Here is a 144,179-nt window from a genome sequence, read left to right as displayed (position 1 = left end):
GTCATACGATAGACTGGGAATCCAGTGAATGCCTTTCTTTTTGTAACAATAGGCAGCGACGACTTGTACTGGAGAGTTGGTTTACCAAGTTTGAGCATCATCCACTAAACTGCTCAATTAATTTACCGGCTCCGTATAATAGGCTTATTAGAAACAATAAAACCGCCCACAACATTTTCTTTCTGGTTATGATCCCTGTATTGTTGAAAACTTGAGACTGGGTTTTCTTAATGGTTTTCCGATATCTTATGAGGAAGAGTTAGTAAACTTAGAAAGCAAAAATCTGACATCAGAATACGAACATCCTGACATTGTAAGTACTAAGATTCAAAAGGAACTGGATGCCCATAGGCTAGCAGGCCCCTCCCATCATCCACCCTTCCCAGCATTTAGAGTTTCACCTCATGGGGTAGTCCCCAAGAAGTCCCCAGTCGAGTTTAGGCTCATCCATCATCTCTCTTATTCTCATGGGTTATCTGTGAATGATGGGATATTACCTGAGAACACTAGTGTACAGTATGCCACCACTAGAGATGCAATTCAACCTGTGGCCCCTCCCTCGAGCTTCCAGTTACTTATTACTCATTTCCTGAATTTCGAGAGACGTTGAATGCCATCTTGAGCTGTGGCTACTGGGACATTGACATAGCATGAAGATTAAACATATATCTACAGTACTTACATGGAATCTATTAATAGCCTTATATTTTTATGATTATTCACTGTTTATCATTGGTAGTAAAGGTTTACAGTGGCATTATGTTGCAATGTATTTCTCATCCCTAAAAGAATGCAATGCATCTTGAGCTTTGGCTACTGGGACATTGGATGATGATTGCTGATATGAGTTTTTTTTTGGAACACTTACAAACAACCTCTAAAGAGATCAATGGTTACCCAAGCAAAGTTATAAAAGCAAACCATTAGACAGGTGCAGAAACAATAGAAACAACAGACAACACAATCTAACAAGGTACAATTTCCAGAGGACACACTGAAGGAAAAAGTCTTGTATTTATCACTGCCCTTTGTAGGTCAAAGTGGAACTAATCTGATTAAATGACTTAAAGATTTTGTAACAAAACATATTCCAGAAAACGTTCGCATTAACTGTGTATACAACGCTAGGAAATTAGGCTCAAAATTCCCTGTTAAAGATAAACCACGCCTTAAGCACAAGCACCACCTCGTATATAAAGCTACATGCCCAGAACCAAAGTGCTCTTCAACATATATCGGTGAGACGGCTAGAAGACTTGATGAGCGCATAATAGATCACGGAATCAGGGACAAGAAAACTACTCTCTTCAAGCACAGTGAAACCAACCACCACGAACATGTTGTTCAGGACGACTTCCAAGTACTTGCTGAAAATTATGCTTGGCAACAAAGACGAAAAATAGCTGAAGCCATCCTAATTAAAGAACGAAAACCAGACTTAAACGAACAAGGACAATCTGTCGCTCTAACTAAAACTATTAAATTGAACAATACCTATGTACGCATATTAGTCCCTAGGGTTTACAGTACTATATTAATACGTATTAGTCCCTAGGGCTTTAAAGTATTCACTGTAGTGTAACACTAATAGAGAGTCATTAAACTGATGATGGACGATGGATATCGTCCGAAATATCTACTCAAGAAACTTCTAGTTATTATTTTCGTTTATAAAATGTACCTGCTTTGAAGATACAAAAATAGTACCTATACTAATAGCCCATTCAGACCAAGGCTTAACAGGTATGGAAAACTATCTACGAACACTGCACAATCTTTGGTAAAATAATGCATCTAAACTATCCTTTGTCTTGCTCTGATAATATTTTACAAAGTTTCATTATATTGTATTCTAGTTTCTCGATTTTTTTCCTTATGAAAACTGTATTGGAATAAATTTAAGCTAGCAAGTCGTGCGATCAGCATAGTTTGGGTTTCCTGTGGCAAGTAATCCCATGAGTCTTTGCGCGTACAAGAAGACCTCATGGCCGCCACTTAAAATTTGTTCTTAATAATTTTCATCGTTTTTTTTGTCAGAAGACGCCAGGCTGTAAGTAAATTTATGTTGTAATTTCAAGAAACTTTTCTTGATAATGATTTGAAGTAATTTTTTCTAGGTTTTACCACACATTGTAAGATTATTTTAACAAAGTTTTGTGCGTTGGACGACTGACGTCAGAAAGTCTCTAAACGAGTACAGTAAAACATTATTCGACATGCATGTAAACAAGTCCCCATTGACACAAACACCCGTAAAGCCTAAAACCACCACTACAGTATCTACTCCATTGAGTACATATCTTAACCAAGATAGATTGTCATCAATAATGAGTCAAGGTTTTGGATCTCCACTTCCATTCCAATCATCAACCACAATGACTGCCAATAAATATTCTCTTCCAACTCCAAAGAAACCTAATAATTATACTAGCGTAAATCCTGGCATAAGCCCTTTAAGTCGTAGTTCAGTTTCACCACTAGTGTCATCAGCACAGTGGCAAACCCACCCTGTGTGGTCAACATCTTATCCTCAGTGGTCACCCAGTCAGAGCTTCCCTGCTTACTCAGCCCCAGATGTGAGGTTGAAGAAAATGTCCTTACCAACGTTCTCTGGCTTGAGGAAAGACTGGCCAGTGTTTAAAGCAGTCTGGAAACAACTAGCAGAGAATGCCTACTCTAACAAAACAGCCCTTGCACATTTGAATTTCACTTGGAGATTTGTCAGATTTGACCGCTTCTGGGTCAACAAGAAATGCTGAATAGAAAAACGCATCTTTACCAAAGTTGGCGTCAAAATTTCCCAAGCCATTTTCCTCTTCGCCTTTACCAAGAAAACGCAAACGTACGCCAGTTCCATACTGTCAACTTACTACAAGAGAACTAGAAAACCCCAAGAGAAAACATCTTCGCTGCAACAAGAAGCTAATTCTATTTTGTTACTCCAATAATGGAGATTTCAGTAATGTTATTGGAAGGTGCTGCCTAAGCCGTGAGATTTAGGGTAACAATATCTTAAAGGATGTCTTTATGAAGGTTAAAAAGGACCTTGGTGTAAAGAACACGTATCACAATTTAATACCAGATGAATTATTGAAATGACAAATAAATTCTATCAACGGATGTTTTTATCATTGAACGGATTGAAGAAGAGGACATTCCAGAATATCAAGTAGGGCTTGAAGCTGTAATATCCTGGCAGGCAAGGGAGCTTCATCTTCAGGTTTCTGAACAAGCAGTGGCTGATCAACTGTATACTTACATGATTGGATATGGCTTGATACCTGATCTTCAATCAGCCTATCGACCAGGATACAGTACTGAAACTGCCTTACTTAAGGTTAAGAATGACCTACTAATGAACAAGGATAAACAATGCGTAACCTTGTTGGTCCTACTTGACCTCAGTGCTGCCTTCAATACAGTAGACCACAACTTTCTACTTAACCGCCTCTCATTTGATTTTGGCATATCAGGGATGGCCTTAAGCTGGTTTGAGTCATATCTGTCAAACAGAAGTCAACGTCACCATTGAGGGTGTTGTTTCTGATTCGTTTGATCTGGAATACGTTGTTCCACAAGGCAGCTGCCTCGGTCCTCTGCTGTTTATATTGTATTCAAGCAAGCTATTCAGAATTATTGAAAGTCATCTGCCTCAAGCCCACGCATATGCGGATGATACACAACTGTACCTGGCCTTCAAGCCTGGCGACGATACTGATGAGAGGTTGGCTGTGAGTGCTATGGAAGCGTGTATTTCAGACATTAAACAATGGATGCTATCTGACAAACTGAAGCTGAATCCTGATAATACAGAATTCTTGGTGATCGGTACCCAACAACAGCTGGAGAAAGTGAACGTCACCAATCTACAAGTTAGAGAATCCAAGATAAACCAATCTTCTGTTGTAAAAAACTTGGGAGCCTGGTTTGACTCCCACTTGAATATGCATGAACAAATTAAGAAAACTTGTAGTTCATCGTTTTACCATCTATACAATATTAGAAGAATTAGGAAATACCTTACACATGGTTCTACCGAGACTTTGGTCCATGCTTTTATAGTGAGTAAACTTGATTACTGTAATAGTTTATTGTATGGGCTTTCTGATATTCATGTAAATAAGTTACGAAGAGTGCAAAATTCTGCTGCCAGGGTTATTGTAGGGCTTCCTCGTTTTTGCCACATCACACCAGTTCTTTTTGATTTACACTGGTTACCTATTAGATATCGTATTCATTTTAAGATACTACTGTTAACATTTAAATGTTTACGTGGGCTAGCACCAAAATATTTATCTGATTTGGTTTCAGTAAGTAAGGTTTCTAGGTATAACCTCCGGAATCATAAGGGCACTCTGCTAAATCCAGCTAGTGGGAAATGTAAAAAAACTTTAGGTGACAGGGCTTTTCAATCTGCGGCCCCTAAACTGTGGAACACTCTTTCTGTTGAAATCAGGAATGAACTGTGTATTAGGAAATTTAAATCACTTGTCAAGACATACCTTTTTAAATTAGCTTTTACTTAGAATTTTATCCATCTTTATTGCTATTTACTATGTATTTTATTTATTTTATATATTTATATTATTCTATACTATACTATATTATGTTATATCTATATTTCTTTTTATCCAATTTATTTAATTGAATGGCATAGTTAATTTCTGCGCATATAAACATATCCACATGAAATATGCGCGTTATAAATGTATTATTATTATTATTATTCGGTGCAAAAGCGATATCCAACTAAATCTGAAGCGACCATTTGGTGGTGAGTAATCAGTTTTGTGATAAAGATTTCAATATGTTGTAGTCATTAGCTACATTATTGTGACTCTCATAATGTAACAGGTAGAAGTCAAGTATTAGTTGATGTGATACCAAAAGAGACGGTCATTCTACCCACTGACAATTGCATACTTCAAGGAAGATGGTAGTCTTATCTATGAATCATATTATTCACTTCACCTATTTTCCTTGCAGTTAGAGCAATGAGATCTGCATATAGAAATAAAAATGTACGGTTGTCAAATAAAATGTGAACTTCATTTATTTTAACGGGGAATATGCGAAAAATAATTTCAAATCTCAACAGAGAAAAAGATGCCATTAACAGGAATTGTGTAAAAATTGATGGCCAACTCTTGAATGTGACATTTAGAGATGTATCATATGAAAAGAAAAAACATTGCACTGAAAAGTATTAAATGAAATTTAAAAATCTAAAGTATTATTTCTGTTTTGCAGTGACTCTTTATTGACGGCTTTGTATCTCTGCTAGTAAAAGATGATGATGAAGGTTTTCTCAAAGGAGAGAAAGGATTGAGCGTCGAATTCTGCTTTTTCTTTTTTGTACAGACTTAAGGGTAAATATTCTCTGTTACTTCAACTAGAAAACCAGAAATTGTAAATCATGCAAGCTAGCAGATTGTGAAACAGTTTTATAGACTAAAATACTGTAAATGGAAAATACACTCCATTGCAAAACCTCAAAAACTCTGTTCAAAAACACAAAACACAGAAGCTGATACTGAAATGACAAATGGGAAATATGTTATCTTGATGTATCTAGTGATACAACACACGGAATGTTCATGAATTGCTGCACGATTTGGTATTTCAAATGAATAACGTCTGGTAACCAGAATGAGTTCTGGTGTTTAAGCTTTGTTCTAAGTTTAGAAACCCAACAAGGATATTGCAATAGAGTTATAATATATAATATATATAAAATATATGTTACTGCAAACTATATCAGCTAATTTTGAAATTTTTTTCTTCGTCAAACATAAACTTTCTTTGTTTAATATAACAGAACCGTAAATGTGATCTTGGACCAGCTTCTGTTTGCTTTGACAATCTCAGCCAAGTGTAAGCTATTATTGGCAGGCACTGTAAAATCAATGCTGAAAGTATATGAGCATCAGTGTATTTATGTAAATAAACTCTACCCTATAACTATCACTTAGATAAAACTTTTTGTTATTCTATATTTAGTCAAAGGTAAAAGAAATGATTTGAAATTGCTTTTGAAAGAAGAACTTCCATAAATATTTGTCTTTTCTACACTGCGAACAGAGAAACATTGAACAGCTACTTGGTTCCCTGGAACTGTATACATACAAACTTGGAGTATTAAAGGATTGCATTGCGGCCCTTGTCAAATATAGTCCCGAGACCACAGGTGACCGTATAAACAAAGATGATAGAAGGGCAGCAAACTTTGGTTGACAAGCAGTATGTTAAATTTATATCTTTCTCTGGTATCTATAAAATAACTGTTTAAAAAGAATTAAATAAAATTATAAATCATAAAGTTGATGGAGAAAGAGATATTTACGAGAGACTTTGGAAAATAACAAGGACTACCTTTAAAAGGATCAGATATTATGTTTATCTCACATGTAATATACAAGTCATGTATCATACCTAACTTAATTAACTAATTTGTAAATTAGAAATATATGACTCCATCAATAAACAAAGATAATGGGACTTGCCGAACTGGAGAGCCTATTGTTCAAGTAAAATTCAGGGGATTGATCTAATCGTCGCATTTGGGTCAAGAGCATAATGTACACCGACAAAATGGCGTTTTCAACACAATTGTTCACTCTGGTAGCTGATTTCGCAACAATTAGTGTGATAAATGTTAATTGTATTGAAAAATGATCTAAAGAAGGATGAGAAGAATTTCAAAATATCGAGAATCGAGAAGATTTTGAAGAATGAGTGACGCACTGGAAAATCTTACAGTACCACTTTCAAAACTTTACTTTACTTTACTTTTCAAAATTAAATCGTATTCTACTTTCGCATATACCTTGTTTTCAAATATCAGATGAAAAAGACCGGGGAAAGTACTTCTAATGAAAAAAAAAAAATGGAAACCAAATTTTGTTGTAATTTCTAAAGAAGAATACTTTGCATTGAATCAAAAGCTAAGGATATTATCAGAAAGTAAAAAACAAACAAACACACACGAAACAACAGTAAGAGGGGAGAAAAATACATACACACACCAGAAAATACTCGTTTATGAACCAGGAAGCTTTAGACAACTGTGTATATCTGCAGGAAGCACCATGTTATTTGACTACCTTCTAAATTCAGTTACCAGCCCTCGTCATTCAGTTGAGCGAAAGGAAGTAAACGAAAAAAGAGTGGTTATGATTTATAAAACATGCTACTCACTTAGCCCAAGCTGTAACCTCTTCGAGATTGATCATACAGTGTACCTCAGTAGTTCCAATGTCAATCAAGAGAAGGCATAAAGACAGAACACAATCTGGGCCACTCTTCTTCTAGAAGAACACTCGGAGAATTTTTGGAACCCCATGATTATTACAATGTCGACAGTAAGTGGATTAAATCACTCAAAAGACTAGTCTATAAGGTAAAAGCCATTAAAAAAAGACTATACTTTAATCAACACAGATTTGCATTTTCATAGTTGAAATTTATATGGTCTTTAAGTTAATCTTATGGCATGGGTGCGTTTCAATTTCCAGGTGTGTTATTTAACTTCTACGAGAGTCAAGACCAAGGGAGTGGCAAGACATCAACAAAATGGACCTCTCTCAATTGTAATTCAAAAATACTGAATATTTATATCAATCATAGTCCAACCTAATAATATATATAAATAAAATTTATTACAATTTTAACTTTCAATTAAAAGTTAACATTATGAAAGTTGAATTAAGCCAACACTTTACTATTTATTTTAGGTGATGACCTTGAAACAGTTATAAAAAAATCTTGACCTTACCTCCTTCTTAAACAACATGTCTGACAAAAGCAAGACCAGCCTCGACTGCTTAACTAAAACCCAGCTGCTTGTAAGAGGTTCTCAATCCGTACACAGGGAAACGAAGACACCCTGATAGTTGTTTTAAAAGATTAACTTGCTAAGAAAATGTTCAATTCCTGGTTTGAATTTATATTGATAATCAAAAAATTTCAATATATAATTATGTTTATTTTATGACTGTTGTTTTCTAGTATAATTTCTGTACATTGGAAGAGAAATCTTGTCAACAAATCTCATATAACCCATACTTGACTAAAAGAGCATTTTGAGTGGACAACATTTTTAAAGAAAAGATTTTTATGCTTTTTTGAATATAAGATATCAACAGTACAGATGTTTGAGGTGAAGTCCCTTGATATTCCAACATTGTAACGTTATTTTTATCAAACAGATAGGTGGCAATAAATAGTGTGTTCATTTTTGTCACTGCGTCAAGAGGAATTATTTTCTCTGTACACATTGACTTTGGGAATTCTCCTGCTAAAGTAAACAAAACAATACCAAGCATATTTAAAATAAACACCTTACACGTCAAGTTAAAGAATAGTTTAATATTCATAAATGCAAAAGTAGTTGTACACTTTTGTTTTTCTTTAATTTTCAAAGCAGCTTCTTGACATTTTATTGCAAGATGTCAATAAAATTATTAAGAAGTTAAAAAATACCAGCAAGATGACTTTCTAGACGTTTATAAGAATATCTGGTTTTCCAGAGAGAGATAAATCCCTGCTCTGCAATTCTCTTTTTAGCTCTGCTACTTTTATTTGTTTTGGGATGTAATGTCCTTGAATTTCCTATTGTAGCACTGCTATGTAATTTCATGTGGTTTTCTAAAATAAGAGTATCTGCAAACCTCTAATTGAATGTTGAGCAAAAATCAGGTTTAAAAATTGCTACATCTTTCGGAAGTAGCTCTCCTCTATCTGAACATTCAATTACTATCTCACTTTGCTTACGTACCTTACATATTAGTGGTGATAACTAGTAGGGTACTAGCGTGGACTGCGTCGGTGTTGCTGAATAAAACAGCAGGAACTTGTGGACTTACTCCGACGAAGGATCAACGTCCGAAACGTCAGTTTTACAAAGCGTTTTACGGTGATTCAATTTATCCACAAGTTCCGCTGTTTTACCTTACATATTGTTGAGGTTATCGTTTCTTTTTCCCTCCCGCAATCACAAGAGTATTTTGTTTTACATGAGGTGGAATGCGAGACTTATAGTGGTGTGTCCTTGTACAAGGTGTAGGGTGGTGTTCGGGCAGGTAAAATTATCTAACGTAATTTGCCGGCATCAACTGCCACCACTTCCCACTTTCATCAATTTTGAGTGACCTGTTTGTAAGGTTAAGGAGGTCTTTCTTTATGCCAGCATGTTTGGCCTCTTTGGCTTGCATGGATGTTATGCTATACCCTATCTTATATACTGTCTACAACTTTGCTGCATGATAAGGTATGGCATAACCTATGGTCCACACAGTAATATTTACATTAGAGTTAAAAAAGAATGCAAAAATGTTTTAAAAATATGTACAATTCTCCTCAAGTTGAACTAGTTAGTCAGAACAAACAGCAATTTTGTTTACAAGTACACCAACATTTCTGAGAAATTCCACTAACTTGCCTAACGCTAACCTAACCTATGTGTCAAGCATTGTGGATTGAAATTCTTTTTAGCGACAAACGGAATGTCATTTGTGGAGTTATGTATAGACAGCACAATTGTGCAAATGACTTTCTATCGTACTTTGAAAATGCACTAGAAAATTACAGCTCGTCAGAAAAAAATTCCTTTATCTTAGGTGATTTCAATATAGATTTGCTAAAATCGGAAACTTGTTCATATAGCGAAACGTTTTTACTTTCTTTACAAAGCTGGTATATGTTTCCAACAATAGACAAACCCACTCGTGTTTACAATAATTCTGCAACTCTTATTGACAACATTTTAATTAACAATCCTGTCTCTGGAGTTTGCAGCGGTAACCTAATTACTGATATTACTGACCATTTCTCACAATTTTGCATCATTCCTTCTGGCAAAGGAACCAATAAAACATACCGCCAAAAAGTTAGACGCTTTTCAAAATCGTCTGAAAGTGAATTTGTGAGAGAAATTTCTGAAACTGATCTCACAGCGTGCTTCTCAGAAAATAACGTTGACAAAAGGTTGACGAGGGAATTCGTGAGTCTATAAGGATTAAAAATCGGTTAATGTCTGGAAATAAAGACCGATATCTTTACTATAGGAACAAAATAGTTTCTCTTATACGAACAAGTAAAAGAAATCATTATGAATCTTTTTTTGAAGAAAATCAAAGGAATGCAAAGAAGACTTGGCAAGCTATCAACTCATTTTTGCACAATAATAAGAGTAAACGCAAACAAGTTTCAGCTTTAAAGGATTCTTCTCTTAACGATCGTGTTACTAGTAACCCCCACACAAGTTACCTAGCATTCTCAATACTTTTTTTGCTGCCGTAGGAAAAAACTATGCTAGTCGAATTCCGCAGTCCAAGACACACTTTACCGTATACCTTAAAAATATAAATCAACTTAATTCCATGTTTTTCACTCCTGTGACAGCATCTGAAATAGATAATGAAATTTTATCGCTATCTAATAATAAAGCCTATGGTCTATACTCATGCCCAGTTAATTTTTTAAAAGCATCTAAACCGTTTCTCAGTGAACATCTTGCGAAACTGATGAACTTATCTGTGCTAACAGGTAGATATCCGACAACACTTAAGATCTCCAAAATTTGTCCTATTTATTAATCGGAGGATGATACAGACCCTAGTAACTACAGACCTATATCACTTCTCTCTGTGTTTAACAGACTCTTTGAAAATACGATGTATAATAGATTAATTACATTCATACATAAACATATTCTCTCTGACATGCAATATGGCTTTAGGAAAAATCACTCCACACAACATACACTTCTTGATATAATTAGTACAATACAACATAATATGGACAACAAAATATACACATGTGCAGTTTTCATTGATTTAGCGAAAGCATTCAATACTGTTGACTATTCCATTCTCATGAAAAAACTTTATATTTATGGCGTGAGAGGATGCGTCCATAATTGGTTTAAGTCGTACTTGTCTGAGAGAACTCAAACTACTAGTGTTAGTAATCATATATCGAATAAAGAAGCAATTAATTTTGGGGTCCCTCAAGGTTCAACATTAGGTCCTTTACTCTTTCTCCTTTACATAAATGATATTACTATAGCCTCTAACATTTTAAAATTTCATCTTTTTGCAGACGATACAAATATACTTCACTCGAATAAATGCTTAAAAACCCTTGAAAGGGAAATGAACAATGAACTAACAAAGCTCCATGATTGGTTCACTGCAAACAAACTTACCATAAATATCAAAAAATCAAACTTTGTTTTATTCCACTCAGCTCGTAACAAACCAAAACATTCATTGAACATTAAAATCTTGGATTATAAAAGTAACCAGTATGTACAGCTTGAAAAAAAGGATTATGTAAAATATCTTGGTGTTTTATTAGATAGTACATTATCTTGGAAGCCTCATATTGATTATACAAGCAAAAAAGTAAGTAGAATAGTGGGTATTCTCAGCAGATTGAGAAATTTTGTTCCAAAAAATTCTCTAATCAAAATGTATAAATCCCTCTTACAGCCGCTCTTGATACATGGAATATGTACCTGGGGTCAAGCTTGCAAAAAGCTTACTGATAAATTGCTCATTCTGCAGAAGCGCGCTCTAAGGTCAATATTTTTCGTGAAATCAATTCAAAGTGCAATACCGATATTCATTGGGCATGAAATTTTACCAATCAAATCTCTTTATTTTTATTCAGTAGCACAGCTAATGTACGATGTTAAATATGATTATATTTCCAGTAATATTAGCAAACTCTTTACTTACATAAAAGATATTCACTCCTATGAAACAAGATCTTCTGCCAGTGATAATTTCTACACTAGATATTCACGTTTAAACACTCAAAAAGATTCCTTCTCGCGAGTGGGTGCACGTCTATGGAATCAAATACCACCTTTCATTAGGAGTTTATCCAAAAAAAACTTCCAAAAGGAAATCAAAACCGTTTTATTAAACGATCTTAATATTAATCGCTATGATACTGAGATCTTCAAACTTTTTAAGTAAGTCTATCTGTAATGAGCTATTTTTCATTTTCTACTCAGTGAACTACTTTTCATTTCCTATTCAGCTCTTTGTACTCTGATTATTTAGTATTATTAACATATAAAGACATCTTTGTAAATCTACGTGTATATTCTGTGAATTTAACCTGCCTAGACTAGCTTTTGTATTCTTTTATTCATCAATAAAGTATAAAGTATATGTGTCAGTATCTACAAAAAACATAACTCAGACACCCTTACGATCTCATACCCCAGAGGACCACTCCTATTCATTTCAATCTTGTGATGAAGTTTTCAATAACACCCAAGTCTCAAACAGCCCTGCTGCAATTGTTGATGACAAAACGACATAGCTATCATCAACTCCATTTCAGTCTACTGTTGCAACTATTGGACCACTGTACATCTCAGTAAACAGCATATCATGGGAGCATGTTATTTATGAAACACCGTTTCCAAGGAGTAAATTGGCTAATAATTAAAAACTTGGAGAGTGAGCTTACTGTTGGGAATTGTTTATGGTGGATGGACACTTATTAGACAATCAGTTATACACAAGCTTTCAAAATTCAAAAACCTATTGATTTCAGGAAGAAGCCATCAGCTAACAAAGAGAAGATGAGTTCAATATTAGAACAGCTGCTTATCTCATTGCAGTGACAACATAGGCAGTAGAGAGCCATAATTAAACCATTGAAAAATGGGAAAAAAACTCTAGAAGACAGTGACTAAACATGGGGTCACTAAGGGGCAGTCAAATGGTTTTCTATGTTCTGATTTTTCAAATGCTTTTTCAGTTCAAAATAAGTAAAAAAGCAGAAATCGTTGGACGTCGACTTTGCATAATTGTACAATAAAGAAATAAGCATTTGATAGGGGTGTGTATCGTGCAACGCAATGTCAAACAGATAAGAAATGCCCAAAGCTCCTCTTCTGGATCCAAACCTTCTTCAAACCAGCATGACATTCTTCTTGAGGCAATGAGTAAATGCAAGTCGAAGAATGGCTTTGTAAAAGAAGTTGTTGGTGCACCAGCTGACAGACAGCTGAAAGACATTGAAAATTGTACTGGTTCTGAATTTTCCATTCTTGGAGTAGATGGCACTTCCAATCAACATATAGACCAAAAAAAATTTATGATGCTAACACTGGAAAATCGACTGTATTCATAGGCCTAAGCAGCAGGTTTACAGCTATTTGCCCCTCTGCTATGAAGAGATTCAACCCCTCTATACCTTCTTTTCTGCAATATTTTTTCATACATTCAGAACTCACTCCCATTTCAAGTGGTATAACAAGTATTCCAATATTTTGCTGGCTTCTGCAGAGTCTACAAAATAAATGTTTTTACTAGATTCACCCAGGTCATATCAGCCGTTAAAAGTACGGGTATACCGAGCCTGTGTTCATCATTTAACCGCTGACCATAAAAGATTGTATTACTTATCTGACAACATGAAGGTAAAATATTATTTCCATTTTTTTAAATGTTGTGAAACTTACAATTACGTCCACGTCCGTTTCCCTTGTACTTTTAATAACAACAATCATGGCGTCGGGTTGGGTAGATATTTGATTTTAAAGAGAGAAAGAAGATACGAAAAGACCCTTGATATCCATGTCTATTCATCAGGATCTCATATAACTATCAATAATTTATGGACAGACAGTTTCAAATGATAATTTAGTGATTTATTAGCATGTTCGTAGCCAAATAATAAGTCTTAATTTTTCAATTTGAAGAGAAACAGGCTTTCAAGATGGAAGGTAAAATATTTTTTTCATCCAAAAATTTACAGTCACTTTCCCATCCCCTATCCACGTGCAACAAGAAACTAGAAGTAAAGGGGAAAAAACTCCCACCCCACTCCCCACAGCGATGAATGACCATAGTCACATGCCTTATTATGGGATTTCAAAATCATTCCAGCACCAGCCTCCGAATATGTTGCACCAACAAAACCAGCCGAGTACCCTTTCCTTGATGAAAAACTTCCTCCTTTACATCACGAATGTTAATTGAAATGTAACTGTTTTATGAATCTTGCATTGTGTTTCCATTCATTCAATATGCGCAAAGATATCGTATCTAAAGAAAATTCAAGAAATGTTCTATCTATACAATCTTCTTTTGGATGACGTTGAATCACAAAGCGAAGAGTATGAGGAAGAATCAACACAATCAGAAATCGATAAACTATCTATCTCTACTGGACCTGGGTCTATGGTCTAGGCCATGGCCTACCCTATGGACTATCCCTTTTTTCACATTTTTGAAATTTCCTTTATAGAAATCGTCATTGGACAGCTTCTTCTATAAGAAATATTGAATCAAATGTTCGTTCCTGGCAGCCATTTTAAGAGCACGCGCTCAGGCGGATAAGGGTGATATGATGCAATTAATTATTTATTTATTAAATCATTTATTTATTCGCTCATACATTTTTTTAATATATTTTTCCCTGGTGGCTAGAGAAGCAGGCTTCGAAAATAGATGCCCCACGAATAATATCCCAGAGTCCATCAATGTTCTTTTGAAGAGGTGGCAGAACTTCCAAGGCAAGGACATCAGTTCCTTTTTCGATGACCTAAAGGACTTGGTGGACAGACTGAGAAATGATGTGAGGAGGGCGTTTGTTGGTGCAGAAAGTCCCTATATGGTTAGAAAAGAATACGACGATTCAATAGATAGGGGCCTTTTTAATCTTGCGACCCAGATGAACCCAAGCCGCAGAGTTGTCACAAGTGACATGAGAAGGGGGATCGATATGGAGAGGCCTACTGCAATGGCATATGCCAGAAATGCAAAAGAAAATAAAATAAACCTATTCCCAGCTGGGTTGATTATTAAACCCGTGCCTATGGCTTCGTGCCTCACCAGACAGAAATCTGCAGCCCCACCACCTTCTGCTGCTGCGTGCTTTCACAGCCTAAGAGTCTATCATCAGGTGCAGCAATGGAAAGGAACTGATCTACCGCCACAAGAATGCGGATGGGAGATGAAGGGTGGAAACCTATCCTCGATATGCACCAACCTGCCTGCCGCCCATGCATCACTGCTGGAGATCATACGCTGCAACTGCAAAACAGACTGCAGTATGCCAAGATGTTCCTGCCTAAAAAATGGCTGGACTGCTTGGCTGCTTGTGGAGCATGCATAGGTGTCAACTGCGTCAACTCACCACAGCCAGAACTCACAGACAGTGAGGAATATGGGAATAGTGTAGCGGAAAGGCAACCAGCCAGTAGTTTGGGTATTTCTACATTCCTTAATCTGGGTGTTGGGTCATTACAGAGTAGTTCTGCCACAGGCTCGGGTACATTATCAAATTGGATTCCTCTCGGAAGAAGAGTTTGATTGACACGCACTCTTAAGACGCTGGCTAAATCTTCATTGATCTCTATTTTGTCGGATGTATTTTCCAGTGGAGCAACCTCAGCAAGGGTCTCGTTATTGTCTAGTGTTGACCGCATGGATTCCGAGGGTACCAATATTTCTTGATAAACTCCATCCACGTGCGAATGTAAACCACTGATGAAGTTTTTGAATCATTTTTTAGGTATCATATATTCAAGATAAAAGCTCCTATTGGCATGAGAATTTTGGTCAAGCCAGACCATGTGCCTGGACCAGATAAGGATGCAATGAAGTGTGAGCTACAGTCGATAGAAGCTATGCCAGAATGCTTCAGAAACCAAAAACATGTCTAGCAATTCTACGAGAAAGACTTACAGAATGGAAGACAAAGCAGGGCAGCAGATAGGCCGTGTCTAGTAACTTGTGAGTTCAAGTACTTTTTGAGTACTTTGTTTCAAGAATTCATAACTACTGGATGTGTGCAAGAAATCCATGGGAAAATACTAGCTTTTTATTTAAAGTTTGATTAATGTTTAGAAAAAGCGTGCATCTTACTTTGATCAATTGTATCGAATGCTGTCTGTTATTTGACAACTGACAACAACAAACGGATGAACTTTGGTTCTTTTCTGATAAATTCAGAGAACTAAACTTTTTTACCTCGCTGAGCATGTAGGGGATCACAGGTGTTCCGACATTGTCACAGTTTGTGTGCCAGTCCATCAACGATGGCGATACTCGCAACCAGGAGGAGGAGCAGTGATATCTTGCGACTGGACCACAGTATGCATGGACAATTCGCTGGTAACAAAACGACGACGTCGGGGCCTGAGCGCGAAATACGATCACAAGGCATGCATGGATTGTTTGGCTGGACAGGATGGCCATTTTAGGGAAGTGCATGTTGATTCAAAGCGCTATACCTCACCATTTAAACTGTTGTATCCCTGGTTGTACCAATAATTTTAGGAAGAATCCAAAGCTACAATACTACAGGATACCTAAATGCGAAAAATTAACAAAACCCTACAAAATGTTACTGAGAAACGAAACTTTAAAACTCGACTCTAATCAAACAGGAATCTGCTCTGAACCCTTCGAAGAAGGAGAGAAACTAAGCTGGCAACATCTGCCAAGTATATTCCCATGGACAAAACAAAGACGCAAAGAGAAATAACGAAATACGAGGATGTAATGAGTAAGAAAAGGAGAAGTCTCACGTCTCAATTCAAGTCCTCGAGCAAAGTAACAAAGCAAAGTCGATTGTTGTCCTAGATACCATGGATACGACGCACAGTGATACAGTGACTGATAAAACTATGTTTTATACCCATCACTGTCAATAAAGTACGAGAAGTCGTAAATGGAATCGAGGGAGGGCCACAAAAATGCTTGTAAAGATTGAAATGTTCAGTGATTTCAATATAAATTTCCTGAATATGACTAATCTTTGTTACTATATTGTGTTGTTATTTTTTGCAAACATCATGTAATATGATAATTTCACAGAAACACCAATGGCTGCAATCACTGGAACTGCGGATTGCACTAAAATTTCAACATTTTTAAGGAGATGGCTCTCCGGTAGCCACTTATCATAATAATTAGACCTAATCGAGAGAATATAAGACTGACTACCATACAGGCAAAGAAGGATACAGCTCTTATTGGGTTTGATTGGCTTGCAAAATTGATCATTGCTGAAGGAGAATTAACTCCCAAAAAATGCATACACCTTAGTGGTTCACGCATGTAAGGTCTCTGTTGGAAATAACACTATGAAATAGGATAGTAGAGATCCTGTATGCAACGTTAGACGAGTTGGGATGCTTAACTCTTACCAGAGCAGAGGTTGATACACAAATCTTACTCAACTAATTGAATCCTTAATCGATTTAACCATTTGCCCAAACAAAGTTCTGCGTAGTGGAGTGGCTTATATAGGTTTATTTTATACACACTGTGATTTTCTTATCAAATTTCTCTGTGTGAAAAACAAGTTTGCGAATTTTTTTTAACCAATCAGAGAAGAGAAACGATTTGTCACGCGTGAAATAAGTGTTTCATCCAATCGCAAACCACTGTTGAGGCGAATCGTGTTTTCGTGGTCATCGCGGGTAGCTTTGTCGAGCAGCTTTCAAATATTTTCAGTGTATTCAAGTTGTTCGTAGTTCAAATTAAACTTATCTAATCAAGAGCTAGGAGATACTTGTGAGGATGGCTCAACAATCAAGAAGATTTGTGTCTCTAGACAAACCTAAAAACAAGTTTATTTAAGACAAAAAAAACACAAAAATCAGGCACGAAGAGATGTAAGTTTGCCTACTGAGTTTCTCAACTCCAAAAATGAAACGAAAAGAGTCGAGGAAATCTCAAACAAACAACCAAAAAACGTCTTTGATTCTGACTGGAAATACAAGAAGTACATCTATAGAAAAAAGGCCAGTTTACAAAGTCCAGTGGGCACCGAGTGACGTGAATCTTCATTCATGAAAACTTCTAGTTTCCCTGCAGCAGGCCCATTCAGTGGCACAGTTTTTCACGGAGGACAGTTTAATATAACAATAAACACTTAAACAAGTCGCCGACTTTCACCGATAACTCATTCAAGTCAATAGAGTCAACACGTAGCTTCATGATGCATCAAGCATGTGTTTGAATCATCAGACGAAGACAAGCCCTCCACTTTAACAAACTAAGTTAAGACTTTATTGACCTACCGATTACAGTTGCTTATTTCGTTATTTTCAAACGAACAGTTTCATATTTAGTTTAGAATTTAAACGTTTTGCTATTTACTTTGTACCAGATATGTTTTTTTGATTTCAAATAGTGATATTTTTGCATGTAGCTTTTAAGCTTTTAGCTTTTCGAAGAGAATTTTAAAATACAGGAGTTTTGTATTTTTTTATAGAACCCATTAAAAGTGAATAAATGAAAACAACAAAATCTCAGTATGTATAAAATAAATGGATTACAGTATGGAAAGCGCTTTGTACGGAATTTTCCCACTCGTTGGTTTTGAATCTGAAATCTCACTCGTTCGCTGCGCTCACTCGTTCGATTCAGATACTTCACCAACTCGTGCGAAAATCCCGTACGCGCACGCTTTCCATGAAGTAATCTCTACATAAGCAATCATAGTTTCGAACTTTCGCAATTAAAAGGAGATAATAATGTTTGTATCAGATACTTGAACAAATTTAATAGTGATCTTTTTTGTAATGACATTCTGGCGCAAACTTGGAATGACATTTGTGAAATAGAAAATCCGAATGATATTTGGATTAAATGGAAATCTAGGTTTTTAAAAGTGTGCGATAAGCATGCACCAGTTCGAACAAGAAGAATGTGAAGGTCTAAGAAACCATGGATTAGTTCACGTCTGAAAGAGTCGATGCATCATAGAGATCGTTTAATAAGCAAAGCCATAGAAAACAAAGATTCTGAAGACTGGTTAGAGTTAGAAAAATAGAAACCGCGTTAATACGGAGATTAGAGATGCAAAAAAGTGATAATACAATTATACTTTTGACTAATATTCCAATCCTCGCAAAACATGGCAAACTATTAATGAAGTAACTTCACGTGCAAATAATAAATCCGTGATTAATGAGATCGTTCATGGTAGTAGAATATGACATAGTCTTTGAAGCTAGTAGATATAGAATTGAGAAAATACTTGTGTAAATAGGTACATTTAATTAATTTAATAGAATCAAAGATACATTTGGCGAACCTTTGCTCTTCAATTATATCCCTTATGAGATACAAATTTGTATTGTTTCAGAATCGTAGCACTTCCGAAATCAAATGAATCCAAATACAAGCGAGGTACCTAACACAAAGAAAAGGTACGAGATTATTCTAAACAAAGGAATATTGTTTTGCGAATAACTTGTTCACAAAATTGCCCTCCAAATGTGTTCTTACAAGCTACCCTACATAGGTTATGAGACCTATTGATCAAGGTCAAGATGAGGGACTCTGCAAACAAATCTTCTTGATTTGAACCTTTTCGGTACAGAGCAAGGACCATTAGAAGTGGAAAGTGATTGGTCGAAAATTGCTATAGAGCTAACCAAATGACATCTTTACATTTTGATAGACTCTAGGATAACAGGGCAATGAGACATTCAATAAACATTAAAGCCAATTTCAACGCAAAGGTCCGAGCAGAAGAAATTGCACCAAAAAATGCAATAGAGGATATCATTGAAAGAGAGAAAGAAGCTGAAAGTATCTTTAGTATGTAAGATGCTGAAAATAGCAAAAGCGTAGAAAAACAGAAACAGACTGGAGAGGAAATGAGCCTGAACTCTGGCTTTTCAGTGTTTACCGATCGTATCTAATGTTCTCTATGGAAGACCTCATGGAAGTAGCGTGTTAGAAGTCATATCTCCATTAAAATGTTTAATGGATGACCAAGTTTCGTTCCTAGGTAATTAGGAATACCAGCTGTAGCTATCAGAATTGATACCGATGTCGAAATTGTTCAGCGACCTGTGAATGGTACATTGAATGTTATATTTGGTTCACCTGAATGCTTTTTGTGGACTGCAGAAACTGTGAAACAGTTCCCAATTTCTTTCTCTTTGTTCTTGTCTACTTTCGAAGAAGCTTTCAACCTCAAGGGTTTGCTTTATGAGATTCCTTTTTTGAGCTTGTCAGTGCATTGGCTGCACACGTGTGAACTCGCTCATCGTACATCAAATTGCAGTATTTGCACTTCTAAAATAGGGTTGAAATTTTGTTTTCCATTTAAAAGAAAAACTATATAATCTTTTGCGATGAATCGATGGGACAAATTGCAAACTTTTAATGTTATTTCGGGAAGGGGAAAGGTCATTCTACTTGACGATTATCAAGGAAAGCACCGCATTTGCTCTTGTTTACGATTTTAAAGTAAACATCCGGTGAGGATCACATCCGGTTTGATAGTGTTATACAATAGGAGTTCACATTAGAATGAGCATAGCTAACAGCCAAGCAAAATCTTTTATATATAAGCGCGCAATAGTGAGCTTATTGTTTTCATGCTCAGATACTGAAGAGCCTCCAAAGATGCAACAAGTTTACTGGTTTTGTCCATTTATGAAAAGATGTTTTTTTTTGAGATTTTTCTGGAATTTGGATCCCCCAAAAAAGTGGTTTGTGCTAAACAGCGATCTTCATGGTATCAACCCGAACGATATTTTAATGTTTAAGAATGAGAACTTTGATCCAATTTCAGAATTATGAGACCAAGATGATGTAGGGAAAAAACGAAGACATGAGCCATGTGAAAGCAACGTGCTGTTTGTTCAAGAGAGGAGAGTTGGCCACCCAAAGCAAAATAACTGATAAAAGATGTATTTTTGGAAGATGAAAAAGGATTGGGTGTTTAAAGAGCATTTGAGAAACATTCCTAGTCACATTCCGATAGTTATTCAAATGCTGCAAACTTTTATATCATAATAGAAAATGATCTATAGAACCCGAAAATCAAAAACCTACCTCCACTGAATATTACAGCTTGCTTGAATACCACTTGAACCTTCATCTTTAAGCTTATCTTTATACATGCACTCGACAACAACTAAATGTATGCCTAAAAGATACAGATTGACTGATTGTACAAAAGAGTAGTATAGGCCGCACGGCACAGGCACCTTTTTGCATGAACAAAAGGACGAGCAGAATGAAGAGCAAAAGCAAGAGCAAAAGGACGAGCAAAAGGACAAGCCACAATTATTCATCAGAATGGCGTCTTATCTGTTCAGTATCTTACTCTTTTATTCATGTCTTTTCGTAAGTACTAGCTACCCGTGTGGTGAATGTCAATGTTTTACTCTCCCAGACTATGCGATCATGGATTGTTCTAACTTACATTTAACAAAGATTGACCTACATATTGAACCGGACCGCACCTACATTGATGAACCTCAAGAAAAACCCTACGTTGGACTGCAATTGCATTCATAGTATAAGAGCAGTTCAGTTCATAATCTCCGACTGTGAACGATTATCTCCGACTCCAAGCACATCGTCTCATTTTACGTCTGAATCTTCATCTCTAACATCTAACATCAAATCCCCGAATAGTGTTGCTACACTTTTGGTTACGTCTATCTCTTCTTTCTCTGTTACAACAGTGGTGTTTTTTAATGAACCTCTTGCTTCCCGACACATTTCCAAATACACTCTTGGTTGGATTTTAGTTCCACTAACGTTCATAGCTCTGGGTACTTTACAAACTGAAGCACTAGTTGTATACGGGCCGGATTTTGGACGGGGAAGTGGAAGGACAGGGACATTAATTACTCATCCAATATTAGCATAAAACGATGGGGAGAGTATTGTTTCAGGTTACCTTGATGACCAACTGACATTATAAGACTATTGTTAACCGATATGAAGGAGTCTTTGTTTCGGGAAAGTTGGGCCACTGATCCACACATCCACTGTTTATTAACCCAATACCATAAAAAGACGAGCAGAGTTTTCGTATTGATTGACAGGTTTGGACAAGTCTTTTGTTTACCAATCCAATTTATAGAGCGCACGGATTTTGAATTTTTATTCCACCTTCATCAGTGAACTAGCTAGTTATTTCAACTTTATTGGATTGACCCATCGGTGTAATTATGTTTACTGGAAAGAAAACGGACAAGTCGTTGCAGTTCATCATATGGGATAAACGCTTAGTAGCTGCCTACCCCGCAGATGAGGAACGCACCCTCAACGGCTTGCTTAGAAAGCAAAGTAGCGAAAAAGTATATTCGGAAGAAGTAGTTGAGGAAGGTTATTATGTAGAAGAAGGGGAAAAAGAAGAAGAAGATGATGATGATGTAAAACAAAAATGCTATGAAATGACGGAAGAGCTTATGTTTGAAGAGCTTTGGGATTAGGTCAATGGCTTATACAACTAATTCAAAAAAGGTTGTCATCGCCAAAGGAGATAGGTGATACGTCATTCCGACATGGAAATGGTTTCGTTGAATACAAAGAACATTGAACGACCAAATGGGTGGTCAACTGGGTTACGAATGCCACATTCTATGTGACCAAGCTAAGGGACCATCTGATTGGTCGTTCTACTCTAGTAGTATAGGGAATGGGGGTTCCAGCGCAATCTCAACACGGCAAGACCCGTGTCAAAAATCCACCTACGGAAACAACCCACTCCAAGTGTGGTTGGGGGCAACAGCGCAAATATGTTAGTCTATATATGGAGTGCGAAGAATGTAAGAGAACTTTTAAGAAAGAAGCGGATTTGAAAAAGCATTTGAAAATGAAGACGAAGTGTATGAGCAGTTATGATTGTGGATGTGGTAAGAAGTTTGAGACTAAGGTTAAATTGTTTTGGCATTGTCAGGACTGTGAGTACGACTACGACGACTTAAAAAGTGCTTGGTATTAGGCATAAAATATTTCCTATTATATAGATGGAATCCCAAAGCAACTTCAGCACGGTGTCAATACCCGGTAACGGTGAGATTGACGTTAGACAGTTTTGGCGTCAGTCAGAAAGGAAGGTTAAAAGGACTCTCCGAAAAGGTATAGAAGAATTAGGAGCCCTGAAAGCGAGCATAATGGTAGAAGTAAGTTTGTCAAAAGACGAGGTAATGACGACAGCAATGTTGCGATCAAAGTCGTTAGTGATATTAGAATCCACGAATCTGGATAGGTCACTCAGTGAAGCCTTAGAAGCAATAATGGAGTCGCTGTCTAACTACACGAAAGAAGGATCGGGTTGGACAGTAGAGGAGGTTGAAGGAATAGAGATAAGTATAGCCAGGTACGTACCCATACGAGGGGGGAGTTACGTACCGCTACCAACGTGGGTAGAAAGGAAGAAGGCTATTGTAAACGTGAAGAATGAAGACAATCGATGCTTTATGTGGGCAATCAGGTCTGCACTGTATCCAGCAGAGAAGGATCCCTGTAGGACAAGTAAGTATCCCACAGATGATTTAGAGTGGGATGGTGTGGAATTTCCCATGCAGTTGATAGACATCCCCATATTTGAGGAAATAAACGATCTAGCAATTAACGTTTACGGAGTCAGAGAGCAGACGATAGTACCGTTAGTTCTGTCAAAAAGTAAAGGAGAGCGCGTACATTTATTCTACCACGGCGGACACTACTCATGGGTTAAACACATTAGCAGACTATTCTACAGACATACTAAGCACAAAGGCAAAAAGTACTTCTGTGACTGCTGCTTGCTGTCATTTACATCCTTAAATACCCTAAAGAAACACGATGAGATCTGCCGCGGAGTCGAAGAAGTGGCGCAACGGATCCAGATGCCCACCAACAAAGAGCTTTCATACGCAGACCATCAAAAGCAGATGCAAGTGCCTTACGTGATATATGCAGACTTCGAAGCGTTGATAACTAAGGAAGAGCAGAAACGTGGCGCCACGAATAAGGTAGGATTACACGAGATCTGCTCCTTTGGTTACATAGTAGTCAGATCAGACGGTAAAGCAAACCCTCCTGTGATTTACCGAGGTAAGAACGCAGCTAATGAGTTTCTAGAAGCATTGCGAGAAGAGGAGGGGGAGATAAGAGAACAATTAAGACGTCCAAAGAAGATGGAATTTACCAAAGAGAACCAGGAGGCTTTTAACAAGGCAAAAAAATGCCACATTTGCCAACATACGCTTCTTCAGTTTGGAAGACGAGCCAAGAAAGCGTGGGATGAAGATGGAAAGTATCTAGGAGAAGCTCATTTTAAATGCGGGAAGTATGCTAAGAAAGGTGAGAAGCCGGGAAAGCCCTCCACGCACTGCATTCACTGCCACAAAGCATTTGTTGAGGATTTCTATGTGGATAAGGTTAGGGATCACTGCCACATCACGGGTAAATACAGAGGAGCGGCTCATTGGAAATGCAATATAAACTTCAAAGTAAATCCAGATATGGAGATTCCGGTGTTCTTTCACAACCTCCGCGGTTACGACTCCCATTTGCTACTACAAGGAACAGACGGCTCCGACGTCAAATGCATACCCAACAACAAAGAGCGCTACATGTCCGTAACTGTGGGTAAGCTAAAGTTCTTAGATTCGCAGCAGTTTATGGCGGACTCCTTAGCAAACCTCGTAAAGTATAACACCAACTTTCCCATTTCCAGTCAATACGGCGCGGAAAGGAAAGGAGTCTACCCATACGAATACATGGACTCCTGGGATCGATTCAAAGAACCCCTACCACCTAAAGATCGCTTCTACAGCACCCTAAACGAGTCTGGTATAAAGGATGAGGAGTACCAGCATGCGTTAGACGTGTGGGAAAAGTACTCCTGTGAGAACATGGGCGACTACCACGACATCTACCTAAGGTCTGACGTAGTGCTGCTTGCAGATGTTTTCCAAAGCTTCAGAAAGATGGCTATGGAATATTACGGATTGGATCCCGCTAATTTCTACACGGCTCCTGGGCTCAGCTGGAGTGCTTTGTTAAAGAAGACAAATGCGCAGTTGGATCTCCTAACGGAGTACGACATGTATCGGTTTATGGAAGACGGTATTCGTGGCGGCGTATGCGGACCCAGCCGACGTTACGCCCGCGCAAACAACCCCTTAGTAGAGCACGACCCAGAGAAACCAACCACATACATTTACTACCTGGATGCGAATAACCTTTATGGTTGGGCAATGTCACAGTACCTACCTGTGAGAGACTTCGAATGGGATCCAGTGAAGCCGATAGACTTCTACATGCAGGTAGGAAAGGAGGAAGACAAGGGTTACGTTTTAGAAGTGGATCTGGAGTACCCAGAGCGCCTGCACGACGAACACAATGAGTTCCCCTTAGCACCAGAAGCGATAGAGATACCATTTAAGCAGCTAAGTCCGCTGCAAAAGCAAATGTGCCCTGGTTACAAACCGTACAGGAAACTAACTATGAACCTGATGGATAAGAAGAAGTATGTGGTACATTACCGCAACCTGCAGTTCTACGTGCGACACGGAATGCGCGTAGAGAAGATCCACAGAGTCCTAAAATTCACGCAGGAGCCCTGGATGCGCCCCTACATTGACTTTAACACGCAAAAGCGTACCGCAGCGAAAAATGACTTCGAGAAAAACCTCTTCAAACTGATGAACAACAGCGTGTTCGGAAAGACAATGGAGAACATCCGCAAGCGCGTAAGCGTAAAAATAGTCAGCACCAAAGAGGAAGCAGAAGCATACGTATCACAGCCAGGCTTCGTTAGATACGTAGAAATGCTGAACTTCTACGTGATTCACATGAAAAAGGCAAACCTCTTACTAAACAAGCCCGTTTACACAGGCTTTACGGTGCTGGATCTATCGAAGCTGCTTATGTACGAGTTCTACTACGATAAGCCTAAGCCAAAGTACGGAGACCGCTGTCGCCTCCTGTACACAGACACCGACTCCCTAATTCTAGAAGTGCAAACGGAAGACGTTTACAAAGACTGCCTCCCCGACATAGACGAGTACGACACCAGCGGTTACCCGAAGGAGCACTTCCTTTACTCTGCGAAGAATAAGAAGGTAATTGGGAAGATGAAAGACGAAATGTTAGGAAAACCCATCGTGGAATACGTGGGTCTGAAACCAAAGATGTACAGCGTGCTAAAGTTAGACGGCGTAGAAAAGAAAGCTAAAGGCGTAAAAAAGTATGTGGTTAAGAAGGACATTACGCACAAGTCCTACCTCAACGTATTACGAACACGCAAGGAACAGCGGCATAAGATGAACAGCCTGCGCAGCTATGGTCATCAGATACATAACGTCACGCAGGAGAAGGTGTCACTGTCTGCATTTGACGGTAAGCGATGGATGTGTGATGACGGAGTGCATACGATAGCATTCGGACATCACACGATAAGCAGTTCTTCTTTGACGAACCCACGCGTGGGACCATCATGAAGATAATACAAGATGGGCTGACCCTTCTTAGCTATCGCACTTCGGATCTGGTAAGTTTCCAAAGACCAATTAGGATCCGTAGCTCTTTTGGATCCTCCTTCTAATTCACCCGACTCATAGAGATATCGAACCGTGACATTACCTAATTTCTTTTCATGGGGGAAGACCGCCCTCGAACTTCTGATGAAGGACTTGTGTTCCACGTGTTTCTTTTTTATGGCATCCCTGGGTTTCATTCCCGTAGCCCTGGCCGCCTCGTTATTTAAAGCCGCGACGACCTGGGGGAGCCTCTGAGTCCATTCCCTGTTGCGTTTGGAGGGATCTTCCAGCTCTTTCCAATACTGGTACCCAAAGAGACGCTCGGCCAGGGTCTTATTGAATCTTTCAATGATGCTCTGACCCCTGTGGTACTCAGCTTCAGCTCTCCTAATCTTAGTGTCGTGGTCTTTCAGGGTCTTAGTAACCACGCCCATGAACTCCGTCCCCGCATCCACTTGCAGCAGCTTAGGCCATTTCAAGACGCGCTTATAAATCCTACCTAGGGCTTCTGCGACTTCCCCAGAATCCTTGCTGGTTATGGGTTCGGCGTCCTTGTATCTGCTTGCGATATCAACTACGGTCAAAGCGTACCTATAGGTCTTCTTTCTCACCTTGTCGTGCGGTAAGAAAAGCAAATCCGCCTGATGAACTTCATTGGGGGTATTTACGGTGAAGCTGGGCCTGGGAATGTACTTAGGCACGGGAAGATAAACCTGCCAGAGGGTTTGTTTTTTCAACCAGTTCTTAGCTGTTTCTTCTGATACCCTGGCCGCGGTCGCGAGTTTCTTGATAGCCGACGCTCCTTTCCAATAGCCTTCAGGCCCATAGTAAATCCTTTTAAGTTTGTCCTCTACGCGGCCCATTATATGAATTCCAAAACAAGATTGATCTTACGTCCGTTGAAATCCACCGTCTTTCCGTCTACTTTAATGGTGATGTTTATGCTTTCTACCAAATTAGATAAGTCATAGCTCAAAGAAATGGGAGTGTATTCTACTGGGTCAAATGGATTACCTTGGGGCAGAAACTTGGACATAAGAGAAGACTTTTCTCCATTGTTGTAACTATGGACCAAGTCGCAATAGACTTCATAAGAGGATGCGACTTTCCATTTCACATCATATGTACTGCCGCTATTTATCGTGGTACTAGTAAGGCCCAGGAGTTCTACCAATGAACTGTCCTTTAGATTGGCGCTCCCATTATTTTTCTTGAATTTCATTTCATGGGGCAATCCTGTGGTAAGAGTGTATCCATGCTTTGCTAGCTCCTTAGCCAGTGTTATTGGGGTGTAATGGGAATCTGGTATTTTTGGTTTGGTGCCGGAAGTTCCGATGACAAAGCCATTAATTAAATTATACCAAGAATTGTACAAAGAGCAACTAACCAACCGAACCTTACAGGCTTTGATGGGAGGATTCAAATACGTGGTAAAGTCATTCTTGTCGCTTTCCAAAAAGACGATCATTATATTAGATACGCCAAGGCCACGCCTCCTGCCAGCCCTGCGACTCCCACGAATACCAACTCACTATCTTTTTGTTTCTTAGAAGGCTGGTAGTAATTCTTGAACTGAGGCTTTCTTAACCCCGTTAATGCCGCGGGGTGTGCTTGCGCATAAAGTTTGAAGGCGTAGTCTGTGTTTTCGAAGTTCTTGTCTGCCTGCATCTTGTCTTGGTAGTTCTTGTCCAACCAATCCCTGTAAGCTTGTCTTTTTTCATTCCAAGCTGCAACGTCCCTTTGATATTTCTCCAGCGCTAAGTCGTGTCTCTTTCTTTCGGCGGCCAAATTTCCGCTGCGATCACCTCTAACTAATCTATCCAAATATTGACCACCATAATTAGCCCCTGTAAATGCTAAAGCTGCAATGACTCCACCTGCGACTAAGCCAGCCATTATATATTACGTCGTAGGCAGGTACTTTTCCTTTCGTAGGTAATCCTTTAGCATGATAGCCCCGCCTACGGCAGCGGTCATCTTAGCAAAGTTAGCGAAGCTCTTGCTTGGGTCTTCAGTAAAGTCTTCTTTGAGCACTTTCTTACCTACCCAACCAATACCCGCAACAATAGAAGTAATGATAGCTGCTTCTTCAACAGTTTTCAACAACGCGGTCGACATTATATTACAAAGCGAGAAGGTTATTCCATTTCAGGGATCTTACTTTTTCTAACCTCCACAGGTGCGTGATATGTTGCGGCCTCCCACTTTACTTTTGGCTTCGTAGCCCGCCATTGTAAGTAGAGGCTGCCTGCTGCTATAGCGACTCCTAACGCGCCAATGACGTACCCAGGATTGATAAAGGATTCCTCTTCTCTTTCCTCCACCTTTTCCTCCTTCTTTGCTTTGTTCTTTTTATTCATCTCTGCGAGCTTCTTTCCGGCAGCGACTCTGCCCGGAGATTTAGCCTTGGTAATCTTGGTATCTTCTACGGGAGCCTTTTCTGGTTGTTCTTCGGTGTCACTCATCTTATATTAAGGGACTTGAAGGACTTGACAAGTAACTTGATGACGACTTGACAATGACTTGGCAATGACTTGACAACGACTTGACTAAGTACTTGAGATGACTTGACAACGACTTGACTAAGTACTTGAGGTGACTTGACAACGACTTGACTAAGTACTTGAGGTGACTTGATCATCAGCAAGTGCTGCCTGGAAGACCTTTTCGACTTCTTTGTCCTTCTTGAAGTCCTTCCACGATGTTCCAAAGGAACCTAGTACCTCCTTCAAGTCGACGTGCTGAGCTACGTGCAAAGCCGCAGAGGCGACTGCCATTAACTTACCACACTTCAAAGACAACCACCCACAGGTTATCTTAAGTTCTTGGGATATGACATAGTCATCTCTTATGTCCTTCTGTAGTTGCTCCACGTCGTCTATGGGCAGTGCAAGTCCAAGCAATTTAGTCGCAAGTCGGATAGCGGAATCTGCTACGGCGTCCGTGGTCTTACTTGCAAGGGCAGCCTCATACCTCTTATGGAACTTCTTGACTTCCTCTTCCGACAGCTTATTAACCTGCTCATGGGTAAGTTCCCTGCCTATCATTTCTTTACACTTCCCCGAAGACACAAGGATGTTAAGTTGTTCCTTGAGGTTACTTTCATCTAACTGTGTGGGGACTTCATCTAAGAGCTGCTCAATGTCCATATACATTAGGAATCATAGATTCCAACCGCGTACGGAAACCTCAAAGAGAAGATCATCTTGGAATGTTGGTGCGTTTTTAGGTGCCGCATGTATTCGTACAACTGTTCCTTGGATATCTCACCGCCGTAGTCGCTTAAGATGGTTTCCAGGTCAGACTTACTTGGAGTGTAGAAGACAACTAGGGAGCCTATGTTTTCCCTAAAGGGCTTAGAGACGCTGGTAAGCTGCTGGGAAAGCAACCAAACGCTAATGTTGTCATGTCTGCCACTAAAGGCGAGCTTCACTAATTCGGAGGTGCGCCTTTTTACGTCGTCCCCACAGGCAATGTCATCCAATATGAGGAGCGTCTGTGTATCTTTAGGGAATTGCTTGTGCCAGAACTTCAAATGACTGGATAACTCGTTAGGGTCTAAAATATCTACGAAGAAGTCGTCATCTTTCACTCCTATACCCGTCCAGGTGCGGTTGTTCACGTAGGTGGGACAAAGCAGCACTATGTAGTCAAAGCGGTATCTAAAGGGTCCTAATAGCTGCTCCATGATGAACTGGGTCTTTCCGCAGCCGGTGGGTCCTACTATCAGAGCGTTACAAGGCATGTGATCTGGGTTCATATATAGATGGAACCAGTGGAAGCAGTGCAAAGAATTGTCGCTGACGCAAAAGATAAAAGAGACACCATAGAAATGCAAAGGGAGGAGATAGACCGGTTAAAAGAGCGCGTGCAGGAATTGTACGATGAAATGTGCGACCTGAAGCGCGCAGAACGGTTTGGTGCCTTGTTGACGATTGCGACGTGGGCTAAGGAGTCCGTTAAGGACTTCATTCGATACCCTCTGTGATCATATATATGGATTGCATTACGAGTGAGTTACCGGCGGATTGCTTGTTTACCACGCAACCAACACCAAAGCCACGTAAGAAGAAGCAATGTAAATGCTTTCACTGTAATAAGGATTTCCCTGAAGATGACTTCGTTGGGCATTGGTGTCCTGCGGATACTAAGGCGAGAAGGACCTTAGATGATATAAGTGAATCATGAGGTTCAAAGTAGACCTATCGATTGCAAAGAGGCTCTTAGGTAAGTCTTATTTTTTATTGTTATTTTGTTAAATGGAAGATAGATCGTAGGTAAGTCTTATTTCTTATTGTTAAATGGAAGATATGTACTAATTTCAAAGATAGACCCCATCGTTTAACAATTTAACAATAAGAAATAAGATGTATATAATGAAGTGTATGCAATGTGATAGGCCTTTTAGTAGCAAGCAGCGACTACAATACCACGTTTCCAAGAAAGTCTGTCAGAAGACCAAAAGCACCAAATGCAATGATTGCAACAAGGAGATGTCTACTTTACAGGCCTTACAATATCACCGTCAGAATAGAGTCTGTCTAAAAGGCTGCTGTACTCGCTGTGACCAACCCTTCTTCGAGGAGAACTGGCATAAATATCGCTGTCGTCGTTATCATCTCGAAGACATTGTCTGTGAAGTCCATGGAGACGTAGCAGAGCGTTGTTGTCCCACAGAAACGTCCAGGACTTTGACTAAGTTAAAGCAAGAAATAGATGAGATCTTCGTTGGTTTCGACGACGTCGAAGGTGTAAGGTGGGAGAATAGGGAACATTGGGAAGGAATCTGTGAAGATTGTGGTTGTAGACGTAGCGATCAGCATATTTGGTGCTGTCTTTATGATGGTCCTAAGCCCTTAGATCATTATCTGTTGGTAAGGAAGGAGTGGAGTTTAACAAAATAACAATAAAAAATAAGTATATAATGTTACCTTACATTGCAGCGTTCTTAGGAGGTGTGACTATTACCTTATCGGTGTATGAAATGACGGAAAAAATGAGGTCCGACGTAGCAGACCAATACTTAACCGCTCATGAGGATGACTAATCACACAATGGATTAGCTTCAGTTCTACGTTCGATGTCAAACTTCCATCGACCATTGACCTTACCATGACTACGTATGTTGGTGTATTCTTCGCCTTGCAGTATATACCTTACACAGTCGGGTGCCCATAATGTGTACTCCTCACCGTCGCGTTCCAAGACTAACCTCAAACGGTTGATGTCCTCGAACATGACATAATTTTTTATTCGGTATGAGACTCCTTGCAGCAGATTGCGCCAGTGTGTTTGTTTAATTATCATTATATCTATGAAATATTCTTTGGTGCATTCGTAAAGTATCTTGTGACTTGAAAGCCTTAACGCACCAAGGACAAGGTATGCATATTCCAAGGGCATATTCATTGATTTCCCTGCAAAGCACATCGTAATCGTTGCTTACCATGGTTAAATATCCATTATCCTGGTATCTATCCATCATATCTTTCTGCTTATCTGACAACACACCATTGCCTTTGGGCGTTTTCAGTTCCAGACAGAGTCCATTGTATTCCTTATGAGCATTTAAGATTAAAAGGTCAGGTTGACCTGCTTGATAACCTTTCTGCCAGCAAGTGATGCGCTTGTGACTGGAATCCTGTAATTCTCCTAGACCTGGAGCAATTAGCATTTGAGGGTGAAATCTACGTATGTAATCTACAAGCTTTTTATGTAAATCGAACTCATTTTCTATCTTGAATACCAACTTATTAGGACCATCGAAGCGCTTCTCCAGCTCATACTTACCCGTTTTCCTTAGCGCGGGTAGGACTTCCTCAAAGACCCAATCGCGAAACTCCACAGCTTTGGGTAGTTTGGAACTAAATATCAGTTCGTACAAACCAGGTTCGGATATAAACACGGAATGTGGTTGCGTAGTAAAGGAGCGGTGATTCGCAGCCCCTTGTAGATCAACCCATTTTTTCTGGTATTTCTCAGATACGTGGGCTCTAATTGCATCTCTAGGGCGCTCATAGCCCAACGCCAAAGCCACCTCCTTTGCTTTGAAGTACAAAGTTTTGCCTTGCACTATGCATTGCAGTTTAGTTTCGTTGTTTTCGAATACGCGGAGCATTATATATACCTTTTTTCTTAATATGCGACGCTCTTTAGCTGATTCATTTCTACACTCAGTTGCGCGTCTGAGACTACGAAGATATATGCGTTGATCTTGTCTGAGTCGCCTGCGCTAGCGTTTAAGTCACGCTTGATTTCCAGGGTAATGCCGTCCTGGGCATTTACCAGACGCAATCCCTGCCCATGTAAATCCTCGTCGTTGGTGGTTCGCATGTCAATCCACAGTGCATACTTATTGGTAAAGAACTCACCGGGTGCAACTTGATCCCCAAACTTTCTTTTTATTTCCCTGTAGATGTCTGAGGGCTTCATTCCCTGCGAATACACCTTATTTGGAACTCCATTGATGCTAATCCCGACGTTGGTGATGCCGGGGTTATGAAAGGCTTCAGAGTCGCGCTTACCGGCTTCATAAGGCTTAATAAATACCAACATCAGCCCCGTAAGACTGCGACGTGGTAAATTAATGCTCTGAGTAATTACCGCGTCTGTCTTATCCAGGAAACTAAAGGTTTTGTACATTACCGCGTGGTCGTACAAGAAAGCCTTTCCAGCACTGTATTCCATGCCAGCGCTACGTGCTAGATCTTCGGAGTGTATGGTTTCATACTGCAATCCCAGGTTGGTAATGGCGTATGGATGAATACTTCCCGACAACGCAGTGCTTAACCCGCCAATGATGTTAGCCATGTTGGCTAAGGTCACTTCAAACTGCAACTCACTCAACTGTCTAGGATAATAAACCCCGTGGCTGGTAATAGCCTCAAAGTCCAATGGTATTACGTATTTAGTACCATAGGCTGTCTTGATGGCCTTTGCATCTGCCACGTCAGTTGCGTCGCCAGAATCGGTAGGTTGTGTCTTGGTGGGAGTCCTAACCTTACGTAATATTGCGCTACCGATACCCTGCTCTATTTTTTGTGCCCTTTCGAATGCAGTCAGCCACAGATCTTTGTAGGTGGTGTACAGGTCATAGTTGTTTAAGTCTAAGAGGGATTCCCCGGCGAACTTTACTCGCATCTTTGAAACGATGTTGCGACCAAGGTTGTTAACGATAATCCTTTCATCTGTGGGGCTGGACTGTACCGCTAGGTCGAACCTTAAAGCCAAGGTGCCAGGAACTAAGACTAGGTTATCCGTTAGGCGGGGCACGCCTACGTACAGCGTTTCTCCAGGTTTGGCGCTGCTGGGGGTAAAGGTGACCCGGTGAAAGGTGCGTTCTGCTTTCAGTCCGCCAACCTGCTTAGGTAATACGTTGGGGTTTAACTTTGAGCTTATCATATATAATGGAAGTAGAAGGTGATTTTGATCCCCTTACCGAAGAAGGTCAAGTAGACATTAACGATGACCAATATGATTACCTAACCGCCGACAGCGAAAGAGACGGTCTAACCACCGGCGAAAGGGTCAAAAGGAATTACGGCGTTAGCAGAGTAAGTAGCGTTATGAGGACCCTCAGGAGCATGTTTAAGACCAAAAATCCAGGCAAACCCATTCCACAGCGCTTTGAAATGACAAATCTGGGGTCTGTCCCCGAAGCCCCCAGCGCTGCATGGCTTAGTAAGGTTCAGGAACAAATGGATGAATCCATGGAAGAAACCCCGGACGACTTTGATAGGATCAAGGAAGAATTCCCAAACTGGGATCCAAACAAAGTCCAAGTAATGTTCAACGCGGATAACGAATGGGGTAGGGAAGTCATAGTAGCAAGGTTAAATAGGTCTAATGCTCATCCATATGTCATCAGGGACATAAATGGTAAATACTACGCAGATAAAAAGATTCCTTCAACCCTTAGAAAGGTCTTAGGAGAACCCAACTTACCCGAAAGAATGAGAGAAAATAGTGAGAATATTGACGAAGCCGTCGAAAGTGTTAAGACCATAATAGAGCGGCAACAAAAAGGGTTTCAGGCGATAAGGGAAGTCGAAAGACTAAAGGAAATAATGAAGGAAAGGGAGGCAGAATACATGCGACGGAACCGACTGCTCCTAGATGCTCAAAAGAAAGGAATCAAGGGCAAGAACGAAGTCATACTGCAATTCAAGCGAGAAGCTGAAACGGCTTTAGACGAAAGAGACCAAGCCAGACAAGCCCTCAATCTTACCCTGCAAGACCTAGATATTAATAATGAGGAAGCTAAGGACTTACGGACCACCATAACTAGGTCTTTAGAGGAACGGCGGCAGTTGGTTGCTGAAATCAACGCTAAAGAGGAGCAACTTCGGCAAAGAGATCAGGCTATTGAAGACCTGGAGGGGCAAATAGAGCGACAACGAACAGTCATCGAAGATCAAACTCGCCCCGAAGAGGAAAGGGAGGCAGCTCAAAGGGAATCAGAAACCCTTCAGGCACACCTTGCGGAATTACAGGCGCAAAAGGAAAACCTGGAAAAGGAGCTGGGGCTTACCACCAAGGAAAAGGTAAAAAGAGCCCTTTGAAGTATGGCGTTCCGCTGGCGTTTGCGGTCGCTATTTCAAGCGTAGTAGGAGTTATCCTATCCGCGCTTAAGGCTACAGGCGCGGGCGTAAAGAAATTAGGCAATGGGCTGACGGACTTGGGAAAAAAGATGGCAGCCGGTCTTCCTGGGCTGCTGGGTTCGGTTGTTTCCTTGGCACTTAGGGCTGGCGGTGAACTGTTGAAGTTCGTGGGGAATAACATTTGGATCTTGGTCGTCGCTATTGGGGTGGTACTCCTGAAGAAGATGAAGGGTTAATCTTATCCTCGTGTATTACTGGTGGCTTATCGTCGTCGGGTATCCGAGGCGTCCTCGACTGGGGATAAGTAAAGATAGTATTCGCACCGCCTTGATAATTTGGTATTAGCGGTAGCACGCTTATAGTAGAAATAGGCTTATGACTCCAAACTGCGTCGGTAATACTGCTACCCACACCAATGCTATTTATCCTTGCGTTGCTAAGTTTCGACCCATCGCTGGTAGCATCATCGGGAAATATTTGTAACTTAGCATACTCACAATTAACTATCATATGAAACGTGACCGGCGTTAAGTCTTCTAAGCTAATTTTGTTTGGCTCCATCGAAAAGTGAACCGCTCTTCTGCTGTTCGAAGAAGTCCGATAGGAAGGCAAAGGCTCGTCATTTTCATCAACGAGTCTAAACCCTACGTTCGCGGTAATTCCCGTGTTAATGCAAATGGTGCAAATAACTAACGCAGGTCCGCCAACTTTAACCCACATTCCCGTATCGAACCACTCATGTCCTTCGTACTCCTTCACGTCTAAATAGTGAACGTAGCGCATTTCACTTAAATGTGGATTCATATATTACAGGAAAACAGGCTCCCTTCGTTTGAGGGGTAGGTAACAAGGTTACTTCCTAAAGGCTTATTACCGTCAAGGTGCTTATGGTCTTGTGATTATAAGTCGTATCTCTTTGATCTTCTATGCTATTCACACAAACACTCCCGGTGTCATCTACGCGCATTTGCAGCTTTACCTTCCCATGGCAGTTAGCAACCATATGAAGAGTCCAAACCGATAGATTTTCGGCGCTATTCGTTGGCGGCTCTACGGAGAAATGCGCAGGCTCCCTGTTGTTTGTCTTCGCTCGCATAGGCTGTAGTATACCATTATCATCCAGGAACCTAAAGCCCACGTTGGCATGACTACTCGCACCAATGCAAATACTGCATATTATCAACTTCTTTCCTGAGTAGTTCAAATTCACGGACATGCCCGTGACATCAACCCAAGATGCTTGGGTGTATTTTTTCTCGCCTGTGTAAGTCGTATAGACACAATCTACTCCAGCTACGTAGGGGTTATTCATCGCCATATATAATAGCTCAGACCAATGCTTGCAGCTGCTAAGCCGGCCTTTAGTAAGTTATGGTCATATTCCTCAGGTATCGCAGGCAGGACCTTCTTCGATGGTTTCTTAACTACGGGTAGCTTCGTTTCGTGTAACTTTTTTGGCTTCTCTACGAAGTGAGGAATGTTCCTAAGAGTGTCAGAGTTCACGTCATTCGCCCCAAACTTCATATCCTTAGTAGCTCGCTGCAGTTTATTGTTGTATCCTACTACAGAGCCAGTATTTATAGATAAATTACTAGGCATTAACCAACAACCCGGGGCTACTGCATGGTCCAACCTCGCCTTAGAATTTTGTATAGCTAGTTGGTAACGCTGTACGCCCTTGCTAATGTCACCCTCCAAGATTGAACTTTCGAATAAGATCAAGGCTTCGGCTCGCGTTTCTTCTGCGGCGCCAGTATTTCCGATTATACTTGATCGGGTGTTTACCTGAGCTCCAAGGATGGAATACACGTAAGCTTCTATGCTGCGGTTTAAACGGGCAGGGCCGGCTTTGGTTAGTCCTTTACCTTCTGGGGGTATGAAATTAAGATATTGCTTTGTTTGCTCGTCGTTGGTAATTTTGATAATCAGTGGATTAGCCCCTGCATACTTACCACCCTCGTCTTTGAACAGAGGTCCGTCTCTGACTTCCTTAGTGGTCTTGGCATTTGGTTCAAAGAAGGTGCTACTGTCGTGAGTTTCTTTGTGATACCCAGTGTCCCACTGCAACCGCAGCGTATGCACTTCCTTATCGCTTAGCTCGTGCCCACCAATCCCCCAATAAGCCCAAATATGCCCCAGCCCATTGTTAGCGCCCGTAGTGCATCGGAAATCCTTCCCTACAACACCAAACTCCTTACAAAGCCTGTTATAGGCCGGCACGCTGTATTTGTTATCTCTTGGGTAAAACGTGGCATCTCCTGGTAATGCAGTAACGCCCATCTCATGCAGTATTCTTCTAACCGTAAAGTGAAAATGAAACATAAATATTGAATTCTTCATTAAGTTTGCACTTACACCACAGCCGCTAGTGGCACACCAAACCGCAAAGTTCAGCTGCTGCGGCCAATAACGCATGTTAGGACCACTTAACCATTCATGAGATTCCTTAGCGGTGGTATGATTAATGGGCACGTTTTTGAAGATATCTCGCACCTTTAACGGAAAGGAATGCTCGTTAGAGATCCGCATGTTCAGCGTTAGGTCCAAGCTTGGGTGTTTATCAAATGAAACTGCGGGTATCGGATAAGTACTGGTACCAAGCAATAATTCCTTTGACCAACTGGGTTCAACATGCGTTGGCGCTGGCGTTGGCTTATGCATTGGCGAATGCTTCAGTTGATCGTCTATTTGATTAACCAGCGTAGGCTTCAAATCCTCGTTGCTGTACATCCTAGAGCCGTTATAGTAAATACCATCGGGTCTTCTTTCGAACTTACTGGGGTCTGCATGTGGAAACATCTTCCTAAATGCTCTCCAATTCCAGTAATCCCGGTTGTCGTGATGTGGCTGCTCCTCAATATCATTCCCAAAAGCGTCGTACATTAGTATATATAATGGATGTTATACCATCAGCGCCTCCACTTTATCCTGAACTTCCTAAGGAACCTAACGAATTAAACGCTGAAAACTTTAGGCTCAACAAAGCAAATTTAATCCTGGCTTACTTGGAAGGGCAGGCAAAACACTATGAAAAAGTTAGAAAAAAGTACGTTAGAGCCCGGAGTACGCTACATAAGATTGCGATAACTTCAGGATCCATATCTGTTGTGTTAACGGGCTCCGGCGTTGCTACTTCGCTTACTGGGCCGGGAATAATCGTTGGAGTTCCTTTGGCCGGCGTTGGGGCAGCTTGTGGTATCATTTCGGCTGTTGCTACGGGCATTATGAAACAGTTGTCAAGCAAAATATCAAAACACGACACGACAATAGCTCTGTCAAGGGCTAAAGTAAATACGATCACTGACCTTGTCTCAAAGGCTTTGCGTGACAGAAAGATAGACAACGTAGAATTCTCGCTTATCTTAGCCGAAGAGGAAAAGTACGAGAAATTAAAGACGGACATAAGGAATAAAAAAACAGTCGTAAGAGATCTTTCCGAGGAATCTCGCAAAAAGATCTACCAGGAGGCAAAAGAAGAGCTTCAAAGAAAGCTTGCTCAGTAAACATCTGCTTTGAAAAAAGCAAGACAGGATTCTATTTACATATTGAACGCCGGCTGTCTGGGTCATATGCGTAATCAAATGTCTGAAGCTATCATTGACGTCGGCACATTCCTGAGCGCCTTAACAACCAGCGATTTTAAAAGTGAATATCGAGTCTACTTTCAAACTTGCTGGTTGTTAAGGCGAAGGGGCATGATCGGAATGTTGTCTATTGTTTTACACGTGAACAACTCATTGTTCTTCCTAGGCACGCCACTTCCGCCACGTGAAAGTAAAACCCCGCCTCGCAGCTGTCATATTATTACGTCAGTCGCCTTGGAATCCATCCTAACAGGGGGTGGTTGGGGTCTATCTTGTAAAATATTTCGTAAATTACGTCAGGGTAATAAGGAATATCCTTATCCAGCCGACAAAACATCCACTCGGCTTTTGTCATATCAGAAACCTCGGGAATAGACTTACCGGTAATTTCAGACAAAAGATAGGGAATAGCTTTGTAATATTTCCCTAGCTTTAATTTTTTCAATGTCTTCCGTAGACTTTGTGGGGTTGGCTCTTCTAAATGGTCTATGATTTTCTTCTTTACTTCGTTGTCTAAATATACCGGTCGATAACCTTGGATATGACTCATCCAGTCCCTAAAGTATTTTATTCTTTTGTATGGCGTCTTCTTACGACCTCCGTTGGAATAATATTGTTCCCTGGTAGCACAAGGCACGGCATTACGAATATTTTTACCGCACTCGTAACACTGTGCTGACGTGTCGTCTTCTATTTGCATTTTCTTACCACAACAAATATACTTATTTGGTTTAGTAGGTACAAACTTGGGTTTCAAGCACTTTACACAGAAATCATAAACAAACTCTTTACATTCTTCGCACTCCATATATAGACTAACATATTTGCGCTGTTGCCCCCAACCACACTTGGAGTGGGTTGTTTCCGTAGGTGGATTTTTGACACGGGTCTTGCCCGTGTTGAGATTGCGCTGGAACCCCCATTCCCTATACTACTTACTCTACTGTCACCCTACATTTTGAACAACAAGGCCATCGTGGGTTTGGAATGCTACAAGAATACTGGTCGTCCTCACTTTAGGTGTGTTTAGCCGTCCATATTGGCTGCCACTTAAAAATCTGGAGCAGGACACCAAGCATTACTTTGAAAGGTTAGTAATTCATTTTTAAAAAAGTCAAAACATTGCGAAAAATACGCGTATTTTTTGTTTCCCCCTTGAATAACCCTAACTGTAATAAATAGTATCTTGTTATTATATTTTCGAAACATTTTATAAAAAAGGTTAAGTTTATAAAACTCAGAGAATTTTTTTTTTCACTTAGATTTCGCAAGTCCTATTTTACTCGTTGATTCCAAGGTATGCATATCCCTGAAGAGATGCAGTAGTTCACATATTTCGCCACTTAAGACTTTGAATGTCTCTTTAACCAAGAACATTTGCCGCAGAACACTGAGAAACTGACCTGGGAAACAAGCACATCCCGCTGAGTGTAAGTTTGTGCTCCAATGTTCCTGGTTTTACTAGTCCCAAGTGTTTATCGACCAACGGAAACCAGTGTGTTGTTTGCTTCCTCTTATAAAGAATGTCAATGAGATCTTCTGTTAATTTCCACACGTTTGGCGAAAACATGAGTACAACGCCAGACAACCATCGCTATTATTCCTTCACTTTTCAAGCACAAGGAGACTACGCCCAGATCCTCAATTTACCAGCTACTGGGGATTACCTGTTGGTGATCCATTAAAACGACCCTTGATGTTACCTCCATGGTGATCATATTACCACTTGGTTGTTCGTGGACCCCTGTATAAAGGTTAAGCAAGGAGCAGAAGTGAAAGCACTTTTTCAGGATCATGGAAAAGCTAAATGCATCAAGTGAACTTATTTTTTCCACTGGTCGTGTCAAGAGATTTATTGAGCAGATTGACACTTCTGACTATGTGTATCAGGAAGTCAAACTGACGTATGCTGACCAGGCCAAGACAAGTCTTCAAAATGCCAACAATGATATCCTCTGTAGTATCCTTGACTGCTTCAATGAAAGATTTGACAAGTCCGACAGTGTGTTCAATGCACTTGTTAAAGTACTAGATACTGAACTTTATCCACAAGCAGAAGCAAACAATTCTTCAACATATGGGTTAGAGGAGTTGAGGCTGCTTGTTAAAAGGTTTCAAGAAATCCTGACTGCAAATGGATGTGATGTAACGAGGATTGAAAGTGAGTGGGATGATGTAAAGGAATTAGTGGCAACAACAGGGCTGAAAGATGCAAAGTATACTGATACATGGGCAAAACTTTTCACTTCCTCAAAGAAAGACTCACTCAGCAATATTCTACATCTTGTTGAGATTCTGTTAGTTGTTCCCATCAGCAATGCCACTCTTGAGCGATTGTTCTCAGCAATGAATCGTGTGCACACTGACTGGAGAAATTGTTTAGGAGAAAAGAGAGTTGAAAATCTGCTTAGAATCTTTGAGGAGGAAAGTGCAATAGAACAATATGATCCAAAAGCAGCACTCTTAAGATGGTGTAATAAGTGTGCCACTCAAAGAAGACCTTCTGTACAACCAAGTGGACCAAGAAAACAACCAACAGCTTCTGGATCAAAGAGAACCCTACCTCAATCAGATGTTATTGAAACTGCCAAAAAACTATTATTGATAGAAGAGGATGATGCATGAACTGTTGTCTTTGAGTAAAACTTTTCTTCAAAGTTTTTCAAATAGTTAACCACTGAATCTACCCTTTTGATGGGATTTTACAGAGATAGCTTGCCTTTATGTAAATATAGAGAAAAGTTACCAAGAAGACATGGATATATGTTTATTTTGTTCAAATTGTCAAACTGATAATTGTATGTTTTGAAAAGTTGAAATTATAACACTTTTTAACTTCAGTTGCTTACTTTTCATTGCTTGGCAGGTCAAAAAAAGTTTTGGCAAGTCAAAATTTGCTATAACCTGCCAAAAAAAATTATGTGGCAGGCTAAATATTTTTTCTATTTCGAGCCCTGGATTGTATACAAAGATGTAATCAAACAACAAATTTAAACGATGCAGTATCCAGGCGAGAGCTACTTCAAATCGTAAACAACTTCAACAGATTTAAAACCTAAAACATGTCATACACTGGTACTATTTCATTCCGATTCGAAGTACTGCATCGTTCCTTCAAAAAAATACCTTCTGTGCGTTCAGAAAAATGAACAGCTGTGGAAGTGAAACATATGACGCTGAAATAATTGCAGTGGTTGGTAAGTTATTGTCCAGATTTTATTAATCTTCTGTAGTCATCACTGTCTAATGCAATTAGTACAAATAACAAGATAAGCAACTTCTGAAAGTGTCTCTTTTTTATTTCTTTCAGATGATCCAAATGTACTGCATTTAAAAGAAAGCAGCTTAATAAACATGGTACATGAAAACGAAGTTAAAAAGGTATGTGCGTTTAAATTGAAATTTGTACTAATATCCAATGAGTAACAATTTTTTATCAGATTGTCGGTAATTTGAGAGTTTTATTCTATTTTTAGGAGAATAATCCCCCAAGAAAGAAAGGAAAAGGAAAAACGAACAGGAAAAGGCCAACAAAGAAAAATGTGAATCCTGCTAAAAAGAGAAGTGAAGCGCGCGCTACTATGCAACTTCAAATTGTTTTTAGACATTTCAAGGAAAAGATGAAATTTACGAATGAGCATGTTTTTTACTGAAATCGGAATTAAAGATCGCTGTTAAGCGCTTATCTGTCTGTCCTCGTATTGACTTAAGTTATTTACCGTTACCTTTGTTTTAATAGAAAAATAAAAGAAAATGTGAATCCTGCCAAAAAGACAAAGAAAAGTGAAGTGGTAAGCTATATCTGTGTTATTTTTGGAACTGCAAAAATGAGTATTCTAAAATTTGATCATTCTCTTCTATCTTTAGGCAACTGTTGTGATTCCTGGCAGTGGAGTAGTTCTTCAAGCCAACCAACCATGTACCGTCTTACAACCACTGACCAAGCAAGCAACAACCGAATCTACATGTACCGTCTTACAGCCACCGACTGAGCAAGCAACAACCGAATCTACATGTAGTCTTACAGCCACCGACCGAGCAAGCAACAACTGAACCTATATGTACCATCTTACAGCCACCGACCGAGCAAGCAAGGGATTCCTTTTTTAACACTTTAGACTAGTCTTTGCCACAGTTAAATATAACTTCATCTATTCCATTGCCGCAGCGCTCAATTTTACTATCACATAGTGAACTGCAACAGATTAAGATTAAATCAAGTTTGTTGATGAATTTTTCTGTTCATTGCCTTAGAGCACTTTTTAAAATGGAGGAATTGACAGGAAGACACATTGCAGGAGTGAGATCAAAAGGTCAGATCGATCCAATTAGGCTCAATTATATGAAGAAATGTGTTTTTGAAATGTATCCGACACCACTGTCACAACAAGATGCCGCTTGGGCAACTTGACTTAAGGCTATGAATGAATATATAAGACGTCCAGTCAAACGCACACTTAGACTGTAAGAACATTGCTTGAAAAATAAAATGTATTAAAAATAAAAGCAAAGTCGAATTTTTAAAATGTAAGTTTTCATCTGAATCCTTAAAATAAAGAATAATAAAAATGCTGACTATGTCGGTTTCATTCCGGCGTGCACACGTAATAAAAATGTAGACTATTTCGGTTTCATTCCAGCGTGCACACGAAATACTTGACCTGATATGTAGATGCATGGGAGAATGATAAGGGATCTGATTATACAGATTTGGAGGCTTTCGTATTAAGAATATCCTTTTCTTTGATTACTATTATACATACATACATACATACTTTATTCGTCCTCTATAAGGCTTTTCAGAATTATCATTTGAAAAATACATGCATATACAAACTCCTATCTGAGAATGATTTAAATTACTCTACACAGAAAAATGATAAGATCTCTGATTTCACCAAATATTCGAAATCATTTGGATTTTTCTGTAATCAGTTGAACGGACGTGTGTAATATAAATGATATTCATACTGAATTTCTATGGCCTTTGTTATGGACAAAGACTGTGTAACCAAAGAATTTTACACTCAAAGTATGGTTTACACTTTTGTGCGTGTAATGAATTAACGCACTCTGTCCAAGTTACACGCGTGGACACCGTGACATACATCTGGGCTGTACTGTATTTTCAATGATCAGGTAAAATTTCGAGGCTTTACAGTACCGCCTGAAATCATTGAGGCATAAGACGCGTCCGTCGCGCGTTCAGTGCACGCAGTAAAAACACAAATAAGCCACGTCCTGACCTAGAATTGACCGCGATTTAACCGCGGTTGCCGAAAAAACGAGTCCCATACAGTATCATACTGTACAAAGCGCTGTTTGGTTATACAGTATTCCTACTGGTTTGGCATTCAACGAAATATTTTTTATGGCCCGAGTTCGAGTTTTTTAAAAGTTCCATTTAGGAATCGAGTTCAAGTTTGTACCAACCAGTACAGGAGTCGATTTTTGTGTGTAAAATTTCTTTGGAATTAATTGTTTCATCAATCGAAAATGAGCTAACTGTGTTTAAATGTGGTCATATGCGATTCTCTTGCCCTTTTGTACTGTATCTTGTAGGGAGCGTTTCTACCTCGATTTTGATCCAGTTGGAATGGTTAATCTATCCAAAAGTTCCAACTATTTTATAAAATAATAGTATTTTATGCTTTCGTGCTTTATTTCAAGGTAATAGAGTAACATTGGACGAAAAAACGAAATTACATTAGATATTTTAGAGCCCGACATAGATAATTGATTACAGTGTAACGCTACATGTATGACGTTTATCTTGTCGCATACTTTTATGCACGGGCGTTTGTACGTTTTAGATCTCTCAAACATTCTTCGTCCTGCAATTTCCTAAGGCAACTTTTATTTATACTTCTACATTCACAACAGAATTCGTTACTTCGATTCACTCTTGGGCTACTCGAAAGCATAAAATTCACAATCGTGGTGAATGTAGTATTATTTTTAGACTCTTCAGGTCACGAACGGTCTGGGGCTTCGTATTCTGTGTATAAAATCGGAGAATTATTAGGGTCTGCCGCTTTGCATTTTAAATATTATGAGGACTCGTTAGTTGCGAGTAACCGATTTGAATTTGGTTTTTCACTGCCGCCAGTCAAAAAAAGGAACCGGCAGCAACTAATAGAGAGACAAAAAAAAAAAAGAATTCCAGCTTGCAGGGCTCGATGCAGCTCGCAACAACCGAGTCCGCGTGTAAATTGCATGTTCGCCGGCCATGGATTCATTTGCTGGAAAAAGATGCGTTCTAAAAGCTTCGACTTTGTATTTTGAAATAAAAACAAGAATTAAGAATAGGTTTGATCTTAATAATTTGCTTCAAACTCTGATAAATTATTTGGAGACTGAACTTTCCTCTAGCAAAATACATATATTTGAAGGTTTAAATTGATGCGGTTAGGCCTCCTCACAGCGATAATAATTTGAGGTCAGTTTATTTATAACTACAGTACATGTAGTTATAGAAGTTTATGGACGAACTTCCAAGTATTTCCGACATTTCAATTTCGAAAATATTCGAAAGTTTCAAACTTCCACATTAATAGACTATCTGACTAAATGTACGTACATTCGGTCGATGATTATGCTACGTTTTTCAGAAAATGCTGCTCATTTGATTAAAAAGTGATGTCTAGTTTTTGGGGCACTTTCACTGCAAATGTACTCGGCACATGTACTGTAAATGCTACGTTCTATAAACCGCAGTAAGAACGAAAGAGCGTATTGACCGCGTCCATTCGCGTCTATTCCGCGTACTGTTTGCGTTCACCGCACGCGGTAAAGACGCGAAACAAACGCGTTCGCATGCTGCAATGATTTCAGGCGGTACTGTATTTTACGTTTCAATGGTTTTATTGAAATTTTTGAAGAATCCCCATACATTTCCTTATAACATAACACCACAGAAACCAAGCCTGTGTTTCAACATCTACATCTATTTTATTTCTTTATAACACCTTTCAGAATAAACGGTGGAGCAAATGGTCAATAAATGAATAAATATATTTCAAAGTTATAGTATATGAAATCTATGAAGATAAATAACTAGATGAATACATATTGAAAAATAAGAATCAATATAAGTTTAACAACTAGCAATTTGATTGTGATATTACCTTTTCTTGTAAAAAATTCCAAAGACTGCAACTAAAAAAAATTTGGGAAATTTAAATCTGAATTATAGATATTTTTAATCCCGTAAACCTCTTAAATCTTTAACGCAGTTCAATTCAATTTAAAAACATATAATAGTCAAGAGTAGACACAGTCAAAGAGTGAAGCAAAGAACTAAGAACTAGCTAGGCCGAACTAGCCAAACCAATATTAATCTTAACTTAAAGTCTGAAGCCATCTATAAAGCTAACACACAACTGCCAGTAGAATTTGATTGTGGCTTTAAATATTACATATTCCGATAATGACTCGTATATTTTACTCATTTTAGTTTGACTTGAAGTTTAGTTTTGACCGGGGGGAGGGGTACTCCCAAATATGAATTATACGGGGATGATCCGCTGAACAGGGTATGGTTTTTCAAGCTTCTTGTCATAAACAGGGTATGAAATTTCACTCAAGGTCCAAATTCTTCCTGAGTTTCTTGTCATATTCAGGATTTCTACTTTCGTATTGACTGAAACTGGTTACCATGGTCGTAAAAAAATGATACGTGAGATGACATGATAATTGAAACAGGAACTCAGTGCAATTAATTATATCTTTTGTCATAAACAGGGTCTACAAATACGATTTTTTTTTGTCATAAACAGGGTACCCCTTTCAGAATCCTAGCGGAACACCCCTACCCAAATTCTGGCGGAGTACCCCCCTCGGGAGTTTTGATTCCATGTGCAAAAAACGAAGGCTTTCAAACGAACAAATCGACGTTTTCAAACTGGCTTCAAAAGTCTCTTTGTTAAGCCGTAAGATGAAAGAAAATTCCCAGAAAGTATTTACAATTAGCCCGAAAACATTTAAGAATTTTCAATTGGTAATTCGGGTTATGATGAAAAGGTAAATTATGCACCGTGAAAAGATGAAAAAACTTACTTACGTTTCGGACGCTAGTCCTTCGTCGGAGCCAAATTCGGGTTATTTTAGTTTTTTCAAGCAATAAATCTTTCAACTTCAAGCGAAATTGTTGAGAATGATATATTTATATTATATTTTACTTATTTTAGTTTGACTTGAAGTTTAGTTTTGATTCCATGTGCAAAAAACAAAAGCTTTCAAACGTGTCGAACAGGCTTCAAAAGTCTCTTTGTTAAGTCGTAAGACAAGAGAAAATTCCCAGAAAGTAGTTACAGTTAGCCCGCAAACATTTAAGAATTTTCAATGATGCATTAAACCATTGGTAATTCAGGTTATTTAAGTTTTTTTCAAGCAATAAATCGTTCAACTTCAAGCAAAATTGTTGAGAATGAATCCCGCCAAAACATGCAGACAAGCAACCGAACTCTTTACGCTCAATTCAACTCTAAAATATCGCTCTAAATAAGTTAATTAAACAATAAATGGCTAATATGATAGTTAATTTACCTTTGAGATGAAGTATGACCCCGTAAAGATCCATATTTGAAGAAAAAAAGAAGGATTTTTAGTCAGAAAATATTCACACAACAACTTTTCTCGTCGACTGCTCCTGAACTCAGCAGATACCACGTGCCTGCCTCGTTTACATTTCAACACAAACCAACACCATAGGGGAGGGGAGGGGATTGATTCATAGTTCAGAGTGACTTTGTAACATTTTTCGGAGTGAAAATGAAATATTTCCGACAAACAATACCGAAATATCTTTTTCCAAACGCACTACAACGATTATAAGACACTTTTATTTTATTTTTAAGAGAAAGTAAATCATTTAAACAAAACAAATTCTTGCTGAAGTTTTAAAGTGTATATCAAGGGCAAAAAAATTTTTTTAATTACTTATATGTGAATAGTGTAGTAGTATGGTTGCAGTATTTTCGTATGTGAAATTTTCTTTTCGGAGATATAAAAATTTCAAATATTATTATGCAAACGAGATGACGTAAATTCAATACTAATTTATCATACAAAAATGCTGTTGTGGAAAGTACTGCTGTTTTTTCATTTGCAAATCATCCTTATAACTGAAATATATGGCGTTGTACACTTTTCAGCTCAGAACACTTGTCGTAAATCACACTGCAAAATGTGACACAATCTGGAATTTACGTCATCTCATTTGCATATTGATACACTTCAAAGTTCTGAGTATTAGGAACAACGCACTGGATCAATGTTAGACCCCGTCCACACGTATCCGCAAATTTTTGTATCCGCAAATTTTTGTATCCGCAAATTTTTGTATCCGCAATTTTCTTTCTTTTTCTTTTATTCTTTTTTTTTTTTTTTTTTTTTTTTTTTTTTTCTTTTGCGGATGCGGGTTGCGTCCACGAGTGTCCGGAAATTTTCGTATCGTGGACTAGGCACTATCATGCATCAAGGCGGATCAAGAAATTTCCGGATACGTGTGGACAGTGAAATCGATTCAAAAACGATTCGATTCGTGTGGACGCGAACATTTTCGTATCAGCAAAAGAAAATTTGCGGATACAAAAATTTCCGGATACGTGTGGACGGGGCCAGTAAATCGTGTACGAACTCGCATCCAATACGATCAGTAATGATGAAAAAGTAAAATTATACACCGTGAAAAGATGAAAAGCCTTTTTTTTTTTTTGTCTTTTGATTGTTTGTTTTTGTTTTATTGCCTACCTTGCTCTCATTGGTTTCTTTTGTCTTATTCTATCATATAAACACTCCTTTCTACCACCTCTTTCTCTTTTACTCCGACGAAGGACTAGCGTCCTAAACGTCAGTAAGTTTTTTCATCTTTTCACGGCGTATACTTTACTTTTTCATCATTACTGTTTCATTAGAAACACCGACGCAGCTCACACTAGCTTTTAGCTAGTTATATCTTCCAATACGATCAGCTGAGTTTCATTCGTAATCGTCATCGTACACGGTTAATTTTGGATATCGTGCACGATTACGTAAATACATCGATCACCAAACGTCAAACTTTACGTGAACCGAACCTAATAACATCAATTATCATCCATTGTTTTAGTTATGTGAAATTCGACCTGAGCCTTGTTTTCTATCCATTATTTTTTTCTTCTTGCGCTCTTTAGCCCTCATTCTTCGTCTTCTTTTTTTCCCTTGCCTTGTCTTTTTTCTATTCCCCCCCCCCCCCCCACCTTATTCTTCTCCATCTCTTCTTCTTTTAGATGTTCTTTCTCTCTTTCTTCTTCTTCTGTTTCTCTTTGCTCAATGTCTTGTGTTCCTATAAATTAGTTAAACAATACAATATATATTGATCCAAAGTTAACTAAAGTCCAGGTCGAGTTTTCTATGACTAAATATGTAGTCGATGAGGCGCGTAGAAAACAAGAACGAGCAGTCTACTTGTTTTACCATGAACCTACTAGCTAAAATTATTATGGTATTGAAAGCAAAGAATGACACTGAAAAGTTTCCTGAAAAACGACTTTGCTTCATTCATCTTTGCGAACTCGACTCGATGTCTTAACTTATAAGCTTAACGTTTTCTATTTATAAACTTCTAAAGTTTTATTTCTTTTTATCTTTTTGTCTCTATTATTACGGTCAAAACTTCCTTTCCAATATTTTTTACCTTGAGGAAATCGTTTTAAAATGCCATCGTCATATTGTAGTCAGTTGTTGCACATAAAAATCTCAGTGAAATGTAACTGCCGCTTTTTCGTCATTCAAAAACAGTTCTTCAGCCCAAAACCTCTAATCCTTAGTAAGTAAGTAAGTAAGTAATGTAATTTCAATCGACAGCGCATTTTCTAAAGTAGGCACTGAATGAATTCGCTGTACTAATCTTGGATGATCCTTCACAGATCGCAATTTCTGATTTATTTTCAGTCAAAGAAGCGTTCTGTTTGAAATAGCACTCTACAGTATTTGGTTAAAACAAAGTTCACAGGTGTTTAGGTGGGACGAATAGGCCGCGGTTGAACAAAAGAGAAACGTTGTCTTGAAGCATAGTGCGCAACAAAGGCTCTACAAAATGTCCGTGGTTAAAACAACAGTTGTCTAAGATGACAACATCACCGTTCTCAAGAATTGTAGAGCCATCAATTTGGTTTACTGAAACAGTTTCATTGAAAAAATCTAACAGTTCCATACCATTAAAGGGGCCCACGACAACTTCGAAAAGAAAATATGGTGTTTTTGCTTGTATAAGATTTGTCGGTGTTTTTTTTTTTGGAGTTTACAAGTTCACATCCACGCACGCTTTCAACACAAGTTTGGATTCGAGAAAAATAAAATCATTTTTATGCCAAAAATTTCTCGTTATATATATAATAAACAGATAACACCATAGAAAGTGCTTTGTACGGGATTATATTCACTCGTTGTTTGTATAAAACATTCACTAGCTTGTACCTCGCTCGTTCGTGCTTTACACAACTCGTGAATATAATCCCATACGTCGCACTTTCCATGAAATAATCTCTATATATCACCTAACCTCACTTGTTCTGTCTATCTTTTCTACTTACGTTCAGGAACGCGACAATTTTGCAGCATCAAATCATAAGATACTGCAATTTTGTAAATTTGGCCCTGGATGCCTCGTTTTCAACCGGCCGTGCGCCGTTTTGGATTTAGGTGTATTTATTCGAAGAACTCATAAAAATTACATTTATGGTGCACAGGTATAGTTGGGAGAGCACGATGGTAACGTAAGAGTTACACAAGACGAAGCCGACTGCAACTCAGGCCAGAGTGCTCTCCCAATTATCCAAGTACACTATATTAATAGATTTACTCACTGCTAGTAGAGCATTAACCATTGCTTTTATAATATAAAGAACAACTTTACACGATAAAAACTGTTTATTTCGATCTGATCAAATCACAGATTCTCCTAGTATGCGAGCACGATACTGTTCGAGCTAAATTTGAAATCAGTCAAATCTCGTGTTCGGTGCAAGAAAAGCTCAATTATTATTGTAAGCTTAATTTTTAAAACTTTCTTCCAAATATTATGCAAGGGAAGCAGTTCATAAATGAAGTTTTAATTCACAAGAAACTTTTTAAGTGACTGAGAAGAAAATTTAGCGATCTTTGTTGGAGCTTGGCTGCACCACAATCTGAACATTTTGAACCGTATATTTTTTGAAATAATGTCGAAATAATGCATCAGTGGCTTTACTTGGACTCCAGTAACCGTCATGGTATTTTGCTGGACTGCTGTGGTGACCTGTACGGCGGATGGAGCAAGAAAAACTGAAGTACAGTAATTGACTTCTCAACTGCAAGACTTCGACTTCGTTGCAGTGAGCTGGCCGGCGGGGGGGGAGTGTGGGGGGGGTGGGGGGTGGGGGAGGTGGGGGGCGAGTATCGTAGTGAGCCAAACTTGAGCTCAAGCAAATACGCTATGATTTTTTAAATATATTTTACATTTAAATGTGCAAAAAGGTAGACCAGTTAGTAGTGTTTTTAGTTTTATCGGAATGCTTGCAATTTTCACCGATTTTTTACCAAATTGACGTCACCAGCGTGCTCCATACGAGTGCAGTCCATACACCTTTTCTTCAAGTTAACGGATTTTGTCATGATTACACTCGTAGAAGAGACCTCTAGGGGTCTGACCACTTTAGTGAAAATATAAGGAGCAGAACTTGAAGACGGAATGGAAGTACGGTGTAGGCAAAATATCGAGCAAAACCGTCCGCGAAACTCCACGAAAAATCAAGACATTTTTGATGTGAAGGAAAATTGTCAATATGGTGATACCCGCTCTTTGTATCGAACTTGAAAGCGAAACATCCATCCATCCATACATACATAACTTTATTTGGTAAAGCAGGTCAATAATAGGCAGCATGCAGCTAATGTGGACCTACTAATAATAAACTACAATGTATATAGATAATAAATATCTGATTAAATGACTAAATAAAATAAACACATACACCTAATTGAAAAAACCTAGTCGGTTTCGAGAATTTCATATCATCGAAGCTAAGACCGAAAAGGATTTTGGGGACTCCGAAATGTATATGATATTTGCATATATGACATGTAAAAATGCACAGTAGAGCAAAGTCGGTTAGACCTAGACCTAGATTAACAACATGCCAAAGCCATGATGCATAAAATGTGCACAGGAAGGGACAACTGCAATACGCATGAAATTAGCATAAGTGTTTGTCTTCCCATGCTCCCCTTCGGTCTTAGCTTTGATGACATAACCTTTTTTGAATGTATATACACGTAAAGTAATCAATGATGACAATAATCAGGATTCTTGTTAAAAATTAAGGAGTTAGCTTTTTCAAACTTAATATTTCTAATATCATTTTTTTGAATCTTTGAATTGGTATTTTTTTTAAAGCTATTGGATCGGGAAAACAGAATTTTATCCGATAAAGAATTCCATGCAACTGCAGCTCTGATGTAAAAAGGAACTATGGCCTAATTCAGTTCTGGCCATATTTACATTAACATTTAAAGATTTCCTAAAATTATAGTTATTGGAACTTCTAACAACTAAGGAATTGATTTCCTCTAAATTTAAGTCATAAAATACCTTATAAGTGATAATTAAGAGGCGAAATTTATGAAAACATTCGTGTCATCCACTTTACAATAGTTAGGATATCCTCATCCTTCATGCCTTTTGGCAGCTTATGTATTATTCTAGCAGATCTAATGTGAATTAATTCCCATTCCTTGAAGTTTGAGCCCGATAACCAGAAACCAAACCAGAAACAATACTCAGTGGATATAAAGGATACTAACTGTTTTAAAATAAATTGACTTTAAGATGGATTTAGGGAAAAAAAACTTATACGTCTCAACACTTTAACTTTAGTATTAAACGATAGAAAATATGATTTACTGTGTTGAGACAAACATAATTTGTCAACGGTGCTCTACAATCAACCAGGTCATGGGTTCGATTCCCGTTGAAGTTTGAAATCATTTTTTCAAGTCTTTCTTTACAGCGTTCTCTTAGACCGCTCATTCACTGTGATGATCAACATATCTATCATTATTTCACCACAGTTCTAACCATTCAATATTCACAATCAACCACCTTATATATGTTGACTGGCTTAAAATGTCCAACCTTTCACTCGACTTCTGGATTGGAAAGTTTAAGCAAGAAGTTTCTGATGAATAATGCTTTCTTTTTTTCTTCTTCTTCTTCTTCTTCTTTTTTTATTTAGAAAGTAGTTATCGTTGAATATTGTATTTATCAGTTTGACTTATGGTCTGTGGGAAATCGCTACGAATTTTTTAACTAAAGTGAGTAAAGATTAAAGGGTTTTGTGATGTCACCCAATTTTACATCATCTTGAATTTTAAAATACTCTTAGATATTGTAGAACAAGTGCCTTTTCCGAGCATAATTCTTACTTAGCACTAAAGCAATGTTGCCGCTCAAAAACATCTTGAAAAATCTTACATCTTGAAATTCACGTGACGTCATAATGGCGTTAGCATTATTTCTTGGCTTAACTATAGCGCTTGGGCTTCTGAAAACTCAGAAACCTAAAAAAACTACGATTATAGATCATTACTAGTATAGTTTATGTAGAAATTTTGGTGTGACTTTGTTATGAATTCGAAATGATGAATGAAGCGATAGTTTTTATCAATGCTTTTCAAATCTCTTGGCGGGAAAACTATAAAATTTAAATTTCTATACCTTCTGACTATCTTGACCAATCGGGATACGGTTTTCAAAACCGTGTTCATTATCTCAAAAAGCGTCTAAAAACGCATATTTCACGAAGCATGAATCAGGTTCAGTTATATGAAAACCATTGGAAAGTGATGTTAAGACGTCGTTATGACGTCATATCCGTAAATCGGTCTGGTCAACCCTGATATTTTTGCCAAGTTTGATGAATATCTGACTTGTAATTCAGAAACTACCGCAACCATGCCGATTTTGAGATCATTTGTGCTCGACGTACACACCTGGAGTCAAAACATCGACAAAGATGCTGGATAAGACTAACATGAAGTAAGTGTGTACAAGAGAATATGAAGTAAGAGAGCACATCCCTGTGCCCCATGAAGGTTTTTTGGGGATCTTTTTTTAGCTCCTCGGGCAATCCTGAGCTATTTTAGCATGCAATTTCATGCGATTCCTGATTGGTCAGATTGTAGTGACGTCATGGGTACACAAGAAATCGGCAGTGACAAGCAAGCTTCATGCACTTGACAAACCAAACTTTATTCAGTTTTACGACACATTGTGTTAGATGAATTCCCTGAGAAATTCTGAAAGGTATTTGAAGGAATCAAAAAATACATCATTCAAGCTTGTTTTTAAATCAAAACAATGGTCGCTTGATTGAGACTCATTTCATTGTACTCGATTGCAGTTATAGATGAGACTGTAAATTATTCCACAATTCTCCACCTAAACTGAAATACAGTAAATATTGCTGTATCCCAAGAACACGTACTTTTGACCTGAACTTCAAGTTTTCAAAATGACAAGTTATCTAATGGACATATAAAATGATGAGATATACATAACTTGCTAAAAACTAGTGTGAGCTGTGTCGGTGTTTCTAATGAAACAGTAATGATGAAAAGGTAAATTATACACCGTGAAAAGATGAAAAAACTTACTGACGTTTAGGACGCTAGTCCTTCGTCGGAGTAAAAGAGAAAGAAGTGGTGAAGAAGAAGTGGTATAAAATGATGGTGGATTGGACTCTTTTACAAAAGAGCCCGATTTTCGATGAACAAACTTGTTGAATTCCCTGAGTAAAAGTTCAAAAACTTCAAGCTTGAGAGAAAATTTAGCATTAGTACTGTTGGAATTAGTTGTTTACCAGTAAAAAGGTTTCAAGAATGAAAACAGTCAAGCTGCTCGGCATAGAAGAATTAAACATAAAGGCACAAATACACCGAACTGAGAGCATCTGGCGGAAAAAATCGCAAGTAAAATGCCCTTCAAGTAGGTAAAAATAATCTCTTTTTTATTAGTTTGAATCCTCAAATGCTGAGTTTGATTCTCTTTTAGTACTTGGCCGATATTGTGGTTGTATTTCTATTGTCTGTTGGGGACTTTAGAAGTTGAAAAGTTGTGGAAAAAAAAAACCTGAACGTCGAGGCGGAGCGAAAATTCAAGTTGCAAAATATGAAAGAAAGTTTTAGTTTTAATATCCAAACTTTTTAATTAATTCCCGTTTTCTCAATGAAAAATTGTCTTTTACATAAAGTTACATACCGCATTTTTGAAAGCTAAACATATTAAATAATTGCGAAAAATCATTTCAGTGCCTTTTGTAGTTTTTTCCTCTGTGACTGTGATAACAGTAATTTTTCTTCAGTACATTTCGGTGAAAATAGTTGGTCCTGATAGTTCGTGTGTGAAACAAAATACTCGTCTTGTTCATCATCTCCTTAATCACTTTGAACTTAAATTTTATTTACTATCGAAAAAGCTATGATAAATGTTTTTTTCGCTGTCTTCACTTTAGGCTCTTTGTTATTTTCATCGCATATTTTATCGCGGTTTCCTTCCCTGGCGTCACTTCGTTGTTTTTACTTGTTCATGTTTGTACTGAAAACCATCCTGATTTGATCTTTTTCGACGTTCTTTTACATCAGTTGTTAAGTCTGATTTTTAATTCGTCTATGAAAAATACATGGCCCCGCTGCTGTCCAAGGGCAAACTACAGGCTCCGCCCTGTTCCAGGATAAGCACATGACTCCGACAATTTGCGGTATTGTTGCATTCTATGTTAGGAATTTTCGTTATTTGTTGCAGTGTTTCGTTGTTGTTTTGTATTCCCAAGAGAATATGAACTAAGAGAAGGAATCCCCGTGCCCCATCGTGTGCACACTTTGAAGCTATTTTTAGAATCTATTCTAAAAATATCATCCAATGATATCATTTATTTCATCGTTTGATTTTCTACACGCGCATAGTACGCGCGCGCTCTACGCTGTTTACTAACGTTTTCTCGTGCTTTTCTTATGTTCAAATGTTCAAGTCTGTCTTCAAGATGAAGATGTAGGTCGAAAGCTTTGTAAAATTAATGTAAAAGTACTCCAGAAAGTTGAACAAATTACTACTTCAATTTCCTGTCGTATTGGCCAAGTTTTCGACGTGCACATTCACATTCAGGGCAGAGTCAAAATAACGGACAAATCCAACCTCGTTCCCATCACTTTTGGACGTACCATATTACATTTAGATTTTTTTTTTAAAAATTTACATTTAAATAAGCTTTTATGAGATTTTCGTATTATTACTTCCAGTCTTATCTATATCTTGTTTAAATCTGTCATTATATTTCTCGAAAGATATGACTAGCTAAAAACTAGTGTGAGCTGCGTCGGTGTTTCTAATGAAACAGTAATGATGAAAAGGTAAATTATACACCGTGAAAAGATGAAAAAACTTACTGACGTTTCGGACGCTAGTCCTTCGTCGGAGTAAAAGAGAAAGAAGTGGTAGAAAGGAGTGTATATATGATAGAATAAGACAAAAGAAACCAATGAGAGCAAGGTAGGCAAGGAAACAAAAACAAACAATCAAAAGACAAAAGAAAAGGTTAGTTGAAAATAAAGCGTTCATTAATCTCGTTGGGACTAAGAGTGCCCAATAGGTGAATAAGCCGCATTTATTTCTCGCTCAGGCGTGCCATGGCGCGTCAAAAAATCATAACAAAGCAACGACCAATCAAAATTCAGGATCAAGTAAACCAATGAAAACCTTTATATTATGCTAAATGGACAGTTGGTTGGATATGAAAGTCTTTAAGGTCAATGTTATGCAAATGATGAACGAGGAACACACACACAACTTGTTTTTGAAATAACCTGAATTGAAAATTAAACGAAAATGGCAACGAATGAAAATGAAATGGAAAAATGAAAATGAAAAGGCCGAGTTTTGGTGTAAGATCAAAATCTACCCAGAAGAAATCCTTCAAGCGCCTGGCCATATCATCGCCCAGCTTGAAAAAGAAAAAAAAGCGATTGAGGAGGAAAAAGAACTTCTCCTACAAGAATTGGAAGGTAACTAAAAGAAAAATAAGTTATGAAAAAAACTGCTTAATATTGATTTTTATGATTTCCTTTTTTACAAAACCTCAGAGAGAGCATCCCAGCTTCACGATGCCATGAAAGAACTACAGAAAGAAAAGCTTCATGGAAGAACATCACATGCAGAAGTAGGGCAGCGTCAAAAACAGCGTAATCTGAAGAAAATACGGTAGCTTATTGTCAAATCCGTTAATAAAGAAGTTTAAGCTTACATCGTGAAAAAAAGGAATAGTCTTTGAGTTTATATCCACAGAAACGCAAATGTTTTCTTGCTTCCTTACCTTTGTGTAATAAATCGACTTTGATCTCTGAACCATTGCTGTCTTCAAACAGCAGAGATTTCGTAGTCAGACCGTATGTTTGGGCGAACCACAAAGCACGCGCTGCTTCTTCACTGGAAAAATAAATTCACACAATCGGCGTTGTAATGATGCCCTCATTGAAAGGAAAACGACAAAAACGCAAACAGAACGGATTTGACAATAAGCTACCGTATTTTCTTCAGATTACGCTGTTTTTGACGCTGCCCTACTTCTGCATGTGATGTTCTTCCATGAAGCTTTTCTTTCTGTAGTTCTTTCATGGCATCGTGAAGCTGGGATGCTCTCTCTGAGGTTTTGTAAAAAAGGAAATCATAAAAATCAATATTAAGCAGTTTTTTTCATAACTTATTTTTCTTTTAGTTACCTTCCAATTCTTGTAGGAGAAGTTCTTTTTCCTCCTCAATCGCTTTTTTTTCTTGATCTCGAGTACAATTTGGAAATTAATAGACACGAGTAATGTTTTGAAAGTTCTTGTAATTGCACGAGCTTTTAGGCGAGTACAATTAAAGAACTTTCAAAACATTACGAGTGTCTATTAATTCCAAATTGTGCGAGAAGATCGTGCGATTTTTTGTTTATAGTTCACTCAACAAAATTTCAGTAAAAAATGCGAAGCGACGCCGTTCATCTTTGTCTATTTGGCGGCCGAATTCCAGTCCATCGAGCAACTGAAATGCATAAAAAAGATTAGTTCTTACGGCTTTAAAATTTTATTTATGCTTTTTAAGTACAAAATGATAGAAAATAATTGTTTTGAAATTGTTTTGGTCGTATTGCCATAGCGACTTAATTCGGTACTCCTACGGAGTACAATTAACGCTATAATTGTACTCCTCTCGACCAATCAGAGTCGAGTAATTTTGTTGAGTGTACTATTCTATACATAATGGACCGGTTTTCGATTTCCCTTGACGGCTACCACCAGTTAGCACAGGTGGAACCTTCGCTGCCTCGAACACATATCATCGAGAAATGTGCTAAGCACCTCGATGGTCAATGGGATGTGACAAAGACACCCGGAGAGAGCCCTGGAGCGGAGCTTCCTTTTCCTTTTCTTCTAGAAAAAGAAATCAAACTGCTTGTAAGTAAAACAAGTACCTTATGCAACCTGTAATATCTATAAATTTTAAAGTATCACAAAGAAATTGAGCCTTATGGTATGTATTTTTTCCTTCTAGCTCAAATCTGGTGCCTACCCTGACAAGATAAAAGTCAAGCTAAGTGGGGATGGGGTTAGGATGTCCCATTCAAACAACCTTTTCGTCTTTAGCTTTGCCTTGTTAGATGTTAATGGCCAAAATATCTTGTCAAGTGCAGGTATTATTATCATTATTAATTAACTTTAACTTAAGTTTTACTTTATACTGTGGTTCTACAAATCCTGGGATCTCAGAACTTCTAACCACTTGCTATGGAATGGGTTTTTCACTGCCACCAATCAAAACTACCTTTTATGCTTTTGATTAATAGCAGCGAATAACACAATTTAGAAGGATAATAATATTTTTAACACCTTTGTCTTCAAAATTAAGAGGTACTGGATGGATGTTTTACTAATAATTTTATGATTTTCATGTAGGAAACCACACAGTTGCACTTGTTGTTGGAAATGAAGACTATCAACAGCTTAAAGTGTCACTGGCCAATGTAACAAGGGATGTTAATAACCTTATTAAAGAGGGGAGCATAACTGTCGAAGAAAGGAAATTTAATTTGGAATTCTTTCTTGGTGGTGATTACAAGGTAATAAAAAATTATAAAAAGCTAAATAGTCCATGCAAAATCACATCAAAAATCTCTTCAGTGAATTTATGTATCAATTGGCTTCTTATTCATTTCACAGTTTCTTTTTAATGCAATGGGGATGAAAGCTGCCACTTCTGACAACAGCTGCATCTGGTGTAAGATGCACAAGAATGAAAGGTATCAATTTTATGTATATTTAAACTAACATCATTATTTTATCCATCCATTGGATCAGTGAATAGTTGAATTGGGGAAATGAGAAAATATTTCTTGTATTCGTTGCTGCATCTTAAGTTGCAGTGGATTTCAATAAAATAAAATAAAATTAGTTATCACAATAATAATTGACAGTATTTTCTTTTTTTCACCAGATGTAATATGAATCATACATGTTCATATTTCTCTAGCTTCGAAATGAAGAGAAAACTGGGCAAGGAATGGCATAAGCAACCTGGTTGCCATAGTTCACCACTGTTCAATGTCGACATTGATCACATAGTCATTCAGTACTAGTCATTCAGATTTCAGTACCAGTGTGCCAGGCTGAAGAAGTACCAGCATCAACCCAACTCGACCAAGTCCCCAGCGATCAAGTCTCCAGATTCCAAGCCTACAGCTCCCAAGTCCCCCATTTGCAGAATATTCAAGAGAAGTCCTCTTAAAGAAGAAGGTTTCTGAGCTTCTAAGTCTCTTAAAATCAAAGGCTGGCATCGTCATGGGAAAGAAAAAGAGGAAAGAGGTGGTGATCCAAGCACTGATGGAACATGGAAGAGAAGATTAGTCCACTCCATTCATGGACACACACGAAAAAGGCTCTTTTCAGAGCCACCAAACCAATAAAAGTCAAAAACCAAACTATGCTAAAACATTGATACAATCTTAACTTCATTCTTGCTGTTATTGTCTTTTTTCCTTCTATTTCTTCTCAGCATCATTAAGGCATGGCTCTCAGATGAAAAACTGATTAGCTATATCATAGCCCGTTTTCTACGAATCTTCCCCAAACTTGGCAAGTTAATGTTTTTTGTGAAAAGAAGGAACCTTAGAGCCTTGGTTAACATGGAAACTAAGTCACGTGACCACAAGGCCGCCATCTTGGATTTTTAAACAAGCCGTTTGTAAACGTACCGAAACATCTTTAAAAGTCATGAAAATGCAGATTACTATTCACATTTACAATGCCTATATGGATCTAATTGGATATCTTGGAAATTATTTTAAGTTTAATTTTTAGAATATTTTCTATTTTTTCCAAAAAATTAAAAATATTCTAAAAATTAAACTTAATATAATTTCCAAGATATCCAATTAGATCCATATAGGTATTGCAAATATCAAAAGGAATATGGATTTTCAGGTCTTTTGAAGTAGTTTCAATACGACTACAAACGATTTTTTTTTTAAATCCAAGATGGCGCCCTTGTGGTCACGTGACCTGGTTTCCATGGTAACAGATATGCGGTAATTGCTTGCCTTGAAGAATTACTACTACGAGCCAAATTTGGGAAAGATTCATAGTAAACTGTCAAAGATATGAATAAATAACTGATTTTCCATCACTTCCTCAAAAGAGCCATGCCTTAATGGTGCTGAGTTGTTTTTCTTTTTCTCCATAAATACAGTCGTTTGTTGACAGGACTCCTTTCTATCCAGTTCTTCAAAAACGCAAGTAACAAAGTTAAGTCGAGTCGTTTTAAATGCGTGACAGATGTTTTAAAAAGGAATTCAGCCTCATAAACGCTATCATGACAAACATAACTCAAATTTTCGAGGTCTCAGCAAAGAAAATATCTCAATTTTAATAAGTTTGGCATACTTTAGATTCCTGGTTTTGAGATATTAGAAAGGAGGATGTTTCACTAGCATGCTTTGCGCGCCTCGACCAACTATATCAACCATCACAGATTCTGAAAGAATGCTTAGACGCAACCATAATAGCTTGGCTTCAAAGTAGTTGAGCTTACTCGGGTAGAGTGAGAGCTCAATGTTTCTCTAAGAAAAATGAGCAATTTACAGAGTAGCTCTATATCTTCAAAATTATTAAATTGTTTACTAAATTTACTATAATTAAATAAGCAAATAACGATTGACCTCCCGCGGAGCTCGAAATAAAAAAAATACTGTGCGGTGTAATTTCAAAACAGCTTATAGAAACACTATTAAATGAAGCCGTAGATCATTGAAATCTTTTATATTGGAACAAATATTGTAAAGTTAAGGTTTAATTCATCATTTTATATTTTAGGTAATGGTATTGAGGATAATGAGCAAAGAAGTAGCCGTCACAGACCCAACGGCCTGTCGTATCACGCAAGGAAATAACTGAAATTAGAACAATTTGAAGCTTAGCTTATTTCGTAGAAACGCAATGTGCCGCAAATTGTATTGCACACATCTATAAAATAGCTTCTTATCTCAAGGTTGAATGATATTTTAGGGCTGGGTTAGGTGCCACAAATGAGAAATTTGCAATATTTGAGGTCTCATAATCTTAGCTTTCCACGTCACGCTTTCAGTAGTCTCGATTAGTTAGGATTATTTTTCAGAATTCGAGCATTCCGAAAAAAACTATTACTGTTTTTATGCAGAAGTTACACTAGACTAAAGTTCTGGATAGAGAAATTAGCTTTTATGTGCAGAGAAACCCGAGAAAACAGACTTTGAAAGTAGCTCTCGGCCGACCTCGAAAATCGGCGTCTTTCACTGATTTGGGGTAGCAGCAGTAAGGGGGACTCGCGGTCACCGTTTGGGATTGCCCGGGAATTACCCGTGTTTACGCACTAGCGTCCCCCGCGGGAATTACCCCTGCGCAGGTATTTTGGTAGCGCGAAAGTTAAAATATTTGTTGGATATACGATGCACGAATGTAAAAAGTTTGTGAATGGTTTCTGTGTGATTTGTCTAAGACCCAAAGTTAACATACCCAAGCCCAAGGGTTTCTGGTGTTGTGGTAAGAAAATGCAGATAGAAGACGACACGTCAGCACAGTGTTACGAGTGTGGTAAGAATATTCGTAATGCCGTACCAAATGCTACCAGAGAGCAGTATTACGCCAATGGAGGTCGTAAGAAAACACCTTATAAGAGAATAAAATACTTCCGAGACTGGATGAGTCATATCCAAGGTTATCGACCGGTATATTTAGACAACGAAGTAAAGAAGAAAATCATAGACCACTTAGAAGAGCCAAGCCCGCAAAGTCTACGGAAAACGCTGAAAAAATTAAGACTAGGGAAATATTACAAAACTATTCCCTATCTTTTGTCTGAAATTACCGGTAAGTCTATTCCCGAGGTTTCTGATATAACAAAAGCCGAGTGGATGTTTTGTCGACTGGATAAGGATATTCCTTATTATCCTGACGTAATTTGCGAAATATTTTACAAAATAGACCCCAACCACCCCCTGTTAGGATGGATTCCGAGAAAATAAAAATACAAAACTGGCGTTTATTTTGCCAGAAACCCCACTGGGGAATGCATCGCGCAGAACACCAAGCTATCCCCAGTGGGGTTTTTTGCATTTTGGGCTTACGGGGCTTATTTCATCCCGCGCCAGAGGCCCTCTAGTACATACACATATATCTTTCTTACGACCCACCAGAGGGTGAACTCCGGACAGCGTCCCGAGACACCCCCTGACTATTCCAATCGCGAAACCCCCCATCGCGGGGTTGAATCGCACTTTCTACCCCTCCCCCCACGGTTGCTGTGAGTGGGGGAGGCTTTTTTTTTTCACTCACAGCAACCGGTCCAAATGCATCTACAGCGAGGCTCGAACTCGGGACTTTAGGCCTCCCCAGCTCTAAAGTCCACGATCACAAGCGAACGCCAGACACATCTGGACGCTTATGTATGTGAAAATTATTATATTTAATCTGCATATTTTCTAGACTGACGTTCGATATGTAAATAGAATCCCGTCACGCTCTTTTCGAAGCAGATGTTTACTGAGCAAGCTTTCTTTGAAGCTCTTCTTTTGCTTCTTGGTAGATCTTTTTGCGAGATTCCTCGGAAAGATCTTTTACGACTGTTTTTTTATTCCTTATGTCCGTCTTTAGTTTCTCGTATTTGTCTTCTTCGGCCAGAATAAGCGAGAATTCTACGTCGTCTATCTTTCTGTCACGCAAAGCCTTTGAGACAAGATCGGTAATTGTATTTACTTTAGCCCTTGACAGAGCTATTGTCGTGTCATGCTTGGATATTTTGCTTGACAACTGTTTCATAATACCCGTAGCAACAGCAGAAATAATACCACAGGCTGCCCCAACGCCGGCCAAAGGAACTCCAACAATTATTCCCGGCCCAGTAAGCGAAGTAGCAACGCCGGAGCCCGTTAACACAACGGATATGGATCCTGAAGTTATCGCAATCTTATGTAGCGTACTCCGGGCTCTGACGTATTTCTTCCTAACTTTTTCGTAGTGTTTTGCTTGTCCTTCCAAGTAAGCCAGGATTAAATTTGCTTTGTTGAGCCTGAAATTCTCCGCGTTTAGTTTGTTAGGTGTAGTATAGGGAACATCTGGGTACAACTGAGGTGCTGATGGTATAACATCCATTATATATACTAATGTACGACGCTTTTGGGAATGATATTGAGGAGCAGCCACATCACGACAACCGGGATTACTGGAATTGGAGAGCATTTAGGAAGATGTTTCCGCATGCAGACCCCAGTAAGTTCGAAAGGAGACCCGATGGGATTTACTATAACGGCTCTAGGATGTACAGCAATGAGGATTTGAAGCCTACGCTGGTCGATCAGATAGACTCTCAACTGAAGCATCCTAAGATCTTACCGCATAAGTCTAAGCCCGTACAAGGTTGGTCAAAGGAATTATTGCTTGGTACCAGTACTTATCCGATACCCGCAGTTTCATTTGATAAACACCCAAGCTTGGACCTAACGCTGAACATGCGGATCTCTAACAACCATTCCTTTCCGTTAAAGGTGCGAGATATCTTCAAAAACGTGCCCATTATTCATACCACGGCGAAAGAAGCCCACGAATGGTTAAGCGCTCCTAATATGCGTTATTGGCCGCAGCAGTTGAACTTTGCGGTTTGGTGTGCCACCAGCGGTTGTGGGGTAAGCGCAAACTTGATGAAGAATTCGATATTTATGTTTCACTTTCACTTTACGGTGAGGCGAATACTGAATGAGATGGGCGTTACTGCATTACCAGGAGATGCTGCGTTCTATCCAAGAGATAACAAATACGACGTTCCGGCCTATAACAGGCTTTGTAAGGAGTTCGGTGTTGTAGGGAAGGATTTTAGATGCACTGTCGGTGCTAACAATGGTCTAGGGCACATTTGGGCTTATTGGGGGATTGGTGGACACGAGCTAAGTGATAAGGAAGTTCATGCGTTGAATCTACGATGGAATACTGGGTATCACAAAGAAACTCACGACAGTAGCACCTTCTTTGAACCAAACGCTAAGACCACTAAGGAAGTCAGAGACGGACCTCTGTTCAAAGACGAGGGTGGTAAGTATGCCGGGGCCAATCCACTGATTATTAAGATTACCAACGACGAGCAAACGAAGTAATATCTTAATTTCATACCTCCAGAAGGTAAAGGACTAACTAGAGCTGGTCTTGCTCGTTTGAATCGCAGCATAGAAGCTTACGTGTATTCTATCCTTGGAGCTCAGGTAAATACCCGATCAAGTATAATTGGAAATACGGGCGCCGCAGAAGAGACGCGAGCCGAAGCCTTGATCTTATTCGAAAGTTCAATCTTGGAGGGCGACATTAGCAAGGGCGTACAGCGTTACCAACTAGCCATACAAAATTCTAAGGCGAGGTTGGACTACGCAGTAGCCCCGGGTTGTTGGTTAATGCCCAGTAATTTATCTATAAATACTGGCTCTGTAGTAGGATACAACAACAAACTTCAACGAGCTACTAAGGATATGAAGTTTGGGGCGAATGACGTGAACTCTGACATGACCAAGGGCATTCCTCACTTCGTAGAGAAGCCAAAAAAGGTACACGAAACGAAGCTACCCGTAGTTAAGGAACCATCAAAGAAGGTCCTGCCTACGATACCTGAGGAATATGACCATAACTTACTAAAGGCCGGCTTAGCAGCTGCAAGCATTGGTCTGAGCTATTATATATGGCGATGAACAACCCTTACGTAACTGGAGTAGATTGTGTCTATACGACTTACACAGGCGAGAAAAAATACAACCAGGCATCTTGGGTTGATGTCACGGGCATGTCCGTGGATTTGAACTACTCGGGAAAGAAGTTGATAATATGCAGTATTTGCATTGGCACGAGTAGTCACGCCAACGTCGGCTTTAGGTTCCTGGATGAGAATGGCGTACTGCAGCCTATGAGAAATAAGACAAACAACAGGGAGCCTGCGCATTTCTCCGTAGAGCCCAACCCAGCCAGCGCCGAAAATCTATCGGTTTGGACTTTCCACATGGTTGCCGATTGCCACGGGAAGGTAAAGCTGCAGATAAGAGTAGATGACACCGGGAGTGTTTGCATAAACAGCATAGAAAATCAAAGGGATACTATCTACAATCACAAGACCATTAGCACTCTTACGGTAATGAGTCTATAGAAGGGAATTTATTCCCTGAAATATATGAACCCACACGCGAAGGAAGATTGGTTTCTTCATTATTTGGAGGAGAAGGAATACTTAGAACAGCATTGGTATGACACCGGGCTGTGGGTGAAGGTTGGGGGCTTGGGATTAATCGTGTGTACTATTACCATTAACACGGGGTATTCGTGCAATGCTGGGTTTAGGATTGTTGATGAGAATGACTATTCATTACTGCCTTACAGAAAAAAAGATAATAATAGGAACCCGACCCATTTTTCGTCGCAGCCCCCACCGCGAAGCACAGAGGACATAACGTCAATAACTTTTCACATGATAGCCAATTGTCAATATGCGAAGCTTCAGGTTCTTCCCAACGACGTTGCCTACCTTCGGATAAATGGTCAAGGCGCTGCTTCCGCTGATGCTGCTTGGTGCCATAAACCCATTTCTACTATGACTGCCCTACCCCTGATACCAAATTATCAAGGCGGCGCGAATACTATCTTTACTTATCCCCAGTCGAGGATGCCTCGGGCGCCTGACGACGACAAGCCCCCAGTAATACACAAGGATAAGATTAACCCTTCATCTTCTTCAGGAGTACCACTCCAATAGCGACAACCAAGATCCAAATGTTATTCCCCACGAACTTTAACAGTTCGCCGCCGGCCCTCAGTGCCAAGGAAACAACCGAACCCAGCAGCCCAGGAAGACCGGCTGCCATCTTTTTTCCCAAGTCCGTCAGCCCATTGCCTAATTTCTTTACGCCCGCGCCCGTAGCCTTAAGCGCGGATAGGATAACTCCTACTACGCTCGAAATAGCAACCGCAAATGCCAGTGGAACGCCATACTTCACCAGAGCTCTTTTTACCTTTTCCTTGGTGGTAAGCCCCAACTCCCTTTCCAGGTTTTCCTTTTGTGCCTGTAATTCCGCAACTCTCTCCTGAAGGGTTTCTACTTCCCTTTGGGCTGCCTCCCTTTCTTCTTCGGGGCGCGCCTGGTCGTTAATTATTTCCTGCTTTTCGGATATGTTTTTTTCCAGGTCTTCGATGGCCTGAGTTCTTTGCTGGATTTGCTCTTCTTTAATGTTGATTTCAGCAACTAACTGCCGCCGCTCCACCAAAGAACCCTCTATGGCGGTTTGTAAGTCCTTAACTTCCCCTTTGCTCACATCCAGGTCTTGCAGGGCAAGTTCGAAGGCCTTTTGGGCTTGGTTCCTATCGCGCAGGGCTTTGTCTGTTTGTTCTCTAAGTTCTATCATTCTTTGGTTTTTGTCGTCAAGTTCTCTTTTTTGAGCATCAAGGAGTAGTCGGTTTTGTCTCATGTAATCTGCCTCCCTTTCCTCCATTGTCTCTTTTAGTTCTTCAACTTCCCTTATCGCCTCAGCGCCTTTTTGTTGCCGCTGCATTAGGGTCTTGAACTTTTCAAAGGCCTCGCCGGTGTTTTCATCGTTTTCTCTTAGTCTTTCCACCAAATTAGGCCTTCCTAATGCGTCTTTGATTGCTTTTGGGAGATTACTGGTGAGCCTGTCGGAGTCTCTCCTTTGGTAGAGATTATACCACTTATCCCTTCCTCGGTACTGGATTTGAATTTGCCCCTTATCTCCGGTTTGGAAATTAAGGCGGCCCAAGTCCACATTTGGAAATTTCTCCCTTACGTCGTCTAAAAGCCCCCTTAGCATTTCAGTTTTTAGGTCCGTGGAATCCAAGTTTTGCAATTCCAAGTACTCCGGAATAGATCTCCCTGGGTTCCTCGATTGCCACTTGTCCTTTAAGGAACGCCAGGCCTCGCGGGCCCTACTTCCGAACCTATTTCGAAGCCTATCCCAAATATACTCGCGGGACACGTCGTCATTTGGGATTAACGTATCATATTCTTCATCGTTAATGTCGACTTGGCCTTCTTCGGTAAGGGGGTCAAAATCCGTTCCTTCTACTTCCATTATATATGATAAGCTCAAAGTTTAACCCCAACGTATTACCTAAGCAGGTTGGCGGACTGAAAGCAGAACGCACCTTTCACCGGGTTACATTCACACCTTCTAGCGCAAAGCCGGGGGAGACGCTGTACGTAGGCGTGCCCCGCCTAACGGATAACCTAGTCTTAGTTCCTGGCACCTTGGCGTTAAGGTTCGACCTAGCGGTGCAGTCAAGCCCCACAGACGAAAGGATTATCGTTAACAACGTGGGTCGCAACATTGTTTCTAAGATGCGCGTAAAGTTCGCCGGGGAATCCTTGCTGGACTTAAATAGGTACGATCTGTATACCACGTACAAAGACTTATGGTTAACAGCATTTGACCGCGCGCAAAGGATAGAACAAGGAATTGGTAGTGTCATTCTACGTAAGGTCCGCACACCTACGAAAACGCAACCTACTGACGGCAGCGGAGAAACCGCAGTGGCAGACGCAAAGCGAATAAAGACCGCCTATGGTAGCAAGTATGTCATACCACTGGACTTTGAAGTAATCACGAATCACGGCGCGTATTACCCAAGACAGTTATCCGAGCTACAGTTTGAAGTAACTTTAGCAGATGCTAATAACATTATTGGTGGGCTAAGCACTGCACTTACCACAACAACCCCATACTCTATTACCAACTTAGAGCTACAGTACGAAACGGTATACAGCGAAGAGCTGGCCCGTAGCGCCGGTATGGAATATAGTGCCGGAAAGGCATTCCTTTACGACCACGTAGTAATGTACAAGACGTTCAGCTTCCTGGATAAGACGGATGAGGTTATCAACCAAAGCATTAACCTCCCACGAAGAAGTCTCACGGGGTTGATGCTGGTGTTCGCCAAACCCTATGAGGCTGGTAAGCGCGACTCCGAGGCGTTCTTTAACCCCAACATTACTAACGTCGGCGTGAATATCAACGGAGTCCCAAACAAGGTTTACTCCCAGGGGATAAAGCCCGCAGACGTGTACAGGGAGGCAATGCGCAAGTTTGGCGACCAAATTAGCCCTGAGGAATTCTTTAAGGACAAATATGCGTTATGGATTGACATGCGCACCATCAACGACGAAGACCTACATGGCCAGGGTCTGCGTTTGGTCAACACCCAGGACGGCATCACTTTGGAGATCAAGCGCACAAAGAATGCCGCTGCGGGCGACACTGAGAAAATAAACTGCTACGTCTTCGTCGTGTCTGACGCGCAACTGAGCGTGGAAATGAATCAGCTAAAAAGCGTTGCCTATTAAAATATTCCTTACGTATAATATGCTTCGCGTATTTCAAAACAACGAAACCAAACTGCAATGCATAGTGCAAGGCGACAAACTGTACTTCAGGGGAAAAGAGGTGGCTTTGGCGTTGGGCTATGAGCGCCCTAGAGATGCAATTAGAGCACACGTATCTGAGAAATACCAGAAAAGATGGGTTGATCTACAAGGGGCTTCAAATCACCGCTCCCCTACTACGCAACCACATTCCGTGTTTATATCCGAACCTGGTTTGTACGAACTGATATTTAGCTCCAAACTACCCAAAGCTGTGGAGTTTCGTGATTGGGTCTTTGAGGAAGTCCTACCCGCGCTAAGGAAAACGGGTAAGTATGAGCTGGAGAAGCGCTTCGATGGTCCAAACAAGTTGGTATTTAAGATCGAAAATGAATTCGACCTGCATAAGAAAGTGGTTGATTACATCCGCAGGTTTTACCCCCAAATGCTCGTGACCCCTGGTCTAGGCGAACTGCAGGATTCGGACGGCAAACGTATAAAGTGCTGGCAGAATGGCTACCAACGCGGTCAGCCCGACCTTCTTATCTTGAATGCACACGTGCGATACCGCGGTTTCTGCGTAGAGCTGAAGACCCCTAAAGGCAATGGGGTATTATCTGAGGACCAACGTCGCCTGTTGCACGAATACGAAAGAAATGGTTATAAAGTAATGATCAGTAACGATTACGACGACATCTGCAGAGCCATCACGGAGTATGCACAAGGAATTCGCCTGCCATGTAGGTGGTGCTGCAAGCGCTTTAAAAGCGCGCAGACTCTGGCAACGCATTTGAGAATATTCCATAGGTATAATGGATAAGGATAAATTTAACGAGTTAAAGTTCATACAAACACACTGGAGGGATTTAACCGTGGGGGAGATTTACGAGATAAAGAATTATGTGGTCTTTGAAGACATCGACCGCCTGCGTTTGGTCTTAAAGAATAAAAAAAGAACATACACCCTTTGGGCGCCCGATAGGATAAGGTACGCCATCGAAGGGCAGGACGTTACCCATGTTATGAGTCATGGTAAAAAGGATGGCAGGTGGGTATTTGACGTAGTCAAGTATGAGCCTGAGAGTCCTCTGCATAGCTAAGCTTCGTTCCTCAGCTTACTAGCGCGTCTGCTAAAGTCCGCTGCGCTTTAGGATCCGCGGAGCACCAATGCCCCACAAAGGATCCTTCGGGGAATACCTTGCCACAATGAAGGCAGGTGTATTTTTTCTCCTCACGAATTGCGGGGGTTTCAGGGATTATGCAGTCGCTTGGTAGTTCGCACGTAATACAGTCCATATATTGAAAGGGCGATTAGGAATCCTCCAAAGAATGCGGCTGCGTAGGCTAGCATATACCTTTAAAAGGGGTCCTTATTTTTATTGTTGTTTTGTTAAATGTTGATGATACTTAACAAACAACAAGAAAAATAAGAATGGGATTTGAGACTCTTTGCACAAACCCTGCTTTACTATTAAAGGCCCCCAGAAACTATTTCAAAGAGTGTCTCAGAATGTTGACGTTTAGGTTAAATCTTTGTTAAGGAAACTATTTCAAAGAGTGTCTCAGAATGTTGACGTTTAGGTTAAATCTTTGTTAAGACAGTTGAAGATATGTTCCTCTTCTCTAACACAACCACAACGATCGCACTCCTGCCTCCAATACTCCCTTTTAGTCCACGGAACGCCTTCGGCGCGTTCAAAAGAGGGGAAAGTACGGACTATCTTCTTATGGTAATCTATGCGATTCCTTAAGTAATCCTCTTTATGCGGGCAGCGACACATCAAATCCGCACATTGGTAGCAATCCACGCCTTCCAAGTCGTAAGCGCGGGAGAGAAACCTATAATTCACTTCATGCGTTCTCCGGTGCGTCTGTAAACGTTGACGACTACTAAGTATCTTATTACAGAAACTACACTGTCTGGTTCGATTACAGACGCCCCTTTTCAGATGCTGCTGCATTTCGAAGGGGTTGTGGAATTCCTTATTACAGTCCTTACAAAGCCCACAAATGCGTTTATCCTGATGTTGTTGCATCTTTTGAACGGTGCTGAATTCCTTACCGCAATCCTTACAAGCGCGGCTAAGGGGTTTCTTTGTACAAACGCCGCGACGAACGTGATATTGAAGTCTTTGTTTGGTGCTGAACACCTTCTTACACAACAAGCAGTCCATATATACTTAACAATATCTTAGCCTCCATTTAACATCCTTAACGAAGATTTAACCTAAACGTCAACATTCTGAGACACTCTTTGAAATAGTTTCCAGGCATCCTTAACAAAGATTTAACCTAAACGTCAACATTCTGAGACACTCTTTGAAATAGTTTCCAGGCATCCTTAACAAAGATTTAACCTAAACGTCAACATTCTACAGGGGATATCGCATGAAGTCCTTAACGGACTCCTTAGCCCACGTTGCCATCGTTATCAGCGCGCCAAACCGTTCTGCACGCTTCAGACCGCACATTTCATCGTACAACTCCTGCACGCGCTCTTTTAACCGGTCTATCTCCTCCCTTTGCATTTCTATGGTGTCTCTTTTATCTTTTGCGTCGCCGACAATTCTTCGCACTGCTTCCACTGGCTCCATATATTTTAGCGAATAAGTTTAAATATAAATGAACCCAGATCACATGCCTTGTAACGCTCTGATAGTAGGACCCACCGGCTGCGGAAAGACCCAATTCGTCGTGGAGCAGCTATTAGGACCCTTTAGATACCGCTTCGACTACATCGTGCTATTATGCCCCACCTACGTGAATAACCGCACCTGGACGGGCATAGGAGTGAAAGATGACGACTTCTTTGTAGATATCTTAGACCCTAACGAGTTATCCAGCCATTTGAAGTTCTGGCATAAGCAATTCCCTAAAGATACACAGACTTTACTCATATTGGATGACATTGCCTGTGGGGACGACGTAAAAAGACGCACTTCCGAGCTCGTTAAACTCGCCTTCAGCGGTAGGCATGACAATATCAGCGTTTGGTTGATTTCCCAGCAGCTTACCAGTGTCTCTAAACCCTTCAGGGAAAACATAGGCTCTCTCGTAGTATTTTATACTCCAAGTAAGTCTGACCTGGAAACCATCTTAAGCGACTACGGCGGTGAGATATCCAAGGAACAGTTACACGAATACATGCGGCACCTAAAAACGCACCAACATTCCAAGATGATCTTCTCTTTGAGGTTTCCCTACACGGTTGGAATCTATGATTCCTAATGTATATGGACATTGAGCAGCTCTTAGATGAAGTCCCCACGCAGTTAGATGAAAGTAACCTCAAGGAACAACTTAACATCCTTGTGTCTTCTGGGAAGTGTAAAGAAATGATAGGCAAGGAACTTACCCATGAGCAGGTTAATAAGTTGTCAGAAGAGGAGGTTAAGAAGTTCCATAAGAGGTATGAGGCTGCCCTTGCAAGTAAGACCACGGACGCCGTAGCAGACTCCGCTATCCGACTTGCGACTAAATTGCTTGGACTTGCGCTGTCCATAGACGACGTGGAGCAACTGCGGAAGGACATTAGCGAGGACTATGTCATCGCCCAAGAACTTAAGATAACCTGTGGGTGGTTGTCCTTGAAGTGCGGTAAGTTAATGGCAGTCGCCTCTGCGGCACTTAACGTAGCTCAGCATGTCGACCTGAAGGAACTTGCGGGCACCTTTGGTGCCTCTTGGAAGCACTTCAAGAAGGACAGAGACGTTGAAAAGGTCTTCCAGGCGGCACTTGCTGAGGTACCTGATCAAGTCGCCTCAAGTACTTAGTTAAGTCATTCGCGGGAATTGCCCAGGTCGCCTCAAGTACTTAGTCAAGTCGTCCTTAAGTCATTCTCAAGTACTTATCAAGTCCTTCAAGTCCTTAGATATAAATGAGTGAACCAGAGTCGAATGTAGAGCAGCCCCAAGAGGAGCAGAAGATTACCAAGGCTAAATCCCCAGGCAGAGTTGCCGCGGGAAAGAAGCTCGCGGAGATGAATAGGAAGAACAAAGCCAAAAAAGAAGAAAAGGTGGAGGAAAGAGAAGAGGAATCCTTCATTAATCCTGGGTACGTCATTGGCGCGTTAGGAGTTGCTATAGCAGCAGGCAGCCTTTACTTACAATGGCGGGAAACGAAAACGGTAGAACCACCAACATATCACGCGCCCGTGCACGCACCTGTGGAACCAGCTGTTAGAAAAAGTAAGATCCCTGAAATGGAGTAATAACCTTCTCGCTTTGTAATATAATGTCAACCGCGTTATTGAAAACTGTTGAAGAAGCAGCTATAATTACTTCCATCGTTGCGGGTATTGGTTGGGTAGGTAAGAAAGTGCTCAAAGAAGACTTTACTGAAGACCCAAGCAAGAGCTTCGCTAATTTTGCTAAAATGACCGCTGCCGTAGGCGGGGCTATCATGGTAAAGGATTACCTACGGAAGAAAAAGTACCTGCCAACGACGTAACTCGTGAAAATCTCTGTGATTTTCTAATATATAATGGCTAGCGTGGTCGCAGGTGGAGTTATTGCAGCCTTAGCATTCACTGGAGCTAATTATGGTGGTCGATATTTGGATAGATTAGTTAGAGGTGATCGCAGCGGAGATTTAGCCGCCGAAAGGAAGAGACACGACTTAGCGCTGGAGAAATATCAGCGAGACGTGGCGGCTTGGAATGAGAAAAGACAAGCTTACAGGGATTGGTTGGATAAGAACTACCAAGACAAGATGCAGGCGGATAAGAACTTCGAAAACACAGACTACGCCTTCAAACTTTATGCGCAAGCACACCCCGACTTTAGGTTAAGAAAGCCTCAGTTCAAGAATTACTACCAGCCTTCTAAGAAACAAAAAGATAGTGAGTTGGTCTTCGTAGGAGTCGCAGGGCTGGCGGGAGGCGTAGCTTTGGCGTATCTAATATAATGATCGTCTTTTTGGAAAGCGATAAAAATAACTTTATCACTTATTTGAATCCCCCCATTAAAGCCCATAAGGTTAGGCTGGTTAGTTGCTCTTTGTACAATTCTTGGTATAATTTAGTCAATGCCTTGGTCACTGAGCATAAAGGCGGCGGCAATTATCAAGGCGTAATGCTGCCCGATGGACATTACACACCAATCACCCTTGCTAAGGAGCTCGCCAAGCGCGGTTATACTCTCACCACGGGATTGCCGCACGAAATGACCCTCAAACATAATATGCCAAACTATTCAGTAACTTTTGGAAAGCTTGACCCATTGGGATCTTTATTATGTGCCTCGGGCAAGACAATTACCGACACAGCCATACCTGTGAAATGGAAAGTCGCATCCTCTTACGAAGTCTATTGCGATTTAGTCCATAGTTACAACAATGGAGAAAAGTCTTCTCTTATGTCCAAGTTTCTGCCCAAAGGTAATCCATTTGACCCAGTAGAATACACTCCCATTTCTTTAAGCTATGACTTGTCTAATTTGGTAGAAAGCATAAACATCGCCATTAAAGTGGACGGAAAGACGGTGGATTTTAACGGACGTAAGATCAATCTTGTTTTGGAATTCATATAATGGGCCGCGTAGAGGACAAACTCAAAAGGATTTACTATGGGCCTGAAGGCTATTGGAAAGGAGCGTCGGCCATCAAGAAACTCGCGACCGCGGCCAGGGTATCAGAGGAAACGGCTAAGAACTGGTTAAAAAAACAAACCCTCTGGCAGGTTTATCTTCCCGTGCCTAAGTACATTCCCAGGCCCAGCTTCACCGTAAATGCCCCCAACGAGGTTCATCAGGCAGATTTGCTTTTCTTACCGCACGATAAGGTGAGAAAAAAGACCTATAGGTACGCTTTGACCGTAGTCGATATCGCAAGCAGATATAAGGACGCCGAACCCATAACCAGCAAGGATTCTGGGGAAGTAGCAGAAGCCCTAGGTAGGATTTATAAGCGCGTCTTGAAATGGCCTAAGCTGCTGCAAGTGGATGCGGGGACAGAGTTCATGGGCGTGGTTACTAAGACCCTGAAAGACCACAGCACTAAAATTAGGAGAGCCGAGGCAGAGTACCACAGGGGTCAGAGCATCGTCGAAAGATTCAATAAGACCCTGGCCGAGCGTCTCTTTGGGTACCAGTATTGGAAAGAGCTGGAAGATCCCTCCAAACGCAACAGGGAATGGACTCAGAGGCTCCCCCAGGTCATCGCGGCTTTAAACAACGGGGCAGCCAGGGCTACGGGAGTGAAACCCAGGGATGCCATAAAAAAGAAACACGTGGAACACAAGTCCTACGTCAGAAGTTCGAGGGCGGTCGGACTGAAGGAAAAAAAGCTCCCCCGCAACATAGTGGTCAGATACCTCTATCAGCCGGGGGAACTCGAAGGTGGCAGTAAGAGAGCCACGGATCCCAACTGGTCCCTGGAAACGTATGAGATTTCGAAGTCCGTCACCAAGGAAGGGCAACCCGTGTTGTATTACCTAGATGGCCCAAGTCGTGGATTTGTCAAGGAAGAGCTGCTCATAGTCCCCAAAGACTCAGAGTAGTGCTGCTCCACGCGCCCGATTACACTCTAGGCATGTCAGTCTTACGTTGCCTCTGCAATGGCAGCGCTTGTTGTTGATACGATCCACGGAGAACTGCTGATCGTCATTCGGGTCAAACCTCCATAGTAGAGGTATGTTACACTTGGCACACCGTGCCCCTTTCTTATAGACGTCGTCCACGCATAAGTCGAATTTGACCCCCGCATAGCGGGGATCCGTACTCTTTTCTTCGTCGTGCCGCTTGTAGCGAAGGAGTTTCTTAGCAATGTTCTCTTTGGCTACGTCTTCGGGGGTGCGGTCGTAACGCAGTTGCGGACCCCAGGCTCTTTTTAACTGTTTGGCATACTCCACACGACTTACGGCGGTGTAGATAAGGTTGCTCCAACACAGCCGCTGGTCTATGATCCATAAGGTTTCTTTTATGGTAAGCCCTTGCGCGCTGTGGACTGTCATGCAATAGCCCAAGCGCTAGTCTGGATGGGAGGTTATGTTTTCCACCTTTTCTATGGGTACCCAGGCTTTATCATGCGTTACCGCATTTTGCAGTTGGATGTTGGTACCAGGTACCCAGACGTCTCTTTTTTGCATGCGGGTGTCGTGGGGTTTATAGCAAACAGGTACGGGATGCGTAGGGAAGCGCTCTCGGTGTATATTTAGCAAATCCTTTTGTATGCGAGACTGTGCTGCGCGTTTGCTGCTCAGCACCAGATCCTTTGGATGCCACGTGTAAAGGAAGTCTTCGTAGGACTTCGCTCGTATGCGTTTGCGCAGCGTCTTGCATTGGTCGGCGTCACTAAGGCCCCGAAGTTCTGCTTTCAGGTTTCTTATTTGATCCTTACTGCGGTAGTCGGCGTTAATTTCCTCCGCATGGTCTACGAAATCTTTCAGCCATTCGTGGGGCATCTCTCCGGCTATTGGAGGAGGCTGGCAGGGATCTCCGGCGAATATCACTTGACACTTTCCACGGAGGAATTCTACGAATTCTTGTAGGATTTCTAAGGGCACGGTACAGATTTCATCCCAAAGTATCACCGGAGGTATGTCGTGGATAGCTTCAGGTACCCACTTTTGACCATTCCAACGGAAGAAGCTGTGGTAGGTCTGCGCGTCGTAACCCATTTCGCAGAGTTCTCTTTCCAAACGGTGCGTTGGCGTTAGCACCTTTATCTTAGGAAAGAGTTCTAACACACGCGTCGTCTTACCGCTGCCTCCCGTACCGTAGAGGTAAGAGAAGCGTTGGTAGGAAATGGGGTCGGCAACTGAAGGCAGAGGCTCTTTGGTAGGCGTTACGGTGCCCTGGGTGTGTTCTCCGTGATATTCTACACGTGCCCTCCAGGCTCTTATCTCTTCATCTTTGACGCGCCATTGGCCACTTTCTGCAAGTTCATCGGCAGTGTAGAATTCCTTCATCTTTTCCAACACGTGCGGTTTCACGTATAGGGAATCCGTGGCTACGCGTGGAATGTCTTCTTTGTCAAACCGCAAGAGCATTGCGAGAAGGTTAATGTGCGCATATGCAAGCATGCTGGCACGCAGATGGTAATACTGCGGTCGATGGTCCTGGTAATAACACAGCGCATTCCATTCATGTAGTTTATCGTCGACAAGGTAGTCCCATTTCTCTACAGACACCATCGTTCCTTTGTCATGCGCGCGCTTGATGAGGAAGCTTAGCTCGCCTTCGTCCGTTATCAGGCGCCGCTGCATATGTTTTTCACCTTCTTTTGCGCCCTGCGTGAATTTACCTATGACCACACGCGCTGTGGGGTTATGCTCCGGTAACCATTGCGTGAAGGCGCTGTGACAAAGTATGGCTTCATGCGCTGTGTAGGTAAGCAGCCCGCGCTCTTCGAAGAACTTCAATAGCGGTATGGGTATCCATTCTTTCTCCTGCAGGTGCTTTCCATACCACGCGTAAATTATCGGATGTAAGCCTTTTGCAAGCTTCCAGCTGGTTAGCCTGACAAAGCCTGTTGCTGGGGCGTCGTAGCTGCCGTCTAAGGCCACGCGGAAGAACTGCGAGTCCGGATGTCCGTAACGGTCGTAATATTCCTTGCAGTCGCCGAGGCCTTTAAAACTGGCGGGGTAACAATGTTTCATATCCAGCGACACGTATTCGTCTTCATCGTACTCCATGTTCCACAGACCACCGTGACCGTGTTCTACACAAGCTTTAGCTATATCTTTGAACTCCTCCGGCGTGGATTTCCACCCGTTTCTTTTCTTTGCGGCTAAGAAGTCCAAACTGCGACTGCTAAGGACCTCGTCAGAGAAGTCTTCTCCTAAAGTCTCGCAGGCGCTTCGAATGCGCAGCTGTTCCACTTCAGGACAATACAAGGTGCCGTCTTGGGTCATGAATTGACTTCCCTCCGCGTCCATTAACCAAATGGAATTCTCGTGCATTAGTTCTGCAAGCGGCGACTCCTTGTAAACCTTGGTTTCTTTCTTCTTAGGGAATCTGAGTTCTCGCCACGCATGTGCGTTATGCTGGTAAATTACGATAGGCGCACCCCGGCCCCCATACTTGTGCGTCCCGGAGTAAATGAAGCCGTCGGTGATGTCTTTCACGTGTATGCGCCTCTCTAAAGCAACCTCTAACTTCTTGATGTTTTCAATGGTGGCTCCTGCCCTACGAGTAGCATGCTCCCATTTCCTGATGGCTTCTCTTCTCTTCAACGTAAGCTTACCTCCCCTAGAGGAATCCTCGAAGAACTCTCTAACTAACTTACCCACGCAGTTACCCGGATGCCGCATTGGTTTGAGCTTCTTAACGTCCGGGTTCTTAATTTCATACGCACCGTAAATAACCACGGTGACCGGGTAAGCAACTTCGTAGAACAACATGTCGATGCCCACCAGCGCCCCAGGACGCGTGTCCTTGTTTAAAACGAACAGGTCCTTCCTGCCAGACGCCCGTATTGGATTCCTGCCCTTTTCTATTATCCACTCGCCGTCTAAATACTTTATAAACGTCAACTCCAGGCGGTAATTACCTTCGGGCATCAAGCCAATTATCCTTTCTGCTCTTTCCTCGTCCATCGTCTCGTCTGTATCTCCCTCCATAAATGTCGTGAAGGCAAAGTCGGCGTCTAAGCGGTCCAGCACCTGAGTTCGCAGTCGGCGCACGGTCTTGTTACTAATGCTTTTGATGGTGTCCATCTATATCTAAGTAATATTTTATCCTCCGTTTGCGACCTTGCCCATCGTTTCGGCTACCTTTAATCCCCAACACAGCAGCAGTAAGGGGCTCAGCGCGCAACATATAACAGAACACGGGTAATTCCCGCGGGGGACGCTAGTGCGTAAACACGGGTAATTCCCGGGCGATTCCGAATGGTGACCGCGAGTCCCCCTTACTGCTGCTGGGGTCGATGGACAAAACTTCGCATAGCGGGTGGTAAAAAGAATTTAGAACAATTCTAACTGCAATTTTGTAGTGAGGATAGATAGTACTTTCGATGATAGGAATATAAAAGAAATCTATTTTTCGAGCCCAGATCGAGTGGCACGCTGTTACAGAGACGCCCTCTTAACACTGTTTCATGTCATTGCGTTGATGGAGACAAACCCGCAGTAGTGAGAAGAAAATTGGACAATACACTGTCACAAATTGTCAAACAAATCGTTAGATCTGTATGATTTCACATTACTCTGAATAAACATTTGTATCGTTGGTTTTATATGCCAAGCTAAAAACTTCCCGAGTTTATCTTATGTTTGGATTAATTTCCGATTACCGGTACTTTTCTTTATAATAACAGGCCCAAATTTGAATGTGAACAACAACAACGCTAATCAAGCGAGGATGCCGCCACCTCCTACAGCACGAAAGCGTCGAAGACGATAGGGATTTTTAAGCAGCTCATTTCTTATTTACATCTATTTATTTATTTCCAATTTGTTGTATTTTATAATAAAACCAAACTGATTAATCATTCGATTTCTGTTTCACTTTATTAACACAAACGAAATCTGGCATACATATTTAAGCATACATAGTCATTGAGCTTTTGAAGCGAAAAGCCGTTGTTTTGCGATAATAAAGTGTTAGTTAGTTTCCTGCGTGGTACTGCTTCTGAAATGCAATTTTGCCGTTTTCGTCTCTTGAAGTTGGTGATTTCGCGATGAACAAAATCAATGTTCATCAATAGTTCAAAATCAATGTTTTAAATAACAGCAGCATAGATCATCACTTTTAATAATGTGGTGGCTCCTAAAATAGCCGTTGTTTAGTTTTAAACTTGACGAGTTATCCTTCCTTGGCGGTCGCACGATCTGAACGTCCGAACATAACTCTTCTCAATGCTTCCCCGAATAAAGCATTCTGCCGAACAAGCTATGGGCCTTGCTCTTCGAATGCTCTATTCGGAGAAGCATTGCTTTTATGTGTCGTTGTTTCTTGGGAATGTTCTTGGGATTTCCAGCATTGCTGTTTGTTGTTTGACATGATGACTTCTGTATCAAATTGAGGTGATGACTTCTTATAGCCGATCGCGATATAAACACGAGTCTCCCTGTTCAAGTGATGTCACTCAAAATGTTCACCCTGATATGACTCAAGGGAGTTCAATGCTGTCAATCATTTGCGTTTGACAGGTCTTTGTCTTTGGTCTAGCCAATCAGTGTTAGCGAAAATAAGTTAATGACGCATATCCTATAATGTGTATTCGTGAAATTATACCGATCTTTGAAAATCATTCAACTGTAAGTACATGTCGCATAGAACAATAGGATTCTGCCCGATGGAATAAACATAACATGAACATGAAAGGAAAATAGGTGGTAATGAATTGAAATGCATGAATGAATAGAAATTATATGAAAATGAAATGACAATGAAAGGAAACATGAAATGAAATAAGGAAAATGAAATGAAATGAAATGTTATGAGATGAAATGAAATGAAATGAAAATGCCATGAAAAGGAAAGGGATATATTATAGAATAAAAAATGTTATGAAAATAACAATGATGATGAAAATGAACATGAATAGGAAATAAGAATGAAAACTAAATTAAATGAGATGTGAAAATGACATGAATTGAAAGGTGGATAATATGAGAATGAAATTTATCAAAGAGGACTATAGAATAGATTAATATATAATGGAAGATGAATGATTGAAATTAATAAATAAATGAAGATGAAATAAAGTAGAAAATGAAATTTTAGGAAAGAATGAAATAAAATCGTAAGGAAATGGGAATGAATTACGATGAAATCAAACAGTGTGAAGAAAAGAAGAAGAAGAAAAAAAAAAAAAAAAAAAAAAGAAAGAAAGAAGAAAAAACGAGAAATGAAATGAACTTTAAAGGGTCGAATTGGCCACAATTGTCGATGTCCAGTCTCTTTGCGCAATAAACTATTGTCCCTCGGCATATGATATTGTTATTTTTAAGTAGTGATTATTTTTATTTTTATTTTATTATTATTATCAGTTCTCACATTATATTTAAAATATCTTAGCATTAAAGTTAATAGAATAAATTATACATTTAAATTAATTATTTTCGTTATTATGTAATTATTTACTTAATTACTTATTTATTAACTTATTTGATTACTACTGATTCAGTTTATTGTAATACGTTTTTAGTGTAAATTTATGTAATTTCTTTTGACACGCCCATATTGGAAATCAGCACTAGTTGAATATGTTACAGGGGCCGCGGAGAGGGAGGGACATGATTATTATTATTTTTAAGTTTTATTTTTTCTTTCCATGATCAAATTTTTTTTCGTAATTTCTACATGTTTATAGTAGCATGCTTAATACATTTGTAGCTCATCAAATTAATTTCTCTGGTTGTTTTTTTTCCAACAACGTTAGAACAACAAATTTTTGTAATTTATAAAATATCTTACCCAAATTGTTTAAAAAGAAAAAAAAAATCAAAATCGTGCTGAAACACGTATAGACACAAAGATAAGAGAATAGGAATGTTTGTGCTAAAATACTGCCTCAGAACGCTGGAAAGCGCATCTGGAGAGTTTAAGATTGTAAAGTTTTCCGGGGGAGCATGCCTACATACCCTCCTAGCTTGCAACCGTCTTTGGCGGTTGCTAGCCTCCCACTCTTTGGGCCGCTTCGCGGCCCCTGTGTTAGCGTGAATGCAGTCCTTTGACTAAACGTTGTCGTTGATCGCAACCCTACGCGCCTAGACCTAAAAGGATAACGGGTAAATTTCCCAGAACTTGCGTCATCCAAACTACTCGCCAGTTTAAATCTTCGCCGTATACTCGAGGCATGGTTTCAGCAAATTAAAGACATGTTAGACAAGACATGTTAGACAAGACGTGTTAGATAACACGTGTTAGATAACATATGCGGCAGCTAGTAACTGTGAATTAATTATCCCCATTATCCTTTTCGTTCTAGGCGCGTAGGGATGAAGCCTATCAAACGACAACGTTTAGTCAAAGGACTGTAAATAAAGTTTATCATCATCACATTCAATCGAGACGCTTTAGTCGTAGACGGGATTTCACGTCACGCCCTAACGCCGCTAGGGGCCGTGGAACCTCGGAAACAAAGCAATGAACCATAAGGGAAAGGGACTTGATACTTTTCAATTACCACCGAGAAAAAACCGGTTCTCGACCGATCACCGAAGTGAAACTCGGTAGGGCCAGCAAAGTAGTTGGATGGGTGACCACCTGGGAATAACTGGTTCTGTAGACTTTCTTTTCGCATTTTTCTATCCTATTCTTAGAAACTTTTTTTTTAATTCTCCTTTTCTTTTCAATTGCTTTGGTTTACTTCATTTGTTTCACTTTATATTTTTCTACTCTATTCATTGCTGTTCTTGATTTACGTTTGTTTTGTAGTTGTATTTTCTTTCTTTCCCGAAACATTTGTTGGTTTTTAAAACGTGATCCAGTATAAGAGCCTAAAGTATTGCATTTACTTCTGTCTACACCCATTCCACCGAGAAAAAGCCGGTTCTCGTCCGATTACCGAAGTGAAACACGTTAGGGCCAGCATAGTACTTGGATGGGTGACCGCCTGTAAATAACTGGTGCTGTAGAATTTCTTTTTGCATTTTTCTATCCATTTTGCACCATATCAGTGCTTTTCATGATATATACTTTTTCGCATTTCATTCTAGTCTTTGTTATTTTCTTTGCTTAGTTAAGGTTATTTTAACTGATTTTGTTTATAACAAACTTGGTTTGTGATCAAAACGCTTTCTAGTATTTATCCACTAAAGTATTGCATTTATATCTGTTGACGGCCTTCGTTTGTTTGCCTTTTATTGGAAAAAAACTCAAAATCTCTCCAGAAATAAAAGCTTTCCTTTAAGGTAGTTGGACTGGCTTTAGTGGATGTCAGTTGGACATTTGTTCCAATAGTATTCAGTATATTCTAGAAGTGACTTGATAATAAAGATATTTATAAGATGTTCTTTCCAAATTGCATGTTAAAAGTGTCAAATTTCACACCTAAGGTGTCAAAAAAAGGCAGGTAACCCAAGGCTCTTTTTCAAGAATTTATTAATATCTCTCTAGAGAAAATGTTATAAGAAATATAAAACTTCAACTATGAAAATAAATTGTATATAAAAAAAAACCTAGGCAGCCCGGAGCAAAATATTTTTTTGGCGAGCTATAACTACCGTGAAATTTTTGACGTCAACCATAGCAACGGCTGGACGCATGCGCTGTACCAAGAGTGAAACATGTCTTGTCACGACGACTTTATCAGATTAAACCTGGGCCTAAACTGCTATTTCGAGTCTTATATAATTGCTGTTTGGTATATATTACTATTGAAATATAATTATTGAGTAAAAGGACGCATTTAAAGGAAGAAATTTCACAAAAAACACATGTAATTCGTGTCGCGTGATCTTCCGAAGCGCTAGTTGTCCCGGAGTAGTCAATCGATAAAAATCGATATCGATTTTGCCGATCGATAAATCGATAACAATCGATACCGCTGATTTGATTGATATCGATTCTATCTATCAATCGTTAAAAATCGAAGTCACACTAAATTTTTTTATCGATTTTTATCGCTTGATTGATTATATACATATCGATTTATTTCGATTTATGTTCTTGAACAATTTCTATCGATGAGGGTCGTGTGGCTACGGATTTACACCACCGGCAATTACTCTTTCGTAACCATAGCTTGACACAAACTAGGATGACACAAACTAGGAGTTTGTTATAGTGATCAGTGAACAGACAGCAAAAGTACTTGGATAATTAGCTGCCTGATCTACATATAATTACTTGTGAATTAATAGTTAAGTTATGAAATCTATTGCACTATCATCGATATTTTCGAATACTTTCCGTGAAATAAAGCTGATTTTATGATTGTACTCATTATTGGATCGAATTAAAGCTGTCAAATCTTGATCGATAAAAATCGAACTCACACCAATTTTTTTAAATCGATTTTAAACGATTTCCCATAAAAATCGATACAAATCAGCTGATTTCTATCGATTTTTATCGATATCGATTTTTATTGATTGACTACTCCGGGTAGTCGTGTTTGTCAAAAGTACGTATCCAGAAAGGTCAAGTTGTATTAATTTCTCTCATATTTCAATCAAAATGGCTTCCATAGAGACAAAGTTTTTAGCTTTTTTATTTCGCATTGCGCTAAAGTATTGACTTAAATCCATGAAAAACGTATTTAACTATTACAGTAGCAGCTAGGGATTGACCAAAAATTCTTTTTATGGAATACGGTCTCCAGAGTAGAAATTTTTGAATATATACGGTGTATTTTCGTATATATGCGTCTTGTAGACGGTAGAATCCGTATATTTTTGAATACGCTGACATAACAGCGCCAATCTTTAGCGAAAGGTAATGGTCATTCTCAAGCACAGGCTTAACTTCATTCATATTCACAAGTATCATTAAAACGCAAATACCGTTAAAAGGCCGGTATCCAAAGGCCACGAGATTTTGAAGCATTCAGTGGTGATGTTAAAAACCTGATGGCGTGTTTATTCATTCGTTTTCCATATGATGTCATATGGAAACTCGTGAATAAAAACGATATCACAAGCTCTTATAATCCCTATATTATTACCCCGGGGGTGGGGGGTACTCCTTATATTTACTATACGCGGAACGTTCCACCAAATAGGGTATGTTTTTTTGCCTTCACGTCTTGAATAGGGTATACAATTTTCCGTAAGTTGTCTTGAATAGGGGTGTACTTTCTATGTTTACATGTCTTGTACAGGGTGTCAATATTTTATTTAATAGAACATAAAGTCAAAACGAATGACAATGACATATTGACATCTCTACGGGATCACTACCTGGTCAACATCTCATTCATAGCATAATACTCCACAAAATTACGCACAATTTATTTATGATGGTTCTAGAATAATTATAGATGAATGTCTTACATAGGGTATACAAATTCCCCTTGAGTCCTGGATAGGGTTTACATTTTGCCAATTTGTCTTGAATAGGGTATGGATTTTCAAGATTTTGCTGTCTTAAATAGGGTCAGGGTTTATAGGCACCAGTGGAACCCCCCCGTCAGAAACTGGATCAAGCACCCCCCTCCCCCCGGGATTATTACATATGTTTCTTATCGATCACATATATATTATCACATATGGCATGTATTTTTACCGAATGATGGCTAAAGAGCGCAAAAAGCAAAGAGTTATAAAAACTCAACGTAAAAATTAAAAACAACCCCGAAATTTGTTATGTTAATAGAGTTGATATGATTATCCTAGTACACTATGAACCAGACGAACTCTATCGAATTAAGTGCAATGAAAAAATAAGTTTTTGTGAGTTAAGCCATGCAGCAAAAGAAAACGATGTCCAAAACTAACCGTGGACGATGTCCAAGCTGATCGTTACGATTACGAATGAAACTCATCTGATCGTGTTGGATGCGAGTTCGTGCACATGAGTTCGTACACGATTTACCGAGATAGAAACATTGATCCAATGTGTTGTATCACACTCAGAACTTTAAAACTTTAGCAAGAATTTATTTTGGTGAAGACTTTCTGATGAACACTACCACAGCGTAGACGAAACGTCAAAAACGTTTTCAACACATCGTGCCTTAAACCAAAAAAAACCTTATGTATAAGAATTTATTTTGTTTAAACTGATTTACTTTCTCATGAAAATAAAATAAAATCGCCTTATAATCGTTGTAGTGCGTATGGAAAAAGATATTTTGGAGTTGTTTGTCGGAAATATTTTATTTTCGCTCCGAAAAAATGTTACAAAGTCACTCTGAACCATGAATCAATCCCCCCCCTCCCCCGTGGTGTTGGTTTGTGTTGACATGTAAACGAGGCAGTCACGTGGTATCACCTGAGTTCAGGAGCAGTCGACGAGAAATGTTGTTGTGTGAATGTTTTCTGACTAAAAATCCTTCTTTTATTCCACAAATATGGATTTTTATGGGCTCATACTGCATCCTAAAGGTAAATTACCATTATATATTAGCCATTTATTGTTTAGTTTTTAATCTAAAGCGATATTTTAGAGTTGAATTGAGCGTAAAGAGTTCGTTTGCTTGTCGCCATGTTTTGGCGGGATTCATTCTCAACAATTTAGCTTCAAGTTGAACTATTTATTGCTTGAAAAAACTTAAATAGCCCAAACTATTTATGCTTTAATGTTTCATTGAAGATTTTGCAATGTTTGCCGGTAATTTTCCTATATTTTCTGCGATTTTGTTGGATTTTACTGCCACATCAAACGAGTTACGATCGTTCCGCCCGATAACCAATTTGTCCAAAATGATAGTGCTTAAAGCTTGAGGAACATTTTAAAAACATTTTAAGAACATTTAGGAACATTTTTTGCACGATATTTTCACCGAATTTTAAGCAGTCGACTCCACTGATAAGATATATTTCAGCTATTTCGAGGTGGCTATTTCACCGATTTAATTAAGTCAAATATTGAGGATATCACCTTGATTTTCTACTGAATGCCAACCGAGGTACCGTTATCTTACCTATCCCTGGGTATCCTTACCTATCCTTGCCTATCCCTGCCTATCCTTAGCTATCCCTGGGTATCCTTACCCATCCCTGACTATCCTTATCCCTGGGCATCCTTAGCTATCCCTGAGTATCCTTAGCTATCCCTGAGTATCCTTAGCTATCCCTAACTATCCTTAGGTTTCATTAAGTATCCTTAGATATCCCTGAGTATCCTTAGCTATCTCCGAGCCGAGTTTCTTTATCTATCCCTGAGAGTATCCTTAGCTATCCCTGAGTATCCTTAGGTATAAAAATGTATTCATCTTTAGATTTCTTTAAATACTCATTACTAATAGTCCATGGGCCGGGACCCTAAAAATTGCCATTTGGTACCAAACGAAGGGACAAAGGATGACTCACTTTTTTGAACAGGTAGATTCCTCTACTTTATTATTATGCATGATAACCGTGTCAAGTGAGTAGCTTTATAGGGGTATTCACGTGATTACATGATGTCACTCAATTTCACTGAACGACAAACGATTGCCATATGATATGCTATTAACTGTGGTTTTAATACTCATTAACCATATTTTAAGAGTATTTTCATACGTTTAGATGATACAGATGTCTCAAAAGTATATTTGAAGGGTTTTTTTGAAATAAGCTTATCCACATTTATGTGACGGTTACCATGACAACGTTGCAAAAATAACAACTCTTTACAAGAAAGTTGCTTAAACAAGCCATGCTTTAACGCTAATCATTTCAAATCATAATCAAAGTTTGGCAGATAATGGTGTTAAGTGGTTCATGACTAATAAAATGGCTTAGTAGCTATGCTAGCTATGAAATAATTAAAAATGTGCAATCCGCCATGTTTGGTGGCCATCTTGGATCCGCCATCTTGGATTTTCGAACATGCTTGTTTTGTTACAAAAAGTACGGAAATTGGCAGAAAATATATATAATTATGCTAAATATTCTTTATGCGACTTGATTCCTTGTGTCAGGACACTTGTTTTAAGCCAAACCTGACTGCATATGGGCAACATAAACGATAATCTGGATGTCAGAGCGCCAAGTCTTGAACGACATCAGCAACATCTGATGAAATCTTGGGACACCTCGCAGTCTACTGAAAAAAAAACTTTGTTAGAAGTTATTCAGACAAATAAATAAACAGTCAGCATATAACAGCCAAGTAAGATGCGGATTAATATGTCATTCTTACCTTGTCATCTAGCCTATTCATGTCATCATCCTTATCGCTGTCATCTGTGACATCTTGGACGGTGTCAACGGGTCTATTGTCACAATCTGTTACCTTGCACATGTCTGTGCACTTCAATCCATTCTTGAGACAGCTGTACTTCGGAAGTTTGCAGGCTCTTGTACATGAATAAGACAGTAGCCCACTGCAGTAGGTGCTGGCTCACTACTCATCCAATCAATTGCTAGCGGTTATCACCGTCTTGACACCAACCAAATGCGATTGGACTTGGGATCACAGGGCAGCACTCAAGGTTTCGCTTCCACACTGCTGGCATGGTTGTACTTGCGTCCATCGAGTACTCTAGTCACCGCTCCCTCAGCAATTACTCCAGACTCAATACAGATGTCTCTCAAACCTGGGTTTTGGAATCTTTTCCCGATGATAGACAGCAAAGTGCAGACCGTATGGAACATGCCCATTCTTAAAACTACGTCCTTGAACTTATGAGGGTGTTTCCATGTGATCTCAGTAGCTTTCGCGTACAGAGCCTGATCGAAAACCAACACTATGGTCTTCGAACGAAGTGCGTCTTTGATATTCAGGTAGCAGACCAAAATCTCATTGATTGTGGGGAGATATCCTATGCTATCTTGGGAAACCTCAGTTTCATTGCGCGCTAAAATGTTATATCCAGTCCATCCGCTAACTTTCTGCTTTGTCTCCACATGTAGCCGCACTAAAACCCATAGCAGATTTTTTCGCACTTTCTAAGACTTCCTGGCATGTTACTGGTACATATGTTCTTGGCTTAGGGCCTTGGCATTGTAAATTGTAAATTGGTAGTTTCGCAGCACAGCTTAGCGGCTCGACGCTTCTTTTCCTACTTTTAGGTATTTGTGGTGATTGCTCATTGGGGAGACGTGGCCCAAAGTGCCTTGCCTGTACTGCTTTTCCATTTACACGGTGTGAGGTCCCTTCGCCTGCAAGAGTCTCTTCAAGCCTGTCAATATTATCCCATGCCAATGTGGTACTAACATATGGCTGTATGGTGTCTGGCAATGGAATCTCGCTGTTCTGTGCCATTTTCTTAAGACAGAGAGCAGTGTTGATCTCCTCAAGCTTGGAATACGAGATGCCATGACCACAATGGTTAAGAATAGACACGAGCTCCACGTTGTTTGTCAGCGTCTTAACTGCATATGGAAGAAGGACGTGTTTGGGCTGTGTAATCTTACCATTGCTTGCACCAAATATTAGGTCTTGTGCGTAAGACTTCACCAAGCGCTGGACTCTTGCACTACAGTTTCCCTCTGACAAATCTTTGGTACCAGTTAAAAAGGTGCACAAAAATGCGCTCAGCTCTTGAGGAATATCAAGCGCAGTGTCCTTGAGCTCTGAAGGGCGTGGCAGCCAATACATATTGCTTTGTTTGCTCCCAATAGCATCGCAAATGTCAATCGCAGCTTACTGTATATTAAGCCTGGTTCACATATGATCGCAGAATCCATTCAACCGAGGATCTCAAATCGAACTGTTCACATATGATTGCAGCCTATTGCCGGCGGTTTGTTGACACCTGAGTCCGCGAATTATCACTCAGCAGTAAAACAAAGTACGATGCAGATTCAACATGGACTAAAAATAATAATCGCTGGCTAATCAAAAAAGAAACGTTCGACTTAATGATCGTGAATGCTTCATCAGGGGAGTCATCACTATGAAGAACAGGACGTGCAATCTTAAAATATAACCCCAAACGACAGTTGTTTACTTGCCTATATGGCTTACAAACGTAAATTAGCATATGTGGCCGTGTGGTGATACTTTTAAACCAGTTATATCTGAAAAAAAAACTAAAAATTAATGCTTTTTCGCTTGTCAAAATCAAAAATATACACGTGTTTTATGGAAAACTGAGCATTGCGGGACACCTTCCAATCTCACGTTCGCAGAATTCTGTTCACATATAATCGCAAACGATCGCAACCGATCGCAGGAATAGAACCCGATTCTATTCCTCGCGATCGCAGACGATCGCAGAGCTGTTCACATATAATCCCACTCGATCGCCAGCCATCCTCTGTGATCGCCTGCGATCATATGTGAACCAGGCTTTAGAGATCTTGTCATCCTTGTCATCCTTTTCTGCTGTCAGAATCGTGACAACAACAACAACAACAACAACAACGTTTTATTGTACTTAGAATTACATTCATATTTACAAACAAAATTACATAACTATAAGTACAGGCCCTAACTAATAACTATAAAGTTAAAAATGCGCTAGGACCATTTAATAATAATATATATATATAAATATAATATTGACACGTTTAAAGAGGACGGAATTCTATTAGTGGAAATGATAATTAAAAAAAAAAATACATAGAAGAAATACCTAAAAAATTACATAATCACTAGAAAAATTACAACAAAATTACAACTAAATTCTTGGCCATTTCCATGGGTGTCAGACAAGCTGGAATGAAAAAAACACTAGGCGTATTGTCGAGCAAAGTTTCAAACTTGAGTACTTCAGCGAATTCTGCCTCTAGATGTCTTCTGATATGCTTTTTCGTGGAAGGCTTACATTCCTTGATACCCAGGGAGGTTAAATACATTACAAGCAGCTTTGTCATTTCTGACAATCGGACGATTCTCTCATTTTATATAACTTGTGATATGATGAAATCAGAAAGCATCTGGTAAGCACCAGACTCTAGAAGGGCATATTCATCATCTGAAGACTCGTACCCCTTCAGTTCCACCAGATGTCAGGGTACAGGCTGCTGATGGTCTAGTGTAATTCTTGTAGCATGTCTTGTGGTAAGCTGCCTCTGCTGCCGCTAATTCACGGCTTACGATTGCAAGAATCTTGCTGTCATTCTTTTCTGTAGCTATCTGTCTGATGGTGCTGTCTGCCCACATATCGTGACATTGTATTAACGTCTCACGATTTTTTGTGCCCTTTATATATTTACTTGTTTTGTTGCAGAAAACGCAAAGGTGTTCGTACGTTATACTCCTGCTGGAAGATCCTCTAATAGACATTTCCGATTTAGCGGCATAGGGAAAGTATATTCCGCATTCTATAATCCGACCGGAATAGCATAAATTAAAAAGAGCTATCATCATTTTATTCCAGATTTAACCAATAGAATTTTCAAAACTCCTTATCTTACTGTTTTCTCAGCTAGTACAATGTATTATTAGGTAAATAACAACTGCGAAAGTTGTCTGTAACTATTGTTACAGACGTTACTCCTTCGTCTTACTACTATGGTCCTTAATATTTAATCCTCTTACTACGAAGAACTAATGTCCCAAACGTGATATACTTTTGAACTTTCTTATACACCTGTTATATTCAACGCACCAAAACAGTCACAACTGACTAGTAAGCGCTAGTTATTATCAACATATCTTGAGATTTGTTTACAATATCAAGCTAGGAATTTTTCTGCTCTCACTAATATAAATGTGTTACGCCAGTTTGTTTTACTTTTCCGAAAAGTATATCAAAAAGAACATATATAACGCTACAGTGTTTTTAGAATTCTTTTCCTTCGATTAGCAAGAGCACCACTAGTTGCTATTACAAAGGGTTGAAATGGCCTCATGTGTCGAAAAATATCCGAGGTCGCTGAGTAAATTTTCAGCCGGGAATCCAATGGCGTGCTCTACGCGGATACGAAGCGACCTTAGCGCTCTGTTGGCATTCTGTTGTCGTCTGTTGTAAGCAATACGCCTTGGAGTGATAAGAGGTGGGGCGTTAGCGTATCCCCCATCAGCTAGCAGCCTTGCTCGTCGTGGTAGATTCCTTCTTCTTCCATGGCCTATAGCAAGAAGTCGTCTGTATGACTCCGCATCGTTCATGTGCCCCGGAAATCTGCAAGACGTTTGTTAACTATGAATACGTGTAGTACTAAATTTTGCTTATGTTTGTGTTTGTTTATATATGCAGTAAAATAGCAGCTAGATCGAAATACTTATGCACAACGTGACAACGCTACTATATAGCAAACTTACCCAGCTACAAGGAGTAAATTCAAACCATCTGCAGCATCAGCAGCTGTACTCTTACTGGTTCCGAAAATAAATGCCAGAACATGAAGTTTTAGGTATTGTCTCAACCACATAATCACCAGTAGAACTCTGTTGCTGACGTCAAGATTACAAGATCTTCTTCTACCTGTAGTTGGCACCCGAGGTGTGTGTCTCGGACGGGTAACTTCTATACCAATTCTTCGTACAATAGCATCAAAGTATTCTGGTGTTTCCCCGGTCATGTACCATGTGTGGATTTCTTCGTGCTAAACAATAAACATCTCTGCCACATGTTACGATGGTTAAGCAGCTGATTGCCAAAAAGTCGGGCTAGGAGATTAGCCCCTGTTGGTGCCGTAGAGACAAGCGCAACAAGTGTGATGAGCAGGTTCCCTTTTACATGCATAGGAAATAAAGGGACCAAACGTTTTGGTCTTTGAGGACTCAATTTTATAGCTGCAAAGATACACAGCAGGGTTACTACAATAAACATTGGGAAAGGTGGGACATCCATTGTTGACTGACGCGAACAGGTAGTGTATTAAATGTATATGCAACTTTTCCGTTCGCAGTCACGAAACCAAACAAAAATATTTAAAAAAAACATTACGACCAGTGCACGTGTGCACGTGCCTATGTATGCAAATTTTTAGGGCTCTTTTCACTTTTCTTAATCCTGCGAGAAAGGCGCGATGGACAACAACAAGCAAAGAAAACCAAGGAAAAACTACACTCAAGTGGAAGATACTCTTCTTCTTCAAGCTGTGCAAACATGTGGAAGAGAGTGGAAAAGTGTTTTGAGTTTTATGAGAAGGCATGTTGAGGTTTTGGGAGAAGCAGGTGATCAGTATTTGGCTAAAAGAAATTCCAACAAAGTGTTGGAGGAGCAATTAAGGAAGAGAGCTACTTAACTGCGTAACAACGCTCTTCCTTCATGGTAAGAATGCTGTTGACCAAAGAAGAAAGGACTCTCAATAACGGTATTATATGGAGTGCGATGATTCTTTTATTTCCTGGTAGGAATGCCAGTGAAGCAAGCACGTCAAATAAAATAATTGATGAAGAATACTCGTCCGCATCCAGTGTGGAATAAACTTGTAATAAAGATACTGAAGAAGTTGAAGACATTTGCAGAGCTATCAATGACCGCGAAACAAAGTATGTGTTAGATGCAGAAAAGAACGAACCAAATGACGACCCTGCTGACATCCTTACACGAATCAAGAAAACAAGAGAAAGCGAGAGGATGGAAGACAGGTAATTTATAAGCAGACAGAATTACTTTTAACGTTGCTCATACCTATTTGATAATAAAACCTCGTTAATTTTGCTATTATCCTTTCAGGAAAAGACCTCTTAAGGAAAGCTCAAAGTCAAGTAAAAAGCTGAAGTCATCTAGGAACTCCCAGGTCACCAGAGAGAAAAAACTGGACAGCTTACTCGAAGCAATCCCCGCCGTTCTTGATGCGGCCCAAAGTGCTGCACGAGAGCACCAGAAAGCATTAAAAAGCTGGAGGGCAGTTCATGGTCTTGACGTGACAGATTCTTTGTCAGATGAAGACTAGCACCTTATATGCTTTATAAGTTCTGTTCACGTTATTAGTAAATAGACATTAAACATCACGTTTTTTCTTACCGCAGAGCCTGGCCGGCATGGGCACGTTTTTGTTCTTTCCCTGTAATTTAACTAGTACCTTTTACAAACCTTTTCACCAAAGACAAAGGTTATTTTATTATATATCTATTGCTTCTTGAAAAGCTTTTCAACTTCTTTTTACTTTTTTTTCGTTTGCGTAGCACAAATGTTTGTCGAAAACACGAGATTCTTACTGAATCTCTCAAATATCTTGTTTTGTTCTGAATTTCAACGCATTGGTTATGTGCACAGCCATTTCCACTGTAGAAGAACTAACAGAGAACTTGAATAAAATCATGTTTTTCCCCGCAGAGGGGCTACAGAGTTGGGAAGCAAGTGCGTGTTTACAGGCAGTGAACAATCTCAGTAGGCATCCACATATCAACTATATGTTAGCAATACGTACGTGTCCATGCAGAAGGAAAACTTCTCGAAAATAATAACCGTCGTGATATTCTACATTATATGCTAGCATTCTTAGTTCTTTTATAAATTTAAGGGCGAGCATTTACATTAGTATATTATGAACGCAACTTTTTTATATAACTGCGTTTCAACGGGACGAGATCTTATTCTCGAGCACACTGCTCGTCAGTTAAGCTAATAAAACAGGTAGTGTTAACGATTATAATTGTGCAATACCTTAAGTTAAATAAAACAGGTATACTGAAAGCTGTTTCATTATCTTATTGAATTTTCTGGTCATAACGATGATTCTAGCCTTATTCCGCTGGTTAATGCTTATTCCGCTAGTATATGCCTATTCCGCTCATATGCCGCTAAATCGGAAATGCCTAATGGAAAGACGCCTAGCCATTTGTTAATTCCTGCTCGACACGATCGCATGAATCTTGCTGCATTTTATCTAACAGCATTTTCATTGTGAAAACAATTCGGCATTTTCGATGGTAAAAGATGTCTGGGATTTCCCCTTCATTTGTCGATGTGGCAATTCCAAAATAGTTTTTCATGCTGTCTTATCTCTATCTATTTAGTGCATAGATTGTGTCATCTGTTGGTTGGTTTCTCCAAATAAGTGTATGCTTTTGCTCTAAGACAGCTAATAAACGGGCAAAACGAAACTCAACTTACCTGTCAAGCGAGCCGCCACCTTGGATTCTTCCCATAATGCATTGCGCGTTCAATTATTATTTCTTATTTTTATTGTACATTTCATATTTAAAGTAAAATTGTTGATGTCTCACGGATAAAGGAAGTCCACTTTGTCTGTTCACTTCAAGTTTTGCTTAAAATGTACATCCTTCGAATTTTAATAGGAGTATTAATATGTAGCCTCGTTTTCATGCTAAACCGGAATTTCTTACCTTTAAATATATGTGAAAGCTACTCACTCAGCAAGGTTATCATATATTTTTGAAAACCTCTTGCGAAGGTCTATCACACGAAGACATTCACGTTTTGTCCCACAATTTGGTACCAAAATCTGTCCTGGCCCATGGACTATAATATCAAGCTGCAATAATGTTTGTTTCCTTTGGATGGTTACTAAAGCCAAACTAGTAGCTAACTTATATGTAAGCTCTTTAAGTGACAAACCCTTATTAGGTGAGAAAGCCTTCAAGTAGAGCAAGACTTGGTTGACATCCCAAATGCCATAATATTTAGTAGAAGGGGGTTTTTGTTCAAAGGCCCCTTTAAGAAAACGGCAAACCAGCGGGTGCTGTCCTACAGGTGTTTTGTCAATCATCACAATACAAGACAAAGCTGACCTAGCAGTATTTAAGGCAGAGTAGGATAAACTAAGTAATGTATGCAAGAACTCCCAACACATTTAAATTGGGTGAAAATGGATCAACTTTCCTTGCACTACAGAATAGAGTCCATTTTTTAATATAGACTGTATACTGCTTCTGAGTGGCAGGTCTCCATGAGTTGACGAGTACATTGGTAACGTGTCCAGAAAAGCCCTGCTTTTGGTAGTATTCCCTGATACTGGGCACGCCATCAGCGTCAAGCAACCTTGCATGCTGTGCGTCTTTGGGCTTGATTGGTGAACTAACAGATGGGACCCTTTCTTCCACACCATCACTACCGGTTGGCTGGTTAGCATCTGTAAGATTTTGGTGAACCACGTCAGAGTGGGCCAAGCTGGCACCACTAGCAATCCTTCCGCTTGCTCGCTCATCACCTTGTTTAAGCAGCGAGGAATCAAGCTAAAAGGCGGAAAAGCATAAAACCTTTCACCTTTCCATGATCTACCAAGGCATCAACTGAAACTGCTTGAGGATCAGGCCTCCATGAAACATAACGTGATAAACGGTATAAAATTTTTTTACCTCTTTTACTCCGACGAAGGACTAGCGTCCGAAACGTCAGTAAGTTTTTTCATCTTTTCACGGTGTATAATTTACCTTTTCATCATTACTGTTTCATTAGAAACACCGACGCAGCTCACACTAGTTTTTAGCTAGTTATATCTTCTTGCAATTTTTAAAATTAAAAGTTAATCTATAGCATCCATCTCGTTTAGGAGGGACAAAAATAGGGGATAAACATTCGCCCTGCTCATACCTAGAGGGGCTAACCACCCCTAAATCAAGCAACTTGTGAACCTCGTTATTTATAATATTAGATTCTTGGGCATTAAAATTCCTCTGGCTATGGATACTGAACAAACATGGATCTTCAGTAAATTCAATGTGACAATTATTCACAATATCTAGGACCTCTGGGTCTGTTGTATAGTTTTACCCACTCAGAAAAATACTGGTTTGTTCTACCAGCAAAAAGGGTTGTTGATCTTGATAATACATGATAACTTTGAATTATTTACATACCAATTTGATGCCTTAGATGGCTTCTTATCAGATTGTTGATAACTGTTCTGCGACGTATAGGTCGAGGTGTGTGCCCCTGATCTGCTTCAACCTCTGCGATAACCTCGTGAATAGGGGGCAAATCGGTTTCGCCCACGATTACTTGTATAAGTGGGCTGTCCTTTGCACACTTTGCTCCTTTGCAAATCTGCAATTTCCTTCACTCGTTTTGAAGTGTCCCCTCCAAAGAGGAACTCTTCGGCAGGGTTAGTAGAACTGCATAATCCTTTGGCGAATTCTACCTTGAACTGCGGTCTAATCGCATCTCGACGTCTTTGATTTATCTCGTAGTTGGCAGTCATAGACAACGTTAACCCATCTAAGGCGGAGGTCAACAAATCCTTCGATGCTTTGGAATTTAGTAATTTATTCGTCACCTCCAATTGACAGTTAATGGCGGCTAACAACATCTGTTGTGTAGTTTACAATTTTGCATCAGTTCATCGAGTACGAGTCGGCAACTGAGTCCAGATACTATTTTCACATTTCGGTAAGTGAACTTTAACATTTTCCGGCATGCTGTGTCGCTTAATTAGAGCTTTACACTGGTCGACACTGACCCTATGCAGATGAAGTTTGTTTACCACACCAGCAATTTCTTCGTTGACCTTCGGTGCTTTAGTCTCAAGGTCAAGTTCCAACTGGTTGGAATAGCTGGACAACACACCTCCTTCATCGACATCTTCGCTTACCTTAGCGTTGTCATTAGTCTTCGCTATCGTTTCCAAGTCTTGTTGGATGCTTATAAACGAAGCAACATCATCAGGTTCGTAAATTTCGCTCTCTCTGTCGTCGGGTTCTTCGAGAACTTCGTCTCGGCCATACATATAGTCGCTTAATTGAGCCATATTTACATTTAGGCGCTCAATACTGTCCGAAATAGCTTTGTTTACTTGTGCATTAGTGCCCTCTGTGGGGTCACTAGCTTCATTGCCAGACATAATCTAACAGAGAACGAAATAAATGTCAGAATGACCCATAAATAAGGTTAACATGGCGTCGCCACGTGGTTCTGTGTGAATGCCTCTACGAGGTCATTTGGGTGTACTTTTCTATTAAATATTTTATATAATGTGCCTCTAGCAGAGTACACTTCACCCTGTTGTTTTCCTGGAAGAAAAACGAAAAATACTTACCTCAAAGTACGAATGAAAATCCAAAATAACACGGAGTAGCTAACAAGACGTTCACTCCCATGTATAGTCTTGGTTCAATGACCTGTGACGTCACTCCCGATAGGCTTTGTTCGTTCTTCATGTCGATTCGAAGTTACGGTTTATGGGATAGAATTAAGGATTAATGATTGCACTGCTTTCAAACAAACATAATCAAGTTATTTTATTGAGTGTATTATAATATGACAAAATAGAAATAGCTCTAAACATTGCCATACTGTAGATGTGCATTAAGCATTGAACAGAAAGTACAGTAAGCTGTCATGACAATACTAGAGCAACAGGCCAACCAAATTTCATGATACGACAATGACAATGACAATCTTTTATTTAGCACCATAAATATCACATAAGATAAGTTAGGACAAAGAGATAAATTGCCGTATATTTAGGTGCAAGCTAACTGGAATTAACCTATATGGGCTATACTAGGCCAGTTACAGGATAGTAACTTTAGTGAAGAAACAAGCATTTTGGCTAATATTTACATGCTGATTGTATTTTGTATACAAGTTATTTTCTGTTGTATTAAAAAAAGTGCAAATATTTGTTTGAAAAGGCAATAATTGTTTTATTTATTTTGTTCCTTCTATTAATGAGTGAATTATATTACTGCCCTGCATGATTTCCATCTTATATTGTATATTTATGTAGGTTTTTCTGGACCATGCTGTACGGGTGCTGTTTGCAAACATGTGCGATTGGTCTTTTCCATTAATTTTTGTTTTGGTGCTGCTTTCAAACATGGTGGACCATGGTAAACCATGGTATTAATACTGCCTTCCAACATCGTTGACCATGGTTTGACCATGGTCCTGATGCAGAACGAAATTATCTTTTTTTATTCTTGCGGATTCTTTTATCTGGTATCTTTGTTACCAGAGAATCTTTTAAAACATCAACTTCTGTTCCTTAAGAGAAAATAAAAAAATAAATTAAAAATGACATCCAGCAATTATGGATTCTTTGATGAAACATCTAATGTTGACCATGGTTTGACCATGGTCCTGATGCTGAAGGAAATTATCTTTTTTTATTCTTGCGGATTCTTTTATCTGGTATCTTTGTTACCAGAGAATCTTTTAAAACATCAACTTCTGTTCCTTAAGAGAAAATAAAAAAATAAATTAAAAATGACATCCAGCAATTATGGATTCTTTGATGAAACATCTAATGTTTCCATGAAAATAAATATTAACCTTTATCAACACACAATTACAAACAATTTTGCCTCATACTAGCAATACACTAGAAAAACTCTACTGTTCCAGCTCAGAAATGGCCATCACTTTACTAGTTAGAGAAAGTTTAGATAGCTTTTGTACCATTCTAAAATTATTTTCACTGAGGAGTAAAATTATTCTCTATTATATTTTTATGCTATCTTTTTTATCTCAGTGGATACAGAGGGTCCATTACACTTTTAACTTCAGAGCATTTTTTTGAGTTTGTGGGCGGAGTCACAGATGTTTGTGTGCCGAGACATTGCATGTTTGTGTGCCGAGACATTGCATGTTTTCTTCCGACGTAACCACACTTCGGTGGTTTTCATAGTAAATGGAAGCAGTTCATGGTTGGATTGTAAATAAAAATGACACTTTTTCGTTTTGCCTTTCTTGATAAGCTTAACTTTCCTGCATAAGACCAAACAATATAACACCCAATTTATAATGAGAATTAATATAATATAGATGGAAAATCCACATCCTTATTTTTCTAAGGACGTTTTCCTTACATTCAAGGCTTTTCTAAGAAAAGTAAAAATTGTATTGAATGCTTTTCATGATTTGTTGTATAGCACTTATTTGAAATTGGTGAGCTATATAATTTATAGTGAAATATGATATAATCACAATAATTCAGGAAAAGTACCCGCAACCTGGTCCAGAAAAATCGAATTCAAGGACTTTTCAAGGTGGTACAAACCATGTATACCTTCTTTCTTGGCTTTATCTTCCTCTGATGTCACCATTATGGCTTCCTCCTGTTTATCTGCCTCTGCTGTAATAAACCAAACCAGAAAAGAAAATAAGCAACACATATTCCTTCAATGGTTATTGGTTGGCATAATATGGGTGGGCTCTGTGAACTTAAAATGTGCATCCATTCGTAGGGGATTCTTGAAGCCAATCAATATTGTCAAGAAAAGGATTGACAGAATCTAAATTGCCTAATAGTTTTTCCCATTATTGGTGATCAGTAGTATTTCTGTACTAATATTATTTGATAAAATATTGGTTATTAAAAGGAAGTAAATGCAATTCCTAAATCAACAAAAAAAGATTTGCACAAATGGGTTATATAATGCATGGTGTTATATAAAGCTCCACACACCAGAATCAGATGTTGCTAGATTGGATTAGACTACTGTTAGGGTGTATAGTTAATGATTTCATATCAAAATGTTAAATAAACGGATCTTTCGCTTTTCAAATATACTGGTTGTGTGACTGTCATGAATTACATCTCAAACCAGAAATTTCGTCTTCAGGGATACCTATAAAGGATACAAAGGGAAAGCTATGGGATACTCAGGGATACCTAAGGATACTCAGGGATACCTAAGGATACTCAGGGATACCTAAGGATACTCAGAGATACCTAAGGATACTTGATCAAACCTAAGGATACTCAGGGATACCTAAGGATACTCAGGGATACCTAAGGATACTCAGGGATACCTAAGGATACTCGGGGATACCTAAGGATACTCAGGGATAGCTAAGGATACTCAGGGATACCTAAGGATACTCAGGGATAGCTAATGATAGCTAAGGATAGTGAGGTTAAACAAAGGATACCACCTTTCTTATATAGTTATAGCAAAGACCATGGATGAGCGATTCCTGCTTTTAGGAAAACTGATTTGACAGTATCGACGCCACAAAAAACTATTTTTTCATGCATTAGAAAATTAACTTTTTCTAAAATATTGATATAACCTAGATTTTTAGAAGTTTTTTCTAATAAGCTATTAAAAAGTGTCCTGTGCAAAATTGCCCTGTTGAAGCCAGTGTTCTTAGCAGGCAGCTCCATTGCGGGATTCTTGCATAAAAATCAGAAATGGCGCACAAATGTCAACTCTATGCGCCCCCAAGGGCGCATGATTTATCCAAAGAATACTTCCTGATAGTTTTAAAAGATTTATAGTACTTTTGAAATAATAAAAGTCGCATTATGTTGCTGATAAAGAAGGTGAAAGTCGCACATCGTGGGCTCAAATCCAAACGTTCAAAAGTATGCAGTCACCTTGAGTAAAAGCATTCTAAATCTTAAAATGTCTAAAATGTCATTTTTTGTACTAATTTCCCAGGTTTAAATTTAAGAAAAATTCGTGGACATCCTTTAGCAAAATGTTGGAGCTGCAAAAAAGAGGTTGGTACCTAGTGCTTGTGACATCATTTACAGGACTTGTTTTTCAACAATTGGAAAGGTTTTGCCTAGTACACAAGGGTATGTTAAACATGTGTTGGTAGAAAAACGTTTAAATTACAACCGAATAGTATTTTCATGTACAAGTAAATTGCCTATCAGTTTTGGGTGAAATCCAATCATGAGGCTTTCTGATCACGGGTATGTAATTAGCAAATGGCAAGAGAAAGTAGAAGTTAAAACGTTCCACCATGCAGATAGTGCCCCCAGTTCAGGGGAAAGCGTCATTTTAGTAGATTTTTGGGTAATTTTGCAGTCAAGTATGTACTAGAAAAGATAATACATTGTTTATTTGATTCTGGTTGGTGGGAAACAACCTTAACATCTGTACAATCAAATTGAAGGTGTCGTTCCTTTCTTTTTAACATGTAGAAAGCTTAACTCTCCAGGAGTGGCTCATGATTATGTCCCCTCCTTACTACAGGGCCAGAGCACAAATTACAGATAGCTTATAAAGTTACGATCTAAAGAAATTTTATTCATAAAAGGGCAGTCTTTGTAACCACAAAAGCTCCATAGGAGTTTAATAAACACATTGGTGGAAAATCTCTTTTGAAAGTAATGTGTCGTTATTTTTCTACATTTTCTCCCTATCATTCTAACTAGAGTTCTTGTAAATATCAATATCTACAATATTATACAATAAAATTATTTGGAATCTTCATATTGAATTTAAGAAATGTAAGCTTGAAGTAATGCTGAAAGAGTGAATAAGCAGAAATTCGATAAATTGAGTAAAAAGCAATGTTCTATTTCAAGTCAAGATTTGAATTTTGTGCCATGTTGTCTTTATGCATGGTTAGCAAAACAGTCCAAAAAAATGCATTCGTTGCACACCATACATGTGTTTTCTGCAAAACACCGTCTTCTTTTTCAAGCATAGTTTACACCATCCCTTGGTTGACTGTATTGGCCAATGTCCACTTACTGTTTTGCCTTGGCCAACAGAGAGTGATCGTGAACTGAAGCCATTTGCAAGTCCCTTTGCCAGATCCACGCAAAACTTTAAGTGTGCTCTTGTACAATGGTTTGTTGATTCGCACTCTAAAATATAAGCATTTACAATGCTTACATCTAGAACAAACCACATTAAAACCTACAAACCACATTGACCGTATAATAACAACGTAATTGGTAATTTTTATCGACACTGCCCATGTTGTTTTTGTATGCAATTGCTGTCAGCACTGTTGGGACAGCTTTTACAGACCCCTCCTTTTGCTTTCTATTCACAGTGTCTGTGCCAACTGGTGAAGACTGTGTACTTAAAAAATACACAATGAGAACTGTAATAATAACAGACCCTAAAACAGCATTAAAGGAAGAACATACCATAGCTGCAACAAACAGAACAAAATATAAAATTTTAGAAAAAATAAAGTTTTTAGGGTAGTTGCCATGGCAACGGAGATAGCATTGATTAACATGGCAACGGTGACTGTAAAGCTAAATAAAACCTTTTGCCCAAAGACAATTTACTGAACTTAAGTGCTTTTTAAAAAGAATACCTGAACATTTATTCACATTGGAATTCATTAAGATCTTCAAGGTTTAGATGTGGAACATTGATAACTGGTTTTGGAGGAAACTTACTTTCGAAGAGAAGTAGATCCAGATCGTCTTCGTGGCTACTTTCAGATTCTGTGCTGCTATCCCAGTGTAGCATGACAGTCAGAAGATCGTTAAAGCCTTGTCTGCAAAATGAAACAAAATGGTACGTTTCATTTGGAAAGGAAATGGTCAGAATAAAGAAATATCTGAAATATGACTTTACCGACCTTTCAGCAGCCGCAATGTTCAAAATGAAAAATACCCATTCTCAGGTTTTTGTCGTATGTAAATTACGATTTGCTAAACCTCTCTAAAAATCTATACTTCGAACCACAAACAGCTGACTTCAAACTGCAGTTAGTAGTTTGAGATTTCTCTTGGTAAACGCTTTCCAGTGTTTCGTGTGCATTTCCGCCCATTGCATAAACGAGGGTATTGATCTGTACAGTGGCTGGCTTCGATACCAGGTCGGACGAGATGTTGAAACAACGAAAACGATCAATCCATTTTTTCCAGTCCTCAGGTTTCTTCGAATCTAACTTTTCAGGAAGTGGTATCTTTAAAGTCATTTCTAAACATCTGAGTCACTACTGACACCATGTAGGGTTTTCCTAATATGTATGAGGCGTAAGAACAACTACAAGAGACCGAAGTTCTTCGAGTTCATTTATGTAACTCCCAAAACATGTATTATGAGTCTACATCAAGTATCGTATGTACAATGACGTCATTGATTATATGCTAGATAACTATACACAAGTTAGATTTGATTTTTAATCATCCAGCATTCAATACCAAAGACAAGTGAAGCCTTCAAACTTATGTTGTCGTTTGTGCGGGCTTTCTGTGGTTTCATACGTTTGGGCTTTCTTTGTCAAAGGAATTGTTGCCTAGGTGATTTAAACATGGTTGCCAGTCGGCTGCCAGTTTAAAGTATCTGCGCTGCAATATCTGCAAGTTTTCACGACAATTTTCGATAATTTACAACTCGTAAATGCAGAAAATTCCCCCAAAAGGGATCACTTCCAAATACGGTAATCTTACCAAATATGGCTATGAGTGCAAAACGACAATATTATATAGCGAAATTCAAATGTCATACTGATTGTGGGTTTGAAAGTCTTGTTGAAAACCGAAATAGAGTTTAAGCTATTGTAATAATTTACCTTCTTTGTTTAGCTGGGTTCTTCTGATGGAATGAATGCAACGAATCGATGGACTCGAAATTCTAAAACCAAGCAAACCAAATCAGTATCTGTCACAAACACAGTCAAAATATCGTAGAAAGTTCAAATGTTATTACTTTTTTACTTACTGTCCGAGTTTTCTAACCTGAATGGGGTCATTCTACATTTGATAAAAGTTTTAAGCTTAATCACCAAAAGATGCGAAGTTAACGAACAGAGAACACGTCGAAAACTCGGCCTTCAGCTCCCTCTACTCTATAAACTTTACCGCTGCTCACTTGTGCTTTGATTGGTTGACACTGCCCCACCAGACATGCAGGTGACGCGCTGCGCAGAAAAGCCAATAAAGTGCATATTTCAAAATTCATGAAAGACCATTACAAAAATGTATAGCGATAATGAGGTTGTCTAAAAATAAATCCAAATTCAAAAAAATAAAACAAATTTCCTTCATGCATAAGGCAGTAAAAAAGGAAATAAATGAATAAAACGGCCAGCGGCCAGCTAAGCTGCCCCAGATAACAGACGTAAAATTATTATGTATTGTAGACAAATAAAGTGAAATACCTGTTTCTCGAATTTGAAGCTTTTTTGAATTTAAAGCATTTTTGGTAGATTTCAGCTCGTTTTGAGACTTTTTAATTTTCGACCTCACGGTTATTAGCTGTTTCGAAGCTGCCGATTACGACTTTGCAGCCTTGTTCAACTTTGGCATTCATCATTTGTCTGATCCTCAGTTTGCGTGACACTGTCTTGTGTCTGATGAAAAAAATGTTACAGATCTAATATAAACATGATCTGTAAAAGGTACCAGTATGGAAATTATTCAATGCCTTGTTTCTTCTTACATATCCCGAGTTTTCTGCATCGAATCCAGATTCAGCTTCCAGCCTCAATGGTGGAACACTCTGCATGGCCATATTGTTCAAGCTCCTGTTGTAGTGGCGAGCTGCTGAGTCCCGAGTGGTTCCATACACATGGTTAAATTACTGCTAGTACAAACAATTCATTGTTTCTTACGACAAGGATTTATTGATTATACTTGGCGTAAACTGGAACACAATTGGTTACAATCACGAGTTACTATCGAAAACTAAACATAATTTCACAATAATTAAATCCAATTCCAATGTGCTGTTCTATTTAGCGTACAACAATGATGTACTTACGTAACAATCAAATGTACTTAAATCATGGTGCGATATTTTCGGGATTATATGGTTACTATTCGAACAAAGACGTTATTATTCTAATGTTTCTAAGATTAATTAATAAAGGATTCAGGTATACTCATATAACTGCACTGTACTACTGCTGAGAGGCGTTCGATTAAGATATTATTTAAGCTGTTGATTTGGTCGACAATATTGTAGGTTGTTTGTAATTGAAATATGATTCGAGGTTTTTAAATAGTCACTAATGGATCATTCTAATTAGCACAGGGATCCCATACAATCTTTTTCACCTGTTCTTATTGGATAGATGCCATTCGCGCTCTTGACAGACTAGGGGAATATAATACGAGTTCTAGAGTTAGACTATTTAGATTTTTGTTATTCACGAATAAGGAGGAAAGCAATGCTTTTATTTAAGATCTTTCTTATCATTCTTTGATCTCGGCTTGATTGGGCCTCCGCCTTTTCTTTCAAAGTAGTGGCTGAGGACTAAGACTTTGCGTAGACACTCGGGATGGCTGTGACTCCAATATCATCCCTAACCAGTCTTGGGATGATCGAGCGATTTGTCACAGTACCTGGTAAAGCATAGCGTCTCATGAAATACTTAGGATTAAAGTGTAGAGAGCAAAAAAAGTTGAGTTCTTGGTTGGTTCCCTTTGGCACGCTTCTTCTTCACAGACTCATCCCAAAATTCACCACACGCCAATTTTCACCACACACTTAAAATCCTAAAACGGATTAACATTTTACTGCATCATTACAAACACAGGAAGCCTTTGCTGGAGTCGCTCTTCTAACTTGTCATACTCGTCCAAAGTTTCTCTGAGCTGCAAGTACAAGAGGCTAGGATCCCGTTGAAATGCAGTTTTGTCGCTATTGCTCGTCCTGACCATCATCCATACCGTTGCTCTGTTGCTGTGATCTTCTTATTGGCCTTGAGAACATCTTTTTTGCAGATCAAACAGCATCTCAACTTTTTCCATTTGCAATTCTCGAGAACCCATGGAAAGATTTTTGGAGTAAAAATTGCTCAGAGTTTTTTATTCAAAAAAATGCTGTTGACAAGGAACGAGTCACATGATTAATTACACATGGGTCCCTGAGGATGGAAGCCAGCGCATAGGATCAGGATCATTCTTACTGCGGTATGGTGAAAGAACGTGTGTCAGAGGGTAATGCGATCACAACACTCCGATGAAAAAGTAGAAAACAAAAGTAGTAACATCGTACAGCAAAAACAAAGGTTTTGGTTTTTATCTTAAGATCTTTTCAACACCGGAAGATAAATTTCGTATCTCCGCGCGCCCATGTAATATCTTCTATATCTAATACTCATCAAACTGATATGTCGTATTTGAATCGAGGAGTCACATTTGGGCCGTAAATTTTGTTCAAAGAACGTTACTTCGAAATAATCTGCGCTAACAAAAAAAAAAAAAAAGAAAACCATTTCATCCATTAGGGATCTGATCTTCATTACATCATTACAAGAAGCTTCACAACACGGAAAAAGGAGGATTTAGTTGAGAAAACGCCGTATTTATACGCTCATAAATTCAATTAGGCATATTTTAGTAACAAAATTGAATTAAAGCTTCTGCTTGAAAACACAACGAACTGTTAATGTAATCGCAAAACTACATCAAGTGATATGCAAAAAAGTACGAGTTCATGGAGGAATGATCGGTTGTCAAGTGAAGCCAAATCGTAACTAAGGAGCATTTTTCATCTTTCTCGGTCAAAATCACAAAAAATAGTTAGCAAATAATGATATTTAGACTTAAAGAGGCTGTTTGGATACATTTTTGTTGGAATTACAAAAAGTTTGAAATTTACCTAGAAAAGTCATTAAGACCGTTGTTGCATTTATCCCTTCATATAAGGATTTTGATCAAAGTTTTTCAATTTTTTTATTACTAGTTGATATATCTACGTACTAATCTTATTATCTTATATAGATACTCATATTATATATTTAAAACAAAAAGTATTAATACTGAACACAGACACTGAACACCAACGTCTCTCATGTTATTACCCCTTAGGTCTAGGTGTGTTATATTAGCACAAGGTAATATGTCTCATTATTTAAACAGCAATATCTGTTATCTTATTACCTTGTAGTTCTAGGTCATATTAGTACCAGGCAACATGCCACATGTTATTTTAACACATTCATCGTCTAATTCACAATCACCCAGCTGCAGTCTATTAACAGTAGAAATACTAAAAAGAAAATTATATGGCATGTCACGTATTATTTTAACACATTCATCGTCTAATTCACAATCACCCAGCTGCAGTCTATTAACAGTAGAAATACTACAAAGAGAATTCTGATACAACATTATGATCCCTGTTTCATATTATTTTAACACATTCATCGTCTAATTCACAATCACCCAGCTGCAGTCTATTAAAAGTGGAAATACTAAAAAGAAAATTATATGGCATGTCACGTATTATTTTAACACATTCATTGTCTAATTCACAATCACCCAGCTGCAGTCTATTAACAGTAGAAATACTAAAAAGAGAATTCTGATACAACATTATGATCCCTGTCACATATTATTTTAACACATTCATCGTCTAATTCACAATCACCCAGCTGCAGTCTATTAACAGTAGAAATACTAAAAAGAGAATTCTGATACAACATTATGATCCCTGTCACACATTATTTTAACACATTCATCGTCTAATTCACAATCACCCAGCTGCAGTCTATTAACAGTAGAAATACTAAAAAGAGAATTCTGATACAACATTATGATCCCTGTCACATATTATTTTAACACATTCATTGTCTAATTCACAATCACCCAGCTGCAGTCTATTAACAGTAGAAATACTAAAAAGAGAATTCTGATACAACATTATGATCCCTGTCACATATTATTTTAACACATTCATTGTCTAATTCACAATCACCCAGCTGCAGTCTATTAACAGTAGAAATACTAAAAAGAGAATTCTGATACAACATTATGATCCCTGTTTCATATTATTTTAACACATTCATCGTCTAATTCACAATCGCCCAGCTGCAGTCTATTAACAGTAGAAATACTAAAAAGAGAATTCTGATACAACATTATGATCCCTGTCACATATTTTAACACGTTCATTGTCTAATTCACAATCACCCAGCTGCAGTCTATTAACAGTAGAAATACTAAAAAGAAAATTCTGATACAACATTATGATCCCTGTCACATATTATTTTAACACATTCATCGTCTAATTCACAATCACCCAGCTGCAGTCTATTAACAGTAGAAATACTAAAAAGAGAATTCTGATACAACATTATGATCCCTGGCACACATTATTTTAACACATTCATCGTCTAATTCACAATCACCCAGCTGCAGTCTATTAACAGTAGAAATACTAAAAAGAGAATTCTGATACAGCATTATGATCCCTGTCACATATTATTTTAACACATTCATTGTCTAATTCACAATCACCCAGCTGCAGTCTATTAACAGTAGAAATACTAAAAAGAGAATTCTGATACAACATTATGATCCCTGTCACATATTTTAACACGTTCATTGTCTAATTCACAATCACCCAGCTGCAGTCTATTAACAGTAGAAATACTAAAAAGAGAATTCTGATACAACATTATGATCCCTGTCACATATTATTTTAACACATTCATCGTCTAATTCACAATCACCCAGCTGCAGTCTATTAACAGTAGAAATACTAAAAAGAGAATTCTGATACAACATGATCCCTGTCACACATTATTTTAACACATTCATTGTCTAATCCACAATCACCCAGCTGCAGTCTATTAACAGTAGAAATACTAAAAAGAGAATTATATGGCATGTCACATATTATTTTAAGACATTCATCGTCTAATTCACAATCACCCAGCTGCAGTCTATTAACAGTAGAAATACTAAAAAGAGAATTCTGATACAACATTATGATTCCTGTCACATATTATTTTAACACATTCATCGTCTAATTCACAATCACCCAGCTGCAGTCTATTAACAGTAGAAATACTACAAAGAGAATTCTGATACAACATTATGATCCCTGTCACATATTATTTTAACACATTCATCGTCTAATTCACAATCACCCAGCTGCAGTCTATTAACAGTAGAAATACTAAAAAGAGAATTCTGATACAACATTATGATCCCTGTTTCATATTATTTTAACACATTGATCGTCTAATTCACAATCACCCAGCTGCAGTCTATTAACAGTAGAAATACTAAAAAGAGAATTCTGATACAACATTTTGATTCCTGTCACATATTATTTGAACACATTCATCGTCTAATTCACAATCACCCAGCTGCAGTCTATTCATAGCTGTTAAATAATATTAACTGTCACATTGGTTTTTAAAAACAATTACATATTTAATATCCTTTTAGAGGCATTTTAGTTAACTTTTGGATGATATAGACATTAAAATGTTGCTGTTCATTCTACTGTGCATTCAAACTGATGCTAACATTATTAAGTAAAAATCATGTAAAACAATGTATCAGTAAGTTGTTCAACTTTTTGGATAATATATTATATAATTTTGATGCTATTTTACATTCATTACATTACACCATTCATTTGTATAATAACAGTTCTTCTAGAGACACTTAAATTATTGTTGATTCAACAAATAGTACTTTAAACAGAAATACATTTTACTGTCTATAATTATTTTCCGTAGACAAACAAAAAGTGCAAATCATGCCAAAAATAATAAATGTTCAAATCAAATTAAAATCAAATTTATGTAAACAATGAAAAGGTTAATGTTGTTGCTGCTTTTCTGGCTCGAGGAGTGGTGGGAGGAAATTGGTTAAATAACTAGACTGTAAAAATCTGGTCCGCAACATGAGCCAGACTTAGAGGGAGAACACCATCAAGTATGTGGTAATTCTTGATTCTTCCTATTGCTCGCTCAACATGGATGCGAACTGAAGCAATCCTGGCTGTATCTTCAACTTCTTTTGCTGTCAGTTGATCTCTTGTGCCCTTGAATGGAGGCAAATTCAGGTCAACTCTAGGAGGAAGGATATCCTTTATATCAAACCCTCTGTCTGCCATGATATTGTCTCCATAATCAAGTAGTTCAAGTATGGCAGATTCTTTAGTAATAGCTTTATCAGATACTCTTCCTCCCCAGAGCTTGGACACAAAAGTAACTTGGCCAGTTGGTGATATTGCAACAAGTACTTTGAAAGTGTTATGGTGTTTGTAATTTGACCAAGACTGTGATTGAGCTTTAAGTGATGATGGGACTTGAACAAACACTTCTGTACAATCGATGATGACTCTTGTATTGGGGTAGTGTGCAAACTGGATGGGTAGATTTTCCAAAACCTCAGATTGTGTGGGGAAAGGAAATAGCAGTTTTAGTTCTAAATATAAGAAATTAATCCAAGGCGTGAAAATCTTAGAAAAGTGTCCTGGTGTTATATCAAATCTATCTGCCAAATCTTTAACAAATAGTCCAACCCTTAGACGTACTAATACCATCCAGAATTCTTGCAGGCCTGAATGGCGTCGTTTAGGGCCGGGCTTCTTTCCTTTCTCTTGGTAATAATAATAATAATATAATATGATTTATATAGTGCCTATACAAGTCGGCTCTAAGCGCTGTAAAATATATATAAATTATAATTCAAAAGCTAGTTTAAACAAATGAGTCTTAAGGTCTTTCTTAAAAGTTTTTAGACATGAAGTGTTTCTAAGAGGAGACGGTAGTGAATTCCATAGAACAGGAGCAGACACAGAAAAACAACGATAACCATAAGATTTAAGATTGTACGGACAAGTAACAAGAAGCAGTTCCTTGGATGAGCGGAGAGTTCTTTTAGGTTTATACACAGTTATGAGATCAGACAAGTAGACAGGAGCCAGACCATGAAGTGCTTTGAAAGTGAGGAGTAGAATCTTGAAATTGATGCGATGTTTCACAGGAAGCCAATGCAGAGAACAAAGGACAGGAGTGATGTGATTATACTTCTTGGAGAGAGTTACAAGACGAGCAGCAGAGTTCAAAACATATTGTAATTTATCAATTTGAGCATTAGGTAAACCATATAGAAGAGAATTACAATTATCAAGCCTGGATGTCACAAAAGCATGGACAAGTCTTTCAGTAGTATGGACGGAGATAAATTTACGAATACGAGCAATGTTACGCAAATGATAGAACGACGTCTTACAGATATTATTAACATGAGGAACCATTGACGTCACAGAATCAAAGATTACGCCAATATTTCTTTCATTACAGGATGGTTTGATAACCTGATCGCCAAAGTGTAGAAGAGGAGTAGACAGATGAGGATTATACTTCGAGGACAAGATAAGGAGTTTAGTTTTTTCTTTGTTAAGTTTAAGTTTATTTTCAGTCATCCAGTCATTTATTTCACAGAGACAGACTTCAATTCTTTTTATAGTTAAGTCAGTAGAAATATCATCATTGCAACTGAAAGGCATAAATAATTGGGTGTCATCAGCGAAGAAATGGAAGGACATTTTGTGACGACGGAGAATATCAGCTAGTGGTGACGTGTACAACAAGTAGAGAAGCGGACCAAGGACCGAACCTTGGGGTACACCACAATTTATATCAACAATTTTAGAGAACGAACCATGAACAGAAACATACTGCAAACGATTACAGAGATATGACTTAAACCATTTAAGAGCTGTTCCCCAAATTCCAAACTTTGAATACATACGATCAAGAAGAATAGTGTGATCAACAGTGTCAAAAGCTGCAGATAGATCCAGAAGAACCATAGCAACACCAGAACGATTATCAATTTCTTTAAGGATGTCATTATGGACACGAGTCAGGGCAGTTTCACAGCTATGAAGTTGTTTATAAGCAGACTGAAGAGGTTCATGCATGTTGTTAGATGACAAATAAGCACAAAGTTGATCAGCAACAACTTTTCCAATAATTTTAGAGACAGTCTTAAGATTTGATACAGGACGGTAATTAACGAGTTTTTCATGATCCAACGATGATTTAGTATGCTTTAGTGTCAGGAGCAAGCTGTCCATTCCAGTACTGTAGCTTTCCAACTTTTGGTTCGAGGTACTCATACACCGCCACCAAAGCATTGTAATTAGGGAACCCCGTATAAAATAGAATGGCACTGTCATCATCCTTGAATTTTTCAATGCTGAATTTCTTTCTTTCATACTCCTCCAGCTGTTTTTTGAGAACACCTACTTGAGACTGAAGATCATGAATGATAGCAGTTTGTTTTTCCAATTTGTCTTCTATTTTTTTGATATAGTCCTCCTGCTCACCAAATGTATCTCTTTTGCTGGCAAAGGAGAAAGAGTAACTGTGCTCTTGAGTGGAGTTAGTCTCAGGTGAATCACTTTCAATTTCTGTTTGAACTGCTTTTTTTTGATAACGAGGTTTGATTGGTCCGACTACAGTGGGTTCGACAACATGCATGTTAGAGTTTTCACTACTAACAGTTACGACATTCGCAGCATCTTCTATTTCCATTTCATCCAAGTTTACATCAGTCTTTGTAGACACCGACAGTGATTCAGTCGTGACGGATGGTTCGGGATTGTTTGTTTGCCTTACTAAAACACGTCGCTGAGGCTTGACTTCACTCGATTTCCAAGGGAAAATCGAAGGTTCTGCTCCTTCTCTCAAACGGCTTCGTGTACCTCCGGGAGGCCTGTAAATGTCTTCCTTTCGGAAATGTTCTTCGCAAATTAAAGTCAGATTATTGACTGAAAAACCATCTCTTCCGTGCTGCCTTTTAATCAGGTTGCACCAACGATCTCTTTGCGGATTTTTTTGTGGAAACTTGAACAAACTCAGCCCCGACGTTCCGCCATCTTTGGAATATTGAGCATTCGAACAGCCATAACATGCACATTCTCTGCCAAAACCCGACATTTTTCGCTTTTTGTGTTCCATTGCCTTCTTCTACTGATCAATCCAGATAAAGAAGGTCTTTGTGTATTATTTTGACGATAAAATCGATCGACGATCGTTTTTAAGAGATAGACTTCAAGTTTTCGCACTGTTATTTTGTATTGCTATAAGCATTACGCTGTATTAACCTCGTTTCGACGTCAATTGACTGCGCCTGTAAGCATTGCTCAGCGGTCTTCGAAATGGACGTCGAGAATTCGAAAAGGGAGTATTCTGATACAACATTATGATCCCTGTCACATATTATTTTAAGACATTCATCGTCTAATTCACAATCACCCAGCTGCAGTCTATTAACAGTAGAAATACTAAAAAGAAAATGATATGGCAGGTCACATATTATTTTAACACATTCATCGTCTAATTCACAATCACCCAGCTTCAGTCTATTAACAGTAGAAATACTAAAAAGAGAATTATACATGTCACATATCATCGTAACACATTCATCGTCTAATTCACAATCACCCAGCTGCAGTCTATTAACAGTAGAAATACTAAAAAGAGAATTCTGATACAACATTATGATCCCTGACGCTGATAAAGATGAATAAATAATTTACAATGTATTATCAATAAATGACAGTGTAAATGTTGAAAAAAGGAATTGTCTGGATTGTGTTTCTAAATAGAGGGAATATGGAGATAAAAACAGCTGGGAAAAGCTACAATTTATTTAGTTACATTGTGTTAGGGTGACACCTCTGATGGACCAAGAAGCGTTGTGAAACGGTGATTTGAAAGACAAATAAAAAGCTCATCAGATTTTGGACATGTGATGTGATCTTTTGTTTTATGTTTTGTTGTATGAGGAATAAAGAGTTCCGGTTAAAGAAACGAGTTCAAAATATAAAAAGAGAGAGAATGTTTGTTTACTTAGAAAGAAAGCTTATAAGGAGCCATCGGTGTGTTACTAAATATGCTCATCAAATGAACAGAATGAGTGACATAAATAACTCTTTTAAAACACAAATAACATAAAGAACTCTCTTTTTTCTTTGAAATTTATTGAAGAGATGTCCTTTATCTCCCTCCATGAAAACAAGACAGGGAGGCGCTTCTACACTCTTCCAGCAATTCAGAGTTTTATATAAAAAGGAGAAACTTCAAATGTTTATTGGAACGTTATTTAACCCCTTGTAGACCAAGGGGAAGGGGTTTTTTCACTTACTTTAATACAGTCAACGGTTTTCATGTATAACTTCTCTTTCTTAAAAATATACCCTATAAACCTATACATTTTTAAAAAGCTATTATTCTGTAATTGCAATTTTTTCATAACAATATCACATGAGACTAAAGAGAAAAAAAGAAAAATCTTTAAAGTGCTAGAAAAATTGAAAATTGTCAGCGATTGGATATTGAAGTCATTGTTCACCAAAATATTTCTGAAATGTGATATTAAGTTTCCTTTCACATTACAATACGAGTAAATAAAGTTGAGTAATTAGATTGCTTGGTGTTTTCTAGTCAAAAAATGCAAGATATACTGAAAAATTATACAATAGCTCTGCGTAATGACTGAGAATATTTCAACAATAACAAAAACCAACAAAAAAAAATACAATTTTGAACAAAATATGAATTAATTCTTATCTTGATCTTCTTTGTGGTGGTCTTCCTGGTCCCGCTCTTGGCCTTCATTCACGTCTTTGATTATTTTTGCTCCTTCTCTTGAGGGATCATCCAAAAGGTATTCTCGTAAAGTGTGATACCTTAGGAAACACGGAGCTGGACACATGTAAACACGGCAGATTCCACATTAAAACTTGGTGAGTACTTGATGGGAATGTACTTTACATTCTCTGCGCAGGTCAGTTTTAACAGGATGGTGAAACACTGAGTGGTTGAAGCGTACATCTTGCAATGGTGGTGTAGGTGCTGGAACCTGCTGTTGATTGATCCTTGTAGCAACAAGCTCTTGGATAAGCTTCTCTTTGAACTGACCCAGGGTGCAACGTTGTTGAGTAGATATCTTGAACAGAATGTGGGCATTCAATACTGCAACCTCTAACAAGTGGAAAAAGATTTTGTAGTACCAGATATTTCCCTTCATCACCCTGGAACATGTTGCAATCTTCTGGTCGCCTAAGTCAACACCTCCCATGTGTGTGTTTTACATCTTGATCAGCTTTGGTTGTGGAAAATTCTTTTTTTCCCACTTGCCTTGTGATTTTACTTTCCTCTGCACTTGGTCAAGTTTTGGACCTTTTGGAAGGGTTGACAATAGATGTACTAACTTTTTGTCATTCCATGTGACACAAATGAGGTTGCCAGATTGTCTAAAAAAAAGACTCTCCCCTTGCCATTTTCTATACTTGCTGGTTTTTATATCTACGATGTCTTGAGGCAAGTATTTTCTGTTGCCTCTTACTGTACCACAAGCTAGAATGCCCTTTTTCTCAAGCTACAAAAAGAATGGAACACTCGTATACCAGTTGTCAACATACAAGCGGTAGCCTTTGTCAGTGTATGGCTCAACCAAACTTGTCACTACTCGTAAAGCAAGATCCTTACTTGTAGCGGGACCTTTTTTTCCGGTGTAAATTGTTACATTCAGGACATAGCCATTTGCTGAATCTGCAATGACAAACCCCTTTAGTCCAAATCGATTTCTCTTCAGGGGTAAAAACTGCCTGAATTGAACTCGACCTTTGAATTTGATCAAGGTCTCGTCCAAGGATAAATTCTGTGATGGAGCATACACGTCTGTAAATCTTGGGAGAAGAATGTCCAAGAATGGTCTTATCTTCCACAGTTTATCCTGTTTACATCATTGGGGTCTGGTGCATTTTCATTGTTTAAAGAATACAAGTACCTCAGGATTTGGAGAGCATTGAAGAGTGGAGTGCTCGTGACAGCATTAGTTGACCAGTAATTTGACCAGTGAAAAGTCCATTTTTTTTACTAAACCCATTGCTAATGTTAGGCCAAGCCATGCTTTTATCTCTGCCACACTTAAATTGTCAAGACTGCCTGATAAATCATCAGTTAAATTGCTTTTCTGCCTCTCAAATCTTATAGTTTCATCCTTGATTAGCTGGTAAACATCATCAGTGAAAAGAAGTTCGAAGAAACTGAGACAACTTGAATTATTTTCAGTCATATCAACCCTTAGACCAACTTCCTCGTTAAAATCTTTGTTTTGAGGAACTTGTATACGAGATGACCATTTTAGCTTCGTGTAATCTTGTTCAGTGCTATCAAACTCTTCATCTACGTCTTCGTATTCTTCACTAGAGTCTTCTGAACACAACTACTACCAGAACTATTTCCATCAGAGGGAGCTTCATCGTCAGAATCCACATATATACTCGATTTATGTTTAGGTTGGCAATAGCAAACTCATCCTTGTCGACAAAAGTTAAAACTGGCGCAAAATCTGTAGTCATTTCAGGTTTTATGACCAGAAAAATTGATCTACAACATTTGTTGACACCAAATTTAAAGGGCCAGCTTAAATTTCAACGAGTAAGATACGAAAAAATTCTTTAAAATTCGAAAATTTGTGCTTCGAGCGAATTGTTTTCAAAAATTTGAGCCTCGTTACACTAGTCAGCGGTTAACTGCAATATCAATCCCATTTCGCCTCGGTTAAATTTAAAATGGACGAAAATTTAGTGTGACATAATTTTCTACACACATATGTGTGGTTGGTCCTCTAGGGTTTAAGAAAATTCCTGGCGCGAGTCATTTTGTTTGAACAAATGGACTAAAAAGAAGAAAAAAGCATTCCCTAGTATATCAATCATAATGAGATAATGGATCTAATATATCTGATACTAATAGTCTTGAGTTTTCATACCTAAGATTGAAAATATATAATAATAGAATCCTATAAGATGTTAAGAAAACCACTTTCAAAAACACAAAATCAGATCAGTGTGCCTATTTGATAAACTCTAAATATTTAAAATCTAAAAATAGATATGACTATCCAGATACCCAGAGATGAGTATGGAAAGTCAGAGAGAAAGACATGGAAGTCGGACTTCCAGTGCCTAGCAGTTTTCTAAGATGAGTGTTGTTTTTGCCTGATGCTTTTAACACACAATGAAGTTATTCCAGCTAAGTTAAGACGTACCTTCAGAGTAATCCTCTTCGTTTTTAACTAAAGCAGTCTTGGCAAGGTTATTCCAAGGTAATTATTAGTTCATTTGAATTCGCACACCAAGATAGAACACTGAAATGCTCTTCCCACATATCTTTGGGAAGCCTGCCACACAAAAGCTGGTCAAAAAATAGTTGTGAACGATTCCACGACCCAGCTCTTCTAACGACTCTGTTCTTCCGATGCCGCCGTCTTCTCAAAACGTAAGCCAGCAAAAGCAGCTTTTTCCTTTTGCAGCGAGCCAAATGCAGCATTTGAACACCTCTTAGGAGGATTTTGAATGAAAGAAGGGCATAATTAAGTGATGGAACTTCGACGAGGTTTATAGTTATTAAGTCGTTCATGATGCCATTTACTGCCTTAGACGTGTGCAGCAAATATTCTATGAAAGGAAGAAGATATATACGTTGGATTTATAGACCTGAAAGCAGCATTTGACTGGATACCGCGAGTAATGACAAGAACCTAACTATTACTTAGCCTATTAGAGTCTTTCTACACCGAGACCTATTCTGTTATGACTGGAGAAGATAAAGATGAGGCTTTTAACAAAACTTTAATGGAGTGTTGTCCTGAAAGTAAGGTGTAAGATACGTAGTAAATGCTATTGATCGGATAACGGCTTAGAGGAATCCCCCATTTCACTCTGTCAGCAAAATGCATCACAACGTCAGCGACATGTATCTCATTGAATATTCAATGGATGACCCTTAAGAGCGGGGATCAGTAAATGTCGACCAGAGGTGTGCAAAATGAAAAAATCGAAAATTCCCAAAATATTTCCAAAGATAGGTTTTGGTGAGTTAGTAATGGAAAAAATATAGAAATGTTCACAGGATTTTTGGTTTTCGCTAAAGACGGCGTTTTCTATACGACAGCTTCACACCCGCTTTACACCTGCCTCAGACCGGTATTAATTAGAAAATCCATAAAAAATTGAGGAAAGAATATATTTCGCCACTAAACCCCGAATTGTATAGAGGAATAACTTCTTAGTAATTTTGCTTAGTTTCATTGATTTTAATTAAATTCGCAATATTTTCAGAATTTTAAAATATATTTGTATTTCTGTTCCGTTTTGGCATGTCAAATTGAACGCTAAATCGAAAGGCTGAAAAAGGGCATTGCTACATGCCCTGAGTTTATTCAACTATATTCCCTTGAAAGAATGATGTTTCTTCTTAGAGAAAACGTAATAAAATTGTACCTTTTGGAGTGGTTTATTGTCATGAAAAACTTCATAAAGACTGGAACGGTCAAAAGTGATGCACATCGTACAAGTCCCATGGCGTCGATTGCGTTACACACAGGCAGCCCAAAAACGTATTGGAAAAAAATTTTTTTTTTGAACAATGATTTTTCTTTTATCCCTGTTTCCAAACTAGACAAGCTTATGTCCATTTAAAATAAAAACTTGTACTTTTCGAAACTATTTAGTGTGTGTAAATGAAACTGTTCCTTACCGACATAATATAATAAATTGCTTTCAAGTAAGTTTTTTGGTTTGTTTGTTTTATACCAAGTATCAAAAACATCAAACAAGAAAACAAAGTCTTAAATGTAATTTGTTGAACCATAATTCGATTTTTTATTCATTTGTTTATTTTTTAACAAACTTTGTTCAAAGTTGAAGCTCGGCTTGGTCATTGCCTGGATGATGATAAGCAATATTGGACGATATCAAGCAAAATATCGTGGGTTTCTAGTGGCAAGCGAGAAATTATTTGCTGATGCCAAAAGCTAATCGTTTTATCATTCAAATTATTCCTTCCGTTTTCTTTTCGTTATTTGTCGTTTTTTTTTGCTATCTGTCAAGCATACCAGCGAAGCGAGCCATGTTGACAAATGCAACGTTACTGCGCATGTGTAAATTATTATTTGCGGCAAAAAAGCTTTGCACCGTAATGCGCATGAGCAGAATATCCTTTTTAGACAGTTATTTGCAGTTATCTCTGCCAATCAAAACGAAGGTAAAAATAATTTGAATGATTGTAATAACTTAAAACTGTTATGCTTATTTGTGTCGCTATTGAAAACCAGGCCTTACCAGACTCGTGAACGGATGTATATTCACATTCGTTGTATAGTTTTTGTGACTCATACATATGGCCGTTAGTACTGTATAACAGGTTCTAAATTCTTTTGAGTTCCTCTTTCATTGAGTTTTTCCCTTCTCTTTAGTCTTCCTTTCCACCACAAGAACATGCTTGCACAAGCTCAGAAATCAAGTTAATGTAAGGAGATTTTCGTTTTTCAGGAAGATCATCAACTTGTAAATCAAAATATACGCAAATATGGTGCAAAAGAGCTACACTGAGCTTTTTGAGTTTATCTTTTGTATACATATCACAAAGGTTATAGGTATCATAAATAACTGACACTCACTGAGAATATGATCTCGAGAAGATGTGTAAGCACTCTGGTCTTCACGGGCTTTATCGTCTGTGGTAATTGTGGTTCCTACCTAAGCTGTGTCTCCCTGTTTTATTTTGGCTGCCCTTCTGGAAAAGTATGATTTTACTTGCTGTGAGGACAAGAACTCTGCATATTTGAAACGACGACCTCCATTTTCCGTCTTGGTGTGTCTCATGTCGCGTGCTACTTTTTCGGGATCGGGTTTCAGCGCAGTTTCTTGGCCAATTGCAAACTTTTCATCCAAATAACTTTTCTGAATAACATTGAATCGCTTGCCACTGCTAGACGTTTTCAAGGCCCAGCCTTTTGCCAAAGACTTTCCTGTATTTACGCATGCAACGCTTGTAGCGGCTGGAGTTACGTGTGGTTGTTGACTTGCGCCCTCTGAGAGTTTCTCTTCATATAAGATCTTTGCTTTGTCCAGAAGGGTATTTCTTTCTGTTACGAGTTGACACTTTCCAAATGACAAGTGAGATTATAGATTGAAGTGCTTCTTGAGGGTTTTTATACAGCCGGCCTTCTACAGGACAACAAAAAAGACCATCTAGTGTTGACATTTCGTTTTCTTCATTTTCTTCTTTATCATCATCTGATTCTTTCTCTAGATCTTTCTTGGCAAATGCCGTTTTGCCTTTCGATGGACTAACTTCAACAAAACCACCAGCTGAAAATTTGATGTCCTTGAACTTGGAATCATGAATTTCTCTATCAGCTACGAAAAAGGGGAAAAACGTTTGGATTTAACTGGTGGAAAAATTTTGGTAAATGACAATAACAACTGACAAAACTATATGTACGGTTTAAAATCGCTAAGAAACCGGTCATCAATTAGAGGGAGAGGGAGGGGGGATGATGCATTTCAATTTTGATCAGCATATTTTGCCTAGCCAATCTGTATAAAAAATGTTTTTTTTACAGTAGAAATAGAAATTTCGCAATTTGTACCAGCCAGTTCCTCAGTTGCGTCCAGACATCTTTACAAGGAATATATAAAACGCGCGCTCGCGTCTCGGTACTGCAATGTATTATAAACACGCTGGGAGCTGTAGAGAAAGAGAGAATTAAGCTAAGCCGGAACACGAGGTGTAGCTGAGTTTTCCTCTTGCTTCTCGAGCGCTCTAGAGCTCCCAGAGGGTCTATATCACAGAAAAGAGACATAGCAACCGTTTTATATTGCTTTTATAAAATAGTTTTCAATGATTTTGAGAGAACGTGTTTCTGTCCTCTGATAAAAACACGGTAGCCAGCCATTCATCGCTCGCGTTATATCTCAAATATTTTTTAAAATATATAAAAATATATTACCTGTAAATTGAGACCACTTCACAGTCTTTCCTTTGCCTACTTCATATGCTTTCCATACAGTCACTTCCTTATCTTTATCTCTGTAGAGGAAGTTGTTCAAGGAATTAATAACATCCCATTTTTCTATGCCTGAATCAGTATTAAGCTCTCTAGCATCCACCAAAGCGACCCGTACGCCATGTATACCACCATGCGATAGCATTGCATTTCTAAATTCGTCTGCATTAACGATATTGTTGCCCTCATTCAAGTACCGGCGCCTGTGCCTTGATAGTGGCGGCTTTTCTATCACAGGCACCTTTTCCACCCTGTGGATCGCTGAAGTCAACTCTCTCTACTTTAATCCCAGTTTCTTTCTTCATGAAACGACAGGCTATTAACACCATTGCATTATGGTAACAGCCTGCGTTGTCTTGACGCAAAAAGGCGGATGAAACCTCTGGATTTTCTCTTTTTAATTCGGTTAGGGTGTGTTGAAGGATCTCTACGATTGTTATGTTGTCTCGGCTTGTTTTTTGGACAATATGAACAAACGCCTGGTGTTGTAGGGTACCTTCTAGCTTGCGGTGATGACACTAATATGCCATGATATTCCCCGTTTGGCAAACCAGTCCGCTTGTGGTTCCCGGTATTTCTGAGGCAAGAATTTCATTGCCCAGTCTTGCGTGATAAGGACCGAGGTTTCATTGAGATTTTCCAATATATCGGTTCGAGCTTTGTCTTGCTGGAGAGATCTTAATTGGTGGGCCTTCCATGCACTGATTCCCTTGACAGCTTGCTCGTAAGAGTACAAGAGATTGTCTCGGTCTTCATCACACAACTTAACACGACCAAGGGACGATTCCAATTCTGTACTGACAGCGTTTAGTTGTTCACAGGAGGAGCAGTATTCATCATGAATGTGCGCAAATGCCAAACTAAGAGTTTTTTCCTTGGGATCACTTAGCGCATAGGAAATGCAGTGGTCGGCAACATTGGATGCAACCGAAACGTGTACCTAAAAGAAAGGAAACGACTTTTATTACATCAGGCGCAGTCTCAATATATAATTTATTTCAGGTATTATTGATAATAGCTGTCAGTGATCAAAACGGGAAGAGAATATTTACATTTTGGACTCAGTAATTGACGTCATTGTTTGCGTTCGCCCTGCAATTTTATTTTTCTTTTTGTGAATTTTGTAATTCGTATTAGAGACGAAGCTATTAAAATTGTATGGGTAAACTTCGAGTTGATTATACCTTGTAATCAGACTTGAGATATTGTTTTCCTCTTTTTAGAGATAGCTTTAAATTATTGCCCGTCTGTCAGTGTAGGCCATGGTCACAAAGCTTTTCAACCACCATCTGAAGATCGCCAAAACCTTTTGCACCATCAGCTGCAATATAATCCAACCCTTGTATTGATTTTCGAACTGTGGCAGTGCAGGAAGAAAGAATACGCTTCATTGTAGACTTGCTAAATGGCTTGAAGTCTGCCTCAAGAGAAAACTGCACATATTGATCAATGATACGTTGAGAAATCATTGTTCGAATTACGTTTGGAGTTTCTAAAACTCTTCCATCTGAAAGCTTCAAATACCGCTGTCCATAAGACAAATCCTGGATCACATGCGGGCTGGTTATAAACGTCAAGAAGTGATAGAGCTGTTCTGGTTTGACGCACATTCTTGGGCTTCTTGAGGAAGGCATAGGCACGTCCGTATTGAACCTTATGATGACGAGCGGTCTTCACTCTATATCGGGTGATGCAGGGAATGTATCTTTGAAGTACTGGGTATGGAACAAGATCTGCCATTATGGATAGGATCTGCCTACGTGTGTCCCAGCTCACAGCATTTTGGTACGTCTCGGCAAGGGCTTGTAAGTAGGCTTCATCTTCATTCGTATCATCGTTTAAATTCAAAGTTCTTTCTACTTACTGAGAGCTTTTCAGGTCTTTCCACAAAGCACCTGCGTCGCCTGGAGCAACAACATCTAATACAGCCACCACTGCATCTTTAGCTTTTGATAAGTGGACGCTTTTTGTTTTGTTACTTAACTGGCTCCACATTTTTTTTGGTTCACCAATGCGTTCCTTTCCGCTGGCTTCTAGGAATTCATTCAGTTTCTCGCGACGAGCATTCTGTTGTGCATGTTGTATTCTCCGCACGGCTTCTTTTGAATCTGATGATCCACTGCTAGAAATACTGGTATTTTCAGGTGAAAAAAGACTTGTTGTCGAACCGATAGTCAATTTTTGTCAAAGCTTCACAAAGGTCGAATTTCTCGACATTGACGTTTTCCTGAATAATAATTGAAAAACAAGGATTTTATTCTTGACCCTTTTTAAATGTTTTTAGTTAAGATATATTTATATTTTTTTCAATATTTAGCAAAGTGACATTTAAATCTGTAACACTTTTTATAACTAGACAAATTTAGTAATACATACTGGCTCAGTCTTAGATAGAATGGAGGTTGAACTCTGCAAGTCTTGTTGAATTCCTTTTGGAGGTGAAGGTGAAGCGCAAGCATTACTTATGTCGCCATTGCTCAATAAAAGTCTACATCATTTGCAAATAGCTGAAAATATAAAACAAACCCCGTCGTTAGAGGCTAAATACAGATACATCATGTTTTCATGGTTGACAAATGCAACGAACCAGTTGACACTCTACTTCCTACCTTCCATTCCCTTCCCAACCCTTCTCAATCCTTCCCTTCCCTTCCCTTCCCTCCCTTTTCCTTATCCTCCCTTCCCTCACATCCCCTCCCCTACCTTCCTTTCCCTTACATTCCCTCCCCTTCACTCCCCTCCCCTTCACTCCCCTTCACTCCCCTTCCCTTCCCTTTTTCATAGCTCAAATAATGAAATAAGAGCTAATTATATATTAAGAAAAAAAAAACAAAAAAAAAACAAAAACAGTACAACTACTGCAACTTAAACAGTTTGTACTTACGAGAAGCTATGGGAACAAGAATTGATGTCATCTGTTTACAACTGTTTAGATTGCTCAAGTGTCAATCCCCTATCGCCTTTTCTTGGATGTTCTTTGTGTGGTGCCCACTCAGGAGGCATTGAATAGGTCTTTTTATTCAACAACCATCTAACCCCGTCCTCATCTCTATGTCGTGGGCAATTAGACAGTGCAAGATAATATTCATTTACCTCAAAAATACCTAAGAATTAGAAATTACGAAAATTAAATTTTAACACCGTTTTACTAAAAATGTTTACTCATGTCTAGACTCACTAGGAGGCTTTCTGGAATTCCTCGAATTTTGAGTAAAGAATTGATATCATGGCCGTATAAAGACAGCTATATATCCTAAATGTGAAATTCAAAGACAAGAAAAAACTGAAAAATTCAACATTGCTTATTTAGGAGCTGTAACAACTTAGTAATTAGAACGCACTAGATATTAGAACGCACTAGAAATTAGAACGCTCTAGATATAATAAATTATCGTAGTGTTTACCTGCTCTGGCGAGGACAAGATCTGTCTCCGTATTTAGATGTAAGTCCGCAGAAGTATTGAAGGTTTTCAAGTGGCCTTTAATATCTTTCTTGCAGTTGCCCAGTGACATGCACTCAGTATTACTGGGATTAAATTTACTGGAACCACACAGACCACGAACAAACGCAGAGTAGCCGCACCACGCCATGTAACATTTGCGTAAGTCATTTCAATGTAGAGAAGGTTTTGGTGAAGGAAAAATTCGACAGCAGCTCATTATGCAGTGTTAAAAACAGTTTGATTGACACTCAGAGAGTTCCGAAAAATAAAATTTTATTGTTATATTTTAAGTAAACATAAATTTATATTATCTTGTTTTCAAAAAAAGAAAAAAATAAGGAATGAAAAGTCAATTTATGGTCCATCAAATTACATTTTGTTTTCTTGTTTGATGTTTTTGATACTTGGTATGAAACAAACAAACCAAAAAAACTTATTTGAAAGCAATTTATTATATTATGTCGGTAAGGAACAGTTTCATTTACACACACTTACAAACTCACTAAATAGTTTCGAAAAGTACAAGTTTTTATTTTAAATGGACATAAGCTTGTCTAGTTTGGAAAGAGGGATAAAAGGAAAATCATTGTTCAAAAAAAAAATTTTTTTCCAATACGTTTTTGGGCTGCCTGTGTGTAACGCAATCGACGCCATGGGACTTGTACGATGTGCATCACTTTTGACCGTTCCAGTCTTTATGAAGTTTTTCATGACAATAAACCACTCCAAAAGGTACCACATACATCATAAATATGTAATGCCTTTTCTTATTAACATCATAAATCTCACAATTTGATTTGGAAAACTGATGTGGAGCATTTCAGGAAAAAAAGAAGTTTTACTAAATCATCGGCATATATCGAGGGAATAATATACTGACTATACTAATTTAGGTGTTTCGGTATCAAACAGCATCTAAAAGCTTCCAATTTCACTTGGTCAAGTAATGATATGTTAGAAAAGGTTGAATATCTTTATTGTAGATCATTTGACGGAGGTAAATTTTGTTGGACAATTTTTATTTCTCGCGCTTAGTTAATTTAGCGTATCTCGTGACCGTGACAAAGGACGTCAGGTAGGCTCGGAAAAAGGGCGCTGAAAATTCGTTGTTTTAGTAGCCCAAAAATTTTATTACGTTTTCTCTAAGAAGAAACATCATTCTTTCTAGGGAATATAGTTGAATAACCTCAGGGCATGTAGCAATGCCCTTTTTCAGCCTTTCGATTTGACTTGATTCAACTTCTGACGTAGGACTTGTGTTCCACGTGTTTCTTTTTTATGGCATCCTTGGGTTTCATTCCCGTAGCCCTGGCCGCCTCGTTGTTCAAAGCCGCGATGACCTGGGGGAGCCTCTGGGTCCATTCCCTGTTGCGTTTGGAGGGATATTCCAGCTCTTTCCAATACTGGTACCAAAAGAGACGCTCGGCCAGGGTCTTATTGAATCTTTCAACAATGCTCTGACCCCTGTGGTACTCTGCTTCGGCTCTCCTAATTTTAGTGTCGTGGTCTTTCAGGGTCTTAGTAACCACGCCCATGAACTCTGTCCCCGCATCCACTTGCAGCAGCTTAGGCCATTTCAAGACGCGCTTATAAATCCTACCTAGGGCTTCTGCTACTTCCCCAGAATCCTTGCTGGTTATGGGTTCGGCATCCTTGTATCTGCTTGCGATATCAACTACGGTCAAAGCGTACCTATAGGTCTTTTTTCTCACATTGTCGTGCGGTAAGAAAAGCAAATCCGCCTGATGAACTTCATTGGGGGCATTTACGGTGAAGCTGGGCCTGGGAATGTACTTAGGCACGGGAAGATAAACCCGCCAGATGGTTTGTTTTCTTAGCCAGTTCTTAGCCGTTTCTTCTGATACCCTGGCCGCGGTCGCGAGTTTCTTGATAGCTGACGCTCCTCTCCAATAGCCTTCAGGCCCATAGTAAATCCTTTTTAGTTTGTCCTCTACGCGGCCCATTATATGAATTCCAAAACAAGATTGATCTTACGTCCGTTAAAATCCACCGTCTTTCCGTCCACCTTAATGGTGATGTTTATGCTTTCTACCAAATTAGACAAATCATAGCTTAAAGAAATGGGAGTGTATTCTACTGGGTCAAATGGATTACCTTTGGGCAGAAACTTGGACATAAGAGAAGACTTTTCTCCATTGTTGTAACTATGAACCAAGTTGTAATAGACTTCATAAGAGGATGCGACTTTCCATTTTACATCATATGTATTACCGCTATTTATCGTGGTACTAGTAAGGCCCAGGAGTTCTACCAATGAACTGTCCTTTAAATTAGCGCTTCCACTATTTTTCTTGAATTTCATTTCATTGGGTAATCCTGTGGTAAGAGTATATCCATGCTTTGCTAGCTCCTTAGCCAGTGTTATGGGGGTGTAATGGGAATCTGGCAACTTTGGTTTGTTGGCATTCGCAACGACAAAGCCATTAATTAAATTATACCAAGAATTGTACAAAGAGCAACTAACCAACCTTACCTTATGAGCTTTGATGGGGGGATTCAGATAAGTGGTAAAGTTCTTCTTGTCGCTTTCCAAAAAGACGATCATTATATTAGATACGCCAAAGCTACGCCTCCCGCCAGCCCTGCAACTCCCACGAAGACCAACTCGCTATCTTTTTGTTTCTTAGAAGGCTGGTAGTAATTCTTAAACTGGGGCCTTTTCAACCCAGTTAATGCCGCGGGGTGTGCTTGTGCATAGAGCTTAAAGGCGTAGTCTGTGTTTTCGAAGTTCTTATTTGCCTGCATCTTGTCTTGGTAGTTCTTGTCCAACCAATCCCTGTAAGCTTGTCTTTTTTCATTCCAAGCCGCCACGTCTCGCTGATATTTCTCCAGCGCTAAGTCGTGTCTCTTCCTTTCGGCGGTTAAATCTCCGCTGAGATCACCTCTGACTAATCTATCCAAATATTGACCACCATAATTAGCTCCAGTGAATGCTAAAGCTGCAATAACTCCACCTGCGATTAAACTAGCCATTTATATGTTAGGCAGGTACTTTTCCTTTCGTAGGTAATCCTTTACCATGATAGCCCTGCCCACGGCAGTGGTCATTTTAGCAAAGTTAGCGAAGCTCTTGCTTGGGTCTTCAGTAAAGTCATCTTTGAGCACTTTCTTACCTACCCAACCAATACCCGCAACGATGGAAGTAATGATAGCTGCTTCTTCAACAATTTTCAATAACGCGGTCGACATTATATTACAAAGCGAGAAGGTTATTCCATCACGGGTATTTTGCTTCTCTTAGGGGGCTCCTGCACGGGTGCGTGATATGTTGGCGGCACATGCACGGCCTCCCACTTTACTTTTGGCTTCGTAGCCCGCCATTGTAAGTAGAGGCTGCCTGCTGCTATAGCAACTCCTAACGCGCCGATGACGTACCCAGGATTAATAAAGGATTCCTCTTCTCTTTCCTCCACCTTTTCTTCTTTTTTGGCTTTGTTCTTCCTGTTCATCTCCGCGAGCTTCTTCCCCGCGGCAACTCTGCCTGGAGATTTAGCCTTGGTAATCTTTTGCTCCTCTTGGGGCTGCTCTACCTTCGATTCACTCATTTATATCTAAGGACTTGAAGGACTTAATAAGTAACTTAAGGTAACCTGGGCAAGTACTTGAGAAGGACTTGAGAATGACTTAAGTAAGTACTTAAGGAGGACTTGACTAAGTACTTGAGGCGACATGGGTAATTCCTGAGGACGACTTGACTAAGTACTTGAGGCGACTTGATCAGGTACCTCAGCAAGTGCCGCCTGGAAGACCTTTTCGACTTCTCTGTCCTTCTTGAAGTCCTTCCAAGAGGCACCAAAGGTGCCCGCAAGTTCCTTCAGGTCGACATGCTGAGCTACGTGCAAAGCCGCAGAGGCGACTGCCATTAACTTACCGCACTTCAAAGACAACCACCCGCAGGTTATTTTAAGTTCTTGGGATATGACATAGTCATCTCTTATGTCCTTCTGTAGTTGCTCCACGTCGTCTATGGGCAGCGCAAGTCCAAGCAATTTAGTCGCAAGTCGGATAGCGGAGTCTGCTACGGCGTCCGTGGTCTTACTTGCAAGGGCAGCCTCATACCTCTTATGGAACTTCTTGACTTCCTCTTCTGACAACTTATTAACCTGCTCATGGGTAAGTTCCTTGCCTATCATTTCTTTACACTTCCCCGAAGACACCAGGATGTTAAGTTGTTCCTTGAGGTTACTTTCATCTAACTGTGTGGGGACTTCATCTAAGAGCTGCTCAATATCCATATACATTAGGAATCATAGATTCCAACCTCGTACGGAAACCTCAAAGAGAAGATCATCTTGGAATGTTGGTGCGTCTTTAGATGCCGCATGTATTCATGCAACTGTTCCTTGGATATCTCACCGCCATAGTCGCTTAAGATGGTTTCCAGGTCAGACTTACTCGGAGTATAAAATACGACAAGTGAACCAATGTTTTCCCTAAAGGGCTTAGAGACGCTGGTAAGCTGCTGCGAGAGCAACCAAACGCTGATATTGTCGTGTCTGCCGCTAAAGGCGAGTTTAACGAGCTCTGACGTGCGTCTCTTTACATCGTCCCCGCAGGCGATGTCATCCAGTATAAGGAGTGTCTGCGTATCTTTAGGGAATAGGCCCTTTGCAGGATTAGGTCACGTGCTTGGTTACCGCGTAGCAATGCCATGTTGGGACGCAAGCGTCCCAAGCGCCATATTGAAATTATAGCGTGACGAAGCCATACTTGAAGTTTTATATTCAATTTATTTGCGATCTGTTCGAATCTGTTTTAGTATTAGTCAATTTTCTTAAAGTTATTAGTCTCTTGGATTGTTTTCTTCGAGTTTTTTGTTTATATTTCAAACATCAAGACGATTTTTTGACGTTTAAACCCGAAGTGAGCAGTGGACCGCATGGCGAACAATGGTCAAGGTAAGCAACCTTATTATTCATTCTTTATTTAGCGCTTTCTGTGTTCTGAAACCTTTGTTTATCTTGACTTATATCATTTGAGCGTTCGGTGAGAAACAAGTATGCTGTTTGTCTATGAATAACGATAAAGTTCGATGTTCCATATTAATTTTTTTGAGATGTCTAATGTACTCTACTTTCATGGCTTTTATATACACGTATGCTGGAATTAACTTTGGTTATTTGTGTTATTATCAGCTTCCACGGACACTCCAACTCAAGATCTGAGAAATTTTCCTGATTTTTCCTTTGCTGAGGTTGAGAGATATGCGAAAACCATGTCTGGGTGCACAAGCACCACAAGAGCTTACAAATTTTTTGCTGAGCCCGGATATCTACACAACATCCAAGGTATGTAAAATCAAAGTTTGATCTAGTTATATGTACCATCAAAGAAGTGATCTTAAAAGATACCATGATATAATACTAATTTTTTAATATAGTTATTATTGGCACTAACCTGGGATATATGATTATTAAATCTAAAACTTTTTTTCTTCTATTTCAGTCACCTATTCAGTGAATAGAGTCAAGGTGACAGCAAAGTGCTTTCGCTCGATGAGAAAAAGCGAGCCACCACACATTCTGGAGTGTTTCATGAGACTGGAAAACAACGCCATTCATGGAAAATGTTCCTGTGTTGCAGGTGCTAGTGGCTTCTGCCACCACCTAATAGGCCTACTGTTCTATATTGCTCATTGTAAAACCCTTGGAATGGTCTCCCTGCCAGATGATCTGACATGCACAAGTATGACTCAGCGTTGGAGTATCCCAAGAGAAAGGCAGATCCAGTCTAAAGAAGTACAGTCCTTACTGGTTAAAAAGCCAAAAATGGGAGTCAATTACAAAAAGTTCATCAAAAGCAATTTGTATTCACCTTCAACATTCTATGGTTTTCTTTGTAAGAGTGACTTTGTTGGTCTGGAACCGCAACCCCTGGCAGTTGATATTGCTCCCACAGAAGAGCTAAGACCAAATTTACCTCAAGTTCCAACAAGGTATGGAAATGTCTTCAAAGGTAGTGTGCTGTCTTACCAGCAGAAGCTTTCTCAAGAGTATGTGATAAATGACTTTCTTGCCAGTGACTTTCCCAGGTTACCAATGGAGAATGCAGGAGAAAACTTCGATAATGTCCAGTTTTGCTTAACTCAAGACAAACAGGCAGCACTAGAGGCATTATCAGTCACTCAATCAGTTGCCATTGACATTGAGCAAAAAACTGTGACACAGAGTGCTTGTAATCTATGGCAGATGTTGCGCTCCAAGCGAATTACTGCAAGTAAATTTGGTCTTTGCGCAAAGCGTATCTCAAACTTTGAGAATTTGGTGAAGCAATTGAATCCATCAAGACATGTAGTCACTGCACCTGTGCGAAGGGGTATTGAATTGGAACCGCATGCAGCTATGATTTATGCAAATCAGGCCAAATCAGGGATGGTCAACCTCTACCCCAGTGGATTGGTCATCTGTCCAAAGAGCCCATGGCTTGGGTGTAGTCCTGATCGCAAGGTCTACGATATCACTGCTGCAGCTGAAGGATCACAACCATTTGGGCTCTTGGAAATAAAAGTAGTCAAAGAGGGAGAAACAGATTTCAAAAATGTTAGATACGTTGACATTGACCCACTTACAAGTGAGAAAACACTGAAGAAGAACCATGACTATTATTTTCAAGTGCAATGTCAGTTAGCAATTACTGGCATTGAATGGTGCGATTTCTTTAGTTACATGAATGACAATACTTTTTTTTGTCAGAGAATCCTGTTTGACAAGGACTTTTTCCGGGAAAGCAAAAATAAAGTTGATAAGTTTTTTTTTCAATATTTTTTACAGGCAACATAGTATGACTAAGGGCAATAACCAAGAATTAATCACACCAATGTTATTCCATTTTAGACCATTTTTATTCAATTTTTGGATTTGTAAAGAGTTGAAAATCTGAATATCAGAACTAGCTTTTAGTCATCTATGCATAGAATCGTAATGTAAAGTTACTAAGCTATATTTTCAAATTATGTCACCTTTGCATTTGAAACTCTATGAGGATTTTGAAACCCCCATGGAATACAGTTAGATTGGAACTGGCTTCAAATGTTCATTAACTATTTCATGCATGGTTGGTGCAGTGAGCTAGTTTCAAAGTACTGCACGTGGTATAAATACATTGTAGTTTCCATTTTTCCTCATGCGTAATTAACAAATATTAGAAGTACATGTTGAAGGTTGTTTTTATTTGTCTCCATTTAATATCAAGGGCCCCTGAAAATTTGTTAATAAGCAGGTAATTGTATATATTTGATTAACTGAGCCCATCATAGACAATGGGACATCCGAGTCAAAGATATGGTATTCTTTGATCCTTCTGATTGCCCTTTCAACATGTATTCGCAATTTAGCAATTGTTTTTGTATTTAGCACTTCTGCTTCAGAAAATTGCCTTCTATCTTGTAAAAAGGGAGGGAGGTTCAGATGAGCACCCCTGTCCCTCAGCAAATCTTTGATATCAAATCCTTTATCTGCCATTACAGAATCACCATCCTCAAGCAAATCTAATACACCTGAACACCTTGTGATCTCTTTATCAGAAATTGCCCCTGTATAAAGAGAAGAAACGAATGTAACTGCACCATGTGGTGCAATACCTATTAGACCCTTAAGTGTTGTGTTACTCTTATACGTAGAATAAAGCTGGGACTGCAAAAGGAGAGATGATGGTGTCTCAACAAATATTTCTGTGCAATCAAGGATTACACGTGTTGTAGGATAAAGCCTTTTAAACTCCTCTGGCATCTTGAGATTCACATCAGCTCTTGATGGCCAAATCATTTGATTACCAAGCAGAAAATACAAATAGTTAGCCCAGGTTGTTAATTTCCTACTCACAGTTGACATATGTAGATTAAAACGATGTGCAAGATCTTGTTGAAATAGCCCTAATTTAATTCTAACTAGAAACATGAATAACTCATCTATGAGTTGCATCGCCCTCATATGCGGACGATTTTGTAATATACCTGTAGCATAACAGTATGTCATTGTTTCTGCAGAAGGCCTAGCAAAATTATAAAAAAATATCAAATGCTTGTATGTGCAAAACCCAGTGTAGAACTTAATAGCATCGTTGTCTGTGGAGAATCTTTCTAACCCGAACTTGTAGATGGCAAGTTCTGCTGCAACTTGTTCTTTTTGTTGCTTTACTTCTTCTTGGGCAGCATTGGCATCTCTTCTTGCTGCTGCTAGTTCAGCTTGTAAGGCTAGTAGCTGTGCTTTTGTCTCTCTGAGCTCATCAAAAATATTTGGGGCTTGGGTTGTGTTTTCTTCATAAGGTTGGTTTGAATCATCATCTTCTAAAGCTTCCACATCACTCTCATCTGTTTGTGTGCCACTGTAAACCAAAGAAGGATTTCGGTTTTTTCAGCAAACAATATCAACTATGTCAGAATACCACTGATCTGCTGGATGGGCCAATGCAGATTAAATATTTAGATTTACATTTAAATAAACAACTTGCATGATAACATACCTTTCAACTTGTCTTATAATCTTTCGTCTGCTTATTGTTACTGCCCAGTTAAATACAGTAGGGACTATTCCTTCTTTAAGACGCCGTCTTCCTGAATTATCAATAGGGAGGAAGTCTTCTTCTTTAAAATGTTTGCCACAAACTCTGGTCTTAGATGTTATCTACATACAAACCATAAGCGTAAGTTAAGTTACATTGAAAACATAGTAAAGAAAATGTTAGTTAATAAAGAGCATTTCCATTTCAGTAAAGATAGGCCTTAACTTACCTTGAAATATGGGCCAACGTCCCTTCTTATTTTGATAATCCATTGCTTTTGCATTTCCTTGTTTTTAGGTATTCGGTGAAATGACAACGAACTTTCGTAGCGACTATCACCTGTACACATCGGGACACAACAGTGATAATTTCCACCTCTGGACTTCTTTTTAGGTACTGGGGAACTTGGACCAGAATCATCTGCTAAACAGGGTTAAAAAAATACACGTATAAGACAAATAATACTGATTAAATGACAACAGCAACCGCAAGAAAAAATGTCAAAACAACAACAACAACCTTACAAGAAGAACAGGCATGTACTCCAGCTCATTGTGAAATGTGTTGAGCTGAATTAGCTTACTAGCAATGCTTGAGTAAGAACACAGAAAGCGCTAAATAAAGAATGAATAATAAGGTTGCTTACCTTGACCATTGTTCGCCATGCGGTCCACTGCTCACTTCGGGTTTAAACGTCAAAAAATCGTCTTGATGTTTGAAATATAAACAAAAAACTCGAAGAAAACAATCCAAGAGACTAATAACTTTAAGAAAATTGACTAATACTAAAACAGATTCGAACAGATCGCAAATAAATTGAATATAAAACTTCAAGTATGGCTTCGTCACGCTATAATTTCAATATGGCGCTTGGGACGCTTGCGTCCCAACATGGCGTTGCTACGCGGTAACCGAGCACGTGACCTAATCCTGCAAAGGGCCTATTGTTTGTGCCAAAACTTAAGATGGCTGGATAACTCGTTAGGGTCTAAGATATCTACGAAGAAGTCGTCATCTTTCACTCCTATGCCTTCCCAGGTGCGGTTATTCACGTATGTGGGGCATAATAGCACGATATAGTCGAAGCGGTATCTAAAGGGTCCTAATAGCTGCTCCACGATGAACTGGGTCTTTCCACAGCCGGTGGGTCCTACTATCAGAGCGTTACAAGGCATGTGATCTGGGTTCATTTATATCTAATGAACCCCATTTATATATAATGGAGCCCGTGGAAGCAGTCAAAGCAATGGTTAACGTCGTCAAAGAAAAGTCAGACCTGGAGAGGACGGTCGAAATGCAAAGGGAGGAGATAGACCGGTTAAAAGAGCGCGTGCAGGAATTGTACGATGAAATGTGCAGTCTGAAGTGCGCGGAAAGGTTTGGTGCGCTGATAACTATGGCGGGCTGGACTAAGGAGTCCGTTAAGGACTTTATTAAGAATCCCTTATAAGGCTTATTAAACACTTAGTTATAATGGGGTGCAAAGATTGCAACAAGGAGTTCAGTTCCAAACAGGCGCTACGATATCACGTCGAAAAGAAGGTGTGTCATAAGACGCGCGAAAGGCGTTGTTAAGGAGTGTAATCATCTGTTTAGCAGCGTGCAAATGTTGGATTATCACGTCAATAACCGCGTCTGCTTAAAGAATATATGCGAGCGCTGCGAGGAGGACAAAGATGAAGAGTGGCATCGTTTCCGTTGCCGCGGCAATTACGATCTGCAGGATGTCGTTTGTTACGAGCACGGCGATATTGCCGCCCGATGTTGTCCGCGCGAGACTAAAAAGAGGTTAACGCAGCGTAAAAAGGAGATAGATGTGCGGTTTGCGATGTTTGACCGCGTTGAAGGCGTGTGCTGGGAAGATAGGGAATATTGGGAGGCGGACTGTGAGCACTGTGGGTGTCAAAGAAGTGACCAACATATTTGGCAGTGCTTGTATCTGCAGTCTGATCCGGTCGCCTTTAAGGAGTACTTAGGTACGTTCCAAAGCTGGAGCGGCAACAACTTAAAAGATAAGATCGCCCGTAAGGGTTAGTAAGGAAGTTAGGTTGAGGTTTGCGCAAAGAGTCTCAAATCCTGATCTTATTTTTATTTATTCTTCGTAAGGAGGAATAAATAAGAATGACCCTTTTTAAGGGAGGGTCGCAAAACGGTAGTAATCTTGGTTTGCGCAAAGAGTCTCAAATCCTGATCTTATTTTTATTTATTCTTTATACGAATAATAAATAAGAATTAAGACCCTTTTTAAAGCAGCCTCGATATATGCTAGCCTACGCAGCCGCCTTCTTAGGAGGATTCCTAATCGCCCTTTCAATATATGGACTGTATTACGTGCGAACCCCCTGCAGATTGCATCGTTACGACGACCCCAAAACCGCGTAAAAAATACACCAGCCTTCATTGTGGCAGTGCATTTCTTGAAGAATCCTTTGTGGGGCATTGGTGCTCCGCGGATCCTAAAGCGCAACGGACCCTATTAGACGTCCTTACGAATGCAGAGGACTCTCAGGCTCATACTTGACTACATCAAATACCCACCTGCCATCCCTCTTACCATGACTCATAACATGGGTAACGTCCTGCCCTTCAATGGCGTACCTTATCCTATCGGGCGCCCAAAGGGTGTATGTTCTTTTTTTATTCTTTAAGACCAAACGCAGGCGGTCCAAGTCTTCAAAGACCACGTAATTCTTTATCTCGTAAATCTCCCCCACCGCCAAATCCCTCCAGTGGGCTTGTATGAATTTTAACTCGTTAAATTTATCCTTGTCCATATATTCTATGAAATATTTTTAAGTGTGTTGCCAAAGTCTGCGTGGACTTGAAGGCCTTACAGCACCACCTGCAGGGAATTCGTAGGTGTTCAGCATACGCAGTGATGGCGCGACAGATTTCGTCGTAGTCGCTGCTTATGAGCACCTTATAGCCGTTTTCTTCATACCTCTGTAAGAGTAGTTGCTGATCCTCAGATAACCTGCCGTTGCCTTTTGGGGTCTTTAGCTCTATACAGAAACCGCGGTAATGGGTGTGCGCATTCAAAATGAGCAGGTCGGGTTGACCGCGTCGATATCCTTTCTGCCAGCACTTTATTCGCTTTCCATCCGAGTCCTGCAGTTCGCCTAGACCAGGGGTCACGAGCATTTGGGGGTAAAACCTGCGGATGTAGTCCACTACCTTTTTATGCAAGTCGAATTCATTTTCTATTTTGAATACCAACTTGTTTGGGGTGTCAAAGCGCCTTTCAATCTCATATCGACCGTCCTTACGCAGCACGGGTAGGACCTCTTCGAATACCCAGTCCTGAAATGCTTCTGCCTTTGGCATCTTTGAACTACATATTAATTGATAAAACCCAGGTTCGGATATGAACACGGAATGTGGGTGAATAGTAGAAGGGATACGATTCGTTACCCTTAACTCACTCAGCCTTTTTTTATGTTTTTCAGAGACGTGGTCACTAATAGCTTTTTTGGTGTTTTCGTATCCTAACGCAGACGCCACCTCCTTTGCTTTAAAGTAAGGCTTGTTGCCTTGCACTATGCATTGCTGTTTGGTTTCGTTGTTTTGAAATACGCGAAGCATATTATACGTAAGGAATATTTTAATAGGGAACGCTCTTTAGCTGATTCATTTCCACGCTCAGTTGCGCGTCAGACACGACGAAGACGTAGCAGTTTATTTTGTCGCCGTCGCTCGCACTGGCGTTCTTGGTGCGCTTGATCTCCAATGTTATGCCGTCCTGCGTATTTACCAACCGCAGACCCTGACCATGTAGGTCTTCGTCGTTCGTTGTGCGCATGTCGATCCACAGCGCGTACTTATCCTTAAAGAATTCCTCAGGACTAATTTGGTCGCCAAACTTGCGCTTTGCCTCCCTGTACACGTCTGCGGGCTTTATCCCCTGGGAGTAAACCTTGTTTGGAACCCCGTTGATATTCACGCCGACGTTAGTAATGTTGGGGTTGTGAAAGGCTTCGGAGTCGCGCTTACCAGCCTCATAGAGTTTGGCAAACACCAACATCAGCCCCGTGAGACTTCTTCGGGGGAGGTTAATGCTATGGTTGATAACCTCGTCCGTCTTGTCCAAGAAGCTAAACGTCTTATACATCATCACGTGGTCGTAAAGGAATGCCTTCCCTGCACTGTATTCCATGCCAGCGCTACGGGCCAGTTCTTCGCTGTATACCGTTTCATACTGCAGCTCTAAGTTGGTAACAGAATAGGGATGAATGCTCCCAGAAAGTGCCGCCTGTGATGTGTCCATCCGTAAGATGTTTGTGGTATCTGCTAGGGTCACTTCAAACTGTAACTCGGATAGCTGTCTGGGGTAGTACGCGCCATGATTTGTAATCACCTCAAAGTCCAGTGGTATGACATACTTAATACCATAGGCGGTCTTTACCCTCGTCGCGTCTGCTACTGCCATTGCGTCACCAGAATCCATAGGTTGTGTCTTAGTATCACTGCGGACCTTACGAAGAATGACGCTTGCAATTCCCTGCTCTATCTTTTGTGCGCGGTCAAAGGCTGTTAACCATAGGTCCTTATAGGTGGTGTATAAGTCGTACCTATTTAAGTCCAAAAGGGATTCCCCGGCAAACTTGATCCTCATCTTAGAGACGAGGTTTCTGCCTGCGTTATTGACGACGTAAGTTTCTAATTTTGTGCTTGGTTGTATTGCTAGGTCAAACCTTAACGCCAAGGTACCGGGTACCAACACTAGGTTATCCGTTAGGCGGGGTACGCCTACGTACAGCGTCTCCCCCGGCTTTGCGCTAGAAGGCGTGAATGTGACCCGGTGAAAGGTGAGTTCTGCCTTTAGTCCGCCAACCTGCTTAGGTAATACATTGGGATTTAACTTTGAGCTTATCATATATAATGGAAGTAGAAGGAATAGATCCCGAATTGGATCCCCTTACCGAAGAAGGTCAAATGGATATTAACGACGAAGAATACGAGTCTTTACTTCCCGACTACAACGCAGACCCTGAAGGTTTCTTTGACAGACTAAAACGCAAGTATGGTGAAAGCAGGGCCCACGGTGCTCTACGCTCTTTTATAAGCAAATTCAAGTCTAATAACCCCCACGAACCCATCCCGGAGTCTATAGAAATGGGTAACTTGGGCGCAAGAGCCGAAATGTTAAAAGAAGTCATCGACGCTGTAAGGCAGCGATATCCTAACGTAAATTTGGCTCTCTTAGAGTTCGGAGTAGGAGACAAAGGGCAGGTTCAAGTTAGAGAATCGGGTAGGGCAAAATGGTATAACCTGTATCAAAGGAAGAATTCCCACCTGCTTAACAACCAGCTTCCAAAAGGAGTCACAAATGCGCTGGGAACGCCCAACTTGACGATGCTAAGCACTTTGACTCGAAAGGAAACAGAAGTTGCTCAAAGGGCCTTTATTAGGGGTGTTTCGAAGCCTGGCTACAAAGATGCCCTCAGATCCGCAATCAGACTGCAAGAGGAGTGCCAGGAAAAACTTAACCAATTAGAGGTCGTCGAAGAGGAAAAAAGCAAACAACTTGAAGAACCTCCCTCAAATAGCGACGCGACCGGAGGCTTAATGAGTTACTTGCGGAGAATAAGTGCTGAAAAGGAAGCACTTAAGAAGGAAATACAGGAAAATAACATAACCATCGATGACCTTACACACCAACTTGATGCGGTAACCAAAGATGAGGGTGGCATCACTAAGCTCCTTGATGATTTTAAGGAGGATAACATAGCATTACAAAGTAGAATAGAAGAATTGGAAGAGGAATTCATTAAACAAAATAGACTAACTACTGCGAGTCATGCAGCCGAAATTGCAGACTTTAAAGCTAGGCTCTCTAAGCTGTTGGAAGAAAAAAGCAGTGTAAGAAATCAGCTTAAGATTGCGGTAAATGAAGCGGCGGGGAAAGACGTAGAACTACAGCGCTTAGGAAAAGAATTAATGGAGTCTGTTGACAGAGAAAGGCAAGTAATGGTGGACAAGGCAGTGGCGGGGGAACAAATACGGCCTCTTTCCTCTTCTCATGCGGCTCCAAGTCCGCATTGCTGTACATTCTGGAGCCATTATAGTAAATCCCGTCGGGTCTTCTTTCGAACTTACTAGGGTCTGCATGCGGAAACATCTTCCTAAAGGCCCTCCAGTTCCAGTAATCCCGGTTGTCGTGATGTGGCGGCTCCTCAATATCATTCCCAAAAGCGTCGTACATTAGTATATATAATGGATGTTATACCATCAGCGCCTAAGTTGTACCCAGATGTTCCCAATTATCACACTACAGCACCAATAACGGAACCTAACGAACTAAACGCTGAGAATTTCAGGCTCAATAAGTCAAACTTAATCCTGGCTTACTTGGAAGGGCAAACAAAACACTACGAAAAAGTCCGAAAAAAGTACGTCAGAGCCCGAAGTACGCTACATAAGATTGCGATAACTTCAGGATCCATATCTGTTGTGTTAACAGGCTCCGGCGTTGCTACTTCGCTTACTGGACCGGGAATAATCGTTGGAGTTCCTTTGGCCGGTGTTGGGGCAGCCTGTGGTATTATTTCGGCTGTTGCTACGGGCATTATGAAACAGTTGTCAAGCAAAATATCCAAGCATGACACGACAATAGCTCTGTCAAGGGCTAAAGTAAATACAATCACTGACCTTGTCTCAAAGGCTTTGCGTGACAGAAAGATAGACGACGTAGAATTCTCGCTTATTCTGGCCGAAGAAGACAAATACGAGAAATTAAAGTCGGACATAAGGAATAAAAAAACAGTCGTAAAAGATCTTTCCGAGGAATCTCGCAAAAAGATCTACCAGGAGGCAAAAGAAGAGCTTCAAAGAAAGCTTGCTCAGTAAACATCTGCTTCGAAAAAAGCGTGACGGGATTTCGTTTACATATCGAACGACAGTCTGGAAATTACGCGTAATCTTATGCCATAAGATTCATATCATAATACACGGCATGACCTCATTTGGCGAATTATTACGCGTAATATTTATGCTAATTTCTCATCTTACGGCATAAGATCCACTATCTTCTTGGAATCCATCCCAAGAGGGGGTGGTTTGGGTCTATTTTGTAAAATATTTCATAGATTACGTCAGGGTAATAAGGAATATCCTTATCCAGCCGACAAAACATCCACTCGGCTTTTGTCATATCAGAAACCTCAGGAATAGACTTACCGGTAATTTCAGACAAAAGATAGGGAATAGCTTTGTAATATTTCCCTAGCTTTAATTTTTTCAGCGTTTTCCGTAGACTTTGTGGGGTTGGCTCTTCTAAGTGGTCTATGATTTTCTTCCTTACTTCGTTGTCTAAATATACCGGCCGAAGACCTTGGATATGACTCATCCAGTCCCTAAAGTATTTTATTCTCTTATAAGGTGTTTTCGTACGACCTCCATTGGCGTAATACTGCTCTCTGGTAGCATTTGGTACGGCATTACGAATATTCTTACCACACTCGTAACACTGTGCTGACATGTCATCTTCTATTTGCATTTTCTTACCACAACACCAGAAACCCTTGGGCTTGGGTATGTTAACTTTGGATCTTAGGCAAATTATACAGAAGTCATTGGTGAACTTTTTACATTCATGCATCGTATATCCAACAAATATCTTAACCCTCATTTGCGACCCTTTGATTCCCAACACAGCAGCAGTAAGGGACTTGTCGCACGGGTATTTCCCGTGCCGGACCGTTCCTCAAAACGCCTGTTAAACCCGTGAATCTTTGACATCGACCGCGAGTCCCCCTTACTGCTGCTACAATCGTCTTTAGTCCTTGGATAGTCAAGTAATAAGGCCTAAAATTCAAAATGTCCTAAATTCAACCATATCAAAGCTTCGAAAATTAGCACCAAAAAGATGCCAATAAGCTAAACAAGTATTAGAGGTTAAAGGGTAATACCTAAATAACAAAATTCTAGCAAAAAATATAATGTTCTAGTCTGCAAACACGGTAAAAGATTTTTTTATTCAAAGTAAACAATGGATTATTTGCAATTTTCGTCATTTTCAACCTACCTTTATCGTTTCATTGTGACTTTTGTGGTGCTCAACTTTCCAAATTTTCAAAAGGAAATGTTTCTTGGAGACTCGATAAGCATTTAGGGAACTAACCTTGGTCGTAAAGAGCTAAAATCCAAGCAATAATTAAGTGGTTCTATAAAGGATTACAACAGAATACACAAGTCATCGAATTCTCGTTCGAAGCAATACAGCATTTATAGTTTCTTTGAGCTTCAAAATTCCTGTATTTCGTGACAGAATTACCTGTAAGCTGTTATTTAACATGAATGCTGAACTTTTGAAGGCTACAAAGTAAAAAAATATACTTATTTTGAGAATATTTGAAAGAAAGAATTCTTGAACTAAAGTTGTTCTCATTTTCAACTGCTGACCGGAAGTTTGGAAAAATGAATGAGACAGATTTTGTGGTGACCAGACATCTTTAAACATTCGGCCTTAGCAAATGTACTCACTTAGTCAATGAATCCGATTTATTACTCTGCCGCGCAGGTAAGTATAATTACAGGTATTTTATGTTCAGCCAAATATGGCCCATTTTATCTCACATATTACAACATTCAATCTTATATGTGTACATTTCGCTGACCGGAAGTTTCGAAACTGACGATTTTCTCTGATTGGACCTGACAATTCGAGAGACATCCTCTCCAGTAAATGCCAAGCTTATCACGATGGTGGTTGCATATACAAATTTATTAGAATCTTCTTGCAACGGCAGATCTAGGGGAGGGGTGCATGGGGATTTTGTTTCCCTTCCCCCTAGATCCCTAGATGAGCTGTTATCTACTGCATTATTGGGGTTTGAGTTTGTAAGCAAAGGGTGCACTCCCTCCTAAAACGAAAATCCTGGATGGTGTCTCCCCCAATAGAAAAAATCCTGGATGTGCCCCTGACTTGCACGGCAATTATATACCAGCATGTCTATGTGTTCACGAATTTTGCAGGTTCCAAACATTTAAGATTTCGATATGTGATATATTTGTGTTTCTTTCCATTGTCCGAAGTACAATGCTATATAGTACTATTTATATTGCACACTTTTAGTGATCGTACTCTACTTGGGAAAGAGTTGCGTGAGAGATGATTTCTTTGAACAAACACCCAATTTTTTCTCTAGTTGCATACGACTTAGCTGATTTACTGGTTACCCATAGATCCTAGAGGTCTTAGATTATATGTTCAATAATTTGGTGCCTGACAACCTTTCCAATTGAGTGTATACAAAAATATACATACACTAATGTTCCACTTTGGTTTTGTTCGCCTCCAGCCAGCATCATCGCATGCTCTCTGGAGTGAACACCAAAATTTTTTGCCAAGTGGTCCAAGTAAATGGATTTCCTTACATTCCTCTCGTAATAGGATGAGTACAGCATCCCGATTCATGCTCCTTAAGAAACATTGCCATTAATCTCACAGACTAGTTATTTTGGTTCTTTATATAGGCAATCGCAATGTTTACATACTAATTTCATTAGTGTAAATCAAAACTCAAGCAGACAGACAAAGAAAAAAATTCAGATTGCAGAAATAGGATAATATTGGATTTACCTTGGGTTACCTTTGGGAAAAAGATGGCAATTTCCCAAATTGGGAACATGCTACCAAACCCATTTTGTAGTAAAGAAATTCCCATCATAAATCCAGTATTGGGAAAAAGAAATCCATTTTATCCAGTTATCGGAATTCCACATCTCAAGAACTTCCCATATTTGTGTACACAGTGCACGGTAAGCCACTTATAAATCCAGGCTCTCATGCGAAGACTGCTAATTAGACCCGGATAATGATTATGTTTGGAATGGAATATCATTAAGACCCCCCTCCCTGTCCCCCCCCTCTTTAATAAGCTCTCCTCAGTGGTGTTGGAAATAGATCACCCCACCCCCCCCCCCCGCGATAAGCTATGTGGTATCTTATTTTTGCTTTTATAGTTAAAGTAGTTGTCAAGTTGCCTGACACTAAGAAATAAGAAAGAAAGAAGTAAGAAATAGAGGACGCAAAGAAGAATTAATGGCCATCAATTGCCCATACAATTGAAAATTCTTCGATGCGGAAACATACACTTGTAAATGGTCGTACAAAAAACGGAGTTTCCAAAACTCGCCGTTGTTCGAATGTTTTGTTGTGGACACACAATTCCTCTCGATCTCAGACTGAATCGCTTTTGGACAATGTTTACAACACCGTGAACGCGATGTTCAGAATAATGCAGCAGTATTTTGCTCCTGTGAAGAACAATAATTTTGAAAGCAAGTGATATATCTTTAGTTATGCGTCAATACTACAGGAAATGACAACCAGTGCACATAATTGTGGATTGTCATAGTCAATGACTTGCTGTGTGTAATGCAATCTGGCTTGTTTGAAGTTATGGTACACAATTCGCGCGTGAACAAGAAGAAGGTCCTTTAAATTCTGTGATATCTGGTGTGATTCTAATAGGGTTTTCCGATTTAGTGACCTTTGATTCCAGAATACCATCGGCGATCCTTACACTAAGTACGGTAAGTACGCCAAGTGACAGTAAATTGGAGATGTAATATAATTGAAAAACAAGGAATTTAGTGAGAAAAAGAAAATATTTTATATACATAACGTTTTATTAAGAAATGCTTCTGCTTGTCGAAATACTAGTAATCTAACAGTACATATTAAAACAATGGGAACTTTTTTTGGACTAGCAATACCTAAATCAATCCAAACGTCCTGTAGCAGTTGACGTCATCGGCCGATTGAAAACACACGTAGAGCTGGCTGAGATCAAAGATATATGAGGTTTTGACTTTTATGAATCTCGTAGTTATTCAGCCGTACATTCTTTACAGTTTGGTCTATAAACAATATATTTTATTTCATATCGTTTACTATTGGTATCAATAAAATTATTTGAGGATTTCAGAATTTATACAAATACTGAACACTAATTTAAATGCGAATTCGATCAAACCTTTTCTCAACTGATTTGGAATGTGTAGTTTCACAAATTATTCATACCCCCACCCCACCCCTTACCCCTCAAAGAGGAATTTAATATTTCTGAGGAGTGAGGGATCAAAGAAAGAACAACATTACAGAGTTTGTATGGAAAAAATTGGAATTTTCGGTTGGGTACTACGTATTTAAAAAAACCTCCTCCATAGGGGTATGGATAATTTCTGGAACTACACAATCTCAATAAAATCAAAGAACAATCGTACGCGTATTCTAATTCTAAATCAATTTTTAATTCATCTTTCTTTTCAAGATAGGTTTTTAAATAGGTTAGTTAGAAAAAGGTGCATGGTTAATCTGAGTCAAACTATCTATTTGCATCCATGTCTTCACGGCCCTGCTATGGTCTTTGGCTGCCGAGTTTGCATTCTGTATGAGCGCAGGAAGGGACTCTAAAATACTCGACATTTTCGATTTAGCTGTCTGTTTTCCCCTGTTGAATACAAAGTAAAAAATACAGGAAAGTTATAGTCAATTATGTGACATTCGCTACCAGCATCAAGAAACACGACTTTACCATACCTTTGGCTTTTCTTCCTCTTCGTTTTTGCATCAGCTTGGTCCTCATTTATGGGGTATTGGAATCACTTTCCAAATGCAGTGGGTTCGATAGATGCTACTACGCATCGCATACGACGCCCATCGGGGAGACTTTAGGCTGAGTTTTATCGAGGGGACAAAAAAGTCCTTTTCATGTCAACCCAGTTGGTCATTGATGCCGATGGTATAATCACCCTTCTTGTTTCAGGCTTTCTTGGACATCTAAATGACAGTAGCACCTACCGGTACCTCCCAAACATTGGATTTGGAGGTCAGCTAGGATTACCAAGACATGCCTGAATTCTTGCCGACGGTGGCTATCCATTGAGAGCTCCTCTCGTGACTCCTCACAGAATCGCAAGAAACCGCCACCAACAAAGGGCAAACCGTCATTTACGACGTTTACGTGTGAAAATTGAGCATGCCATAGGGTACTTAAAGATCTATAAGTCCACTGGACAGATGTTTAGACAAAAACGGTCGTTTCTACCAATAGTAGTTAGTAATTGTGGGTTTTTAATTAATCGAAGGAAACTCTTGATTCGACGGGCTAGGGCACTCTAATTGCAGACTACATGTAATAATACACTGTAGTATAATCAATACTGTAAGGCTTGGGATGGGTTGAGGTAGCTATGATATAAAATGATCTTGTTGTTTCGGT

The 144,179-nt window shown here is 39.3% G+C and overlaps 4 protein-coding genes, 1 long non-coding RNA gene and 6 pseudogenes across 6 annotated transcripts; 4 read left to right on the top strand and 7 right to left on the bottom strand.

The window, feature by feature from the left end:
- Positions 1 to 51,761: 51,761 nt before the first annotated feature.
- On the bottom strand, positions 51,762 to 52,974 carry LOC148908414 (uncharacterized; annotated as a pseudogene).
- Positions 52,975 to 81,492: 28,518 nt separating this feature from the next.
- Positions 81,493 to 81,609, top strand: LOC116289743 (5S ribosomal RNA; annotated as a pseudogene).
- A 230-nt stretch (positions 81,610 to 81,839) lies between these two features.
- Positions 81,840 to 81,958, top strand: LOC116289744 (5S ribosomal RNA; annotated as a pseudogene).
- Positions 81,959 to 85,263: 3,305 nt separating this feature from the next.
- LOC148908410 (uncharacterized) lies at positions 85,264 to 100,774 on the top strand. The gene is made up of 2 exons (XR_016120634.1): positions 85,264 to 85,366; positions 100,098 to 100,774. It is a non-coding gene; the product is annotated as an uncharacterized LOC148908410 (long non-coding RNA).
- On the bottom strand, positions 86,159 to 98,756 carry LOC148908411 (uncharacterized; annotated as a pseudogene).
- LOC148908413 (uncharacterized) lies at positions 90,205 to 91,378 on the bottom strand. The gene is made up of 2 exons (XM_089035594.1): positions 91,119 to 91,378; positions 90,205 to 90,978 (listed from the first exon to the last, which is right to left on the bottom strand). The coding sequence occupies exons 1-2, from the start codon at positions 91,376 to 91,378 to the stop codon at positions 90,675 to 90,677; spliced, it is 564 nt and encodes a 187-aa protein (XP_088891720.1). The 3' UTR covers positions 90,205 to 90,674.
- Positions 94,533 to 96,550, bottom strand: LOC148908412 (uncharacterized). The gene is given in 2 exon segments (XM_089035207.1): positions 94,533 to 94,921; positions 95,713 to 96,550. Coding segments are annotated over 2 exon segments (1,227 nt in total).
- Positions 100,775 to 118,676: 17,902 nt separating the features above from the next.
- Positions 118,677 to 122,206, bottom strand: LOC148908409 (uncharacterized; annotated as a pseudogene).
- A 111-nt stretch (positions 122,207 to 122,317) lies between these two features.
- Positions 122,318 to 123,580, bottom strand: LOC148908408 (uncharacterized; annotated as a pseudogene).
- Positions 123,581 to 128,178: 4,598 nt separating this feature from the next.
- LOC148908407 (uncharacterized) lies at positions 128,179 to 130,611 on the top strand. The gene is made up of 3 exons (XM_089034795.1): positions 128,179 to 128,351; positions 128,589 to 128,741; positions 128,899 to 130,611. Exons 1-3 carry the CDS (start codon positions 128,333 to 128,335, stop codon positions 130,230 to 130,232), a joined length of 1,506 nt encoding a protein of 501 aa, XP_088890921.1. The 5' UTR covers positions 128,179 to 128,332; the 3' UTR covers positions 130,233 to 130,611.
- Positions 130,612 to 130,619: 8 nt separating this feature from the next.
- LOC148908406 (uncharacterized) lies at positions 130,620 to 132,842 on the bottom strand. 2 transcript variants are annotated; one of them, XM_089034793.1, is made up of 4 exons: positions 132,599 to 132,842; positions 132,182 to 132,375; positions 131,914 to 132,074; positions 130,620 to 131,775 (listed from the first exon to the last, which is right to left on the bottom strand). In XM_089034793.1, the coding sequence occupies exons 1-4, from the start codon at positions 132,615 to 132,617 to the stop codon at positions 130,620 to 130,622; spliced, it is 1,530 nt and encodes a 509-aa protein (XP_088890919.1). In that variant the 5' UTR covers positions 132,618 to 132,842. The 2 variants fall into 2 exon arrangements, with proteins under 2 accessions (XP_088890919.1, XP_088890920.1); XM_089034794.1 differs by having other exon boundaries at positions 132,182 to 132,372.
- Positions 132,843 to 144,179: the final 11,337 nt, after the last annotated feature.

The sequence above is a fragment of the Actinia tenebrosa genome, unplaced genomic scaffold (assembly GCF_029948245.1).
Source record: "Actinia tenebrosa isolate PJP-AT-01 unplaced genomic scaffold, QUT_ActTen_1.0 PGA_scaffold3__52_contigs__length_22856419, whole genome shotgun sequence".
NCBI classification, from domain to species: Eukaryota; Metazoa; Cnidaria; class Anthozoa; order Actiniaria; family Actiniidae; genus Actinia; species Actinia tenebrosa.
This window is presented reverse-complemented; position numbering and strand designations above follow the sequence as displayed.

What these genes read in the sequence shown, in the direction of transcription:
- LOC148908406 (XM_089034793.1), bottom strand. An exon ending in ACGTTGGCCCATATTTCAAG is followed by an intron (nt 132,075 to 132,181) that starts GTAAGTTAAGGC and finishes GTTTGTATGTAG; the next exon opens with ATAACATCTAAGACCAGAGT. An exon ending in ATTATAAGACAAGTTGAAAG is followed by an intron (nt 131,776 to 131,913) that starts GTATGTTATCAT and finishes TTTGGTTTACAG; the next exon opens with TGGCACACAAACAGATGAGA.
- LOC148908413 (XM_089035594.1), bottom strand. Translation starts at nt 91,378, where the DNA reads ATGACCGGGGAAACACCAGAATACTTTGATGCTATTGTACGAAGAATT. An exon ending in AATTTACTCCTTGTAGCTGG is followed by an intron (nt 90,979 to 91,118) that starts GTAAGTTTGCTA and finishes AACGTCTTGCAG; the next exon opens with ATTTCCGGGGCACATGAACG.
- LOC148908407 (XM_089034795.1), top strand. An exon ending in ATATCTACACAACATCCAAG is followed by an intron (nt 128,742 to 128,898) that starts GTATGTAAAATC and finishes CTTCTATTTCAG; the next exon opens with TCACCTATTCAGTGAATAGA.